Source organism: Nelumbo nucifera, chromosome 7 (assembly GCF_055504915.1).
Source record: "Nelumbo nucifera cultivar China Antique chromosome 7, China Antique-T2T, whole genome shotgun sequence".
Lineage (NCBI taxonomy): Eukaryota > Viridiplantae > Streptophyta > Magnoliopsida > Proteales > Nelumbonaceae > Nelumbo > Nelumbo nucifera.
In genome coordinates this window covers 35785724-35929902 of record NC_142655.1, presented here as the reverse complement: position 1 = coordinate 35929902, position 144179 = coordinate 35785724, and the positions used below count along the sequence as shown (strand labels likewise).

The 144179-nt window shown below is 37.0% G+C and overlaps 3 protein-coding genes and 1 pseudogene across 5 annotated transcripts; 3 read left to right on the top strand and 1 right to left on the bottom strand.

Annotated features, from left to right (window-relative positions):
- The first annotated feature begins 6685 nt into the window (after nucleotides 1–6685).
- On the top strand, nucleotides 6686–10265 carry LOC104598341 (F-box/kelch-repeat protein At5g60570 pseudogene; annotated as a pseudogene). 2 transcript variants are annotated; one of them, XR_016078650.1, is made up of 3 exons: nucleotides 6691–6937; nucleotides 7165–7500; nucleotides 8709–10265. The product of XR_016078650.1 is annotated as an F-box/kelch-repeat protein At5g60570 pseudogene, transcript variant X2 (transcript). The 2 variants fall into 2 exon arrangements; XR_016078649.1 differs by having other exon boundaries at nucleotides 6686–7500.
- A 3531-nt stretch (nucleotides 10266–13796) lies between these two features.
- LOC104598340 (Glycosyl hydrolases family 31 protein) lies at nucleotides 13797–20823 on the bottom strand. The gene is made up of 5 exons (XM_010260361.3): nucleotides 20145–20823; nucleotides 18486–19210; nucleotides 16298–16528; nucleotides 15171–15817; nucleotides 13797–15063 (listed from the first exon to the last, which is right to left on the bottom strand). The coding sequence occupies exons 1-5, from the start codon at nucleotides 20360–20362 to the stop codon at nucleotides 14179–14181; spliced, it is 2706 nt and encodes a 901-aa protein (XP_010258663.1). The 5' UTR covers nucleotides 20363–20823; the 3' UTR covers nucleotides 13797–14178.
- Nucleotides 20824–76397: 55574 nt separating this feature from the next.
- LOC104598339 (vacuolar protein sorting-associated protein 2 homolog 1-like) lies at nucleotides 76398–104474 on the top strand. The gene is made up of 5 exons (XM_010260360.3): nucleotides 76398–76675; nucleotides 81516–81646; nucleotides 100840–100944; nucleotides 103845–104105; nucleotides 104206–104474. The coding sequence occupies exons 1-5, from the start codon at nucleotides 76639–76641 to the stop codon at nucleotides 104341–104343; spliced, it is 672 nt and encodes a 223-aa protein (XP_010258662.1). The 5' UTR covers nucleotides 76398–76638; the 3' UTR covers nucleotides 104344–104474.
- Nucleotides 104475–127563: 23089 nt separating this feature from the next.
- SMU2 (RED family protein) lies at nucleotides 127564–143089 on the top strand. The gene is made up of 11 exons (XM_010260358.3): nucleotides 127564–127832; nucleotides 127985–128125; nucleotides 128216–128265; nucleotides 129984–130098; nucleotides 138234–138282; nucleotides 138404–138493; nucleotides 139514–139582; nucleotides 139693–139816; nucleotides 140471–140820; nucleotides 141598–141981; nucleotides 142335–143089. Exons 1-11 carry the CDS (start codon nucleotides 127786–127788, stop codon nucleotides 142608–142610), a joined length of 1695 nt encoding a protein of 564 aa, XP_010258660.1. The 5' UTR covers nucleotides 127564–127785; the 3' UTR covers nucleotides 142611–143089.
- Nucleotides 143090–144179: the final 1090 nt, after the last annotated feature.

The following is a 144179-nucleotide window of genomic DNA, read 5'->3' as shown; positions in this document are numbered from 1 at the left end:
GGTAAGTGCATTTACCTATGTTCTTTTATTTTCACGTAAATAATAAAATAACCATTTTAGCCATAAAAACCTATTATTAAAAAGGATAATTTTGTCCCATCCAAGTGTTAGCAATTCCCCCCTCCCCCTCCCAGGTGGGAAAATTGCTTACTCACCTTGGAGATGGGTATCACTATCACTTACCTAGATAATTGGTATTCAGGAAAAATAAATTTTTCCTGGACTCTACATAAATCTAAAAAGAATATGGGTATCTAAGTCAATGAGAACCAAAATCACATCAACCAACTTTTCCCCCCTCTTAAAATCCAAAAAAAAAAAAAATCCAAACCATCCCGAAAGTTAAGTTTGATACAATGTAAATTCTTCAACTCAAGTGCCCAATTGCATTCCTTTCCACAACTATTGGGCATTTTGTTTTAGAGTGATATGTTTTGAAACCAATCAAGATGGTTCTGATCTACAAAATATCATCAGTTTTTGTTCATGGCAAAATGTTGTAGTTTTTATTTATGTAGACATTACATTACAGCTTTTCTTTTTTAAAAAGCACTATGGTGATTCCAATCAATTCAATAAAATATTACAATATCTCGCCTTCAATCAATAACCCATTAAATCAAAGTAATAGCCCACCCGGTTATTGTCTTATTTTGAGAAACGATGGGTTCACCAACTTATAAGTTTTAACTTTTTAATTTAATATATCACATAATGGTACTGAATAGAATGCTCTAACGTGATTCCAATCAATTCAATGAAATATTACAATATCAATCCATCACCCCAATAATCCTTCCCGATTAGTATCCTCTACTTTGGGGCTAGTGTCATTTTGGTTTCTAAACTTTAAAACGTGACAATTCAGTACTCAAACTTTTAAAATGTGTGGATCCAACACCTGTCGTTAACTAATCCGTTAACTAGTTGTTAAATGATATTTGAAAAGACACAAATACCCTTTGAATGTCATATAATTTTCTTTATCAACTATTCACATGTTGATAAAAATGAACAGTCTCGAATCCTTACATTTTCTATTCAAGAAAGTTGGGGTTACGTCACAGTGAGCATTTTGGGGGCCCCAACTTTCTTGAATAGAAGAGGCAAGGATTTGGGACTGTTCATTTTTTGTCAATGTTTGGAAGGTTGATAAAGAGAATTAGATGACACTCGAAGGGTATTTGTGTCTTTTCAAGTGATACTTAACGACTGGTTAATGACCTGGTTAACGGTAGGTACTAGATTGATACGTTTTAAAAGTTTGGGTACTAAATTGTCACATTTTAAAGTTCGGGGACCAAAATGGCACTAGACCCAAAGTACAAGGTACTAATATGGAATTTTCCCTAAATCGAAGTAGTAACCCACTTGGTTATTGTCTTATTTTGAGAAGTGATGGGTTCACTAACTTATAAGTTTTTACCCTTTAATTTAATATATCTCACATGATCCCACTCAATAGAACATAATGGTGAAATAGGACTTATGTAGTCGAGTAAATATGACTGAAAAAGGTTTAGATGATAATGATGATCTTACATCTAGACATTTACACTTGGGGCTGTTTGTTTTTCGAATTTTGAGAAGGGGGAAAGCTTGTTAATGGGATTTTGGTTCCCATTGACGAGTTACCCATATTCTTTTAGATTTATGTGGGGTCTACTGAAAATTCATTTTCCTCAAGCATTAGTGGGTAAGTGATACCTAGCTCCCAGGTGGGTAAGTAACTTTCCCACTTGGGGGGGAAATTGCTAACACTTGGGTGGACACAAGATTGCTCCTTTTAATAATGGCTTTCTATGGCTAAAACAGTCATTGTTTTATTTACTTGGGAAATAAAAGACCATGGATAAATGTATTTACCTAAATAAATAACTTCCTAAAAAATGAAAAGAGCCTTGATGGTCAATTCGTCAATGTAATCGGGTATATTGTTCTACATATGTGATTTAGTCACACTATAGTGGGGTCTAGTAGGTTCAATTACCACATTTATTTGAAAGAGGACAGTACTGAACATAATGGAGATCGAGGTGCTGGCCAAATGGCTCAAGCTAATATTCCCAAATATTCTTAAGATCCTTTGCAAGGAATCGGTGGACCAATGACTAGGGCAAGGACAAAGATGATGAAAGAGGTTCTACAAGGCTTCATCAGGGAAGTGCATGACAAAGAGGCTGTTTTAGAATATTCTAAGACTGTTCTACCAGTTTCCAAAACTTCACCAAGGATAATCACATATCTTTATGTGCAAGGCTTAGAACTTGAAGAACAAAGCTTGATGGGTTTGGCGCATAGACATGATAAAGAAAATGCCCAATTCACATGCTAAGATGTATTGATGGGCTTATTTTTTTATCTTGTTTTGTTTATTTTGACTTTTCTATGCTTAGTTGTCATTAGTTGTAGTTTTTTAGGAGGATTCCTATTTTAAAGCAGATTTGTTTTCCTAAATTAAAGGGATCTTCATCAGTTAGGTGTTTCCTGATAAGATAATCATTAGTTAGGAGTTTCCTTATAAGATTAGGAGTTTCCTTATAAGATAATGATGTTTACATGCCTATATAAAGGCCACAATTATGTAACACGAAAAGCAATCAATAATACAGTGGTATTTTCAGCAAGCTTAGCTTTGCCTTCTTGTGTTCTTGGTAGAACAGTTTATTTTCTAGCTTCTGGGTGCGCATAACAACTTAATTCAAGAGTTCCTAGAGCAAGTCGTCTAGTGGGTTCTTATCAGAACACCCCCTAAATAGAAAAATAATACTTCATTATAGTATTAATGGCCATCATTTGAGCCATTCCTAAGGTTGCATTTGTTTGCCGTGTAATACCAAACTAATGTTATATTACACTCTGGTCAGTTTTATAGCAATTCGGATGGAGTGTAATTAAACATAAAAAATCAATGTAAAACTCCACTCACTAGGGCTGTTCACAGGTTGGGTTGGGTCGGTTTACTGATGTTTTTTCAACCGACTCGACCTGGTCGGGTTACCTGAAATTGAAATCGAAACCAACCTTATATTAAGCAAAACTGACTTGATCAGTTTGAGTCAGTTTGGGTTGGTTTGGGTTAGTTTTGGCTCTACTTAGTGGCGACTTAATTGTTGTTCAAGTGTTCATTTCTGGCTCTACATTCCCAAAGGAAACCAGCATTTTCTTAATGTTTTCTGGCCCATCCATGGATCTAGTTGTGGAGGGAGCAGAATTTGAGAGTACTATTTGCCAACTGGTGTCCACTTACACTATAGAGATGAGAGATATATAGTGTAACTAAGTAGGTTGTAACTACTAATTAGGAACAAACTACTAAGTCGGTTTGGTTCAGGTCATATATAGTGTAACTAAGTAGGTTGTAACTACTAATTAGGAACAAACTACTAAGTCGGTTTGATTCGGGTCGGTTTCGATTTTTACACATAAAAACCGAAAACTAAACCAAATCATCGGTTTATGATTTTTTATAACCCGAAACCGACCGATGTTGAAGAAAACCTATCCAACTCGGATTGGGTCAGCCCGGATTGGTCGGATTGGACTTATGAACAACCCTACCACTCACATAGAGAGTTTTGCATCGACAATTGATGTAAACATTAACTTCCATAAAAACGATATAAACATTTTACATTGATAATCCTAGTTTTCATTTACATCGTTCCTAAATTTTAAATTGATCAGTATATAACTCCAATGGTGTAAAAAGTACATTTACACCTCATTTTAACGTCAGGCGAATTTTTCTTAGCTTAAGTACCAAATGATTTGATTTGAGTCATAAAAAATCATTAACTCAAACCAAAAACGGGTTGGCTCGGAAATTAATAGCAAAACCATCAAATTGGACAAAAACGATTTGGTCAAATTTTAGGGTCTAAAGAAAACCATCAACTCCTAAAAATGCTAAATTGAAACATACCTACTAACGCTGTGGTAGGGAAACCTTTACAAAACCTTGTAAAGGTTTTGTTTGGTTTGTGGGATGGGAAGGGAAAATATGGAATATTCCTCCCTTTCCAAGTTTGGTTTGTGGGATGACATGAAATGGGATGGGAAAAATGTTGGATTTATAGACCTCAATTCTTGGGATGTGGAGTCTCATCATGTTGGTGAGAAACAAGTGGGAATGTAAGGGAAAACTTATTTAACAAAAGAAATAAAAACACCTGCCTTGTTTTATTTCTAAGAGTTAATAGAAGGTCCATGACCCATAAATAAATTATTAATTATTTAATAACATATTAATAAATTAAAACAAATAATAAATTAATAAAAACATTAGTCAATAAATAATATAATGAATAATTATTTTTTATAATAAACTATTGAAATTATTAATTAAATCATAAGTATTATTAAAATAAAATATAATAATTAAAATTAAAATATTAATTAATGTTAATAATTAAAAAACTAATTAATATCAAATTAATAATTAACAATAAATACTAAATCATAAAAATATGATTAATTAATTAATAAATAACAAAAATGTTAATTAATTAATTAATTTACTAATTAAATAATTATTTTATCATTAATAAATTAAAAGAAATAAGTTATCAATAATTACAATATTAAAATTATTAATTAAGTCATTAGCATTAATAAAATATAATATTAATAATAACTTATAAACTAATAAAATGTAAAATGTGAATTAATTAACTAATTATAGATTTTAAATAATTAATATATAACTGATAATAAAATAAGAAATAATAAAAAGTCTTATTAACTAATTAATAATTAACAAAAATATTTAATAATTAATTAATGAATAACTAAATAAGGATTTAATTATTAAAATTGTTAATAGAATTGTTAAATAATTAAACATTAAAATTGTTAAATAATTAAAATTAATTAATAATAAAATAAAATTATTAATTAATTAATAGTAAATATTAATAAAATAAAAATAAAAAATGTCGATTCTTAATTAGATAATTATCATTATTAATTAATTATAAAATTAATTTATAGTTTATAAGTAATTAATAATTATTAATAATATACAATAATAAAATATTAAGAACTAATTAATTAATAATTATTACTAGGGTTGATTTTCCCACTATCTTCCCTTTTGCATCCACATAATGGAACATGAAAAGTTTCCACCCATTTTCCCTTTTGTGAAGGTTTTCTACCTTTTCTTTCAAACCAAATATAGCCTAAAGGGTTAATTCATTCAACTAGGGCTGTTCATAAGAATGCCCAACCCGACCAAACCGACCCAACCCGAGTCGGTCGGGTTTTCATCAGTACTGGTCGATTTCGGGTTGGGCAGATTATAAACCGATATATCGGGTCGATTTTCGATTTTCTTGTGTGAAAACCGAAACCAACCCGACCCGAACCGAACTAGTCACTAGTTCGGTAGTTCCTAGTTTGAGTAGTTTCCTACTTAACTATAACTAGTCTTCTACTAGAATTAGAAGGCCCATTAGGCAATTACAATTAGCATAGACAATCTATCATAGTTTCTAACTTTCTATAATCTTTTACACCAAATAGGCAACCATTAGGCTATTACAATTAGAATTCAATTAAGTGTCCTTTTGTATAGGAGCAAAACCGAAACCGACCCAAACCAGCCCAACCCGATTCAAACCGACCAGGTCGGGTCGGGTGGGAAAACCCTAATAAACCGACCCAACCCGACCCATGAACACCCTACAGTCAACTGAAATTTTGGAAAAGGCTCACCAAAGGGAGCCTCAAGAAGACAAGAACCCTCTGCAGTGAATCGGCTCCTCACACCAACCTCACAGAGTATTGGGACTCTTCCTATTAATAATAAATACAAATACCGGAGAGGTTCTCGATGTGTAGTCAGAACATGCTGTGAGGTTGAAATGAGGCGCGCTTTGTGACGAGCAGATCCGGACTCTATGCCCTTGACTACGTCGCTGAAAAATCCAAAACTCCCAAGCTTGAAACAACCGTTTCTTAACTTTCTTTAAAAAAAGCGGACGGCAACTTCTGACGGAATCGGCTGTGTCCGTTTGTTCCGGTGACGTCAGTTCCGACCTCAGACCCACTACGAGGCAAACCCTCAGTGGCGTTTCCGTAATTGAAAGAAAAGTCGGGAGTCCCTTTACTAAAGCTCCGCCGGTTTGCCCCATCCGTTGGATCCTGCTCAGAGATCCAACGGAATCTATAATAGCATTACGCAGATCGAAGATATAGCTTATCATTTCCCCGTTGAATAAAGGACTAGCGAGCTTCTTATCCGGAGCGACAGATGGAAACTGCGTTACGGCCAGAGGAGAGAGAGAACAAAACCATATAGAGGTTTTACAGAAAAGGAGAGTTTGTAGAGACTGGAGACCGTTTCTTTTCCTTTTTTGGACAAAAAAAAGTTATTTTTATCCGTTTTACTGATTGACCGCGCCGTAACATCGTAGACCGGATTCAAGTGGTCTATAGTCAAAGATGTAGACTGCTGTAGTAACAGTTGGATTAGAATCCTCTATTTTGGGTTACATATGGGCAGTCTGTAGACCACTGATATTATCCGTTTGATTGGAGGACTTGATATCTTTGACAAAATAGATTTTAATCCAACAGTGGAGGAGTGAGCATGTAGGAACTGGGTGTGTCTTAAGTTTCGTCGAAGAGAACGAAATATTCCGAGGTTGGCTATAAAAGGGAGAGAGAATTTCGGGAGTGAGAAATGAGTAATGTGGAAGAGAAGTGGAAGCTCTCTCGCTCTCTCGCTCTCTCGCTCTCTCTCTCTCTCTCTCTCTCGCTCTCTCTGATCTGAGCGTAAGAAGGTTTCTATCTGAGTAAATCTGCGACGACAATGCCTTGAGGGATGGTTTCTCTGCCGATTTCCAGTGGAACTCGGTGAGATTCCGGCGATTGTCGAGTTAAGTTCTTGACCGTTTGGTTTTTTGATTGTTTCCCGCGATCGGTATCCAAGGTGAAGGTTACGACGAGAAAGCCAAAACTTTTTTATTGGTTTGATTTTTTTCCGGTGGTGATCTTGTGATTTCTTGTTGACTTAATTGGCGGAAGTTGTTTGTGATTGCAGAGTTTTGATTTGAGTTTATTTGATTTGTTTTATTTTTTGGGAGTTAATAGACTGGTTCTTCTGAAAAGAATTGTCATTTGGTTTTGGTTGTTTATCGGTTTTAACCGATACTTCAGTTGTCCGGCAGCCTGAATCTGTGGTTTCTGGCGGGTTGTTAGAGAATTTTGGCCTGACGACGGAGAGATTTCCACCAGAAAAGGTGAAGATTCGTTCAGAATGTCATCTTCAAATGTGGAGACCTATTCGGATAATCTTCTTTGGTTTAGCGGAATGCGACAGTGAAGTGAAGCTCTTTTTTGATTTTACTGAGAGCTTAACATCTCTATGATCTAATGGCGAAAGCTAGGTTTCTGGATTCTGAGTCAAGGAAGCACGACAATGTCCTGATTATGAGATTCTACAGCCGATAGATCTGACATTTAATATTTATCTGCTTGATTCGATTTCTTCAGGTATAACCTTACTTGGTCTTACTTATAGAATCTGTATGGAAAATGCACCTACTGGTTTTGATAAAAAATTGAAAAAATTTAATCTATATATACAATTAGATACTTCCTCTCTTTCAGTTCGATGTTTGGTTTCCATTAATTGCGGTTGAGTACCGATTTCTGCTGCAACGGTAAAAAGGCTCCAGCATACAAGCATGATGAAGTGATGATGTTTTGCTTTTTTGTAAGAAGTTTTATTATATATATGTAGTTAATTCTGTTTCTTTTTCAGTTCTTTTATCACTTTTTCTCCCCCTTCCCCAGCACACTTGTAATTGTAAATATGATTCAGAATCACTCAGCCTTCTTGATAGTCTACCTCTCCTAATATTCTTACTTTGCTAGATGGTTCAAGCAGTGTTTCGAGAAAACATAAGCTTTTAGTTGATGTACTTCTTGCATCTTGCCTTGAGTTCATAGTTCATTACGCCAGTTTACTGGCCAAAACCATCATGATTATGGGTTGAAGTTCATCTTACCCAATATAGAACAGAGGATTAATGTTGTAGACAATATTTTTGGCCTATTGATTTATGGATTTGTCTTTTTTTTTTTTTTCTTTTATGTTGGTCTGTTTTTTTACTGCACATTTGTTCTATCCAATGAATTAAGATCCCTTTTACCCTGGTAGTTGATCTTCTTGGTTGATTCTGTTTTGTGTCACGACATAATTTTGAATTAAAATGTCAAGGTTTTGGTCCAATTAACATTTAGCAGTACGGACCTGTTTTTTCTGTTATTGCCACGTATAGATTTAGTTGATATTCGATGTAATAAATGTTTGGCATTTCCTTCGTTCACTTTGCTTTTGTGACAGACGTCAAATTAAGATGCCAAAAGTTATAATCTGGATAGATTGGACAATTCAAACATATTCTATTTGTTTCCATTATTGGATACTGCCAGATTCATTGGATATTTGTAGAAATAAATATGTGGCTCAACAAACCCATAAATTAGTAGTTGTTTCCTGTACAATTTGTTGCTTCTGTTACCGATTTTCTAGTTCTTGAAATAAATATGTGGCTTAACAAACCCATAAATTAGTAGTTGTTTCCTGTACAATTTGTTGCTTCTGTTACAGATTTTCTAGTTCTTTTTGACTTTGTTTTGTTTCCTTCTCTTCTTCCATTTTTTTGGCCAGTGTTTGATATTGCAAACTATCTCAGATGGTTTTTAGGTATTTCTTTGATGAACTGAAGAGAAATAAGGACGAAGTGAAGAGAAATAAAGATATTCCAGATTTACCAGCTATGGTTGGTGCACAAGGATGTGTTATTCCACAGCTCCGTACTTCTTTCAATTGTGGCTCTGAATCTTTCCAGATAAATTGGTATTTACTAGGTTGCATGTTATTGGCAAGAAATAAAAACCTGACCAGTGATGACATACTTGACAAGGGAACTGACATGCCTAGTTTGGATCCTATAAAGTTAAAGAAAATGAAACACACAGTTACAGAACACTCAGGTGATAAAACGGGCCGAGCTTCTGATGACAGTTTCTTACCTGGCCTTAATGATGATATGGTACTAGATATTCTTGCTTGGACCAGCAGGGCTGATTACCCATCACTTGCATGTGTGAATAGAAAATTTAAGTCATTGGTTTCTAGTGGATATCTGTACAAACTGAGGAGGCATTTGGGTGTCATAGAGCATTGGGTATATCTGGCATGCATTAGCATGCCATGGGAAGCTTTTGATCCTGTAAGATGCAAATGGATGAGGTTACCTGCATTGCCATGTGACGTTTGCTTTAGTTCTGCAGATAAGGAATCTCTTGCTGTGGGAACTCAGCTACTTGTCTTTGGTCAAGAGTTAACAGGATTTGCAATTTGGAAGTATAGCTTGATTACACATGAATGGTCTAGATGTCCCCTGATGAACCTATCTCGCTGTTTGTTTGGTTCCAGCAGCCATGGAGAAATTGCTATTATTGCAGGGGGAAGTGATAAGGATGGAAATGCTTTGAAGTCTGCTGAGTTTTATAATTCTGAGCTGGGTGTTTGGAAAAACTTGCCTGATATGAACTTACCACGTAAAATGTGTTCAGGCTTCTTTATGGATGGAAAGTTCTATGTCATTGGGGGAGTGTCGGGCTCCGAGTCCTTAACTTGTGGTGAAGAGTATAATATTGAGACAAGGACATGGAGGAGGATAAATGACATGTACCCTTGTCCCAAAAGACCTTTGCAGTGTCCTCCTCTGGTTGCTGTTGTCAATAATCAACTCTATGCTGCTGATCAAACAACAAATGAGGTCAAGAAATATAACAAGATGAATAATACATGGAGTGTTGTGGGAAGGTTGCCTCTCAGGGCTGATTCTAATAATGGCTGGGGTTTAGCATTCAGGGGATGCGGTGACAAGTTATTGGTGGTAGGTGGACAACTAGGGTGTGGATATGTTGTGCTCCACTATTGGTGTCCTGAGGATGGCAACAATGGAGAAACAGAGTGGAAGGTGCTTTCCGTCAGGGAGCGATCAGGTGCTTTCGTGTGTAACTGTGCAGTGATGAGTTGCTAAAGCTCATTGCCATGTTTATTTTGGATCTTAATATTCTGCTGGAGAATGCCAGATGCTTCATCAAATTGGAGAAGCAATTATGTTTTCATGGTGTTCTCTATTTAATAACTTACATTTATTCTAATACCCTTTATTCGATTTCCTGGATATCAGATAATCAGAATATATCATTTAATAACATGGATTCTTCTTTTCTCATTTTCTCAGTTGTCATTAATAGAAAGATCATTAAAATTTATACTACGAGGAAAGAATTACTTCTGACTGTGCCATTATGCTGTTTATGTTTGTGGATTTCTTTCTGGGTGGAAGTTCTCAAATATTTTGATGCTTCTTGAAAGCATTGCTTTTCTGTTTCTTATGGTCTTTGAAAGAAGCCCTGCACAACTAGTGGTTACTTCTTACTATATCACCATATAGAAGAGGCTTGAATCCAAATAAGATAAGTAGGGAACTCTAAAACTGTTAGTAACTCCATAGAGGTGTTGTAGAAGAGGTATTATTTCCTTTCTAAGGAAGTAGAAACTTGTGAATGATTAAGATTAGAGTATCTTGAATGGGAACAAAATGGAAGATCATTTCTTTATTGTGTTTTTTTTCCTCTTTGATATTCAACTTTGGTGAAATGGCAACTTTTCTGCCTTACTTTATTTTTTAAAGTAACTCCTATCACAATTTAATGCATTGGTGGATGCATATTCACCCTCTGATAGCTCTTATACTCTTATGTAAAATTGGGTGGTTTGTTAAAGTTGTATACCCATTTTTAAAAATTTGAAATATGTATATGCAACTCGTCTACTCCCTGCAGTGGTGGAAGAATTGCAGTAAATTGAAAGTATAAATTGGATAATTTGTCTTATTGCAAATAATAGAGGAGACTCTATTTAACATTTAACAAAGGTGTGTAGTAGGGGAAACTCCATTACATTATAGATATGCAGTGACAATTTGGAAAGTTTGCAATTTTTCCCTCTTTTAAAGGGAAAATGGCATATCTATTAATCATATACATGCAAAAAAGTAAAAGGACCCAAATATCCAGTGCATAATAACCTTACATTGTTAGTGAGCAAAAAGGCACCATTAATGCACCATTAGCAACATACCAAAACCATTTCTTTTTTCTGAACATTAGCAACACATACCATCACTTAACCTTTATTTTGTTCTTTTTCTGTCTTATGCTCAGTTAAGATGCATGTTTAAGTCACAAGTATCAAATTTTTACATTTTTATTTATTTGTTGCAACTACCCATGTTTCTTTGGATTATTTTGAACCTTTGCTATATTCTGTTGTTTTTTGTATGCTGTGGTTCACAGTTTTGGAAGGAGTTGTTTTTGTTTTGTTTTGTTTTCTTTTAATTTTTCCTAACATTATGGTATCACATTAAATATCATGTTACCTGTAAGATATGGGCTATTTCATGGTTTCTTTTCTTATCATTAAATTTTTTTGATCAGTTTTTCTTATCATTAAATTGGTAAATGCTTCAAATGTTACTGTATGTACATTACTATCTGGTCTCAGTCAGTCACTATGAAATGTCAAAAAGTTCTGAGCTTTCCTGTCATTACATTAGGACATAGCTCATATATCATGGTCTGCCTTTGTACCATTATCTTGTCTAAAGTAATCAATGACTATAAATGGATCCCAATTCTGTTCCCAAATATGCTTTTCTGCTACTGTTCTTTCTATGTAGGTTTTTCTTTATAAATTTCCTGTGTTTTCCTATGTAGTGATATCTATTGTTAAAAAAGGTCACCTTTCTTTTCACATTTCGTCCTGTTATCAGATCAATCTTTAAGTTTGTTTTCGTGAGGCAACATTGTACGGTTCCCACTTATAATATATAATAGTTCATGTTTGTCAAGAGTAAGACGCTTGCAATATCTAACTATCTGTTTTTCTTAGTTCAGCACCTGATGGCTATTGACTAGATCTAAGATGCTGGAAGATGGGTTTCTATACTACATTTCCATGAGTTTAGCAGATCTCTGGACTTTGTAATGGTATGAAAAATATAAGGGCCAACATATTGAAGTAGTATACCAGCTTTTTAAATTATCCTTATGGTGCAACATCTCTAATATTTACTTGGTAAACTGCTCGTGAAACATGAAAGAGGTCCTTCAATTAGTCATGGGCTTCTGCAAAATCCAATCTGTAACTTAAAGTAATTTTGTCAGCACACAGAACCACATTTTGGATTTCTCTAACTGGCTTGTTAAAAATAGTGGTAGCTCTTGCAAGGTCTAAATAGTACCTGATGTCCTTGGGGGGACATAAAGACCAGATTTTAGTAGGAGAAACAAAATCCATCATCATGTACAAAACCATTACTTTCTTCATTGCTTGCTTTCTGGGATTTGCATCAAATTGGTCGCAGGTGATTCTTTTTCTTCATCCCAGGCATAATTGCTAGCTACGTCTTCTAAGAACCAACTACCTTCATCCTTCTCTGGAGTACCTGAAAATAGGTTGTGATGGGTCCTACAATCGCCTTGATACTTGTATGTTAAATTTTACAGCTAATAATTGTCTATAAGTTCTTCCATCATGGATGTAATGGTCAACGTATTGGTTCTAAAACATTTCTGAGAGTATAACCAAGATGTATGCTCTGGGCAAGATGTATAACAATTGTCTAAGACTCTATTTTCATTATATCATACACTCTGGGCAAGATTTATGCTCTTTCCAGTTTTTCTCGTTGTTTCCTTCTTAAATCTAGTGAAATAATGATGCTTCTATACGTAATACGTAATTAAAACTCGAAAGAGTAAAAGGTTATCTGCCCCTGCCTACTCTCAAACTTTTATCTGGAAGATGTAAATCTCAGACCATGTGCAGAGCACATTATTATCTTATTCTGAAGGCCCCATTAGGAATGGTTTTTAGCCGAACACATCATGAGTCTCCAAGTAAACCTTTCAACTTCAAGCCGTTTTACATTCTCCCTCTGGCACAACACTTTGGATAGAATATTGGACAGTGCAATGATTGTTTATTTCCAAATTACTTTCCTTTTCTTAGATGCTCACCTATAGAAGAATCCAAATCCCATTATGCTTTAAAATTATCATCATTCAAGATTCTCTTGGATGTTTCTTTCAAAAAAAAAAAGATGAGATTGTTGATCAGTTTCCTCCATCTCCACAGAACTATTACTCATGACAGCAACAATCATTCCAATCACCTTTCCATTTGGTTGCTTGTAGGTTGGACATACTTGGGGTAGATGACATTGTTTAATGGTTATCTTTTGTCATTATTCTGCACTTGGCAGCCAACATCAAGAACTGACAAACATGGAAGGTCGTCTAATCATTCAAAGAATTTAAGGCTTTCTTATTATTTCCCATCTATGCTGCTCCAACATACTTCTCAAGTCTTTTCATCTAATTCAATTGTGAGAATAATGATCCTTGATGCTGATAAAAAAAAACCAAATTTTGATCCTTGACTGATTTTCAAGCATTTATTATTATTTTTTGAATGTTTATTTTCATGGTTAAATTGGATGTTAGGAGATTTTGATCACCCTGGATCCAACAAATATGACCTCAAATATAAATGTTCTACATAGAAAGATTTTTCTAGATGCCTTTTTTCAATAAAGGAACGCATTTGATAGTTGAGAATTTGGAAAACAAAGCTTTTCATAAACTTAAAACTTCAGTACTTGGCCTTTTCATTATTTATATATATTCTATTCTTTTCATCTCTCAACAAAGAAGAGGGGAAGAATTATTGACTTGTGTTTCACAACAGAGCAGGGAAAAAGGTTTTCTGCTTTCCTCAATTACTTGCCTTCTACGTCACATTTAGCATCTTGGCTTTCTACAAAGGATCCATTAAATCATATTTAAAACCATGCTGGAAACTCTTATCTCCCTGGATGACTCATTTGACTCCCTCCAACTTACCTTTTCATGATGAAAGTGGTTCTGGAACAATTGAAACCAATTTGTCTCTCAGAATGTTTGGCTGGGAAAATTTTAATTACGAAAGCTTGAATAACATCATCTACTTATTTAAACCATTAATATATGCATATATGTATAGGTAAAGGAGTTTTGTTCTTGTAAATATTATTATTCTTATTACTGGCTGAACTGCAATTTCAATTCAAAATCCTCTCCTATTAGTATTGACAGGCCTCTGATCTCTGTTACGCCAAACCTTCCCTTCCCATTGAAACTCACCATCATCCCTGAGTTCCCATTCAAGTTTCTCCCTTTCATGGCCAAGCTATATGTCTTGATCCTCCTCACTTGTTTCAACCCTACAAAACTTACCTTCTGTATGATCCACTTCTGACTGACAGCATATCCCCCATTCTGAACCTCTGATCTGATCCTCATCTCATTCTTGAAGACCTTGCTTGCAAATCTCACAAAGCTCCATGTTCCTCCCACCCCTCCCATCTCCACCTCCTCTCCATCGTCCAAGAAAACTTCTCCTGTGGCATTTCCACTGCTGTCAACTGCCACCAAGAGCTCAAAACCAGTTTTACGGGCTGCTTCTGTTGTCGTGGCTTCTTCTTGCATGGCCAAAATATTGCCTTCCCTAACATGCACATTTATATGCTCTGGTGGGGCATCAAGTGTGACGTATTTTCCATATTTTGCACTCACTGATTGTGAATAATCAAACAGGTCAAACCACTCTCCTGCTGGGAAATATGCATCAACTGAAACCGCTCCTGGCTTCAACACTGGTGAAACCATTACACCTTTACCGATCAGAAACTGTGAGCTGATGTCATAGGTCTTGATGTCCTCAGGGAATGAAAAGAACAATGGCCGTGCAATGGGGGTTCCCCTTGTGTGTGCTTCATACATTAATGTGTAGAAGTAAGGAAGTAGGCGGTAACGAAGCCCCAGTGCCTTCTTTGCTGCAATGGAAACAGATTCCCATAGATAGAGCTCTTGTCGGATCGACTGCTTGTCTGAGTGGTCTCTAGAGAAGGGATAAAAGGCTCCTAGCTGCATTAAATTTAAAACAAAGGACATGAATGAGAAGGCCTGCAGCAACAATGTGGGGGGGGGGGGGGGTAAAGATTTGCATAGTCACTGTACTTGTAGTCTTATACCTGAATCCAACGACTGCAGAGCTCTTCGGTTGTATCCTGCATAAATCCACAGATATCAGCTCCCACCATTGGAATCCCAAATAATCCAGAGTTCAAAATTGCTGGAATTGAGTATGCTAGGCCATCCCAAGAGGCGGCATTGTCACCAGTCCAGTGTGCTGTATACTTTCCAGATCCAACAAAAGTCGACCTGGTCAGTATAAATGGTCTTTTCCCAGTCACCTTGATCAAGGCTTCATTTGTAGCTTTCGACTCTAACAACCCATAGAGGTTATGGACATTGTATTCGGTCAGATTACCAAAGTGAAGGGCTGTTGCGGGGACAGTTCTGCTAATGATGGGCCGTCTCATTCCAGCATCGTTAATTCTGTAAGGGGGGTCATCCAGTGTAGACGAGGGGGAAGGAGGGGAGGTTATGAAGTTGGAGATTTCATTCATGTCAAGCCAGAGGCCATCAAAGGAGATAATCTTCCTGAAGGCTGCAATTTCACCACCCCAAAAGATAGCAGCAGCTGGGCTTAGGAAATCAGGGAAGTAAACTGGCCCTGGCCACACACTCCCCAGGTAAGGAGTTCCATTACGCTTTATGTAGACATCTGCTTTCATACCTCGAATGTATGTACCATATGTCTCATTCACACTAATGCCTGTCACAAATGAGAGAAAAAAACTGATTAGTTATTCAAGATGGAGAACAACAATGGCTGTAGCTCGTTGGTTCTTCCTGTGTTTTAACAGATTCTAGACAATAGCAAGAAGCAATGTTTTAAAAAACGACCAGGAGCCAGAGCTGGAACCGTTCTGGCCACTGGTTTTTGAGTCGATGGTTCAAACGTTCAATTCAAACTGATGGCCTGTTCTGACAAAAGCTTTAAAAATAATTATAATAAAAAATGGCTAAAACTGTTGAACGGGTTGACGGTTCGATCACTTGGATTAATGGGTTGTTGATCGATTTAATGGTTTTTCACCAAGAATCGGATTTGGGGTAAAATGGAACCGGTTGCCTGGATGGTTTCTGGGCTGAATGGTCCAACCGTCCGGGTCAATGGTAGTTCGAAAACCATGGCAAGAAGCTTGGGTCAAAATCAAAATCAACCAAGTGTCTCCTCTGTTTGTCACCTCACCTGGATCTAAGATGAGTACATATTTCTGTCCATTCTGGTGAAGTCGATCCACAAATTTACTCAACTTGTCTGCGGGAAAGTTGACGGGATCAAGTGTGAAATCTTTGTATCCATCCATATGGTCTATATCTGTCCACATAACTTCTAGAGGAATCCCAGCTTTTGCATACCCCGCAACCACTCCCTCAAGATCAGACACATTTTTGTAGCCGTAACGGCACTGGTGAAACCCTACATAGAAAACACAGTACACACACATAAACATTGCTATATACATTAAATAACTGAGAAAAAAAATGAAAGAGTTTTGGACAAAGTTGCATGTTTCTTCTTGCAAACCAAAACAAGATAATGTCAAATTTGAAACATCCATTTTTACTCACTTGCATTTGTACTAGTGCAATTAAAATTTGTAGTGTAGGACTTGTTTACATCGAAATGCACTGTGCCACTTTTGGTCATTGGAAAAGGCCAAGCAATTAGCTGGTAATGTCACTGGAATGATGGATTGGCTTTTGTAAGGTTGTATGAGTTTCTATTAGGAAATACAATCTCGAATACAAGCATTCAATTGTTGACATTTTATTAAGAAGATATTAAAAAGGCGGGTGATTCAAACCTGATTCGGGCACATTCCATTTTATTTTGAAAAAACCCGTAACAACATTACATTAAAATAACTTTTTTTTGTTGGACTTTTAACAATAAAATCAGGAGTTAAACTATAATGTACTAATACTGAATGCAGTTAAAGTTTGTTAAGGTGTCAACCAGCTGGTTGGTAAGATCTCCTGCTGATTGTTGTAGCGGAGGCTTGGGATCTATTTAATCCCGCCTGCACGTAGAATGGGTTGGGAGATGGGCTACGTCGTTGTGTAACCTTCAAAAGAAATAAGAAAAAATGAATGTAGTTAAAGTTTACTTATTTTTTATTGGTTGACATTTTACAAATTATATTTCCACCTTTGATAAAGTATATTCATCAGCACATTCAACCAATCACCTCTTTTGCCCTGTGATTTAATTTTTCCTAAAATCAATGGTTTCTTTTCCTTTACTGGATGTGTCCGAATTGCTTTAATATATTAAATGATAAAATTAGTAAAAAATGACAAAATAAGTGTTTTTATTTTCATTTTTTTGGTGGAAAAATATATTTTACATATGAAAAAGATATGATATCTGAAAAACTTCTGACCAGTGAACTGGAATTACAAATGTGATAGTCAATGAGGTGTTATTTATCAAAATTCATGGGTGAGTTTTGATTGGTTAAAACTCTTCCCAAATCATATCTTTTCCGCATCATAGATTTTTCCCTATTCAATTTACAAAACTTAACTAGTCAAGCTTTTGCTTTTGAGATTTAGGCCATGAAAAACAAAGCCACAAGTATTTTTAAGCCTCATGTAATTGGAAAGCATTACTGTTTGAGGTCAAAACATTTAAGGCTCAGAGCCTAAAATTGGGGTTTTTTACATTTTGGACAGGAAAGCAACTTCGGATTACCTCTCACAAAATTGGTTATCACACCCACCTCACAGCCCTTGCAGCTGTATTGACAGGGAGATATTCCCGATGCACGGCTGCAAGGGCTGTGAAGACCAATTTTGTGAGAGGAAATCCAATTAGGGGAGTTGAAATCAGCCCCCCACAAGATAATTTCCCACAATGTCCCACAGCTCATCTCCGCCGGGTATTGGGAACATCTCCCGATGATGCTTCATCGTTTTTGGTATTATCATTAGGAGATGTTTCCAATACACAGTGGGGATGTGCTGTGGGATGTTGTGGGGGGCTGATTTGAACTCCGATTAGGGTAGCACAAATTAAGAAGTTTATCCGATTAGGGGGACTGATTTGAAGACCAATTTTGTGGGAGGAAATCCGATTAGGGGAGTTGAAATCAGCCCCCCACAAGATAATTTCCCACAATGCCCCACAGCTCATCTCCGCCGTGTATTGGAAACATCTCCTGATGATGCCTCATCGTTTTTGGTATTATCATCGGGAGATGTTCCCAACACACGGTGGGGATGTTGTGGGGGGCTGATTTGAACTCCGATTAGGGTAGCACAAATCAAGAAATTTATCCAAACACAACCTTACTACTTAATTACAGCAGTAATTATTGAATCAGTTTTAAGACCAGCAAACGCCAAATAGAAACAGAGTTCAGGTTTCTTACCAAATGCCCAGTAAGGAATGGGTGTAGGCCGGCCAATGAGATTAGTGTATTGCTCCATGACGGATTCCGGCGACGGTCCGGCGAAAAAGTAGAAATCAAGAACACCTCCAATTATCTTGTATGTTATACGGGATCCAGTGTATACAATGTCCATACCGTTACTGTTAAGTAACAGAACACCGTGAGTCAATCCTGCTTGAGCTTTACCATCAATTAATGGTGATCTGACGTCCATGTAGAATGGGTGAGAACCATATAGATTGACATCTAGATTTGCACTTGCAATGTCGGCATTCCACATTGTCAGTGTCTCATTGTGGGTTAGCCGGAATGTCTTCTTGGTGTGCTCCCCTAAGCCAAAGATGGAAGATTTGTCCGCCGGTAGTGACGATGAGACTTGTATGTATTGATCTTTGAACACAAGCACAGTGCCGGAATCTGACTTATCCGGTGAGGTGTCAAAGAGGACATCACCAGTGGAGCCACGAATGATGCGGAATCCAAATGGAGAGGAGGAGCTAAAGGTGAGAATCAGGTCGGATTCTGGAATGGAGAGGGAGTAGTTTTCTGATAATAGTTGGTGGTTTTCTAACTGGTTGTACCGACTCTCTGGCAATCTTCGTTGAGAGAGGTGGGTTTGGCGTGGAATTATTTCTTCTGGGATTTCCCATCTCTGGTGGTTGGAATCAGTTATACGGACTCTCAACTGTGTATCAGTCTCAAAGCTGCAAGGAGAAACAAAACATATTAAAACAAACTGTGCTCTTCTCAATTTGCATTTTTTTAATTTCCTTTCGATTTCATTCACAAATCTTAATCCAAACAAAATGCCATAGAAGCTGAAATGAAAGAATTCTAATTTCTCCACAAATCTTATTAACCCAATCAATCCCACATCTCTTGGATAACATAGCATGCCCAGTAAGGGACATAAAAGCTAAAACCAATGCAGTAATGTTCTTCCTCCATTCTGAAATAATACCCATTTCAAGCCATAGGTTTATCCTTCAATCAATATATTGAAGTAGGAACCATCACTAGAGATTTCCTTCAGTTTCATTAGCTACTCAATACATGAAAGTAAGAAAAAGAAAAGGGAAGAACTTCAAAGAAGATGCACTGAATAAAACTTATTAATTACTTTCTTCACTACTTTGTTAACTGATCAGGAGCCAAAATTAAATCAATTTAGAAGTTTCTTAATCTAGAAAGAGGAGAAAGAGTGAATGGAAACCAGTTCAGAGGGGTTCGTGAATGCAAAAAAGGTGGGTTAGGGGCGTTGATTGTCAAGGATAATCCAATCCAACGTCAAAGCAGGACATCCAGGTGGGGGACCCTCATCGATCAAAATCTAGAACATCTTTAAAATGTCACCGACAAACAAATTTCTGTTGGCCTTATCTCTTTTTAACTTGTTTTCTGTAAATTGTAATTACTGATTCAAGATGTCTGCTAAAAATGGGTTCTTATATAGTCGTAAGTGCCTATAAGATCAAGGAAGCTTCAACTTCCTCCTACTTGTAATCGATGCAACGAATGCTTAGTTTCCAAAAACATTTAGAGTGACCCCATCAATCAGACGCCATAGATTCATAGAAATGAGACTAAGAATCGTTTATCAATGAAGAAAGAAAGAGTACAATTTCTGGGTCTTCTTACCTTGCCAGAAAGCTGAGACTCTGAACATCCGGCCCGAAGACAGATGAATTCTTTATCAACTGGAGCTGGGCGGTGAGCGATTTCCCGGAGGGACCGACGTTAATCCATTTGATTTTGTAGCCAAATCCAATTGGTTCTTCACCTTCTCCATGTGACAGAGAGAAGAAAGAAAGAAAGAATAAAGTGAAGATGAGACTCATTTTCCAGCTGCTACCCATGAACTCCACTGGCAGTAACAAAGAAAACCAGGTAAGGAAGAATATCAATGGCGTACATTTATAGATTATAACCCCACACGACGTTTCTATCTAATCCCATTATTCCACTCATGGACTGTTTGCTTTAAAGTAATTAAGGCTTCAACTACACATGGGGTTATAGATTATAACCCCACATGACTTTTTTGGAGATTTCTTGTTAATTTGTAAAGTGACTCACAATTGACTTCGGATCTCCTGTCCACGAGAATTCTGCCCACCCTTATCCATAATACACTATTTCACTTGAATTGGGAGCATCTCCCCTTACATAATACTGTGTAGAGGATGAGATATTCTCCATATGTGAACAGAGGTTGAGATTCTGCAAATCGGAACTGAAGATAAAGGAAACCTTTTTTTTAAGATTGAGAAGAAATCTTGGTAATATGGATATTGACAATCTATATTTATTGTCACTCATGTTCTACCGGTGATGAATACTTCTCCAACATTGTTGAGGAAGAAGAAAATAGAAAGAAGAAAGAGAGAACTTTTGGAGTAATTATGCGGTTTCTCTGTCCATTGACTCTGTTATTTATTGATTGAGGAACCTTAATAAAGAAATATTCTGCAAATAGGAATGCAACTTGTTGGGACGAAATTAACATTTTAGACTGCTTACGGGTTGGATTAAAAAGCTATTCTAATTAGGGCTGCAACATGGGATAGCCGTCAGGAACGGTGTGGGGCGGGGACAGGGAGCCTCTACCCATCCTATCATCCCTGTGGGGATATTCATTTCCTGTGCTTCTTTATAATATTAATAATTTTGATTTTGTTTTTTTTTTTTATTTTATTTAAATAAATAAAAATAAAATAATTAAAATTTATAATCCTATTAGAGAAGATTCAAACATATTCAATTATATTTTTAAAAATATTAATATATAGATGTATGTGTACATATATACATATATAACGTATGCATACATATATACATATATATCAGTGGGGATCCCACGAGGTGGGGATCAAGGTCCCCGCGAAACGGGAAGTACTCTCCCCGTCCCCGTTAACGGGGATAAATTTCTCCATCTCCATCCCCACGGGAGAAAAATCACCCCCATCCCGATGGGAAAAATTGACATCCCTACTTCAGGTTGGGTCTATTCAAAATTTGACAATAGTCCAACCCAAGCCGAACAAGTTGGGCTATCAATAGTTTTGGTTCCAGGTATAGAACCATCCAATTGGTTTGGGGTCAAAGAATTGTGTCCCGATTATTATCAGTTTGGGACCAGTTTTGATTGTCTTGAATTGATTCAAACCCAATTTATATATATGTGTATGTGTGTGTGGGTTTGACTATGGTATTGAAAAGATATGATATCTGAAAATTATTAACCAATCAACTGGTATTATAAATGTGGTAGCCAATCAGATGTTATTTATCAAAATTCATGGGTATGTTTTAATTGGTAAAAATTCTTCCGATACCATGTATTCCCCACATCGTAGATTTTTCCTATATTAATATATAATATATTTTATCTTCAGGTTTTATATGCAATAATAATAGTGGTGAGTACGATTGTCCAAATTCGTAATTTTAGGATAGAGATTAAAACGAAAAATCCTTTCAGTCTTTTCATTTGAGAAAAGCTAAGGGGTTAAGTTCCTCTCAGGCTTGAAGCATGAAGTTCTAATCTTCCTTCATTCGAACAAAACTAGAAACCTTCAGAGGCTCAAATCTCAACCCTCGTTACCTAAAATATTTTAAGTTTGAACCCCAACCCTTAGAGTGCCCCTATCTCCCCTAAAACATTTGAATACTGAAACTTGAAACATCAAAATCATAGTTGTTTGAACTTGAAGACATTAAGCACAACACAATAGGGCTTTTCCACTTCGCCAGTTCATGTTCATCTTTGACAACAACAACAATGACAATGAGTTTCTCCTAGCAATGGGTTCAAGTTCCCGAGTGATCTTCCTAGAGCAATAATGTTTCAATACACTCTTCGAGGAGAAGGACAAATAAAGAAATTGGGACATAGAAATGGACTAGCAACTTTTGGGATCTTCTCATGGCTAGGCTGCTCTGTCTACATAGCTGCAGCCTAAGGCAGACTAGATCTCCAACACCAAATTACCGCTCTAAACGATATTCATCTATCACTCTTCATCCTGTGTTAGGCTATTAGGGAAATAAGATAAAGTTTGATGTATGGGCTGCTATGATAAGGGTGATTGGGAGTTCTTAGTACGATAGAATTTGCTATGTTATGATAGAGTTTGAAATGGATTAAGATAGATTAGATAGAGTCCTAGATAGAGTCTAAAAGTTTGAGTTTGAATATGTTTGATATCTATTTTAGTCTATAAATATGATGTAATTATCACATTTATCAATGCATTCTTTCTAGACTTTCTTGAATTCTATCATGGTATCAAAGTCAAAGGTATGAACCTAGAGGCCTCCCGCCGTGCTTCCTATGTTTCCGACGGGTGGCCATAATCCTAGCCACCTACCGGGTCCCCGTTATCTATGTTTATATACTAGATTCCCCGCTATCTTTTGTTTGATTTAGATTTCCATTCATATTTCTTTTTATAACCAATTCTAGTTTATTTTACTTTCACTTTTACTTTGGTTATGTTTCTCGCATTCACCCATCTGCCCAACTTTTCAGCCCACCACCATCACCCACTATTCGTTATTATGAAGTTGCATGCTAAAAGTGAAGATCGGTGTTTCCTTCATTACACCATCAGAACCCAGAATCAGTTATTTTCTACATCACCACCATCAGAACCCAGAATCAGTTCAATCAGTTCTTTTCTGCATCACCACCGTCAGAACCCAAAATCAGTTCTTTTCTGCATCACCACCATCAGAACCAAAATCAGTTCTAGTGATCGTTTATGGCAACCCATGCGACCTCAGTGAGAAATGATTTTTTTCATGTTTTTCTTATCTTTGAACTCCATTAATGGCCGATGAGAAGACACCACTGACTAGATCACCATGAATTCCAATGACCACAGCAATGATTGTTTGCTAGAAGAGACCTATTTTTGGGCACTTTTTTTTTTTTTCAAAACCCATGGCCTACTACATATTGTTGAACGAAAACCTAAATCTCCTCCTAAGGAAATTGAATGTGAAGATGATCCATCCAAGAAAAGACCTAAAACCCATGGGTATGTACAGATCAATGGATATTAAGTTATTTTTTTTTCTAGTGTGCTAGCACAAGTTATTGGCTTTACTACATCGACTAAAGTCTAGGCAGACCTCAGTCGAGCATTCGCATCTCAGTCTCGTGTACGAGTGCTCCAAGTCTAATTACAACTCCAGAATTTAAAGAAAGGATTTTCATCTATCTTAGAATTTAGAGGTCTATTATTGGCCGTTGTTGGACCTTTTCAGATTGGCCCATTGTGGCCCATTTTGTATTGGTTGAAGAAGCCAGCCCATTGAGACATCTTAGTTGACCCAATGAGGTCTATTAGTGGCCTATTTTTGCCTAACTTCAATCTGGCCTGTGTTGGCCCATTTTCATTCTAGTACAAGCCCATAGAGGCTCTTTTCTTCTTGAACAACAAGTTCTTGCCATTTTGACATGGAATTGTCATACCCGGTCATCCATTAATTGCCACGCCATCATCTTTACAGTTGGACACATCATAATAGGTTCTCATCATGCCAACATACAACTGGTCATTTGCCATCATCATTATTCCAGTAGGTTTGTTATCATCTTCACAACTGGACATGATCAAGATCGCCATTTCATCATCTACATGTCGTATCCTCACAACTATCATCATATTGCAGCCATTTGTGATCAAACACATGAAAATTTCTGATCCCCATGAGTTTGAGCGGACGTGTTAGGGTATTAAGATAAGGTTTGATGTATGGGTTGTTATGATAAGGGTGATTAGGAGTTCTCAGTAAGATAGAATTTATTATGTTATGATAAAGTTTGAAATGGATTAATATAGACTACATAGAGTCCTAGATAGAGTCTAAGAGTTTGAGTTTGAATAGGTTTGATTTCTGTTTTAGTCTATAAATATGATGTAATTATCATATTCATCAATGCATTCTTTCTAGCATTTCTTGAATTCTATCATGGGCCTAGGCCAAGTTTCCTATCAATTGGGTTAGTATCTTATCTCTTTCAATTAATATTTCATCCACAACCTATACTCGAGCCATCCCTAGAATGTCAGTGAGTGGGGATGATGGGGGATGCCATAGACAATATGAAAGGGGCTGATCTTAGTGGTAGGATGAAAAGTGGTGTTATACCACCATTCAACAAGTGGCAACTACTAAGCCCAGTTATGTGAGTGAGTACAAAAGCACCACAAATAGGTTTCAAGAGTGCAGTTTAGTATCTCAGTTTGGCCATCCGTTTGAGGGTGATAAGCGGAGCTCATGCAAAACATAGTGCTTTGAATCCAAAATAGTTCCTTCCAGAATTTATATGTAAAAGTCACATCTATATTTCTTACAATCATGATTTAAAAAAATGACCCAAAAATGGAACCGTTCTAGCCACCGGTTTCTAGGTCAATGATTCGACTGTCTTGTTCAAATGAACGGCTCATTTTGAAAAAAAAATTTAAAAAATAAGTAAAAATAAAAAATAGACAAAAAACGTTGAATGGGTCGACGGTTCGACAGCTCGGGTCAATGGGTCATTGGCTGATTCAACAGCTTTTGGTTAGGGACTGGGTTTGGTGTAAAACAGAACCGGTTGCCTGGATGGTTCCTAGGCCGAACGGTTTAACTATTCGAGTCAATGGCGGTTCGAAAACCATGCTTCCAATAGCGGTGGGCATGCCATGCAAGTTGAAAATCCCCTTTATGAATATCTTTGCAACATCATGGGCCATATAGGGATGAACCAAAGAGAGAAAATGTCATATATATATATATATATTAGTGGACTTCTTGTTAGACAAGGGAAGCCCATCTATAAGATCCACATTGATATCTGTCCATATCCATTAAGGAATTGGTAGGGGTTGGAGTAGTCCCAGGCATAGTTGTCAAGGCAACACTTAGGTGACTAGGCGCCCTTGGGGGCTTGCCTCACCCAATTGCCAAGTAGTTTTGTGCACTATGTTATAAAATACTTTTATATTTTTAATTTGTTGACATTATAATTATAAAATGGGCAATTTCATTAAACTACCCCTATTGTTTGCAAAATTGATTAACCCTACTAACGGAAAGAAATGAAATGTCGAATTTGCCCTCCATTATTCCTCAATTTTCAAATCAAAGCCCAACTAATGAGCAGTTCCGTTGATGATGTTTTGGAGACGGATCAAGTTTTTCCTTTCTTCATCCCACCAGGAAGACCCCCTGAGGTGTGCCTAGATACGCCAATCCAGTCTCTAAGGTTGCAAAAGAGTGAGGAGCAAGGAGTAATTCCGAATCTCCATGAAGAAATCGGTTTAAGTGTTTGTTTCAATCACCCAAGTTTTCTATAGTTTCCGAATCATCGTGTTGGAAAACCACAAAGCTCCACTCCTCTGACCACCAACATCTCTCTAAGATGGACAAGCTTCGGTTACTAGTGAAACATAACCCCAAAACCTTAAAATAAATAACCAGAGCAAAGATGAAAAGATAGGAGGAGGAGGAGAAGAAGAAAGTCATGGAAGACATAGAAAACTTGCTTCTGGAAGCGGTAGGAAGAACCTTTGGACCAGGAAGGAAGAAACACTTACATCCTCCACCATTGAGAAGGAAAAGGGACAAATCCTATTTCAACGATGGTAGTGATTCGAAGGATGATGATGATTTAGACAACGATGATCCATGCTACTCAGGTAGAAAACCCTCGAGATCTCAAGTTCCTCTCAATGAGTTGTAACAAGAGTTCATCCTCTCAGAACGATAATGTTGTGTCGTACATAAGATCTTTGGTTGAAACCTCATCCCCTTTGTATTACCACCAAAACTGATATTTCCTCAAAATTCCTACCCAAAGAACCGGTTGTCTTCTCAAATCGACAATCTATGTAACTAGAAGATAGTAAAAGTTTGACAATCTAGAAGAGGAATCAATGATAACTAGTGACGATTTTAGCTGGTTCTCTGACGTGCCATCCACCTCACCCACTGTTCTCAAGAGTACCACTTATCCAGGGAGCAGCAGCAGAAGCTCTAACGAGGCAATGATATTCTAGATGAAAACCCCTTGGTTCTTCCTTCTTTGTGCCATAGCCGCTCACAACCCAGAACTCGTTCCTGATCACCACACCAGGAGGTCATTTAACTGAGTTCTGAAGGAGGTGAGGCTTCTATTGAACCGACTTCCGGGAGGTCATTAAACAATAAAGGTATTTTAGGAGTTTTAAAATAATTATCACTCACGTGATGTCACATGTGAATGAACTGTGACGAAAAATTAACGAGGGAGGTTTTAGACAATTGTTAGAAAATTTAAGGGTACTTTAAGACAATATGTAAATAGTAAGGATATAGTTAGTCAATTTCGCAAACAACAGGGGTAGTTTAAGGAAATTGCCCTTATAAAATAGACATTATTAAACTAGAATACTCATTTTATGTGTTTATGTACTAATTTATTTTTATTATTTTCTTATTTGTTAGGGTTTAATCAACACAAACATTGCTAATTGTTGTATTGAACCCATGGTTCAAAGTATTGATACACCTTTATGTATCACAAAGGTGTATCAGTACTTATAATGATACTCCCCCTATTTTTTATTTATTTGGTTTTCAATTTCATTTTTAAATATATTATTTTAAAAAATGGATTCCCGGAAGAACTTGTAAACATGTGTATTGGGGTGCCAAAGATACAATATAATACACCTGATACGGGAAGTATCGTATCGAAGCTTCAATCCTTGATTGAATCCTCAAAGATTTCAGAACCTAAACCAATAAGCAAGGGAAGAACTTAAAGTTTTGTCTAATCAACACATTTTCTTCTTATAGATCTTCTTCTTTGACTGTTTCTTTTCTTTTTTTCCTATAACAAAAGTAGGGGTTCAACCCCTATATTTTTTGAATTTTCTTTCCTTTGTTCCTTTTCTTTTCATAAAATGTTGATTTTGTAAACTTAAAACATGAAATTTATACTTTTCTTATGAAAATTATGGATAATTATTAAGGAAATATAGTTATGGAACCAAAGGAACTACCCTAGGATATATGGTTTTACTTAAAAAAATCCATCGCCTAGGCAAGTGCCTAGGCGACTAGGTGACAAGGCGCCCCCTGTCACCAAGCCTCGCCTTGGTGCCTTAAAAACTATGGTCCTAGGGTGTTAACATTTCTAGTTTTATTCTTCTATCATTGTTGAACCCATTGCTTGATCTCCTTGTGGTGCCCACATTAATAGCAAGCTCTACTTAGTCAATGTAAGGTGGTTTTCATATGCCAAATGTCCTCCTGTAGGGGAGTTGTGTACTTCCTAGAGTAATTAACCTTCTAAGTTTTAAAGTTGGACTTAAAACATTCCGGCCCTTTCACCACAATTGCCCATTATAGAACACAAATTTGGACTAGGTGGGTGGGTCTTATCGTAGGTCCATGATAATTTGCTAAAGGAAGGTGTCTTTAGCGAGATCACATCTTTGCCCCACAACGCCCCACAGCACATCCCCACCTTGTATTGGAAACACCTCTCAATGATAGTACCAGAACCGATGATGTCATCATCGGGAGATGTTCTCAATACACAATGGGGATGTGTTGTGGGGCATTGTGGGGCGGCCCCTTGTGGGGCAGAGATGTGAACTCGTCTTCAGGTATCTCCTTCTTCGCTTCCTCCACCAAGCTTGGTATTGGTTGTGTTATAGCAAAATCTTCTCCTTCAGGTTGCCTAGATAGATTACATTTTCCTTGTCTCTTTAGGTACAAAGATCACAGTCAAAGCCCATTAGCTTCACCAGTAAGCATTGTTGTGTAGGTGTATGTAACCTCTATTGCATCAGAAACCCCAAACTTTGAAGATCGATCATGGTACAATATTTATTACCTATTAAGTAGTACCTCCACTTGATGAACTACTATGTATGGCAAGAAGCTCCTTCTCATTAGACCTGTTCGCAGTCCAGGCTTTGGGCCCAATTTTACACTGTCTCAGGCTTGGTCTTCGGACTGGGCCCATTAGAATTTTGACAAAAGCCAAATTCGAGCCCGGCCCATGAGCAGGTCTACTTGTCATAAGTTAAAAGGCCCAAGTTCCTCCTGTGTGCTCGACAGCAATAAGCAATAGGCTTGTTATCTTGAGTAAGGACAACATTGACCTCGATGGCACTTGCATCACTTTCTATGGTAAATGATTTGGAGAAGTCAGGAAGAGCCAAAATTGGGGTTGACACCATGCTTTCAGTTGTTCAAATCCATGGGTAGCTTGTTCATCCCATTTTCGTTCTCCCTTCTTGAGTAACATGGAGTAAGCGTAGCACCTTATAAAAGCCTTTGGTAATGCCCTAGGAGTCCAAGGAAACATATCAATCCCTTTATAGACCTCAGTTGGGGTCATGCTACAATGCTCTTGATCTTTTCTAGGTCCATTTCCACTCCTTGGGCCAAGACAATATGGCCCAAATAATCAATTCTATCAATTGTAAATCAACATTTGCTCTTCTTGGCGAACAATTGTTGTCACTAGACAACCTCCAAGGTTGTTTCTAGATGCTCCAAATGATCCTCTATAGAATTGTGTTTTTAAATGTTTGGCACCAGTGTTGTAGAATCATTTTTAGCATTGGTCTATATTATCCAACGTCCAAGATGATGCCACATTGATGCTACATTATTGTCCTGCTGACAGCAACGGGCTGTTTTCTGAGAAAACATTGAATTTGACATTTCTTTATACCACACTTTCCCGATTTCCAAAGCATGGTCTGGAGCAACATTTTTTCTAGAAAAACAGTATCAAATAAGAGGCTATTTTCTAAAGAACTGCTTTTTTCTAATGTGGTGCCTACGTGACACCGTTTTCTTAGAAAATGGCATCATGCCAAACATCATCTAAATGAACTTTTGGAGATGTATCTTGAATATATCATTCATTAGGGCCTGGAATGTAGATGGGGTGTTCGTGCAAAGCCTCTAGCTGTGTAACTAACTAATACTCTCTACCGCTATCATGATTACTACATAGTATGGAGAGGAGGAGAATGTTATACAGATGCTGATGTGGCCACATGGTCCGTGGATTTTGGACTTGGATGAACTTCGAAAGTGGGGTAGGCTGCTAGGCCACTTAGAAGTTGTATCAGTTTCACCTCCAAAATACATTGGAAGATTGCTTTGTTTCCCACCATCCCATGATTCTTATTATTTGGTAAGGTTTACCCCAAGTCCCTAAACCATTTTATCTTCCATGATGCTTGGATTATTTTCTGTTGCTTTTAATCTTATATTGGTATTTAATATTTCAATTTCTTTTGGTAAAGATACTACAAATGCATTCCCTGTCCTTGAGCTTAGATCAGATTTATTTGATTTTTAATAGACGACTCCTTAGCTAAGATTTCCTTTGGTATATTTTCAAGTTTGCTTTGTTAAATAAATGTTTATTTTTCACCCAAAAAATACAGGTCATTCAATAAACGCTTTTTTTCCTAGCAAGAAAAAAAAATATAGGTGTTAAGTGTTAATAGATTTTTTTTAATTTGGTTAGGTCAGACCTGATTGTCCTGGTTACCCTTTAATTTGGTACTGGTTCTGATTTTCTAGAACCGATAGGGTCTGGGTAGTTCTAGTACTACCGGTTTTGGCAATTGGTTCAGGACAATTCTACCCTGTCTCAAACCAGACCTAGACCTTTGACAGCCCTACCTTAGTTGTAAAATGATATTTATTTATCAAAACCTAAATCTGAATACAATTTCTTTTATATATATAACCAAAAGGGGCTACACAAGACGCGGGGTAACACGTCCCCAAACATCAGCAACACAAATAGAAAAAAGAGGGGAAGGAATAGAAGCTAAATAAAGATTAACGGACTCTGAAGGAGCAGATAGAGCTTCATGTGCCAGCCAATCAGTCGCCTAGTTTGCCTCTCGCCCATAGATATACTTATACGCCAGACCTCTTTGAAACTTGTCCTTTAGCTTGATGCAGTTATTGATGATGTATCTTATCTTCCATGGAAATCTGAATATAATTTAGTTAAGGGTAGGGTGAATTTGATCCATTTATAATTGGATTGAATATGGATTACCCTCATCTGATCCAATATAATCCAATTTGATTCAATTTAAATGATATACTTGAAACATACTTAAAATTTATATTCTATGTATTAGTAAAGTTGGTTTGAATGTTGTGTTTTTACTAAAGAATCATTGGTTTTAGTTTCATTTATTTTCAATATATCTTGTTCAAGACATATAATATCAAAGTCATTTTTATTTCATCTTATTAATAATATATAACATTTGATTAGTTTAATTTAATTCATTAAGCTATTCAATTACTCAACAATTGTAACCCGAAATTGATTTGAACCTAGATGTAAATTAACCAAATTTAGATCACACCTTACATCCCATTCAATCTAATCCATTTGCATCCCTAATTGCATGGGAAATTTAGAATCTATGAAAATTAAATACGAATCTAAGTTCACATGGGATGGATTGGACCAACAGTGCAACTTAGCTTAGTGCCTCAATCTACTTTGGACCATCATGATTAAGATAAGGTTGGAGTGTTTGAATTGGGAAGTTAGCAACGTTCCCATACATACACCAGCTACCATGTCGCCGACCAATCAGATGTCAGGCAACAAAGGAACGTGGATGAACACAAGAATCACAACAAAGGAACGTGGACTTGTGATGGAACCACAAACCTAGAAGACCACATAGAGCTTCTGGTCAATTATGCTCCTCCATGGGTTCACTAACACACTAATGTGTTGAGGCCTTCCAGCCACCCTCAAGAGAGCTACCGGAAGATGGTTCTCAAGTCTCCCTCTCCTCATGGAACCAAATTTGCAGACCTCTTACTGTCTCATTTCATGAGTAACTGACATCGTCAGAAGACCTTGGCTACACTCATGGCAATCAAATAGAAACTTGGGGAATCACTCTAGGATTACATCCAGTGCTTTAACGACAAAGTGCTCAAAGTTAAAGACCTCAACCAGACCATGGCTATAGTGGCTGCCACCAACTAAACTTCATGTCATTGGCCTTTAGATTCTCCCTTGCCAAAAAGCCACCTTCAAACATGACAGAATTCCTGTCGTGGGAAGAGAAGTGCATCAACCAAGAGGAAGCCAAAGCAAGAAAGCACTCAATGGATGATGAATGGGTAGACAAGAAGAGGAAAGATAGAGATGAGTCGAGGCCGAGAGGCTCCCACAACAAGGACAAGTCTAAGCAGGCCCCACAATGGTATAAAAGTTATACTTCTCTCAACACTCAGAGCTACATTCTTATGCAAACCAGAAAATAAGAGTTCATGCGATGGCCCTCCAAGTTGAAGAAGAACCCCAAAAGAGAGAACCAAACAATATCATACGTACCACCATGGCATTAACCATGACACGAATGAATGCTACAAGCTAAAAAATGAAATTGAGACCCTCATCAGGAAGGGATACCTAAAGGACGTTATTTTGAAGGACTAACTAGCCAAAACAACCTTGGAGTCAGCTAAATCAGTCAACCCCCAACAAACAAACCCCTGCTCGAGATCATCAACTTTAGTTTTGGAGGAACGTCATGCGGGGAAAGTCCTTCCACTAGAAAGGCCTACACTCGACAACTCTAGATCGGATATAGGCATTAAAAGAAAGATATATTGGAAGAGGTTATCATCATTTCCAATGACGATCTATAGGGGGTTGTCACCCACAATGACGTTGCATCGGTGGTTGCTCATGGTCACCAACTCTAAAGTGAGAAGGATCCTTGTGGCTAATGTCTCTTCATCCAACACCCTATACCATGAGGCCTTTAAGATGCTCATGTTGACCTCGTATCGACTTTAGCCTGCCAACGTCCGCTTGGTCTGTTTCTCCAAGGAAGACATTAAGCCTAAGGAGAATATTACCCTATCTCTCATGTTGGGAACAAAGCCCTAACACACCACTCTGATGTCTGAGCTTTTGGTCATCAAGGTCAGTTCCCCATACAATGCAAACATCATCCAACCAGTGTTACATGCTATAAAAGTGGTGGCATCCTCATACCACCTAGTCATGAAGCTTCCAATAGACAACGACATTGAAGTGGTCAGGGGAGACCGATAAGTTTCTAGGAAGTCATAGTAGCCTTGAAAGGAAAATCAAAGGAATCCCTACTAGTAGATGGGATCAACCTTCAAGATGAACAAACCAGCCGAGATCAACCCGTAGAGGACCTTGTTGTTGTCACTTTAGACAGACTAGACTGAACCCAAAAAGGTTGTGCAAATTGGTCTGTCTTCCTAGGGGATTGTACTCTTTGAACTTGCAAGCTTTCTCAAAGCCAATATCAACATATTTGCTTGGTCTGCCGCTAACATGCCAATAGGAATTGACCCTTCGGTCATGATCACAGCCTCAGCATGGACCCGAGCTGTAAGCTAGTTTATTAGAAGAAGAGGAACTTTGCATCAAAGCAAATTACTTGAGTCTGATTTCAATAGAGAGGTACACTACCTTAATTGGTTCACTAATGTGGTTATGGTAAGGAAGACTAATAGAAAATGATGAATACGTATTGTTTTCAGAGACTAGAATAAAGTCTACCTAAAGATAGTTTCTCTTTGTTGAGGATTGATCACCTCATTTTCACTGCCTTAGGGTACGAAGTTCTTAGTTTCATGGATGCCTTTTCTTATTATAATCAGATTAGGATGCACCCAGACAATGAGGAGAAGACAACCGTCTTTGTAGAGAATGGAATGTATTATTATAAGGTGATGTTATTTGGATTGAAGAACACTGGAGCTAACTACTAGAGGCTAGTCTATAAAATCTTCAAAGATCAGATCAACTGCAATGTTGAGGCCTATGTTGACAACATGGTGGTAAAGACTGTCAAAGTCAACCAGTACATCACTGACCTCAATGAGATCTTTGGTGTTATGGAGATATTAGATGATATAGAACCTAACTAAGTGTGCCTTTAGGGTGACCTCAAGAAAATTCCTTGACTTTATGGTGACATAGTGAGGCATTGACTTTGAAGGTAGATGACTCCTCTAATCTGAAGGGAAGCGGAGTTGCTCTTATCCTTCTAAGTCCATACCACATTACTCTAGAATATGCAATTCGGTTTGGCTTCCTAGACTCAAACAATAAAGTCGAGTATGAACCCTTATTAGTTAGTCTGTCCTAGGCCAAAGAGTTGGGAGAAGAACAAGTCAAAGCTTTCAATGACTCGCAATTGGTAGTGAGCCAGGTGAATGAAGAGTACAAGGGTAGAGAAATAGCCATGTCCAAATACCTAAGAAAAGTCCAAGCACTCACTACATAGTTCCAACACTTCATCTTGTAGCACATACCACGGTCAGAGAATGCCTAGGCTGATGCCTTGTCAAAAATCGACAATTTGGCAAGATTGGACCCAATCTCTGCATACTTGCACCATGACCACTTGCCAAAAGATAGAAATGAAGCATGAAAGGTCACATGTAGGTCAACTCAATACACATTACTAGGAGAAAAACTTTATAGGGTGGTCCTTCACTCTACCATACCTGAGATGCCTACGAGCAAACGAAGGGAATTTTATTCTTAGAGAAATACATGAAGGCCTTTGTGGCAATCATTTGGGGGACAGGGCTCTAGTAAAGAAGGCTCTCAAACAGGGTTATTTCTAGCCCACTATGAATGATGATGCATTCCAACTTGTCCAGAAGCATGACCGATGCCAAAGATACTCAAACATATCACATCAGCCTACAACATCCCTTGTTTCCATCAATAATCCTTGGCCTTAAAAATAATGAGGAATGGACATAATTGGACCGTTTCCTCCTGCATTAGGTCGAAAGAAGTTCCTAGTCATGGAAATTGATTACCTCACCAAATGGATCGATACCAAGTACTTAGTAGTGATAACAACCAAAAATGTCCAAAGCTTCTTCTAGAAGAGCATCATCTTCTACTTTGGCCTTCCACATTCCTTAGTTATAGACAACGGACAATAGTTCAACAACTCTAAATTGATGGACTTCTATGTGAATCTCGAAGTAAAGCAACAGTTCACCTTAGTTAGGTACCTGCAAACTAATCATCAAGTTGAGTTAACCAATGGGACAATACTTTACAACCTGAAGACCAGACTTGTCAGTGATAAAGGCTTATCAGTTGAAGAACCTCCCAATGTATTATAGGCATACAGAACCACACCTCAGACTACCACTAGAAAGACACCTTTTAACCTCATCTTTGGCACAGATTTAATCATCCTAGTAGAGATTGGACAATCAACCCTTCAGGTTGATGTCTACAACAAGGTCGAGAACAGTGAGGAGCTCAAATGCAGTAGACTTATCGGAAGATATCCGAGAATAGGGTCCGATAAGAGTAGCAACCTACTAGCAGAGACTGGCTTGCTACTACAACTCCTTAGTCTAAAGATGCCATTTCAAAGAAGGTCATCGTCCCAGAACTTGGCTCAATAAAGTTAAAACTTGACAAGGAAGAACTATATAGAGTGAATAAAGTGTTGGAACCAAGAACCTATCAGTTACAACACCTTGGCAGAAGACCAGTGCCTTGCATGTAGAACTTTGACAACTTACACATGTACTACCACTGATGCAATGTAACTCACTCCCATGATTCAATGAAATGTTACTCTTATTTACACTTGTGTCTCTTTTATGTTTTTATTTATTTAAGCACCTCAGTTTTCACTAAGATGAAACCTTAGCACCACAAACATGCCTTAAGCCTAGTCAAGGCCTTTGGCATACAACCTAACTGGTTACATGCCTAGAAGGTCACATTAGTGGAACAAAAGATGTTGGCACTTAGCCAATTTTAACCACAAATAGCTAAACGATTTAGTGATCCTCGACTACCATGGGCTAGACACCCTAGTCGCCTACCAGGACCAATTATAGAGGGAACAAGCCTTGTGAACCAAGGCCTTAAACCCCCTAAACGAAATAAATAAATGCTTTGCAATCTTGGATCACTATTAAGATAAATATGAGAGCTCAAAGCAAAATTACAACATTTTGCAAAAACGGGTTTCCATTACTTGGCAAAAGAAACAAAAAGCATTTACTTGTATGCGAGGGATGCCTCCACCCCTTAAAAAGGAACAAGAAAAGAGAAAAAGGAGAATTGCAAGGGCATGCAGGCCCAATAACATCCATGAAGAAAATTTTCTTAAGGCCGAGACACCTCAACCTCCATTCTTGGAACCTCAACTCTGTTTGATTCCATTGTCATCTATGCAAGAGTGCCATCACTCTTGGTGGCCCAAACCTCAATCTCTATAGCATCACGGCCACCTCGACCACATCATAACCATGGTCTTCCTCTTAGGTATTTGTGAAAATGTTAAGCTTGCTGACATCGAAGTTTTGAATGATGGCCAGTAGCTACCCCTGGTACACACGAAACCCTTCAAGGAAGGACTTACCCGTGAAGTCAGCCATATCATTCTGGTGCTGCTCCAATGCATTATATCCAGCCACGACCTTGGTAACGACCTTCTCAAGCTTGTGTTCCAACATTCTGATATGGCCCTTTTTCTCCTTAAGCTACCCCTTGGTGGTCATCACCCTGGCCTCGACCTCACAAAGGCGAGACTCCATTGACTATAAGAAAGAGATGACACTAGGTGTTCCTCTTTCCTCTCTATCATATGCTCCTTCATTAGAGGCATCTCTTCCTACAACTCAGCCTTCTCCTTCAATAGACAATGCATCTTGGCTTTAGCTTGCTCGGATGCCTACTCCTAGGCCTCAATCCAATCATTGAGAGTGGCCACTGACAAAATCATCTACAACAGAAATGTGTTAGAAATGAAACAATACCAAACAAGAATTGAAGCATAAAAGTACCATATTCTTACTTTGACACTCTTATCTAGTGCCAAGTTGACAAGAGGGAGGTTTGGCTCATAGGTCAGTAACTACGTATCACTAGGCAGAATGATACCTAGGGACAACTCTCATTCCACGCCTTCCATTGTGAAAGAATCCCCTTCTTTTACCAACCAACTCAGTTGGAAGATAATACACTAGATAAGGGAATCATTCTCCTTGCTATCTATAGAATCAGTTAGAGTAGGAGAGAGGACAACCCAAGGGAGGTGTTGGGGAGTAGCAATCAATAGACCATCACCTAGGCCTGACACTCCATGGACTTTTAGCCTTATGGTTTGCTTCTTTTACAACCTCTCCCTCACGGTGACATCGGAAGGCTTTTTGCTATCTATGGTCTGGCCTTCTTCTTTTGGGTAGCCTAACCTCAACGCTCATCTTCTTAGTGGCATCCATGATGACCAGTTTGCCTTTGGGGGCCTTAACCTTCTTGCTAGCCTCGGTTGTGACCTCCTCCTTAGCCTTCTTCTTGGCAAAAAATGCCACATTATTCCTTTGAACTGGATCCATATCTGCACAAAAAAGAAGTCAACAGTCAGTATGATGCATACAAAAGCCAAGGGAAAGCTAGACAGGAACATGTATCTAACCAACTTAGTCAGATTGAGGCTAACCTCCACCAAAGCTTCCTCCACAAGAGATAATTGACATTAACACTTTCATCATGCCTAATGCGGATCAATAACCCCTTCTCATTGGTATTGGTAGATCATTCTTCTTGAAGGTGAGGTTTGGGTTCCCTCACCTTGTCTTGAAAGACCAGTCCTCAAGACAAGATATATAAAAATAATTACCCTTCCAATTATGCATAGGCGATGGAGACCCCTTTAGAATTTTCCCTCTCTGGACCGTGAAATACCACCATCCATCACTTGAGGGGTGGCACCTCAAAACATACAAGCTCCTAAACAAGTTTAGAGTAAGGGGAACACCTCAGATGTGACCTACAAAGGGAACACTGATGGTGGTCCTAAGGGCATTGGATACCAACTAGCTCAGGGTAATGTTGTAGTGGTTCAATATCTCAATGAGGAAGGTGGTGCATAGGGAAATGAAGGTTCGCCTTAGGGGTGGATTTGAGCCAAGCCAAGCCAAATAGTACCAGGCTTGAGCTCGGCTCGAGACTATTCTACAAGGCTCGATCTTGAACTTGAGCTCGAGCTCAACGCGAGTCAAAAGTTCATAAGCTCGAGCTTGGCTCGGCTCAGCTTGTTTTATATTTTATAAAAATAAAAATTATATATAAAAAAATTATTTTCTATTTAAAAAATTAAGAATTATAATAATTAATAATTAGAATATTTGTATTATATATATATATATATATATTTGAGTCGGCTCATGAGCCTCATGAGCCGGGCTCTAGTAGGCTCGAGCTCAACTCGTTTAATAATCGAGCCACTGAATTAGGCTCGAGCTCGACTGAAACCGAGCTTTTCACGAGTCGAGTTCGAGCAGCTCATAAAAAGCTCGACTCGTTGCCACCCCTAGTTGGCCTGCAACTAGCGTTCATGGATATACAACTCGCTCTCACGAGTAGTCCTTATCCTCTTGTTGGCCATTGGAACATTGTTTGTGTACTCGTTAGGAATATAATACAACTTCTTGACATCAACAAAGCTAAAAGCACACTCTAGTTCAGACCTTGTCCCCTTCTTAGAAGCAGCACTGGGTTTGGGATGTGAAGCAAAACCTATGCCACCTTGTTCTTGGAGACCTTCCTAGAAGCCTCCTCATAAGATTAACTGACAGCCTCACCTTGCTTGGCCATTTATTCAGCTACACACTTCACACTCATCCTTGGTCAAGCTAGAGGCCTCATCATGCTCGACCTTGTCTATTCTAACCCTCCTATAGAGGACCTTAACCTATGGAGGCTGCACAAAGTCCTCGGAGTCTGAGTTAGACTCTTAAGAAGGGGAAAGGGAGATTTTGGGGATAAACCAGTGGGGAAGTTCATAAACCTCTTTGTCATAATTAGAAAACATGTTAACAAACACAAAGACTTACCGAAAAGTTCAAAGAAAGATGATGACTTTGGGGAACAAATGCTAAAAGTAAGCTGAGGTGATCTAAAAACTCTCATTTGACAAATCAAGCATCAAATAATAGGTTTCTCGGCCCCCTCAACCTCTCCTTTTATACAAATTTCAATAGCTCAGATTGATCTCACTCACTGGCTACAACTGCATCTCTTTAGCTTCGCACACCTCGAGAGATGAAATAATGCCGAACCAAGAACAACAAATCATGAGTTGACTCCTCATACTCCGAGTCGAGCGATTTCAAACCATAGCTTAACTCAATCCTGAATTGTCATGCATCTTTACCATTGGGTAAAGGCATAAAGGACCTCAGACTAGAATGATGAGGCCCATTCAAGTAATCCATCACTACTTCCATCACTTCAACCTCGGCTTCAAACTTGTTGCTAAAATTGGGTAAAGGCATAAAGGACCTGATGCCAAACTCAAAATGAACCAACGACCTTCACTTCAACCTCGGCTTCGAAAGCGGGAGCTATGCAATTATGGTGCCTCCTAGAGGGATCTCACCTATATAAGTAGAGGTCACTGATCACAGGTAATCTCACTTACGCAATTTGACTCTCTTGCTTGCTCCTACTCTTCTCTCAACTAGGCACCTTAGTGCATACCTCATGGCTTCTATAGCCTTTTTGTGTCAAGTGGGATCTTCAGCCATAGAACCTCGAAAATTTCAAGGTTGTCCTTATCAATTTTAGCAACAAGTTTGTCTCCTTAGCTAAAAAATGACAAAAAAAAAAAGCTTGAACTATGGCACTCTTGTTATTCTTCTATGGTTGATTCCTTTTGTCTTGGTTAGTAATCGAGTGGTCTAGATTTGGGATAAGCTTCTTATTCCAGTGGAAACTAGATATCTAGATATTAAGCATTGGGAGACTTAATAAAAACTTTATTCTTGTTCACCCAATTCTCTTTTGAGCCAATACTGCAACAAATTAAAAAAATTAAAAATAAAAGAAACATCACAATATCTTAACATTGCACTAGACCTTTGCTCTTCAAATAAGAACATGAATTGAGTCTAGATCTTCTACCCATAACAGTACCCACAAGCCTACCCAGAACACACTACAATAGCACATTGAAAGCATCTCACTTGTCATTCTTGTGGAGATATTTTGATGTACAACTATAGTGTCTTATCTTTAGGGTATTTGATTCCAGCTCACCTAGATGTCCAATATATACCTGACATTGTTCAAATTGAGATGGATCTAATGAGTTAGATGAGCTAAGTTGGATCTAATGACTTGTGCACACAGAAGGTTAAAGGCATCAAAGTGGTTTGCCAGGGAGGAGCACTTCAATGCTCAAGTTAGCAAGCAAGCTTGGGTGGTCAGCTAGATTTAGTTGGTTGAAACGAGCTAGCAACCGATCTAGAGAGAAACAAGGCTAGAGAACAAGAGAGTTGAAGTGAGAGAGAGTGTGTAGAAGTGTGTTACCTTGTGCATCATGCCCTTAAATACCCATTGGAGAGTGTCATTGTGTTCCTTGCTTAAGGAACATGTGTCATGTCTCAACTCGTCTTTAACCAAGGTTCTAGGGCATGCTACACACTTTCCACATGACGTGGGACGAGGAGTTTGAACTGTTAGTCTTCACTTGGTGTTCACCATGTGTCCCCCCTTCATATGAGATTTGTTGTGTGCACCGATGCTAGTCTTTGTGGCACTTGAGATCAAGTCATGCCATTGTTCTCCATGTCATTTGAGCTTAGGGCTCGTGGTAGTTCACAATTCAGCCAATTGTTATTCAAAATCATCAATCCATACAATCCCATCAACTGACCCTAGTTTCAAAGTTGAGGAGTGGGGTGTGCAGTAATCATTATGAGGTTGAGCTCTTCGCGTACTTGGATGCAAAGCTATACGTCTCAGACCAGGTTGAACCATTCGACCCATGATCTAGTTTTGTCTGATCATTTATTGCCAAAAATTAGAGACTGTTATACAATTCTGATCTAGTTTTGAGCTCATGAGCAGGCATGCACGTGCAACGGTCGATGAATGGATGTTGCATGTGACCCATGATTTAGGAACAATGGCACCCCATGTTCTCTGTCTGAGGCAAATATGCCTAGGATTAGGGAGTAGTATATCATTCCACCAAAATATAAAATCTAAGTTTCCAAGGAAGAAAGAGAGAGCCGATTTGCCTCACCTAGGTTAACTATGTGTTTATGAGGATAACACTGGGTCATCCTCAAGTTCCCCTTAAATGAGGGTTAGTTGTTGTCCTATACAACCACCACACATTGCCTATCCAATTAGTGCCTAACTTCTTTCAGTTCATGGTCGGTCTTCTGTGCTTTTGCACTCGTCATCATTAGGCGATGACCTTCCCCGTTTTTCACACCCTTCTTTCCTTAAAGAAGCATCGACAAAGGTGGTATTACTATTTTTCATCCTAGCTAAACTTGAAGGTTCTTTATAAAGCCCCTCCCTTGATTTACAATTGGAAAGGGAAGTTCTTTTTTATGAGTGATAAAGAAGAGTGGGCTTTTGGGTCTAAGTTCATTGTCCCCAAGATCAAAGTGAAGATATTTGATGATAAGTGCTTGATCGACGAAAAGAGGGGATTCCCTGAAGAAGATGGATGAGATCAAGATTGACATTATGGTGTATACCTCTGAGGCTTAGCTGATTCATGTTGAGTTATACCTAGCTCATCCTTGTAATAATCAAGTCACTAAGCTATTGAGTCTGCTCAATGTTTGTTCTTTATTCTTTTGTTTGAAGTGTGTTAACCTTTATTGGGTGCTTGCATATTAAAAAATGAGGTCTATAGAGGAAGAGTAGGCAAGGAGGAAGAAGATTGCTCTCGGAACGAAGGGGACAGGGCCGTAGGGAGCTCGGACGCTTTGTCACCTCATCCATCAAAGAGGGCATGTGAGAATGTAATGGAAGTGGAGACTTAAGATTTTTTAATTTGGATAATTGGATTCTCCTAGGATCAATTAAGCATTGGATCAAACCAGATTTGATTTACAAATTAAATATGTGAATACCTCATACAATGACCACAAATTGTAGATCCTAGAGTGGTGGTTCACACCCAATATTCAAACCCAAATTGCCCTGCCAACTAAAGATGGCATAGTTAACAATGGAGGCTAACCATGCAATAGTTTTTCAGCCGAACTCCTCCAATAAGCTTGGATTTGTGCAGCTGTGAAACCACTTCTATTTTGGTGTGTTACATTAAAAAACACAACAAAACAATAAAAAAACAATGGCTCTCCCTCTTGTTTATGGGTTACAAGAGGAAGAGAAAGGTTGAAAGAATGTGCAAGACAAGTAGTAGTCAAACTCTTCCTCTTGTATACTATATAGACCTCAATCCTAATGTAATTAGGACTATCCAAATTTGATTTCGTTAGGTCTCTAATTACATTAGATAATTTGGAGAACCATACCCATATTTAACCCAATGAATATGGCAACTTAACTAGTCTAACTAGTCTTACTAGTTAATGGACTAAGGCCCATTATTTAAGTGGTTCATTAATATAACTGTTGCAAGCTTAATTGGACTTGAATAATGTATGACATTGAACCCACAAAGGTCTTATATCAGTCCATATGGGTTCATCCAATGTCAAGAAACACAAGGGTCAACTTTACTAATCAAAGTCGGTGACCCCTAAATAAATCGAATTGGGCTCAATATGGACCCAACACTTAAGTCTAAGTAACCCTTAGTTTCAACCACCCTATGAAGCCTAAGGATAATGGATTGACATAAGATAAAGCCCATTAGGTTTTAGCCCTATAATGGTCTTTTGCTCTCAAACTCACATCCCTAAATGATCAAACATGCTCACAAGGAAAGACCTATTCCCCGTCTAGTGAATGCAGTGTCATACCCTTTACTCAGATGGATCCCAATATTAAAATCTTTTGCAAACCATTTTCATAAAATAATATATCATAAATATAAATACATTTTACAAAGAGATTTCAAAAATAGTTGAAATCCATTGCTGGTAGTTTTAGGTTTCCATTGACAGAGTGTTGACCCTGATATTTGTTTTGTCTAACAAAGGGGTTGATCCTATCACAATGATCACCCACTTAGATAATATTCTAAACTAGTCCAACATACCTAGGTATTAGACCCTAAGAGGATTTCATTGGTTGGCATATCAAAAGCAGTCTAATGACATAATGCAATATCATTACCAAGTCCGAGGTTAAGTGCAACTTTCTAGTTTTGCCCATATATCTCCAATGTCTAGGGCATAAATGGAAATTGGTCCATGTTCAGTGTTTCATACACCCACTAAATGTACTTAGGGTCCAACCCTAGCAACTGAGACAAGTTGCTCCACCATTTTGATTGTATATCTGTATTAGCCTTGCTAAGATAAATTTCCCAAGTTTATCCAATGGCTGAGAACTTTCTAAATTAGCATTAGTTTCATAGGTGTCCAGTTTAAGGGGTAATTCATAAAAACACACCAATCAAAATATAAAAAAAAGTAATAAACTGATTCTATTCATTCATAAAGCTCAATATACATCAGCCTGATTGATGTTGAGGGCATACACTGCTTGATAGGTCCCACTTGCAATTAGGTATAATCAGATACAAGCCTTAGTCTCATACTGTCAATGTGCTCCTAAAATACTTTTTATTTTATTGGCTTAGTTAATGGGTCTACTACAGGTTCATTATGAAAATTGTAACTATAAGATACCTATTGCAACAATTCATCATGAAATCATTGCTACATAATACCTATCACCACAATGTATTATGAAAACCGTTGCTACATAATACATATAGCAACAGTTCATCATGAAAACCATTGTTACATAATACCTATAGCAATGGTGCATCGTGAAACCATTGCTACAACTCACTTTTAACAATGGTTATTATATAGAACTGTTGCTAAAAGCTACATATAGCAATAATTCAACATACTGTTACTATATATATTACACCAATGTTATAAGCTATCATAAAATAACTGGATGATTATCAAACCATTGATATAACCTAACATAAAATAACTGTATAGTTATTAAACCATTGCAACTTGTTATAAAATAATTAGATGATTATCAAACCACTGTTATAAATTATTATAAGATCAGTGTTATTATCAACATGTAAATTTTAATTTTCTTCATATGCAAATGTAATCACACAAATTTTATATCATTTAATAAAGGTAATTGATGTTTCCAACAAAAAAAAAACATAATAAAATGGTATTCTTGTTTTTAATTAACAATAAACATAACGAAAGAAGTGTCTTTAATGTGTTGTTAACATCTCCATCAATAATTTCTTCAACGTTGTGTCCCTTCCTTCTGAATCTGCAAGAATTGACAAACGAGTTTAAGAAACAAATCTTCTCGATGTGATTCAGCATTCCCATAGCACTCCAACAACATCATGAATAATAATTTAATAAAATTAACAAGGTTTAGACACTTACATCTTTCTAATGGTTACTTGCCCAAGCAACAATTTGCTACTACTTTGTGCTCTAATCCAGTACTAATAGAAAAACTATTAGTAGATTTCCCTGTCATCAAAACACCTACTATAACCCATCTCAATCAGTGACTCAGTGTAAAAAAAAAGCTTATAAGTAGTTATGATTTTCATGTGGCATATTCAAATTCACAAGATGAACTACAAAATGATTAATTCTAATATGTAATTTTTCTTGGAGTTTTCCCATGTCAAACCATAGGTGAGTCACCAACAGGTAATCCAATCATTGTCGCTTCACTTACCTACAAGGTTGGAGAGAATTTTTTATTTTCTATAAGGAAAAGCAATACTTCCATACAATCGGTTGAGTGCATTCTTAATTGGTGTAGGTGTGTAGCCCAATAACATGGTTCCCTTGTACATTGTTTGTCAATTTGATATTTCTCTCTTTGAGCTAGTCTTGCGGCATTAGGATCTTGACAAGAGCCACTACTAAGTGAATGCTTCCCTTGGAGGAAGTAGATTGCCTTAAATCTTTGTAAAGCCTGTAGAATATTTCACTAACCCTTTGCTACTATTTTGGAAAAAGGGGATAGTAGGTGCCCTTGTCTTAATCCCCTAAAGCTTGGAGAGAAGTCATTTTGTGATACATTTAATCAAAATGAAGAATAAAGTTATAGATAGCCTGCTATGCAAAAGGTGTTAATAGAATAAAAAATAAATCTTCAAATTACAATACCACATACCTCTACCACTCTCTAACGAGAGAGATGTTGTACATTAACACTAAATTGTCAAAATCTTACAAATTACAATACTCCTCTAGCTAGAACTAGCTAGCTTTCTAGGAAAGAAATGATATAATCTTGGTTTGTTGAATGAAAGTACGGATTTGAACATAGGATTCATAGAAGTGCATTCTACATAGTTTCATTATATTCATGTAATTTTGAATTCAGTAGTTGCAAATTTGCTGTGGGGTTTAGTTTGAGTTTTGGAGGCTTTGCTGAAATCTTGAATATATGAGCATAGAGTATCATTGATTCAAGGGATTATTCTATTGAATTTTGATCCCAATCAAGTTCAAGGAATTTGAAGGTTCGACATTTAAGGAGCCAGATAGAGTTTGATTTTAGTTTACTTGGTTGTTTTCTAGTTAGATTTGTCTAAAACAATGAGGATGTTTAGAATTCTATCATGTGCTTCAAGTTATTCCACTAGGATGCTGATTCTCTCCATTGGTTTAATTGTGTTAAGAGCTTCCATCTCTTTCCTTCAAAGCCTTAATCAATTTATGCTTTATTACCAATCTTGAACAGCTTACTTTGAGAAAATTTATAGGACGTCTAAGTGAATACTGGACGTCTAATCCTTCAAAGCCTTACTTTGACCATAAACAATTTATACCATTTCTCTATCGAATACTGGACGTCTAATTGAAAATTTTGGACTACCCATAACAAAACTAGGATGGGTTCTTCTCACTCAATAAGAAAACTAGGCTTTGTAAAATGGGGAATTTGCTAAATTTTATGTCATGGCTGCAGTTCAAAGATGATATCTTGTTTTATCCAAATCTAAATGTGAAAAACATGCATGATTCATTCCAATAGCTCCATATTGGTTCCTAAAAATAATCCTTTTTAGGGTACTACATTCCAAAATTAAGTTGTAACTAAAACAAATGCCATCAAACAGCTACATTTCGAAAGAAGCACAATGCAACCAGCCCAAATGCCAAACTACCATAAGTGAAACTATACATAATGAAAAATAAAAGAAAAAGAAAGTAGAAAAGGAGAAAGAAAAAGGAAAAAAGAAAAGAAAAAAAGAAGCAAAGTGGGGAGGGTGAATCATATTTCTTTGGGGTAATTAATCATAGAACAAGAAAAAGAAATTGAGAATTAAGAATCCAAAAGTGATAATAAATAAATAGTAAAAAATAGAAAAAACATAACAAATAATAATAAAAATGATAAAATGCAGAAAAAGGAAAAAAGGAAAAGAGATAAAGAAGAAGAGAGAGAGAGAATTATATATATATATATAAAGATGAAAATCCCAATTAAATTAAAAAGTAATAAATCAAAAACTAAAATAAAAATTCAGACATAAAAAAAAATAAAACATAAGGTCAAAATATATAAATAAAAAATAAAAACATGAAAAGTAAAAAAGCAACAAAAAATATAAAATAAGAAATCAAATAAAAAACCAATGAAAAATGAGAGAAAAAGAAAAGGGATAAAATTCTAAACAGAGAGAAAAGTAAGAGTAAGAGAGTAAGTGGGATTCCCAAAAGATGATCAGAACAATAATAAAAAAAGAATGATTTTTAAGCAAGTTGGAATAAAGACCAAGCGGAAATCTCATAAAAACTAAAAGTAGTAAAAATAAAATAATAAAATGCAAAAAATACAATAAATGATAAAAATAATAAAAAATCAAATGAAAAAGAAGATAAGGAAAAGAAAAATGAAAATAACCAAAGATAAAAAGGGATAGTGAAAAAAAAATAATAATATATAAATGGGTAAAATAAAAAATAATCAATTTTCTTTTGTATACCTTGGTTATGGTTGCAAGTTTAGAAGTAAATGAAACCTTTCTAGTCAGCTATAGAAGCATTAGAAGCTTTTCCAGCTATAAAGCAATCTTGAGCCATCTTCCTAAATTGCATTTACCTACTCCATCCAGAGAGCAATATTGAGTCGTCTTCCTAAATTGCCTTTATTTGCTATCCCTAATTAGTTCATTCCCATTTTAATGCAATTAGGTTCCAATAAATCAATATCCATCACACTCATCTCCTTTACTCTCACCTTTCCATTAATACACTCGACTATTTGATTAGATAGCCAACTCATAGCAGCCTACCTTCTTTGTAAGTGGTCAGTTCACTTTGAACCTCATACATATTTATCTTCCCAAGTTTTCACCACATCTAGTTTCAAACTAGGGCCAAACTAATTTTATCATTGTTTTCTCGATGTTTTGTCGACATTGTATGGTTTTCACATAAAATTTTGCATTTTGCATCAGCCCATCTTAGTTGCTTAAAGCAAGCCTCCCACCACATAGCTCCTAACTGATTTATCACTCCCTTCAGCCAAATAATTTAATAAAACCAAAAGAGAAAATAAAACAAATGTTGCATTATTAAAAGAAAATTCATGATTAAAAAGAGTAAAAACAAATAATAAATATAAAAAAGATGGAATTGTCAGCCACCTTTTTGAACCAAACGAGTTTCTTCAAGATGATGACATCTAGTTCTAAAAGGGTTAAGACATTGGACTCAGAGAATATCATGATCAAGCAATCTCAAAGAGTTGTAAATTTGCTTCGACTAAGACCATTTCCAAAACTACTTTCTCAAGGGTTCAGATCGAGTGCATTCTATATCATCTAATGTCTGGACATTCTACTGATCAATGTGTTCCTCTGCGACTCCCAGTACAAAATCTTATTGATAGTGGAGGTTTTCTACCTTAGTGGCATATACTATTTCTGGGCTCTTAGTTTTCTTTTATTTGTCCTATTGTTTTGTAATTAAAGTCATAAATAACCCGAACTACGTTTGATCTGATCCCTCACGAAGGGTATGAAGGCAGTTTGAGTAGTGGTGCTTAGGTTTGATTGTGGTAATAAAATAAAAATAAAGTCTCATAATCATGTGAAGTTTTGTGATCAACCATGTCTCTGTTTAAATAATCTAATTTTTTAATTCTAGTCTTCTTGATGCTTGTTGAACAGCCTTAGTTTGTCTTCCTAATAGGTCCCATCCCACTTGGTCAAGTATCCCTTACATCATTTTTTCACATTTCATTCACTCCACTAATGGCACACACATGTGCACACTTCTATTTTCCCTTTATTCTATTGCATTCATATTTTATTCGTCATTTGAAGTCTAATGCTCAAAAAGGAAAAAAAGAATGAAAAAAGAGAAAAAATGTAAAAGAAACAAAACTCAAGATAAGGTCTTAATTCTTGGGTTACTTAATAAATTTAGTTTCAACATCTCATTTTTCATTATCCATTTTGAATTTTGCATAATAAATTCAGTTTCTGGGTTTAGTGTTCTAAGATTTTATCTACATGTTTCATTTTTGTTGTTTTGTTATTTTTGTTTTACTTAAACATTTTTCCATGATAAGAAAATAAGTTTTAATCAGATTTAGAAGGGGAGACTTCCCAGCCTTGGAAAGAGATAGAGTTGCCACTTCCCTTATGGGATTGCATGACTATCATTTTGTTGATTGTAAACTTGAAATAAGTCCAAAAGGAATATCTTTGTAAAACAATGATTGTTGATCAAGGTTCATGGCTAGAAATGCTTAAAGAGGGGTGTAATCCTAAGAGGCCAAAGCAACAATATCCATTTCCAAGCGTATCCACAGATAAATTCCTCATTGATAGCTTAAAGTGGGGCAATCATAAGGGTTTTATTTTTTGTAAAGGGGCAGTCATAAGGTTGAAATCATTGCAACTTGTTACAATCTCTTTTGAATGTGTTTCCTAAGCCAATATAGAACAAAAGTGTCATATCAACCAAATGCTTTGCCGATGAACCAAGGAGAGCATTAGAAGCTATTATCGATTGTTTTTATTTCCCAGATGTCCATACCATTGTTATCATCGGTAGTTAGCTCATAGAGTTGATTCATTAGATCTTCTTTATCAAACCAAATAAATTCCCATGATGCTACTTCTTAAAGGACTAGAAGAAGGGTTTTGGAGAAAAGAGAAATAAAAAAGAAAAAAGAAAAATAAAAGAATAGGAAAAGAGAGCAGGATCACTCTCATTCAAGTAACCTAAAAAATTTTAGGTGTTAAAGCTGCCAAATGACATAAATACCGTTGAGTTAGTTAATCTTAAATTGTGCTTAACATGTAATTCTTCCATATGGGTTATGCATGCTATGAACAAATGAAGGAAGGCCTTCTTTTGGTCATTTGCTTTATCCCTTTTTATTTCAAACCCTCTTTTATTTGTTTAATTCACTAATTATATCTTTTAACCTTTGTAGTAAACTTTCTTTTGAAATAAACCCTCCTCGAAGGTAGATGTCAGATATTCAGTTACTCATGTAGATTTTTATCAATTCTTGAGAAAAAAGGAAAAGAAAGAAATGAATATGAAAAGTTGGAAAATGTGCAAATTAAAATAAGACAAAAAGAAAAAAAAAAGGAAGTAGCAAGAATAAACTGGGGCAATCAATTGCTACAAAGAAAAAAATAAAAGGAGATAGTAAGGAAAAATCGGGGCAATCAATTGTTATGAAGAAAGAAGAGAATAACAAACAAGAAAACTGGGGTAAAACTAGGGCAGATATGATAGTCAAATCAATAAATTGTTTTCTAGTAATGTCACCCATCTTCATTTTTTATTCTAACCTTACCTATTTACATTTCATCCAGTAATAAAGTCCTCCTTGATCGATCGGGTGCATAACCCATAATACTGAAAGACATGAAGTGCACTTTCTCATCTGTAGCTATAAGAATGTTAAATTCAGAATAAATGAAAATTCAAGAGCATAACCTTAACAGAAGCCCTAAATGTTAATTCAAGCATCTGATATCCATTTACAATTAAGTTTTTTGAGCCTATCATCCTTTATTTCAGAACCTTCGCCCCATGCCACATTTCATCTTAGTTGAAAGTCCTCCTCGATCATTGATAAATTGGCAATTAGTGTTGGACAGACCTAATCGGTTGGCAATGGAGGAGTTAAAAATGATGCTGAAAACCCGAAAGGGCATCCCAAGGAGTAGAATTAAAGAACTATAAAAAATATAGAGAAGAGGAAAAAGAAAAATAAAAATCTAGACTTGGTAATTATCTAAAGTCTAAGGCAATGACTCATAAAGGATCTCTTTGCATTAGGGTGCTGAGTATTCAAGTGAATGGAGTGTTTAATCATTTGAAGCATGGTAGAATTACCAACCAGCCCAATTTAAGCCAATATAACTTCATTTCTCATTTGAAACTTGTCATAAGAACCCATCTTGGTCAATCAACTTTATTGTCCAAAGTTAAGTAGTCATCCCTTTTGTGATTGATCCTTTTAATTGATCCAAATTGGGGCAACCCCCTTCCAATGGATAATTCTTGATGTGAATCATTGATCAACAATCTTTGCATATCCAATGTTTATGTTTTTAAAGTTTGAAATGTTTTTAATCATTAATTTTTTAGAATAAGGTAGTTACTTTTATCTCTCATTCAAGTTAAGGATAGTCCCTAGTAAATAAAATTATGACTTTCGTTGATTTTCTAGCATATAGGGGATTTTCCACTCGTAGCACAGCATATTACATCCTTAATCATTAGTTTATCTTTCTGAAACACCATGGTTCGTTGATATCCCAGCATATAAGGGATTTTTTGCTTGCATTGCAACATATTGCATCTTTAATCATTAATATCTTTTTAGATCGCATCATGGCATAACATGACTTATGCTAATTTTCCTGCATATAGGGGATTTTCTGCTCAAATCGCAACATTTTGCATCTTTAATCATTAGTATATCTTTCTAAATTGTACCATGGCATAACATGATTTTCGCTAATTTCCCGGCATATAATGGATTTTCTTATCACATCACGACATATTGTGTCTTTATCATCATCAATATATTTGAAAATTACAACATGGCATAGCATGATTTTTGTTGACTTCTTGGCATATGGTAGATTTCCAAATCACATCACAACATAACATGCTTTATCTTATTTCTAAATTGCACCACGGCATAATGTGTTATGTCTCATTTTGGAATTGCATCATGGCATAATATGATTTTCACTAACTTCCCAAAAAAATAGTGGATTTTCTAAATTGCATCATGGCATAATGTGTTATATCTCATTTTGCAATTGCAACATGGCATAACATGATTTTCGTTGACTTCCCGACATAGAGTGGATTTTCTAAATTGCATCACAGCATAATGTGCGTTATCATTGTAAATATCTCATTTTGAAACTACATCATGGCATAACAAGATTTTTGTTGCCTTTCCGACATATAGTGGATTTTCTAAATCTTATCATTACATAACATGCTTTATCTCATCATGTCATGGCATAGCATGATTTTCGTTGATTTCTAAGCATATAATGGATTTTCATCACATTACATCATAACGTGCTTTTATCTAATTTTGAAATTGCATCATGGAAAAATATGACTTTCATTAACTTCCTAGCATACAATGGATTGCAAAAATGCTTCACAGCGTAGCATGCTTTTTCTCATCACAACATGGCATAACATGATTTTCACTGATTTCCTAACATACAGTTGATTTCTAGATTGCATCATGGTATAATGTGCTTTATCTCATTTTGAAATTGCTGTAATATCCATACAAATCCTACTAGTTGAAGAGTCCCAATATGGAACTTCACTTTGCTCCCGCAATTTTATAACCTCCCATGAGGCTACATCTGTTTAGATGTGAACCACCGTGGCAAGAACAAGTCAAACCTCTATCTTTTGTATACATCATCCATAGAGTAGGTTCAATCACAACAGTAGTCATTAGAGTTCCCTTCTATAACCTACTAGCATAACTCAGGCTTAAGCATTGCTACCCCAATCTGAGACAAACCATACACGTTAGAAATCTAGTTGAAGATGCCCAATATGGAATCTTACTTTGCTCTTGTAATTTTATAACCTCCCATGAGGCTACATCTGTTTGGATGTGAACCACCATAGCAAGGACAGGCCAAACCTCCTCTATCTTCTATGTACATCATCCATAAAGTAGGTATTGTCACAACAATAGTCATCAGAGTTCCCTTCTCTAATTGGAGCTTCTTTTAATTTGTTGAATGACTTCAGGCCCATACACAAGTCCCACTATTTCCTCCTTTGATTCCATCTCTTTTCTTTCTCACTTCATTGTCATTGGAGCTCAAAAGAGGGAAGAGAGAGTCAATAGAGCCGGTGAGGGGGTTTCCCCAAACTAGCTCCAATAAGCCCTCTACATCGATTTAGCTTTGTAATAGTTTTGAAATCTTGCTATTTTTTAATGAGAACAGGTTAATCTTTCTAAGAATTGGTGAATCCTCTTCTGGCTTTAACAATTTTGAAATCTTTATGGTTTTAATGACAACCATCTTCTTCTTGAGTTAATAGCATGGATAGTGACTTGATTCATCTTTGTTTTTTAGAATCGATTTTAGAATAGGATTTTTCTTTAAAGGTTTTCAAAAGTCTTGTATACCAATTTGTTTATCTCCTACTATCTAAGTTCCTTCTTTATTCCATGATTAAATATTGGATTGGTGTGGTTATGTCTAATTCTCCGAGTTATGATGTTTGATTCTATTATTGGATGTTGTTTTAATGCCTGAATTACTTGGCTACCTAGTCCGGTCCTCTTGAAACTAAAGTGAACCGTGTAGGATCTATTTTTGGATCGGTAAGAATTTTATTTGGTGAAACCAAGAGGTGTTTTAAAGACAATTAACATGAATTTTTGGTAAGGAGGAGAGTAACAACTAGGAGGTAGAAGATTAGTAGTCTCTTCGGGTCCAAGATGAATTAGACAAGGGAGGGTGTTGATTATAGAAAATAGAACACATTTGAAAGTAAGAAAAGGTATATAATAAAATATTTAGAGTAGTGGGAATTGATAAGGAAGTATGGAAGCTCTTTTTTTGGGTAGAATAGGACAAAAAAAGGAGAGATCCAATGAAAACATAAAAGTAGACCCCATGGGAAAATGATAAAAGGGTAGATAATAAAAATGGAAAATACAAAAAATGAATAAATAAATAAGTGAAAATAAATAAATCAAAAACAGGAAAGTGAAAATAAAATAAAAACACAAAAACAATTGATAACATAAAAGGGGAAGAATAAAACAAAACAAACAAAAATTAATGATAATATATACACAAAAATTAAAAATATAAAAATATAAAAGAAATAATAAAAGAAATAAAAAATATACATACGTTAAAGGTGATAATAATAATAATAATAATAATAATAATAATAATAATAATAATAATAATAATAATAATAATAATAATAATAATAATAATAATAATAATAATAATAATAAAACATAAAATAATGATAAATAAAAATTGAATAATAAAAATAGGAAGGGTTTTTTTCTTTGCTTGTTTTGTGAATTGTCCTTATTACTTGTTTATGTTCGTGCTTTGCTTATAATCCCATGTGGTCCCCACCTATTGGACCTAGGAAAGGGGTGCCTAACCCTTCCCTGTCCCATTTGAGTCTTGCCCAAGCTGGTGCCCTGGGCTTTAGAGTCACAATTAAATGAAAAATGATTTTCGATATAATTCATGGAGGTCCCATTACCTCCATTTCACTTGATTGATGGGTGGAAACTCTAAATTTTTTGATGCTCACAAATTGGTAACTCCACTGGGGAGTTCTTGGGCCATTAGGTGGGGCCCACATGGGGCCCGTTTGGCTTAATTGGTATTTTTGTGCATATCCATGCTTTTAAGTTATCTCTTTTTGCTATAATAACTATTGTTTATTTTCTGATGAGTATTGGATATTTGTTTATTGCTTTATTTTTGTTATTATATGCTTATCTGTTTACTCACACTCTACACACATCATCTTTGCATTAAATTTAGCATCCCATTGTCCTATTAGAGCGGGGCGTAGGCTAAGCCTCGAGACCAATGTATCCATAAGCTACGCTGAAAGTTCTCAACCAGCCATCAACTTGAGAAGTCTATTTGTCCAATGGGTGGAGGTTTGAAGGCGAGCAACCTCGTTGGAGCCATTGAGTCTAGGTGTCAAACCCTTCCCTCATCCATCACACTCCACGTGCCTGCCTAGTCAGTTAGGGTGTCAACCACCTCCACTTTTTTTGTTTGTGTGATCTATGTGGGACTCACATAGAACCATAATATAAAATAAAAATATATCAAAATCAAAATCATGAAAGATCAAAACTTAGATAATGAGAACTTGATAACAGGTCCACCACCTTTTTCTATGTGTGTGGTAGCGTGTCAAGAAATGTCACAACCTTTGAACATCACACTATTGTATTGACCTTTCAAATCCCCCTATCATCCTTAAGGAGAATGGACGAGATTAATAACTTAATACATTATATTGCCGAGTTTTTTTAGCATAGGTTGCTCTTGCATGGAAGGATTCTTCTTACCTAACCAAAGAGCAGTTATGCCATATCAACTACAGGACCTCTGTCAAGTTTTCAGGATGTCTCATTAAAATCTTTCAAAGTGTTTTCAAAAACAAAAAAAAAAAATGAAAGAAAGTGATAAAATGAATGTATGAAGAATATATGTGATTGTTTTTTATGATTATGTTTTGTAATCCTATTCTTGAGTTGTTTTTAATGCTTTGTTTCACTTGTTTTCAAATCATTGTTTTTCTTTATAGAAAAATATACCCTGATTCTATAAAGTTTTTGATACTTAGGAGGGACCACTTTGTTAAAAGTAACAGTTTTCACATTGTGAGTTGCTTTTACTGCTTTTCTTCACGGTAAATGTACCCTGATTCCATAAGGTTCATTATACTTAGGAGAGGTCACTTTAACAAAAATAAATAGTTTTCACATTGTGAGTTACTTTTAATGCTTTTTTATGGAAAATATATCCTGATTCCACAAGGTTCTTGATACCTAGGAGGGGTCACTTAGCTAAAAATGAATAGTTTTCACATTGTGAGTTACTTTTAATGCTTTTCTTTATGGCATATATGCCCAGATTCCATAAGGTTTCTAATACCTAGGAGCATTCACTTTGCCAAAAATATTTACATGAAGAGTTAGTTTTATTGTTGTTCTCTATTTGATTTCAATTGTTGTTTTTCCTAATGCTAAATGTACCCTGATTCTATAAGATTCCTTAATAACTAGGAAGGATCACTTTGCCAAGAATAAATGGCATGTACACAATGGAACAAAGCTGCACGAAAACTCTTTTTCTTCACCTTAACACTCTATCCTTTTCTCACCCTTCTCCCAAGCCTACCCTTCGCAAAAATCTCTGTGTGCCTATTTTGGTTTTTATTGCTTTGTAGTTTCCTACCTCACAACAAAAAGGGGTAGCTATTAACACCCAATTTTTCTCGGTCTGCTGGTTGAACCCCCAACATGCCCCAAATACCAAATCAGACCATTCCAATCTCTTTGAAACACCAAAAAACCCAAAGAACCCAAATTTCAAAATCCACTATTAAATTTGCTCGATACCAATCTGATGGCCCCAACTAGCCGCCATTTACACCTCAACTACAAGATCAGAAGCCACAATTAGACCCAAGAGCTGATAAAATACCTATCTGTAGAATTTAAACTAAAGATTCCTCTGTTTACCCATTTGTCAAACTAAAATTCTGTTTTGAGCCCTCCAATTGGCTTAGACACCTGTGACCCAAATCACCTTGATCCTAACACCTTAGAACTAATAAGACCACACCATTGAACTCCAGACTTGATAAAACACCTACCCATGAAATTTTAACTCAAAGCCCCCCATTTAGGCTTCCATCATATTAAGATTCAACTTCGAACTTTTTTGTCGATCCAAATTTTTGTCATCCTAACCCTCTAAAACTTATCAGATTTACCATCATGTCCTAGACACCCTAAAGACCATACCCACAAAATTTCAACCCAAAATATCTTTGTTTGCCCTTCCATCGTACCAAGATTATGTTTCAAAGCTCTAAATTAACTGAATAACTCCCCCTCTAGATATTCTTGATTTGGGCCCATTTGGGCAAATCTAACCCCACTATTCAATCCAAAATGCTCAAAAACCCCCACTATGCCAAATTTCAGCCAAAAATACCCTTGTTTACTCATTCATCTAAAAAGATTTCGTTTTGTCCAATCTTATTAACCCGTAGACATAAAACCACTCTCTGCGCTCAGACCCATCTCAACCCTCTGATCTTTGACCTATAACCCCCATAATTAAATTAGAATCACGATTTGACCCTTTGAATCCAAAATACCCCCCATACACTTGTCAAAATTACCAAATCGCCTCCAAAACCTACCTAAAACTACGAAAATACCATTATGTTAGACAATGTATGCCCTTAGCTCCAATCAGATTAATGTACTTTTGATATTTATTGTAAATGAATAATAGTACATAATTAATTCATGTTATTATGGTGTGTTTCTATGTAGTACCCTTAAACTGGACACTTATGAGACTCGTGTTAGTTTAGAATCTTCACAGTCGTTGGATAGACCTAGGGAGGTTTATCATACCAAGGCTAACACTAATGTGCTGCCAAGTCGGTTGGGTGGTTTGTCTTAGTTACTAGGGTGAGACCTGAAGCACCTGTAGTGTGGGTTTGCTTAAAACTCTGTACCAAACAATTTTCCAGTTATGCCTTGGACCTTTGGGCAAAATTGAAAAGTTACACCTAACCCCTAGACTCGATTATGGTATTGCACTAGGTGTTGGATTGGGCTATCTTTGATATGCCAATTAGTGAGATCCTTAGCAGGGGTCAAAACCAGGGTATGTTGGGGCAGTCTAAGAATTCACCTGAGTGGGTGATCACAGTGACAAAATTAGCCCCTTTGTCGGACAAAGTAAATGATCAAGGACTACACTCTCTCTGATGGAAACCTAAACTACTAGCTGTGGATTTTGCAAAATATATATATATATATATATATGAAAAAGGTTTTAATTCCCGGGATCCATCCTGAACAGAGAGTGCGACACTATACCTTGTAACCGAAGGAGAAGTCCTCTTGTCGGGTAGTGTTTGATCATTATGGGCTGAGAGGTTAAGTGTAAGACCATTTAGGGATTATAGACCTGATGGGCTAATCTCACTTAAGTCCATAGTCCTTGGGCCTTCATAAGGTGGCTAGACCCAAGGACTATTTAGAATAAATGTTGGACCTGCTAATAGCCCATACTGATGGGCTCAAGGGTTCACTGTATTCAGTAGTGAATTCGGCCAGGCCTTGTAACAAAGGCTAGGCTAAACCCATATGGTTTTTGTAGAGATCAATGTTAGGGTCCCATGCCATACAAAGAGAGCCAACTCAGACAACAATTTAAAAGGGAAGTGAGCCTGATAACTTATTGGGCCTAAAGCCCATTTCGAACTAGGTTAATTTGATTAATTAATTATGGGCGAATTTGAGTTTAGATCTGGATTTGGATTAGAAGGAGGATAAGATAAGTCTTATCCACTTAAGAGTTTAGATCCAAATAAAGATTTAGATCAAAGAACCCTTTTCCTGATAGGATTAGGAAGCTGATCCAGAATGGTTATAAATAAAGGGTGAATTCCTTCTGTTAAACACTTTTGCTGAATCCAATTCTTTCCTCTGTTCTTGCCGCCCTACCCCGATCTCCAGTGTCTTGGACTGATCAAGAATTGTTTTTTATTCTGATTTTTGCTAGAAAAATCAGATCTGAAGTTGTGCTCACATCCCCTATGTGATCCTTGCTGAAGGACTGCAGTTCTTGCTGAAGGACTGCTTTACTGATCCTGCTTCACCTTAAGCTGTGCCATCTTCAGTGGAGGCAGGATGTGGTGACCTCTTTGGGCGTGAACACCTATGTTGGGAGCTACATTTGTGGATTCCATATCAGTTATAACCCTCCCTTACTTTTGGTTGTAGATCCGGTCTGGTTTGTTTCAATAACAAACCTTGAAAAATGCACTTTTTCTAAATCAGGGAATAGGATTTCCGGAAGGAAGAAAGAATTTTTTTTGAAATTTCGCCCAGCCACCCTGCATGGTTCGGCCACCCATATGATGGATCTCCCTTCCCTTCACATTACTCCCCCATATAAATTAAACTGAATCTCTTTTATCTAAACTAATTCAAATAAAGGCATTGTTCACTCTTCTTCCTCCTCTCGAAACACCGAACAACGGCAGCAACCAACCCTTCTTTCCTCCCATCTCTCTCCACCCTCACATCTGTGTTATCTTTCCCTCTCTTCCTCTTTTTATTTCTCCATCATTTTCCCGCCGATAAACTACTATTCATCACCATTTTTCTAAGCAACAAAGGAGTTAGAGCAGTGAAACTCCATTTTCCCATTCAGTTAATCCCCTCTAGTAAACCCAACTGATATCTAACCCCATTCTTCTCCCTATCGTTCCTCCCTAATATTCCACTGTTAACAAGATCTCTCCAACCATCACCCCCTTTCCTTTGTAGCTTCATCATTCGGACAAGCGAGATTGGTGCAACAGTTGTATAGATTCCGCCGATTGAAGAGACCCAATATGGCACCTCACTTTGCTATCATGAGTTTATAACCTCTCACAGGGTTCCATTTGTTCGAAGGAGAACCACCAAAGGAAGAACAGACTGAACCTCCTTTGTCTTCTGTATACATAGTCCATGGATTAGGTTCAGTCACAGAAATTGTCATCTTAGTTCCCTTCTCTAGCCAGCTAGCATAACTCACGCTTAAGCGTTTCTACCCTAATCCAAAGACAAACCACACACGTCAGAAATCCAATCGAAGCTTCTTTCAATTTGTTGAATGATTTCATGCCCATACACAATTAGGTAAGTCTCACAATTGCCTCCTTTGATTTCGTCTCTTTTCTTTCTTATTTTACTGTAATTGGAACTCAAAAAATGGAGAGAAAGTCGACAGAGCTGGTGACGGGACTTCCCTAAACCAGCTCCCGCAAGCCCTTTACATCAACTCAGCTTTGTAATAGTTTTGAAATCTTGCTATTTTTTTAATGAAAATAGGTTAATCCTCTTCTAGCTTTAACAGTTTTGAAATGTTGCTTGTTTTAATGAGAATCATCTTCTTCTTGAATTAATAACATAGTGTAGATAGTGACTTGATTCGCTTTTGTTCTTTAGAATCAATTTTAGAATAGGATTTTTCTTTAAAGGTTTTTAAAAGCCATGTTTACCAATTCTTTTATCCCCTCTATCTAAGTTCCTTCTTTATGCCATGATTAAACCTTGGATTGTTGTAGTGTATGCCTAAACCTTTGAGTTACAATGTTTTATTCTGGTGTTGGATGTTGTTTTAATGCCTGAATTACTTGGCTACCCAGTTTGGTCCTCTTGAAACTAAAGCAAATAGTGTAGGATCTATTTTTGGATCGGTGAAAATTGTATTTGGTGAAACCAATTAGAGATAATTAACATGAATTTTCGGTAAGGGGGAGAGTAACTACTATGAGGTAGAAGATGGGTAGTCTCTTCGGGTGCATGATGAATTAGACAAGGGAGGGTGTTGATTACAGAAAATAAGTGAACATAAATAAACCAAAAATAGGAAAGTGAAAATAAAATAAAAACATAAAAACAAATGATAACATAAAAGGGGAAGAATAAATCAAAACAAACAAAAAAATAATGATATTAAAAACAAAAAAATTAAATTAAATAATTAAATAAAAATATATACATTAAAATAATGATAAATAAAAATATGAAGGATTATTTTTGTTTACATGTTTTATGATTTGTCCTTATTACTTGTTTATGTTCGTGCTTTGCTTATAATCTCATGTAGTTCCCACTTATTGGACCCAAGAGAGGGGTGCCTAGTCCTTTTCCTCTCCCATTTGAGTCTAACCCAAATTGATTAGCTGGTGCCTCAGGCTTTGGAGTCACTATTAAATAGAAGATTATTCTCGATATAATTCCTAGAGGTCCCACCACCTCCATTTCACTTGATTGATGGGTGGCAACTCCAAATCAGCCTAAGTTAGCCGTTTTCCTACACTCAAAACTGTTATTCATCTTTATGTTTGAATTCTTTGAACTTTTCAAATGATTTAGACTTATATCTCATTAGATACACATACCCATACTGAGAATAGTTATCGGTAAATATTATAACATACGAATGTGCATTACATGTCCTAACATTCAGGGACCACATACATATGTGTGTATTAAGTTAAGTGTGTCTATACTTATTTCAGGCTTACCAATGAATGGCCATTTTGTCATATTTCCTTATAGGAAAAGCTCACAAGTTGGTAGATTTTCTATTGTGAGAAAATCCAAAGGATTGTCTTTAACCAATCTTGTGATGTGTTCTATGTTTATGTAACCAAGTCAATAATGTCATAGGCAAGTACGATTAACGAATTCTCATGTTCTTTTCATGGGGTTATGATCTGAACTTGTCTCGGTCACATTTTTTCTAAGGAATGATGGAATACATAAAGACCATTTTCATGTTCACCATAGGTAAGGAATTTGTTATTTAAATTAATTATAATCTTATTATTAAATAAAATAGAATAACTATTTATATAACTTGGAAACTAAAATCAAATTTATTTTAAGTTGATGAACATAAAGATCATTTTAAGTGTAATAGCTCTGTGGCTACCCGACTCAGAGGGGGGACGGAATAAATGGATTATGGATTCGATGGAGTTGTCACCTAAATTTTTGGAATTGGGAATTTAGGAAAACCCTGGATTTTTCAAGAAAAACATTTTGTTTTCTTGGTGACTCATTGCCCAATGGGGATGAGATTCTTAGGGTCCAGGGACCAAGTACAGTGTAGGAAGATGTTAGGCAGCCCACACGCATCCAGTTTAACCGGCCTCTACTTTACCAATTTCCAAGGAAGATGTAATAATTTTTTTGGGCATTAAAAAATTAAATAGAACTAACATACACATTGAAGAAATCCACAAGACATAATCTAAACTCCAACCACATTCAAGAGATTAAAGAGAAACATAAACACTAACTAGGTCATTCATGCAAGTGGACTGAATAAAAGAAATGACTTAACCGAACAGTGAATTTAATGTTATCAATGATTAAAAGGATGATTGACAAGTGACTTAAACTAGATGTCTAAAGAAATTAAAGTTCTAGGACACAGAAAGACTGATGATCTAATTTTCTATGGACTTACGCATGGTGATGCTTATGTAGTCATTTAAGAAGAAGATGAAGAATGAACCTAGGAGGGTTGACTTTCTTAAAAGAGATTGATTAAAGAAGAGAAATAATATTTAAATAGAAAAAGAAAACACTAAAGAAAAAAATCAGATTAAAACCAAGGAGCAAATGGATCATACTAATATACCTTAGAATTATCTAAGTGTATGAGTGAAACTTGGTAAATCATGTGAGTTAAAAAAAAAAAAAAAAAATCCACACATTGGCATGAGCTAAGAGTATTCATTGCCGAACTGTTTAACAAATGAAAAGGTGTTACCCCATTAAGTTAATAAAAGAAAAGCACAAAATCTAAATAAGCAATCAAAATTGAAAAATTGAAAAAGGTGAATGCTATTTGGAGAAATTAACAAATTTCTGTTCATCTTCAGGCAACTGGTGGCTAAACTTACGTGAATACTTAGAGTTAAAAAATTAAACTATCTAACGAGAGAAACTAAGAATGTAGCATGTGATTAAGAGAAACCCAGAAATAGCATACCTAATGAAGGGATTCAACAAGAAAAATCGGCTTAGTGAAGCAATTCAGACATTTAGTATTGCACTTGTTGAGCTCTTCTTTGGGATGCTTTGTTCTCCTTGAGTGATCCCCAAGATTTAGAACGAACTTTGATTCATTTTGGTGGACCAGGGACGTTGGTTATGTAGCCCAAATGGTGTGGAACCACTACTTAATGTTTGTAAATTTTTGGTATATTGATATTGCTTCAAGAAGGCTTCATACTTCTTCTCTTGAATTGAGGCACGACCTAAGGGTGCTCTTTGGCTTCAAACTGATATGGAGGGACTCTAGGAATGCTGGAGAGTGAGTGGGGAGGCTTTGGAATGTGGGTAATGGTTGTGGGAATTGAGCTCTCTCCCTGAGTTAGCTTGTGTCTAGGTTAGATTGTGTGTCTAGGATATGAGAAAATGATGGTATTTATAGATTTTTGGAGAAGATTCTAGAAGGGAATGAAGGGCTAAGATTGGGAGACTAGGAAGATCAATGAATGAGGTTTAAAGGGTTTTTTGAGGGAGATTGATTGAGAGAATGGGCTGTCAAGACAGCTTTGGGAGAGATCCTCTCAATCAATCAAGACAAACAGTGGAAGATTTCACCAATTTACCTAAATTGGACATTCAAGTTTAGGTGATTAGCTTGATTGATAGGAGACTCCTAGCTGGTCAAATCATAGATTTTAAGATGATTCTAGAGGCTGAGAAGAAGTTTTGGTCATTGGATGCCCTAGGTTCAAAGTTGTTGTGAAGAGGATTCCAAATGGAGGAGCTCGGATCAGATCTAGCTTTGGGTCTCAAGATGGAGGGGCTAACGGTGTTGGAATTGGATGATCTTGGTACCCCTAGACTCAGAATTTTGAGATCTATCCATCTAAAAGGTTGGATTTCAAATTTCATGAGGCATAGGGTTCAGGATCAAAGATGATCCCGATCAGACGATCGGAATCGATTCCGACTTTGGGTCTTGAGATGAAGGGGTAAACGGTTCTAGATTTAGGTGATCTTGGTGTCGTCAGATTTGGATTTTTGGTCTCTATGTACCTATAGTTTTGGATTTCCGATTTAACAAGAAATGAGGTTTATGATCAAAATGACTTCACTCGAACGGTTGAAATTGATTATGGCTTCAAGTCTTAGGATGATGGGGTAAACGGTATCAGACTTAAGTGATCTTGGTGTCGTTGGATTTGGATTTTCTTGTCTCTATGTACCTATGGTCTCAGATTTCTGGTTTGGTGTGAAATGAGGTTTAGGGTCAAAATGGCTCCGATTGGACGATCGAAATCGGTTCTAACTTTGGGTCTAAAGATGAAGGGGTAAATACTATCGGATTTGGGTGATATTGGTGTCATTGGGTTTGGGTTTTTAGGCTCTACGTACCTATGATCTTGGATCTTTGAGGCCCCAACTTTTGTAAAATTCCAAAAAAAACCCCGAGTTGGCTGAGAGGTTAGCTGAAGCATGCTTGAAGTTCAAAGTGCTATAAAAAGATTGAAGAGCGCAAAAATAGGGTGTCTACAAACTCCTTCCTCAAAACCTAAGACTACTGCTCCTATAACAGCAATTGCAATTGTTGTAGATGTCATCATGTAAAGCACAACCTCATCATCACTTAGTTTTTATTTTCCTTGAGCCCCTACAGAGTATTGCATGCATGAGTAGGAGGCCTAGAGTTAATATACTAAGAAGCATAAGTGACCAACATATTGGTATGTATGACCTGAGTTTTGAATATACCTTCTTTTTTTCTTTTTGAGGGAGTACAACTACTGAGGATAGTTCCTCTTCTAGTATTCAACATGTTTGTAGAAGTGACATTCATCTGATGACTTGTTTCTCTTCTGCTTCTTGGGTTTACCGCCCTTCTTCTGAGGTTTCCTCTTGCCCTTATGTTTCTCCATGCCAGATTTGCCTCCTTCAACATGCATGGCTACTGGCTCTTGCTTCTTAATTAGTTCCTCAAGTCATTGCAACATATTGTCAAGCTCTTACAAGCTAGATTTTAGCTTATTCACGTTATAATTATAGATAAATTAATTAAAGGATGTGGGTAAGGAGTTAAGGATAACATCAGTCTAGGTGTCATCATCTAGCTTAGAATTAGAGCCACCGTGTTCATTTATGAACCATATCATCTTCATGGCATTTTCATGAACTAGTTTGTTCGTAAACATCTTTGTAGTTAGCAAGAATTTGAGGACCTTCTTTCGAACATAACAATTTTGCTCTGATATATTGTTGTAAGACTATCCAAAATCTTCATGACATTGTCTTTAGATAGAATTATCTAATAATGATATGATGTAACACCGAGCAACAACATTTTTCTCCTTCCATTATCTTGATACTCCTTTCTGGCCGCAGAAGCCCTCTCACTAGGGTTTTGATGCCTTTTGGATAGCAATCTTATTTAGTTTTTCAAACGCAAATACGATGTTAAGGTTGCATATTTAGTTAGTGTAGTTGGGTCCCTTGATCTTATTGTCATCTAGTAGTCCAGCGAAAGGTCTGTGTGCCATTTCTACAAATTGCACGAGAAATTATTTAGTCCATGACCTATATATTGTTTTATGTTATTAACTGTAGAATGGTATTTTATCTAAGTTCCACCCTTATTATTTAACTCTGAGATTTCCATCTATCTCAATGTTGTAAATATTTTTCTCATCTCTAAGAATGTGAGGAATCACATAAGTGCATAGAGCTAATTATTTCAATTGCATAACCCCATCACTTTCTGTGAAAAATCAAGAATCCTCTCATCCTTTGTGAGTTTCTTATTTGACTTTCATTAGACAAGGTTCGTATCCATTTTAAATAAACCTTTCTAATTGGTAAGTGCCAACCTATCATATCAGGAGCCCAAAGGTATTATGAAAAAGTCTTCCATTTTAGAATAGGCACTTTCCTCAAGTCTATGATGCCTTATCATCATATGAGGTGATCCAAGTGACATTAACAGTGAAACCGATAGCCCAATTTTGTGGTGCACCTCTACTTAATACTTTAACCTATTTTTACACCAATGACAGAAGGCCTTTAGAGATATCATCAAATGATAATTCCCATCAACATGCACTTATATTATTCATGAAGGAACCAAAATTAATAGTTCGTAACTCAATTTTAAGTCTTATCAAAGTGGCTCCCACTAGCTTTCATAAGTTAGGTTACACGGGTTCAATGGGTTAAGGCTACTACAGGGTTCCCTATTTAGAGAGAAAATGAGGGACTCATAAAAATGGGGGTCATTCAATGATTTACAAATCATCATGATAATGATGTGCATTCAACCATAATGGGCACAACTACAAAAGCCTTAACATGGGCCAAGCACTTATTGCCCAAGTGAAAAATCACATTCACACTATTGAAAGGATTAGAATCCATCTTATGGATGGTCGAACCCTACTATGGCTGGGTGAAATTTCAAAAATTTTCTAACCTTTCTTGGGACTAATTTCCTGGTGTTTGAAAAACTACATTTTTCTGGATCGATCATGCATTAAACCAGACCAAATTTGAAACCAAATCAAAATGGAAAATTATACCTAATATAAATACCATAAGCACAGATCCCAAGGTGGAAATCCATGCCTAATATCAGTCCCAAAACTAGCCTCCAATTGAAGATGGCATAGTCTATGAGAAAAGCCAGTTCAACAACATTGTTTTCAGCAAAACTTCTATCCAACTTGCTTGGTTCGAATGGGATATGTGAGCCTAATGTTCTTGAAAATTTTTCTTGCAAAACCTAGAAGAAAAATTGATCAAAATTAGTTCTTGAAAGCCTAGGTCGAATTAGGGTTTCTTGGGAGACAAAAGAGAAGAAGAGAGAACAAGAGGGGTAAAGTGTAACTTTCTAGTTTTGCCTATCTTTCTCCAAGATCCAGGGCATAACTGGAAATTGGTCTAGGTTTAATGCTTTTGATAAACACCCACTACCTGTATTTGGGGTCTAACCCTAGCAGCTGAGACAAGCTGCTCCAACTCCTTGGTAGCACACTAGTGTCAGGCTTGTCAGGATAAACTCCCCAAGTCTATCTAATGGCTGAGAACATTCTAAACTAACACGAGTCTCTTAAGTGTTCAGCTTAGAGGGTAATACACAGAAACATATTAATATTAACATGAAACAACAATGTACTTTATTCATTTGCTTATGTACATCAATCCGGTTGGAGCTAAGCGCATATACTCTCTAACACACACACAACAAAAAACATCATATGTAATCAAATAATTTAAACAAAAGCTTGTAAAAACCCAGGTCCATTTAGATTAACACACAATCAGCCCATGAACTCAATGTATTTCTCAAATAAATATGACTTGGTATATAGAACCAACTACAAAAAACAATTCAACCCATATACTAGTCCAAGACCGATTGGGCTAATCTTGTCTTAATCTAAGCAAAAACCAGGTTTCGAAGCATGAACCGAATTGGTCCATGCAATGGACCATCAAACCCTTGACCTAGATTAGAAATTGATCACTTACCAGTGATCTTTGTGGTCTGTTAACAGTCCCTAAACAACCATAGGATCAACCCAACTATTTGGACCCATCCTAGGTTAATTCAGCCTAAGGTTTGGTATTCCAAAACATGCACCAAGTTTAGAGTTTATGATCTGAGTATTTTTCAATTCAAATTTACTATAAAAAAGTAGATATAAATAACACAATCACACTAATAAAATAAAAATAGTTGGGAAGTGTGGTGGTCTATATCCAATACGGACAATTGCAACTATGTATGGAACTACTCTATGTGCATCGATCCTGAACTCCTCCAATGTTTGTGATCTCCAATTGTTTCTCCAATGTAAAATAAAAGAAAAAACCCTAATTTTCTAGTACTTACATTACACAAATCATAATACAAATTGTCTATGAAAAATAAACAAATTAATTACAAATTGCATGTAATAGTTGAAATCACACCATGTGAATTAATATTGCAAACAATAAGGAATTGGATCTCAACCATGCTCCAGCCAATAAATTCAAGATTGCACCATGTAAATATTTTAAACATTGGTAGAAAACATTAAGATTGAATATCAAGATCATTGTCCCAAGATTGAGATTTGAATTCTTAGTACAAACAATTCTATGTCAAATTGGCTAGACTAGTTTCAATTGATTTGATCCAAAAAATAAATCTACTCGAGTCCAGTGCTAGAATCAAACTTAAAGCTCTGATATAACTAACTTGAATAGACTATAAATATAAGTATGTTGGCCGGACCAGGTAGGATTATTGGCCAAATTTCAAAAATTTTTCAATATAAACCCGAGAATCAAATTCTCTGAATTTGGAGAATTGGATTCTCCTAAGATCGATCTAGCATTGGGTTGAATCAAATTTCATTTACAAATTAAATATGAGCATACCTGGTATGAAGACCACAAATTGCAAATCCCAGAGTGGTGTGGTTCACACCCAATATTCAGACTCAAATCACCCTCCCAACTGAAGATGGTGTAGTTGACAATAGAGGTTGATCCTACAAATTTTTTAATTGAACTCCTTCAACAAGCTTGGATTTGTATAGATGTGAAACCACTTCTATTCTAGTTTACAATAGAAAACATAGCAAAAACCATGCGAAAATAATGGCTTTCAAGGCTGGTTTGAACTAGGGTTTATGGGTAACAAGAGAGAAGAGAAAGAGTACAAGACAAGTGGTAGTCGAACTCTCTTTCGTGTATCCTATATATAGACCTCAATCCTAATGTAATTAGGACTATCCAAATCTGATTTGGTTAGGCCTCTAATTACATTAGATAATATGGATATCCATACCCATGTTTGATGCATTGCAATGTGACAACTTAAGGTCTTATATCAGTCTGGCCCATGTCAAGAAATACATGGATCGAATTCACTGATCAAAGTTAGTAAGCCTTTAAGCCAATTGAATTAGTTTCTGTATGGGCCAAACACTTAAGTAGGGCTGTCAATGGGTTATGTTTAAGTTTGTTCTAGGTAGAACCGGTCCCAAACTGACAAGAAATATGCAATACCTAAAACCGACCTAGACCCTATAGGGTCTATAATTTTAGACCCAAAACCGAACCAATCGGTTATTGGGACAATTGAGTCCAACCCAATGGACCCAATTATAATAAATCTGCTAAGGGAAGACAATAACAATCCTATTTAAAGGATGATAATACCCCTAATAAAAAGGTAATAAAAATTTCTAAAAGGTAATACAAAACCACTACAAATGCAATGAAAACTAAATAAAAATAAAAAAAAGGACATGCTAAAAGATAATAATAACAAATATATTGCAACCTAATAATAACCTGTTATAACAAATTTGCTATAATCTACTAATAACAATAACAACTGATAAAAAATGCAGTGATAATCTTGCTAAAATGTTTGTAATAACAAGCCTGTTATTAACCTAAAACCTATTATGACCTAAAACCCCATTCTTATACTAATAAAAATATAATAAAAACTATTATTAAGCCAATGAAATAGTAGTTATGTTATAATAGCATAACCAATAAAGAACCTATTGTTAACCATTTAACCTGAAAGTATAGCAGATTTTGACTTCAAAACGTATTCACAATCCAAAGCTAAAATACTTGCAATAACTTCTTCCAATAAAACATGTTTAAAGTTAACATGACAACATCTTCTAAGCTAAAAGAGTTCTCAAACTAATAATAATCAGATTTGGATATGAATTCTCAACACCTTCGAAGCTAATTCAACTTTTAAATGTCAAATCATTTAATAAGTTCTTAAAATCCTTCAACAAATTCCATTAAATTTACAACTCATTCAGCCATCAATCCAAAAATTAGTCCAAGACAAATTCAGAATTCTCCAATTCTTCAAAAATCTAAGAAACATTACAATCCCAATATGTCCAAGTTCAAATGCAATCTCCAAAGCCAATCCTTTTATCTACCCAGTCCTACAAAAAATCAAGAATATATTCACATACCTGAATTTAAAGAAATTAAATGATTTGATTCAGGTCATTATCAAATTCTTACCATTTTCTAATGACCAAACTCCACTATATTTTGCTTTCATTGGTAAAAGGACTTTTTGTACATGCGTACATTGCAAAAAAAATAGTATGTCAATTAAAAAATAACAAATAGCTTTCTTTTACTTATCTAAATCTGGCAACCAATTTTCTCTACATATTAGAATTTCAACAACATTTGGAAGAAAGCAACTACGTCAATTACTCTACCACCTATAGAGAATGTCAACTCTAATACAACTATAGAAATTGGAATCTTCAATATATCACATTCCATCTTAGAAAGTATTAGAAGCTTTTAGATTGTTCACTCCCCACCAATTTAAGATATTGAAGTCTTGATTTCTAGGAAAAGTGAGTCATCCAAATATTGATCTAAATCTTAATTTTGGCATTGTCCGTGACCATCAAAGCATTAATTCACACACTAACTATTAGAAAATCTGAATGTTTGGTCATTTTCCCCACTTTCATTTCCATCTCCATATGAGTTATTATTGGAACCACTCTTTAATATTTGAAAGACTATTACAACCCACAAGTGAATTTATATTATTAGATTTATATTTAGAAAAAAAAAAGGATCTACCAAGGCATGTCAAACCTTGTTAATGTAATAATAAGCACTATCACCATAAATTTGAGTGTAATAAAACTTCACCAATCTAATCTTGAACCATGGGCCAAGAATCAAGGCAATAGTTAATATCAAACTGCACTCATGCCAATATTTATCAAACTTTGCCTTCATTTCATTTGCCATCATTTTTATTTTAACATGGTCACTCTAAACTCATTCAAGTAACTTTAAATGAATTTCACAAATATCTACAAAGTAAAGATTTTCTATTGGATATTTAGAAATTGAGAATTTAATAGTGGCATCATAAAAAATCTTCAAGCATTTTTTAACAATTATTATCATTTCTCACTCCTCATTAGATGGATTTGTTTTAAATTTATGATCTATTTGCTACAATTGAAAAACGAAGCCTTTTTAAGTGCTAAAGCAAACTCCAACATAAGATATGTGGAGTTCTACCTATTTCTCACACCAAGCGATACACTTTTACAACCTTGCAACTTTAATTAATTTATTGCACTTTGAAACTTTCGATCCCTTAAAGGAGAGAAATTCATATACTTGATAGAATCCTGAATTTTTTGAAACACATGTCTTATAACTTTCAAATCATCTTGCACAATGAGATTTAAAATGTGACTTGAGCATCGAACATGAAAAAAATTTCCAAACAATAAAAGCAAATGATGATTAAGAAGATGACTCTTAATTTCCCTTACCATTGCATCATTTGTAGATGCATTATCAACTATAATGCTAGTTGACTTCTTATCAATATTCCACTCCATCAACTTATCCATTAATGCCCTATTAAGAGTATTTGCATCATGAGGAACTAGAACTTGCACAAAAGAAATAATCTTCTTATGCAATACCCATGCATCATCAATGAAATGAGCAGTAATACAACAACAACTAATGTTTTGATTCTTTGATCTCCACATATTGGTAGTGAGACCAATTCTAGAAGAAAGGGTATCTTAAAATTGTAAAACTTTTCTTTCTCCTTTTAGTATACTGCCACAATGTTAGCTATTATGAGAAACCAATCTAAACAATGGTTGAAGACTATTGCAAAACTTGTGAAAATATGCATGTTCAACCATATTGAAAGAGTATTCATGCTTCATGATCATTTCTACAATACCCTACAAGACCACTATGACTTCTTTCTTAATCAAATTTAAAACCTTATAGTCTTGTACTTTTTCATTTGTACCCCTTGATAATGATAAAATTTGTTAACCAAAATTTCTACACTTCTTCCTAGGATAATGAAGTAAATGTTTCAAGTAACTAGTACTATTGCCACTAGAACCATTAAGTATTTTATTATAATGATTACAAGTAGCAACATCTTCACTAGATACACTCTTACTAATTAAAAAATCATTTTACATATCCAAGGTTCCTTTCCTAGTACTTATAGTTTCATTATCATTTAATTAAGAGACTGGTTCTGATTGAGAACCAACTTCATTTGAAGGTTAATTTGTTATAAGTTGAGCCATGCTTATGCAACTTGTAATTAAATAAATAGCCCTATATATGCCAATGCATGAAACCAAATAGTATATTTCTAATTAAACAATATTAGTTATTCTAAGAAATAAAACAAATGAATAAGAAAAGGAACTTACCAAGTGGATATTAAAGAATCAAGATTAAATGGCTAATCACCAACTTGTGTTAAGACTGTAAGGGTCAATCAATTTAATGGACAACATGAAAATTAACAAATATATAAGATCAATTAATTGGGAAAGAAAATGACTAAGAAACTACTAAACACAAAAAATATTGACCTCACATGCTAAGTCTTGTCGAGCATATACAAAGATAACCACTAAATCCAAAAAAAGTTAGATAAAAATGTTGAATTCCATGGTCATTGTATACAAAAGAACATCAACTATAACATTTACTTTTTCTTGCATAATTTCTCTTAGCACAACTTTTGAATTTATTCTCAAATTAGAAACTAAATTCCATTGTCATTGTATACAGAGTTATGGGCATGATGAATGGGAAAACAACCTGAGATCAAATCACAATAAATATCATGCTTACATATTTATCTCCATGTCACCCTCTTTGCACACTAGGTTGTCCATTTTGAAAATGAATCTGTTGGACCTCCATAACTCTAGAACTTTCAGAACATAGTATAAGGTGTCCATGTACTCTCTTTTCATATGTCAAATTTCAGCCTAGACCACTAGCTTACTGCCATGGGTTGTAAGAATCACCTCCACTCGTGGATTTTAGAAAATATTAAGAAAAAAAATGAAGTTTGGAAAGACATGTTAACACTAAGAGCAATAATTGCTCATAAGAAGATGCGCTTATTTCTCACAACCACATCTCTATTAGGACTGAATCCGAATTCAAAGTGGTGGGTCATTTACCAAAGAAAAAAAGAAAGCAAACTTCACATTAAATAACAAATAGTGAGCTCCCTAATTGACATGTATAAACAACTTTATTTTGTCCCTTAAATAGCATACCCTGCCCACCATAAACTATAGTTCTACATTCTTAAAGCCAAATGCAAATGGAAATCAAAATCATCCATGCCATATTCTAACAAAACCTAATGTGATTCATCAAAAACACAGGGAGGTAATGACAAGTCCTTTGACTGTTAACTTATTTTAAGTGGTTCAAATGTAAAGGTGAAATGAATATTTGCCCCAAGGTGGAATTTCACTAAATGAAGTAGTAAAATTTTCATGAACAATAGCATCCTTTTGGTTTCCTAAATGTACCGAAATAAAAAAACCAAGAAGTTATAGTTAGTTCTTCACTTATTAATAGTGAAACAAAGCAAAATCGAATATAGATTTGATAATTCTAGATTAGGGATGAGCAACCAAACTACCTTTTGGAATGTCGATTTGCAAAATTGTTGATTTTCTCAATTTTCCTCAACAATTTTCGGTGTAGGAATATTGTTCATTTGATACACTGAAAAGGATTCCTAGCTAGAGAGTTTTTTTAGTCAACAATATACTAGGCCTTGTATATAGATGTCTGTTCCACATGGATCCTTTATTGTAGAAATCAATGATAATATTCCATATTAATGATATAGATGCACAAGTGATCAAATTCCAAGCTATAACTCATGAAAAGCCTTCTTCTCTAAATAAAAGGTCTTTTTCTCTTGCTTTAAACCCTGGTAAAAGGGTCTCATGTATATGGAACAGTAAGGCGTTTCTTCGTGATTGATCACATAGCCAAGTTGGCTCTTGGTATGCTTCATGTGTTTTGACTAGTTTGAAGAATCGAAGTCTACATGCTTTAAGATTCAAGAAGAAAGGTAAAAAATCCTAACCTTTTTTGCATATTTATTAGTCCAATTTGTGCTTTTCACTACTTAACTGAAATTTGAAAGCCTTCACTCTTCAAATCAATCCAAGATGATTCATTTTTTCAGTGGTTGAATGGAGAATGGAGAGAGAGACAGTAAGGGAGAAGAGGATACTCCTATATAGTGAGCTGCTATGTGAAGAAGAGTTGATGGTGAGTGTGACTACTCCTAGACGATGAGACCAAAGAAGTAGACCCATTGCCACAGGCCAAAGTTGAGAGTTTAGAGTACCTGTTCCCTAATCCCCTTTCGTTTTCCCTTTCGGTAGAATGGAGAATACAATGGTCATTTCGAAACGCCACAAAAATGACCATTTTGAACATCTAATAATATAAATATTACATATATTGTATAGTTTATACAATATAAAATTACACATATGCCTTGGGTCAGTTCCTAATCGACTCGGGTTAGGGTAGAACCGGTATCGACCTAATAATAATTGGGACAAAAAATTGGGAAACAGAACTGACCCATCGATACAAATACTATAACTAGAACTGATCTAATCGGTTTTGGTCTATCATGTCGGACCCGATCCATTGACAACCCTACACTTAAGTCTAAATGACCCTTAGTTTCAACCACCTTATGAAGCCCAAGGATAATGGATTGACATAAGATAAAGCCCATAAAGTTTCAGCCCTATAATGGTCATTTGCTCTCAACCTCTCAGCCCTAAATGATCAAACACTACTCATAGGGAATAACCTCTTCCCTGACTATTGTATGTAGTGCCACACACTTTTCTAATGGATCTTAAGATATAAACATTTTGCAAATCTTTTTCATAAAATAATATATCATAAATATGAATACATTTTGCAAGAGACTTCAGAAATAGTTGCAATCCACTATTGATAGTTTTAGGTTTTCATCAGATAGAGTGTTAACCCTGATATTTACTTTGGTTGGCAAAGATGTTGATCTTATCGCAATGACCACCCACTTAGGTGATATTCTAAATTGCTCTAACATACCCAGGTATTTGACTTTAAGAGGATCTCACTACTTGGCATATTAAAAGTAGCTTGATCCAATGCCTAGTGCAGTATCATTATCAAGTCCGAGGTTAAGTGTAAATTTGTTTCATTTGTCTCCAATGTCTAGGGCATAACTTATGGTCCAACCCCAACAATTGAGACATGTTGTTCCACCATTTTAGCAATACATCAATGTTATCCTTGTTAAGATAAATTCTCAAGTTTATTCAATGGATAAGAACTTTCTAAACTAGCATAACTCTCATATGTGTTGAGTTTAAGGGGTAATTCATAGAAACATACTAACACTCAGGTACAATTGAGTATAAGACTTAGTCTAACAACTCTCATTGGCACTCAAGTCCAATTGGGTATAAGCCTTAGGGCCTATTAGTTTCCTCTTAACTCTTATCTCTTAAGAAGAATCTTTTAACTTTAAGAGAAAATTGGTTGTTTATTTCCTCTTATATCTTATCTCTTAAAGTGCAATCATACAAATTTTTGTTTTCCAATGATACCTCAAAAAGACAAACAAAAACTCTCATATATGGGGTCAAAATGGATATTTGATAACTTTTAGAATTCAGAATTCAGAACAACATTCTCTGCATTCATAGTTTAGAGGAAAGAAAAGTTCACCAATACCCATATATACCTCTTAATGTAATTATTGCACCTTCAAATGTCAGACTTCAGAGCAAACAAATAGGTCCTTAGTCTCATACTATCCACATGTCTCTTAAACACTTTTTGTAATGTTGGCTTAGTCAATGGATCTATCACATTATCCATTGATGTTACCTTCTGAATCTAGATTTCTCCTCTCTCAACTATCTCATTCAAGATATGGTATTTCCTTTTGATATACTTAGACTTTGGTGTAATTTGGAAACAAATCACATTCGGAGAAGTTTCAAAGAAAAGAACCAAAGCCAAAAAAATGGAAGAAAACATCTTTTCACTAAATAATTAAGAGAAAATCAACAAAACTCCCCTATATTTGCCCTAGCCACTATTTATATAGTTTTCTTTACACCCTTATGCCTCCTACAAGCTACAAGGAAGTTTCCTAATCTAATAAAACACTCCTTATTATAATCTTACTAAATCTCTTCAAAATGAAATGACTAATTGAATACAAATTTAAAAATCCCGCTATAACACTAACTTGGTAAATGGAAACCAAGATAGATAGATACAAAAATCTTACATTTATGCTATCTTGGTAAATACGAATTGAGTTGAGTTGTCAGAAGCTAACGTAGTAAGTGTTTACTCAGTTGGGCCAAATCCTATATTGCATCATTCTCCCCGGGTTGGAAGGAATCCAACCTCGGATTCATGTTACCATTTAAGAGGCCTCCAACATATATTGTTGTACTTCTTTGTTTATATCCCTTTGATACATAACTAGTGGTGTAAACTTCCAAAATGAATAAGGATTTCTTTATTTTATCTCTTAACCTTTGAACCACATTTCTTAATTTTCAAATAATTCAATTCCTCCTTTATTGACCATTCTGAACATAGAAAAAATGCATGCCAATATGGATTTTTGTTGAATTGTATGAAGACAATGTTATCAAAGCCTTCGATATGATAAATATTGTCCCCATCATCTTGAAATTCATTATGAAGGATAATATATTCCTCCTAAGCAATGCGCTCTTCATCATAACATTGGAGGTTTGTTTCAATCAACACGTTGTTCTTTAATAGATGTTATTGAGGAGAATGGCCATGCAAGATTTTCGTTACAATCCTCAACAATATTAAACTGATCAATGAAGTTATTAGATTTGAATTCTTTTGGATTATACTTCTATGAAACTATAGGAATTTAATCTGGATATCTATTTTCCACTACTTCTGTTCATCACCCACAACTATAGTTAGCTTGGTTGCTTGTCTTGATGATGATAAAAAAACAAGTGAAAGAACCTCCATGAAACTTTGGGATCTCAATTTTAAGACCCGCTTTTCACCTTTTTTTGTCACCACCCGCAACTACTACTGATGTAGTTGCTTGCCTTGATGATGAAAAGGAACATGTGGAGGCACTTGCATCAGAGTTATTGTCCCCTGTCTTAGAATGAAAACGTAATGATTTCAATTCTTGAGCAAGTGCATCAACTTGTCTTTTCAACTCAACCACCTCTTATTGTGTTTTGTTGTTGAGTTCCTAACCCATGATGTGAGTCACTTGTTTCTTCTTAAAAGCCATAATCCAAAGAATGATCAAATTTGTGTTATAATACCAAATAGTGCAATTCAAAAACAAATCACATTTAGGGAAACTTCAAAGAAAATAACCAAAGCTGGAATAAACAAGAAGAGCAACTTTCTTCACTAAATACTTAAGAAAAAATCAACAAAGCTCCCCTAATTATGCCCCATCCACTCTTTCTACAGACTTCTTTACACCCTTATGCCTTCTACAAGAGAGTTTCCTAATCTAATAAAACACTTTATTATAATCTTACTAAATTTCTTTAAAAAGAAAGCCCTAATTGAATATAAATTTAGAAATCCCATTGTAACGCTAACTTGGTAAATGTGAACCAAGATAGATAAATACATAAATCTTACATTTATTCAATCTTAATAAATACAAATTGAATTGGGTCATCGAAAACCAACCTAATAAATATTTATTCAATTGGGTCAAATCCCGTACTATGTCAAACTTTGAGTGGGTTCTTGGCTCTTTGACTTAAATAATGGCTCTAGTATTATTACACAACGAGTGGCATGCTAGAAGATAAAATTCCTAAATGCTAAAATTTAATATACTATTCTCTCTTTTCTATTTTGAGGCGTGTGCATGAAACCAACACCTATTCATGCCACGAGTATTCATTCCAAGATCACGATTTGGCATCCAATTTTTGTTCTTGAAATGTTGACAGCTTAAAGGTAGCTGTACTATTCAAGTGGTTTGTATGGATTTTTCTACTTTTTCCTCTCCGTTTCCTACCTTTTTCTTTCGAACCAAGCACAGCCTTAAGGATTTTACCGTTTCAGCGCACCAAAAGAAAGACTACATTGTGGTCCCGGGAAACACAACCCATCACGACTCCTATCGTGCTCCCGAATCCAGAAGGGTTCGATGATTCGCTCCATCCTGGTTTTTTGACTTTATTCTCCGTCCACGATACCGCGTAATAAACAGAAAAGAAAGTCGGATGATCGAAGCAACCATCCTTTTTTGAATTCCATTGCATGTAAGAGAGAGAGAGAGAGGGGATTTGTTGGAAACGAGTGGATCCGGTAGTGCGTTCTTAGAATTGTAGAGCGATGAGTTTCCTGTTCGGCAAGAGGAAGACCCCTGCAGGTATGTATTTCGATTTTTTTTTTTGGTGAAGTTTCATTTTTGTTTTTCTTGAATTTCTAGTTGTTTTAATCCAATTTTCTGTGGCATTCTGGTCCAAACTCTGCAAATTTATTTTCTTTGTATAGAAATTTTGAATAATGAAGATTTCTCTGAACTTGATATAGAATGACCGGCATTAGTTCTGATTACAGGAGTGAAAATTTAACCATGATCAGGAGACATTAACGTGATCAATTGACCAACCATGCGATGAAAACTGAGGGATTTGTATCCAGTATTTTTGAACTGCCATCAATCCGGTCAATTTCATTGATAGTTGAGGAAAACACAAAATCAAAAAGAAATTATATATTGGTTTTCCTGTTAACCTCATTACAAGTTCTTCAATCATAGTGATGTTCATTCTTGGAGTTTTCCTATTTTTTTTTTTCTTTGGGGGGGGGGGATTTTGTTTTAAGTGAGGCTGATAGCAAGTCTGTTGAGGATTAGTACTAGTTGGGACTAGTCATGAATAAATTTTTGAAAAGAAGAAATAAGTTAAGATTTGGATTAATTGTGTAAGAAAGAAATATATACAAGTGTAGCGTGTATACCAACCTGGTCAACATTTTTTTATCAGCAACCCCGAAATTAATTTTATTAAAAATATAAGAAAGCAGAACAAGAAGTTGTGAAAGAAACAAGTGGACACAAAGTGCCTAAACCCCCCAAAGTATTACAACTGAGCCTAAAACACAGTCTGTCTCTGAACCCCTTGCTTAGATAGACCATCTACCAAATTGTTGGCAGATCTTCTAATCCAGTTAACTTGAATGAACATGTCCTTAGAAAGCTGTTTGAACTGCCTGAGATCATTCCTTACGTGCCAAGACACTTTCTTCCCCCTTTTTAGCCAGTCCACAACTATTTTGGAGTCACCTTTAATAATTCACCTTTCAAAATCCAATTCTTTGGCTTTTCTCAACTCCAAAAACAGCTGCCAAGAATTCTGTTGTGGCCACATCACCTTGCTCAATTGGGATTGAGAAGAAAACACATATATTTCCTTCCTCATCCCTGATTACTTCTCCAATTCCAAAAGGGACCAGATTGATCCTATCAACTTGTTCCGACCTAGGATAATAAGCTCATGGGCTTGGTCTTACTTCACCGTCGAGAAACGAAAGAAGACTTCCATCTCCAAGCTTAGCTCAGACGTAGCTCGCTTCTTTTGGGGTGTGAAGCAGTGTCAAACCAAAATACCCAACAAGCATTAGCTCTCCCTGAAAAGGAGGTGATCCAGCCGCACCTTCCAGTACGGCTACCTTGTTACAACTTCACTCCAGTCACTAGCCCTGCCTTCGGCATCCCCCTCCTTGCGGTTAAGGTAACGACTTCGGGCATGGCCAGCTCCCATAGTGTGGCCGATCATTGTGGGTATAATGGTAGATGCCCGGGACCAAGTTACTATTATTTCTTTTTCCACTCTCGTGTTGAGCTTCTCAATTTTTCTTAATAAATGATTAGCTACAAAAGGATTTTTTTTTTAGTGAATGTGGCACAGCTAAATAATTCCCATCAAAGTTCAGTTTCAACTTTCAACCCACCACTAGATGGAGGTCACAGTCCATTGTTACCATTTGTCTTCTAGAAGATGAGTCATCTATAGCTTCCCAAGACTAGAAGAAATCATCAACCTTAAAATTTGAAAAAAGATTCAAGGTCTTGACTCAATGTGCCACTCTTAGGGTTATGACCTCTATCAAGGCTTCCTTACTCCTCTCGTTGTTCCCAGATGTTCTTGAGTTTCAGAGTTTCTTTCTTCCCAAATTGTCCATACTGCTGCTGCCCTAGTATTATCTCCACATCAACCTGCCCTTCCTAGTACAATTGCAAATAGAAGGGCTAAACAATCCTTCCAAGCTATCAAGAGGGAGCCAACTGCAACCAAAACGCAAAGCAAACCAATACCAAATAAAGCCAACAAAGGAGTAGGAGATTAAGAGATGAAATGTAGTCTCACCATTTAACCTTACATAAGCAGCATTAGTTAGGGCCTAGGGGGCAAGTACCAGTTTGGTCTCTTCCTTTGGAGCTTATCACAAGTGTTAATGCAGCTATGAAACACTTCCCAACAGAAAGCACCAACTCTAGAAGGAATGGGAATACACCATATTCCCTTAACAAGGAAAGAAGGAGAAGGGGAAGGTGAAGAGGCTATAAGAGAGGTAAACAAAGACAAGTGAAGAGCCCGATTGAATTAAGGGTTCATACCCTACTATCCAAAACACCATCCCCCAAAACCACAGAGTTCAGTAAGGTGAGCAAAGCAGACACAGGGAATTTCAGATTCTCTAAGATTCCTAATGAAGCCCAAATTCTAGTTCAACCCAAAAAGAGAAGAAAGGGAACATATAAACTAAAACATTAGTCTATTTTGAGATTGGAAAGAGCATAAAGGAAGGGAAAGGACTCCTTCAAAGGGGACTCCCCAATCCAAATATCTTCTTAGAACCTAATTTTCTGTCTTGAGACCAAGTCATACATAATGTGGTAGAGGAAAACAAGAAGAATATCATGGATGGCTTTCCAAGGAGTAGCCAGAGTAGCTCTATGAAGACAACCAACATCCCGTTCATTGTTTGACAGCCCATGAATACTTGCTACCACTTTGTGTCAAAGTCTCTCACTTCAAGAATCTCCACAACCATTTAGTCGATAAAGCCAAAATTTTCATTCTGATTTCTGACATTCCCAATCCCCAACCCTCCTTCCATCAATTTCACAACCTTCTCCCATCTAAGCAAGTGATCTTTCTTCTCTTCCTTGGGTTACCACAGAAAGTCCCTCATAATCTTTTCAATTTTTATCACAACATTTTGGGCATCCTGAAAACCAACATATAATAGACGGGAAGGTTAGCTAAGGTAGAGTTGATCAAAGTTATTCTCCCTCCAAAGAAATATAATTCCTTTTCCACCCAGCTAATCTCTTCTCAACCTACTCAACATTATGAAGAATGTATTGTATCTATAAGAAGGAAAGAGTACAAATACAAATATGTTCAATGCAAATCTATATCTATACTACTATTAAAAGTGTGAATGATGGTATGGAGCTTTTGTTTGACTAAAATACCCCAATTTTTGAATTTGGTCAATCTCTAATTGTAAGAACACAAATGTAATTTGAACAATAACTTTGCTCCTCATTCAAATCCCTCTCATTAAGTCTTATATTTAAGCTATTAATTTCCATTAACATTCATTGAATCCTATTCTTGACTAGAATACCCCTCTCTAATTGCAAGGGCACAAAATGTAATTTGAACTACTGCTTTTTTCCTCATTCAATTCCCTCTCATTAAGTCTTATATTTAGGGTATTAACTCCCATTATTTCATTGAATCCTATATTAATTAACCATATTAAAGAAAAATAAGTGTGACAAAGAATGATTATTTTTATTGATGATAGAAATAAAATACCAATTTAAAACCAACCCAAAAATGGAGTTGTTTTCTCAGTTAGTGGCGAGCCAACAATTCAACCTTTTATTAAACAATTCTAAAAATTAAAGAAAATGAAACACAAAATTATAAAAAATAAAAAAAATTGTAGAAAACATTTGGGCACATCTCTAATATTGTATATTCATCATATTAAACAAAAATAAGTGTGACAAATAAGAATAATTTTTATAAACAGAAGTATAAAAGACTTGTAGAAAATGTTGGAAACATTACTTACTATCATCATCATAAAAACTTGTCACATGCAAAGTACATGCAAACTTACTAGTACATACAAATTAATATAAAATACAAGGTTTTGCACTCTACATATTTGTATTTGTACTCTTTCCAGACTGAGACTGAGACTAAGCGACTTTGTTGCTACTATATTATATATCATGGTAAAAATACTTCTAGTAATCTCAACTGTTAAATTTGTGGCCCCTATCTTAAACATTTTAATGCCAAAAAATCAATCCAGTTGGATTACGTAACTATCTACAAGATTAATCTCCTTGCAATGGTAACCAAGGATTCTATCCTTCAGAAAATTTTATATTCCTTTTTTATGTTTAGAAGAAAATCTTATTTTCATTTCTAGCATATTTCATACACAGGATCTACGAGTTCTACAGATTGGTTCAACAAGACTACAGTCCCATTGAATAACAGCTGAAGTGGCTGAACTGAATGACTTATTGCTTTGTATTAGGAACAAATTTTTAAAGAGGTTGTAAAACTGGGTTGATTATTATACTCTGAAGTACTTTATTATTGAACTAATTTATCCATTAAAAGACAAAGCAGTAAGTCATTCAGTTAAACCACTTTAGTGATTATTAAATGGCCCTTACAGTAGTACCAGAGCTAATGTTTCTCTAAATTATAAAATGTATACGTTTAGCCAATGTAGATAATTATACAAATCAACATGACATACCTCTCTCTTTCTCATCTATTTATGTGTGTGTGTGTGTGTGTTTATAATTTACCTTACAGATTCAAAAGATAAAAAAGAAAAGAGTTACAATCATTGTTCATGAAAGCATAGAATGCACTTGAATAATAACTAAACAAAATCATGTTGGTGATTTAAAACATGACTAACCCATAAAATTGCAAATAGTTAATTATTTGTAAAATATAAATAAGAAAACAAATGCTTACCAAACTATAGGGTCACTGGGGAATCTGTTTGGTCAACTATCTGGATAGCCAGGGAAATCCTGGTTCTTTCTTTGACTGGTTGGCATAGATATCTTGTCCCTCTGACCTCACTTCTATCTAGATATACAGCTTCTTGGAGGTGAGGACCTTTAACAGTGGTTCCTTGGTTCCTTTGTGCAGAGCTTCTGCGGGAAAATAAGAGAATGCTAGACAAATCAATTAGAGAGATAGAAAGGGAGAGACAAGGTCTACAAACTCAGGAGAAGAAGCTTATCACAGAGATAAAGAAAAGTGCCAAGCAAGGGCAAATGGTGTGTACCATGTACTTTTAAAGATGTTTCTTTTGAATATATGGTTTAGCTTTTTCCATGTTTTGTCCAAAAACTGGTTTATCGTTATACAAGAGTTTGGACTTATGCATCTGATCTACCTACACCTTTCAGCGTGACAACCTTAAGCCATATCATCATTCTATCTAATATATTTAACATTAACTTTTTTCTTTCTTTCTTTAGAGAAATATGGTCAGTTCCCTTCTATATTAATCTCTTTTCATTTTAATGAATTTAACCTTTATTGTTAAAAAAAAAGTTTCAGGTCCCTTAGATTTCCTTTCTAGTTAAGATTTTCAAAGATAAATATTTATGTCCATTATCTCCAAATATATCCTATAAATAGGGCTATCTACGGATCGGGTCTGGGTCGGAAGTTTGGAACCAGCTGGAACCAGAACCGACCCAACATGAAATATAGAGGACCCGGACCCGATAGGGTCTGTAATTTTTGGACCTGGAACCGAATCGATTGGTTCTCAGGACAATCGGATCGGACCCGACAGGTCCGATTATAATAAATAAAAAGTAAATATTTATGTTTAATATATATTAAATATTCTATGTATATTCTATGTATAATATATATAATTTATTTATTTAATATAATTATACATTATATATTGGGTCGGGTCTGAATCAGTTCAGGACTAGGTGGAACCGGTTCTGAACCGATAGTAATCGGGACCCTATATCAAGACCCGGAACTGACCCGTCCGTTCCAGTTCTTGGAACCAGAATTGGCCCAATCGGTTCGGGTCCGTCGGATTGGACCCAACCCATTGACAGCCCTACCTATAAATAGTTGTCAAGGTGTTGCCTAGGAGACTAGGCACCCTTGGTTGGGTGCCTTGCCCAAATGCCTTTATAACAACTAGGCAACTAAGTGTCTACCTAAGCGACAAAAATGAAAGGGCGGAAGCCTTATTATAATATCATTTATATTGCTATATCTTATTAACGTGTGTTAATACATTCTTTTATATACTATATATATCATTTATACTTTGTTTTAAAGTTTTACTATTAAGAAAAAGAAAGAAAGAATAGAAGTATAGAGAGATTTCTTATTTTCCCTATTCTCTCTCTCTCTCTCTTCAATTAAATAAAACAGCAACTCCATCCTTGTTTTTTTTTCTAATTTGCTTTCCATCTTGAATTTTTATCATATAAAGTTAATAAGCTTATTTAGTTGCTATTTTATATGAACTTGCCCTATTGAATACATATTATAGTAATATTATTTTTGAAAATATTGAAATTAATATCTTAATAAATTTCTGATTTTTTCTTGATGATAAAAAATAATGAAATTAATATATTTAAAAGATTTTTATCTTTTAGGTTGATGATTTGCTCCATTCCAAGAGGTAATTTTATGTTCCTAATAAAAAATTGCTATTTTTTCAATTAATATGCATTTTTGAATAAAAATAAAAATTCATTAAAAACAAAAAGAAAGTACAATAGGAAGGTGATGTGAAATCACCTAAGAGAAGAAAGCAACTGCCCAGCATCAACCAACTCACACACAACCAACAAGAAACAATCATGCTGCAAACACTCAAAGAAACAAAAGCAATAACACAAGAACCTCTCTGATTCAGAAACACATCAGTCTTCCCCTTCGAACGCTCCTCCTTTCCCTACATAATGCTTCTTCATCCTTTCTTCTTTGTTATTCCTTTCAAACACTTCCCTAGCATACTCCTCTCTATCCCAGAAAACAGACCTAAACTCTTGCCAACCCTAACATTCCTATCAGCCAAAGTCCAAATGTCCACTTTTCCTACCTCCTCCTTACCAACTAAAGGAAACTCAATATAACTCTTTTCTGCAATGCTCCCTCCTTTCCTTTTTCCTCCGACCCAATGCCTAACTCATCAACTTCCTCTGAAACTTTTGACGCCTGAGTCTCCAAACCATCTGAAGCTTAAATTTCCTGACCACTGCCTGCCTTACCATCAGCAGCCTTCGCTTGAAATCTTGTTCTTCTCTGAAACTTTTATACTTGTTTGTAGGACCAGTGCTAGGCAGGTCATCTTTCAATCTTGAGAATTTTGGTGACATGGACGAGATGGGTCTTACTTGTAAATCAGGCTTTCTTCGAGGCCTCCAAATCATGGACAACTTCTTCCTTGGTTACCAACTTCCTTCTCCTTCCCAAATCAACCCCTAACTTTTTGACTATCACTTTGGACCTAAAGAAAGCCTCGCCATCCTATGGTCTGCACCTCAAACTTACACTGCCTTTGAACTTAAGGTGGCAGCTCTCATCCGGAGTTCTACCATCTTCCCCTTCACAAACCTCCCCTCCTTATCCTTCTAAGCACTCCCTTCCCCCCTGACAGCTTTCTCCACCCCTTCTTATTTTCCTCTTTCCTTCTCCCAATATTTTCATCAAACTGATCTACCTTTGAATGAATCTCCTCTACAACCATGGAACCACCTCAGAATAACCGGCACTCCACTCACCTGGACTTCCATGGGGCTCTTATATATCAAAACATCACATTTGTTCATCGCCATTACAAGAAACCACAGTCTTCAAGCATAGCCTCTTCTTTCCAGACCTATTGTATTTTGCAACCACCCAAACCTAGTCCTCTTCCTCTTTTCTTTTGAGATGGAAAGAAACTCTGCTCCTTATTGAGAAGAAGACTAGCTTAACTTTTTTTATCAGCAATAGGAAAATTTTATTAATTAATATAAAAACATTACAAGTTTTAGGTAGCCTTGGCTACCCCACACAAACTTAATAGCAAATAGGATCCACACTTTTGGATTGAAAAGCCTAAGGTAATCTGCAAATGGCGGATAGGGGAGTTGTGGTGAGGAACGTTGGGAAGTTAAAGGAGAGGTTGGAGTTTTTGCAGCAGTGCTTGGTGGGAAGGTTTATTGAGGCAGATCCGGATATAAGATAAGTGGAAGATTGGGCTTGGTCAAAATGGTATGGTGTGGGTTTCGAAGAAGTGAGGAGGTTAGGAGCAGGGTAGTTTTTTGTTCAGCTTTACAACAAGGAGGGATGCGGAAGAAGTTCTTTATCGTGAAAGTTTTGGGAACAAGGCTCATAAAAATGATTTAAGTCGAATTAATGAGAAGGGAAAGTCGAAAAGTCTTGAAAAAGGAAGAAGGGAAGACATGTCTGAAGACGAGGAGAGACAGGGAGTCAAGGAGATGCATGGGACGGCAAGAAAGTTAATTCGAGCCATCCATCGCATTGGAAAACGGATCTCGCATGATGGTTTAGTGTGCTGTGCAACTAAATACATTTACAGCAACGAAGAGGATTCAAGGGAAGTTACTGAAGCTTCCAAACTCCAAAGTTCGAGCAATAGTTACCTTGGAATCTACTGAAGGATCTGTTCTGAGAGCCTTGTCAGGAGAAGACGTGAAGAAAAAGTGAATAAAAGGAAAGAGAAAGAAGAATCTGTGCATAGAGACACAGAAGGGGTTACAGTCAGCGAAGGAGATTGAAGACTGAGAAGGAGTTAGGGGGGCCTGAAAACTTGGTCGATGGAAAACAGGGACAACAGGTGGATGACGACTGTGAAGAAATTGAAGAAGGAGCTCAAGTGACTGAATGCCTGGTAGAGGTTATAGAACCAGATTTAGGAAGGGGAGAAAAGGAGGAGTTGGTGCAGGAAAATGATACAGGAAAGGTTGTGCAGGTAGCAGAGAAGAAGGTGACAGAAGGGGGAGAAGAATCGTGAGGAAGGAGTAGATCTTTCAGAAGGGGAAGGGATTCAAAGGGAGAAGAAGAGTAGGGGAAGGAGGAGGGAATGTTTTGAAGAGGAAGGGATTCCACAAGAGACTGAAAGCAACTTAGGGACGGAAAGGTGCAGGACCATGTCAAAGGAAAATGAGGGGGAAATTTTCAGGGAGGAAGAAGGGACGGATAAGGTAGGAGAAAAGAGCGGGGATAAGGGAGCAGGGAGGGACCAAGTGTATCAGAGAAAGAAGTATAGGACAAAGCCTTTAGAGGATAAGGAAGAGGAGAGGAACAAGATCAAGTGATGATTGATGAAACACACCAAGTCAGACAGACCGAGAATATTGGGAAGGTGATTGATACGAGGATAAAGGTTAGCAAGATCCTGGGCTTATTTTTTCTAGGGGAGGAAGAGTTCACAAGGGAAGCCTTTAAAGAAGTTGAGGAAGAAAGTTGAGGTAAAGAAAAAGGATTTACAGATAGAGGCTTCAGGGGAGAAAGGAGTCCGAAAAAATAAAAAAGAAAAAAAGGGGAATATAAGAAGAAAAGAGAAAAAAAAAAAGAAAGAAGGAAAAGAGGGGAAGAGAGGGATAAGAAGAGAGAAACTGCAACATGAAGATTTGTTCCTGGAGCATAAGAGGGCTGAGAGATCCAAAAAGAAGGGAGGTGGTTAGGAATTTTTTATGAGAAGTTTTAGGATTGAGGTGTTACTCTTGCAAGAATCTAAATTGAGGAGGTTGACTGGAAGATTATTAATGAGGTATGGGGTCCTAGCTGTAGAGACTGGGTTTTCAGAGGGGCTGATGGTTTGTCTGGAGGCCTGATTACAATCTGGGATTCTGGCCTGTTAAAGCTTGTTGGGAGTCAGGTTTTCGGTGGTGCTAGAGCATGTTTCCTCTAGTATTCAGGTGATGGTGTCAAATGTTTATGGTCCAAATCAAGATAGGAAAAGGGGGAGGCTGTGGGAGAAGTTAGAAGAGATTCATGAGGTAGGGGTGGCTCCTTGGCTGATTTGGGGGGGGGATTTTAATGTAGTTAGGAGACCCGGGGAAATGAAAGGGGGGAGAGATGGAAGATGGTCAGCGGCCTCTAGGGAATTTGGAGATTTCATTAGGAGAAATGAGTTGGAAGAACCAGGTTTGGTGGGTTACAAGAACCCCCTATTTTGAGGAGACTGGATAGGTTCCTGTGCAACCAGGAGCGGGAAATCATGTTTGAGACTTTGATTCAAGAAATAATTGCCTTTTCTTTTTCAGATCACAAACTGATCCTTTTGAGGGAGTTTGTAAGGTTGAAAGGTCCTAAACCTTTCAGATTTGAGAGCCATACATCCAAATTTTCTGGAATTTATAGAGCAGAAATGGAATCTTTATCGGGTGGAAGGTTCAGCAGGCTTCAAACTAATGAAAAAAATTAAAACTCTTAAGGGAGGATTTAAAGAAATGGAGCTCTCAAGTTTTTGGGAATGTTGAGAAAAGGAAAAAGGAGATCTTAGACAGAATGGCTTGGCTGGACAGATTGTAATCTATTTCAGGCAGGGAGGATGGAGAGGGAGAGGCTGAAAGCAGAATTAGAAAAACTAATTCTTGTTGAGGAAATTTCGTGGAAACAGAAAGCAAGAGTTCAGTGGCTTAGAGAAGGGGATAAGAATACTTCTTTTTTCCAAGCTATGGTAAGGGGGAGAAGAAAAAGAAATACAATTTTGAGACTGGAAGGAGAAAATAGACTGTTTGATGATCAACAGGAGATTACTGAAGAGATAAGGGGCTTCTACGAGAAGTTGTACAAAGCCTTGCCAAATAGAAAATGCCACCTAGGGGATATGGAGTTTGGGCAGTTGGAAGAGGGGGTGAGGGAGTGGATGGGGAGAGAGTTTGAGGAGGGAGAGGTTTGGGATGCAATTAAGAAGATGAAAGGAGACAAAGCTTTGGGGCCGGATGGTTTCAACATTGGCTTCTACAAAATGTGCTGGACTATCATTAAGGAGGACCTAATGCTGATGTTTAGGGAGTTTTGGGGGGAGAGAAAGCTAGAAGAATCAGCACATGCAACATTCATCTCACTCATACCAAAAGTTGTTGGGGCTGTTCAAGTCAAACATTTCATACCTATCAGCTTGATTTGCAGCCCATATAAAATTCTGGTAAAGGTGCTGGCTGAGAGGCTAAAGATGGTATTACATACTGTGGTCAGGCCCACCGAAATGGCGTTTGTGCAGCGAAGACAGATCCTGGGTGGGGTTTTGATTGCTAGTGAATGTGTTCACTCAAAGATCAGAAATGGGGAGGTAGGGGTAATTTGTAAGATTGACCTTGAGAAAGTGCTGAGGAGGATGGGCTTTGGGGAAAGATGGAGAAGTTGGATCTTTGCTTGCATTTCATTAGTGTCCTTTTCTGTTGTTGTAAATGGAGTGTTAACAGGTTTTTTTAGTTCGTTGAGGGGTTTAAGGCAATGGGACCCTCTTTCCCCGTTACTTTTTGTTTTGGTGGTAGAAGTGTTAAGTAAACTGATCATTAAAGGGTGTGAAGAAGGCTTAATTTCTGGGTTTAAGATCGGAAGGGAGGGCTTAATCATTTCACATTTGCAATATGCTGATGATACTTTAATCTTTTTGGGGGCTGATGTGGAGCAGGTTTATTTTCTTAGAAGCATTCTGAACTGCTTTCAAATGCTGTCTGGTCTCAAGATTAACCCGAGAAAGAGTACCATGATTGGAGTGGGAGACATTCAAAATTCTGTTTTGGATGAGTGCAGGAGCCTTGGGCTGTTTGGTTGGAAACTTCCCTTTATCTTACTTGGGGCTTCCAATTGGGGCTAAGGCTTCTGCTGTTTCTACCTGGCAACCTATGCTAGACAGAATTGACCAAAGGTTGGCCGGTTGGAAAGGAAAATTCCTTTCTTTTGCTTGGAAAATTACATTGATAAAGAGTTTACTTTCCAACTTGCTGACTTATTGCCTATCTTTATTAAAGGCTCCAAAGACAGTGTTGGGGGCGATAGAAAGAATCCAAAGGGAGTTTTTGTGGAGTGTGAGGGCTGAAAGAAAGAAAGTGCATTTAGTTAAGTGGGAGGTGGTGTGCAAGCCTAAAAAAGAAGGGGGTCTTGGGGTGCGAAGGGTGGGGGTCTTTAACAAAGCCATGTTGGGAAAGTGGGTGTGGAGGTTTGGTAGAGAGAGGGAGGCTTTATGGAGGAGAGTAGTGGTTGGGAAATATGGGGTTGTGAATTTTGGGTGGGATTCAAAGGAAATAAGACACTCTTATGGGGTATATGTGTGGAAAGGGATAATGAGTTTTCATTCTTTAATGGTTCCTTTCTATTCTTGGAGAGCAGGGAATGGGTCCAGCATTAGATTCTGGGAGGAAAACTGGTCTGGTTTAGGGAGGATAATTGCATGGGATATGCAGCTGGTGTTCCATTGGACTCCAAGCTGAGGGCGACAACACACCTCTTTAATTGGAAAAGGTAAAGAAGGAGAAGATGAAGAAGACAAGGATTTAAAGAAAGAAGCGCAGCTGAAAACTCTAGAGGGATGACAAGACCAAATATGGCTATCTCCTTTACTTTCATCAAGGAATTCCCCATCAAGTACTTGTAACAGATTCGAGACACAACCCACTTCTGTATCTCTTACATTCTTGTGGAAACCCAAATTCGACCCATAACCAGAACCGAAGGGAGGGAAGTAAAATCTTAGAGATCAGTTTCCTTTGAAAGAAGAAAGTGCAAACAAAGAAGGGAGCAAATCCTTTAAGGGAGTTTCACTCACCCAGAGATCTTCCTAGAATTTAATTTTATGACCTAAATTGAGCTCAAACCTGATGTGAACAAGAAATTGCGGAAGGATTTTATGAATATTTTTCCACAAAGAAGCACTAGAGACCCTATTGGACACTCCAACATCCCACCCATTCATTGAGAGCCCATCAATGCTAGTCACTACCTTATACCACATTTTATTTGTTTCCCTCAGGATTCTCCGCACCCACTTCCCTAACAATGCCAAGTTCTTTTCTCACATCCTCCCTAAACCCAAACCACCACACTCCTTACTTCGATTAACCACTTCCCATCTTTTCCTCCCTAGGTTCCCATAGAAAGTTCCTCATTAATTTCTAAATCCTTTTACAATGACTCGGGGCATACTAAACACTGAAAGGAAATAAACTGAAAGGTTTACTAAGGTGGACTTGATGAGTGTTATTCTACCCCCAAAGAAATATAATTCCTCTTCTACACTACCAATTTCTTTTTAAATCTCTCCACTACCATGTTCTTAAAGGTCAGGGTTTTAGGATTTGCACCAAGAGGAAGTCCTAAATAGTCCAACGACCAATTAGTTGTCAAGCCCCTTAATTTCCTTGTCCATGATTCTAATTCTTCTTGCCCCATATTAACCCCCGCAACCACACTCTTATTCAGATTCACCTTAAGGTTCATCACTAGGTTCACTAGGATCTCTAAGGAATCTCAAATTTCTAGCCCCTATATCACCCTTATGTTCACCAAAAATAATGATGTCATCCACAAATTGAAGATGAGTCACCTCCACATTGTCTCTACCAACCCTCCATCCTTTAATCAATCCCACCCCATCGGCTTTAGAGATCAACTTTCTAAGTACTTTTTCTATAAGGGTGAAGAGGAAAGGGGATAGGGGATCCTCTTGTCTCACTCCCCTAAGGGCACCAAAGAAATCTTTTACAACCCCATTAACCAAGAATGAGAAGTGGCAAGTTTTCAAACATCATCTTACCCATTTACACCATCTAGCACTAAAACCACTTTTCTTCAAAACTTCAAGCAAAAAATCCCAACCCACGAAGTCATAGCTTCATGGGCCTTTTCCAAATCTAACTTGCAGACAATACCTTCTCTTCCCAATTTCCTAAACTCCTCCACACATTCATTGGCTATAAGTATTTGGTCTGAAATTTGTCTCTCTTGGATAAAAGCTTGGAAATGAGAGATGATTGATGGGAGGGCCTTTTTTAATCAAAGGGATAGTACCTTAGCCATAATCTTATATGGGCTTGTTACCAAGCTAATCAGTCTAAAATCCCTGGGATGGCAAGACCAGATTTCTTGGGAACTAAGGCAATGAATGTAGCATTAACATCCATATTAATGATTCCCCTCTAGAGGAAATTTTTTTTGATCAATAACACAATTCATTATATAATCTTAATAAAAAATTACAAAGAGGAAGACAAACTTTCTTATCTTCCAAATGCAGTTTGAACCCCAAAAAGAAAAAAAGCAAAAAGAGAAAGAGAAGGGGAAAAGAAAAATAAAATTACAGCTATACCCAAAACATTGATTCCCTCTCCACCCCTTGTTTAGCTAACCCATCAATAAAAGAATTAGCTGATCTTTTTACCCAGATGATTTTAACTTCCATTCCTCGAACCAGCCATCTGAATCTCCTCCTCACATTACTGTAATGCCATAAACCACTGTTATCTTTTTTCAGCCATCCTACCACCACCTCCGAATCCCCCTCAATTATGAGTTTGTTGATATTCATCTCCCTAGCTTTCTGTATTTCTTCCATAACTGCATGGATCTCGGCTCTGAGAGAGTCACCCACTCCAATGGGGCCTAAAAACATGGCTAGAACAACCCCATTCTCATCCCTGAAAACACCCTCAATTCCTGATTGTCCAAGATTCCCTCTGCAACTCCCATCAAAGTTTAGTTTTATGAAACCTGCAGGTGGGGGGTCCAAGACACTCATCATTGTTTTGGTCTGGGAACAGTTAGCAATCTCACCCCACTTCCTTATCATGTCATCCACTATATAATTTGTGAATAGCTCTAGGGATTTCATCCATTGTACGACCCTTTTAAGGATCATAGCCCTCAGTTCTTTAGCACCTCTCTCCACATCAGAGAATATCCTAAGTTTCTTTCTTTCCACAATGACCAGCATACCGCAACCCCCAGTCCTCTCCACATAGTCCTTCCCCTTTTCATATGCCACCTGAACAAAAAAAAAGGGGAAAATAGACTTTGCAAATTTGATGGATGGTTCCAACTACACCCAAATAGGGAAAGAGCCTTCTCCCAAATAGACTTCGCAAATTGGCAAGACACCAATAGATGAAAACTAGTCTCCCCGTTAGCTTTACAAAGAACACACCAGTGAGGGGACAAACAAGTATTGGGCCTTTTCTTTTGGAGCAGATCACTAGTGTTGAATCTTTCCAGAAAGGCTTCCCAGCAAAAACTACCAACCCTAGGAGGAATTGGTCTACACCAAACCTCATTAACAGGAAAGGAGAGGGCTACAGGATTGGTGGACTGGTTTAAAACTTTGAAGAAAGAGGTAGAAGAGAAAGAACCAGTGGGGGTGGGGGTCCAAATTCTAGAATCCACCTTGGCAGGGTCTAAGAAAATATTGTCAAGAAGCTGAAGGAGATTCGAAATACTGTCAAGGCCTGAGTCTCTCATAGTTCTTCTCAAGCCCAAATTCCACCCAAACCAAGAGATGGAGGAAGAAGGGGTGATGAAAGAGGAAACTAGCTCATTTTTAAAGTCCGATAGGGCATACAAAGAAGGAAACCGGTCCTTTAGGGGGGCATCCCCCACCCAAGTATGTTCCCAGAATTTTATGGAATTACCTGAATTCAAATCATACCTGATAAGAGGGGAAAAAACTGGTAACAACTCATGGATGGCTTTCCAAGGTGAAGCGCTTGTGGTCCTAGCTTGGATTCCCACATCCCATCCATTTTGCTCCAGCCCATGTATGCTTGCCACTATCCTATGGTCCCTCTTCTCTTCTAGTCACCACAGCTTACTCTATGGTCCCTCTTCTCTTCTCCCGGCTCCCAAAGGAAGTCTCTCATCATCTTTTCCAATCTGCTAGAAACCTTTACTGGGATTTTGAACACTGAAAGGAAATAAATAGGTAAATTTGCAAGTGTAGCCTTAATCAGTGTCATCCTCCCTCCTAGAGAGAGGTAATTCCTTTTCCAAGAGACAAGTCTCTTTTCAAATTTTTCCACCATTGAATTCTAGAAGCTCTCTCTCTTTGGATTGTCACCCAATGGCAAACCCAGATAATTCAAAGGCCACTCTGAGACTTTACATCCTAGCACTTTTGCATTCTCCTTGATCTCTCCCTCCTCCAAATTCACACCCACTACACAACTTTTCTCAAAATTCACCTTCTAATTTGACATTTGTTCAAAGAGTTGTATCACCAATTTCAAGTTTCTTATATACCCCATATTTCCCCCTTCACAGAACAGAATCGTATCATCTGATCCCCCTCTAGAAGAATTCCTTAAACATTTTTATCCACTCCCAAAAATCTTGGTAGAATGCCATGGTAAACCCATTAAGGCATGGTGCCTTAGAGTGATCCATAGAAAACACTGCATTCTTTACCTCCTCTTCAACAAATTTCCTGTTCAAGTCTCTACTCAAAGTACTCCGCAAAACTAGCCAATCCAACCCATCTACTTTCCATCTCCCTATTAGTGGCATCCTATAGGTTGATTTAAAATGATTCACAAAGACCTTAGCAATATCTCCCTGTTGCGTAATTGTACCACTCTCCATCTCTAGCATTGATACCAAATTCTTCCTTCTTCCATTTGCAATCTTGTGAAAATACCTTATTTTCCCATCTTCTTTAATCCATTTCTCTCTTGATTTTTGCTTCCATGTCATCTCCTCTTTCAACAAAGTAACTTCCAATTCTTCTTTCAACTGTACCGTCTTCTCCTTTTCTTCTTCCTCTAATTATCCTTGCTCCTTCCTATCAATTTCTTCAATTTGGCCCATCAAATTTGATTTTCTTTCTTCAACTCTCCCAAAAATGTTAAGATTCCACTCCTTAATTTTTGCTTTCAAGTTCTGGAGTTTCCTATAGAATTTGATCCCCTCCCAATTCTCTTGGAGGACATCCTTCTCCCACTAGTCTTTCACCTTTTGTACAAACTCTGGAGACGTAAGCCACATATTTCTTGAACCTAAAAGGGATTGATCCTCCTCCATTTAAATCCTGACATAGATAAATTGGCTAGTGGTCTGAGGTAAGTCTTGGAAAGACTCTACCAATCAGTTTATCCCAATGCTCCTCCCAATCTGAAGAGACAAGAAATCTATCTAGTTTTTTATTTTTTTATCAGTAAAATTCTTTCATTAATAACAGAGAGATTAAGATACAATAGCTAAAGATTGCATAGGAAATTGCAATCTCCAGCAATCAGTGACAATTCTGCCCAATACAATGAAGATCTATTTGCCCCTTGTTTTGCTAGGGTATCCGCCATCCCATTTGCATCCCTTTTAACCCAACCAAACTGAGAGTTGAACTTCCTTGCAAGTGTGTCAATTTCTCTGAAAATAAACTTGAGCTTCCAAGGTGCTGATGTGATGTTTTTGGCCCAAGAGATGACCAATAGAGAGTCTCCTTCAATTTCTAAGTCTGTTGTTCCTATTTGGTCAGCCATCTTTAGACCTTGAAGTAGGGCTAGAGATTCAGCCTGTATTGAGTCACCATAACCTATTGGTCCAGAGTAGAGTGCCACCACCACGCCCAGATAATTTCTAAACACACCCCCCTATGCCTGCCCTTCCAGGGTTGCCAAGAGAACTCCCATTGAAATTCAGTTTTAGTTTGTTCCGTGCTGGTGGCTTCCATTCCATGCTTACAAGAACTTTGGGTATATCTGTTTGTGCTATTTCAGCCCAATTCCTTAGTATCTCATTCGTGGAGTAGTTTCTAAAAATCTCCATGGTCTTCACCCTATGTGCGGTTTTGATTTTTATGGCTTCAATGACTTCCTCCATTGTTTTGCTTTTTCCTGAAAAGATTCTTAGGTTTCTTTCCTCCCAAATAGTCCATACTGTAACTGCTCTCACTGCCTTCCATATACATTTTCCCCTTTTCTTCCGTTGATACAGGAAAGAGGGGCTGAATAGATTTACCACATCCTGTAGGGGAGCCCATCTGCATCCAAAGAGAGAACAAACAACATTCCAAATACCAGAAGCAAAAGAGCAGGATAATAGTAAGTGGGTTAGAGTTTCACCACATCCCAAACAAAGGACACACACACACGAGGAGAGAGGCAATTGTTTGGCCTCCTTTTCTGTAGCACATCACAAGTGTTTACCTTCCCTAGGAACACTTCCCAACAAAAGGCTTGTACTTTTGGAGGGATCGGTTTAGTCCAAATTTCTCTTACTGGGAAGTTCACCCCCATAGGGTTAATATGAGTGAGCAAACCAAAGAAAGATGCACAGGAAAATAAACCATCAGAAGTTGGGGACCACACTCTACAATCAGCTATAGATTGGTCCAAGTAGACCTCTCAAGTGTTGAAATCAACAGCACTAGAGACTCACACTCATTTTCCCTCAACCCCCTCTTCTAAAGCCAAAATCCCAAGAGGTCCCTGATTCTGAAAGCACACCAAACCTAGCAACAGGTTTGTTTTTATAGTTTGATAAAGAGTAGAGGTCTGGGAAATTGAACATAAGAGGCACATCCCCAACCCAAAGGTCTTCCCAGAATAAAACTTTGTTGCCACAACCAACATCAAACTTGATAAATTGAAGAAAAGTTGGATATACCTCAAAGATTGCCTTCCAAGGAGAGGATGGAGCTGCATTGGGGGCTAATTTTGCATCCCAGCCGTTATCTGCATTACCATGTAAATTTATCTATCTAGTTTTGAGCACAAAGGGTTCTCTTGGCAATTAGTCCATGTAAATTTATTTTTCCCAGTCACTATTTCTTTTAATTCCATGATCTCTATAATTCTATTGAATTTCCTCATGTTGGTAGCAACAACTTGTCTGGGGTTATTTGACTCAACTGTATATCTGATCACATTGAAATCACCTCCCAAACACCACGGTCCTTACCAAAGATCTCTTATGTCTGCCAACTCTTCTCACATTTCGTTCTTTTCCCTATGTGAGTTTGGCCCATATACATTCATTAAAACTCATATAAAGTTACAGTCATATTTTTCAATTTGACAGAAATTGAGAGCCTGCCTAGCTCCTCTACACATTCTACCAAATCCTCATTCCAAAGGGTAACAATGCCCCCTGAGGCCCCCCAAGATGGGGCTTGAGCCCATTCAATTCCTCTCCCTCCACAGACGTTCCTTACCCACCTATCAATTTCTTGAAATTTTGATTCCTGAATCAATAGCAATTATGGTTTTTCCCTCTGAATCACTTCCTTTATAGTCCTTCATTTCCTTGCACTACCCAATGTTCTTACATTCCAACTAATTATTTTCATCTCACCACCACTAAGCTTACCCCTTATTTCTTAAAACCTCTACCTACTGCCTTTTCTTCTCCCACTTCTCTCACAGATCTCTTTATTTTTGTCCCATACACCTCTAAGTTTTTCCCTTTCACTTTCCTTTTCCTTATTTTCTCTCCTTCACCTCCTTCCTTTTCAAGATATTTTCCTAATCCTGGGTTAGTAATTTTCAGTCCCATTCTTTCTGCCCACTACCTCAATGGAATCTCCTCGTCTGACCTACAACTCTCAGCTAAATCACACCTTTCACCTTGAGTCCTTCCCCTTCTTTCGGTTTCCCCCTGCATACTTTCTCTCTGCCCCAGCTCTCTTCCTCTCTATTCTCAGTTTCTCACCGCCAGAACTGGAGCATCTGCAGGGTCACCAGAGTGAAAATTAGTACCCAAAAATGTAACCACAATATTATTACCTTGAAGTACTGAAATATTTGCTGGATCTTGACTCGACAGAAAATCAACAGCAATCGCCCTGTCCCCTTGTTTGGTGGTTTCTTTTGACTGGTCACTTTCCTGTGCACTAAATTGGAGTTCAGCTGAAACTGATGCCTTAACCTTCTTGGAGTATCAATGCTCTTCGTCTGGTTAGATTTCTCTATCACCAATCTATTACCCTGTGTCTACTCCTAGCTCTGGTTTGGTTACCCTTTCTGGAGTACAGTGTCACCCTCTTTCATCTGAACCTGTTTCTCAATCAACTGACTAATCAGATGATCTTGAGAAGCTTGAGAGTCTAGGTGGAGATTGAAAAGGCTTTCCAAGTTATAATTTTCTAACTCCAATGAAGTAAGCTTTTCCCGTTCCTGCACACTTAATGCTGGAAATTTCATCCAAGCTGGTGTCATCTTCTTCCTCCTCCAAACTGCTCCAATCAGAAGCACTATCTTCTTTCCTCTCATGGTGCTTCCTGGAAAATCTCCAATCGGGGTGCTCCAATCCAGAGCCAGTCCTCTTCTGCCACTGTAGTCCACTTCTATTATGGCCTTGTTCGCATTCTGTAACAAGGAGGGTGATGATAGACTTTGTATACTATCTATCAAAATCCCCTAGTTAATGCATATGTGAATGCTTAAAGGGGTATGTGATAACATCTCCCAACCCCTTGAGCCAGTTTCTCTACAATTCGTTCAGTTTGCCCCACCAGCTTGCTTAAACTAGGCAACTAGCATTCCTCTCTTTCTTTGTACCCTATGGACCCCACCCTCCATCCGATACATATCCCCTCTTTACAACTTCCCCATAAGAGAGAGATCCCACCTTCTTAAAACCACCATTTGAAAATAATTCCTTTTCGGGAATATGAAGCAACCCTTCATTTGTCTTTGACTTTTTCTTCTCTTCTACCAATGTTTCCTCCACCTGTCTGCTCACGTGCCTGGATTCTACTACTCTTTCTCCTCCAAGTGCCACCTGCACCATAGCAGCACTTCCAATTCCGGTGCAACCCAAACCTTCCAGAAACCCTCTATGAATAGGTTAATCAATCTTGGAATGGTTTCAAGCTTGACTCCTGCAATCCCCATACTAATTGCTCTTAGTTCCAAGATCTTAAAGGAAATAAGGACTCCACCCATGGCCGCAGCTATCATCTCAAGGATAGGCTTCTTCCATAAATTAAACTGCAGACGTAGGAGCTTCAGGCAAAAACTTCCATCCCGGATTACCACTGAGTTGAAAGAAGGGCACCAGTTTTCAACCATTATAGTAAAGTGGAAGACTTCTCTCCCCACATCAAAACAGCCTTTTTTTTCATTGAATGATATCAAAATATCCATTCACTTAATCCCTAACTTCTCCGTCACCACCTCCAAGATCTCTTTCCAGTCCTTCACTATGTTCTTCGTAGATAAGACTAATCTATGCTCCAAATCTCCTCTGTCCCCATTTAGTAATAGTTTTGGTTCCTATGTAGAAAGAGCTATAGTCACCACTTCTTAATCTTCAGTTACTTCTTCAGTCCCTAGTTTTTCCAATTGCTTCCATATCCTCTTTCTTTCCCATCCCTCCCTTTACCATAGGTTCTTTCTCTGGTCTAACCTAGTTGTTAACCATTCTTTGATGCAACTCATTTGCTACCTTAATCCAACCTTCCAACTTTCTCCCTTCTGGTATGACGATCAATTGCTTCTTCCCCCCTTCAAACTTTCCCCCAAGGTCACAAACCAGCCTTTAGCATTCCTTTTCCTTTCTGCTACATATTCCTGTTTCAAATGGTGAAAAGTGCCTTTCCATACTTCATGCCAACTTACATGAACTGCTCCATCGAGGACACTTTGAAATAGAAAGCTGCTTCACCCACTTATAATACCGTACCTCTCCTCCCTTCTCGAATCTTTATCGTAAGCTCCTTCTGGTAGATCATCTCTTCCAACAATAGCACCTTCGTTTCCACCATGACAACCCTTCTCCTTTTCCTTGTGTGAGTGGTGTGGTGAGGCTAAGTGTGGTGGTCTCCTTGAAGGACGAAGGAAGGCCGGAAGCAAGGGTAGGCTAAGGGCTTCTATCGACAGAGTCATGTGTTCATTATGATCCATGCCTCCTTTTTATAGGGAGAGATCTTGAGGTCCTGAAAGGAAGGAGCCAAAAGAATTCGATTCCCATTTGGAAAGGGGATCTTTGATTCGGTGTCAGTTGTCAAGGGGATACTGCTAGGGGTTTGCCACGTGTCTTATGAGATCTCTCCAGGGTGAAGTTTCCTTTCGTCTGAGGATTCTCATAATACACATGTGCTACTTCCTTTTGCGGGTCTCCTGGGCTGACATGGTGTGGATGATGTCAAGACCAGTCTGACATGTCCAACTTAATCCTGTTGAGCTTCTTGCTGCGAGAATTTTTGGCTGACCGTTATTCTTTTGTTCGTCACCAACCTGTGATGGCTTTGAGCTCATCGCAGGCTCGCAATAGCTTTAAGCTCATTGCATGTCTGTGGTAACCTTGAATCCGTCACAGGTATGTCGTGGCTTTGAGCTCATCACAGGCCTATGGTGGCTTTGAGCTCATCGCACGTTCGTGCCGAGTTGTGAACTCATCGCGGGTGTCTCTAGAGTATTGGTTTAGTCCCTTCGTTGCCATTGCGATCATGGTGAACAACCTACACCTTGCTAGTGAAAATCCTTCTCCATTTCTTTTCTGATATCAGATGTTGGACTTGGTTCACCTAGCTGTGCTCACCTGAGTCTTGTGAGCATCTGTAGAGAATACTTTTGACATCCAAAAATCAGTATCTCTAATGCATCATTGCATATCTTAATTTTTATGCAAATAATAATCTTCTTCTTACTGAAGGTTTTTGAGCAAAAGAAGAGAAGGCAAGAAAAGTGGAAGATGAGAGAATAGAAGATTGGCTTTACTTTAAAGCCCTTGTCACTTCTAACCTTCAACCTATTCAACCAGTCACCCCTAATCCAAGACTCCATCTTTGATTTTAAATAGTGGTTCCCACTCACAACACCACCATCAAGGAAAACCAGAAGAGGTCCTTCTGCAATCCTCCCACTAACACCTATCCCATCCCCTTCTTTTCTCAAATTCCTCACCTCCCCTTCCTTAGAGCTTGGGAGCATTTCACTTCCCACATTCCTCAAGGTTCCAGCTGTAAAATTACCTCCCCATCCTTGTCGATTTTCCTTCCATCTTCTTCCTCTTCACCACCACTCGCCTTTATATCTCTGCCAGACCTCTATTCAGGTGATGATTCTTTAGATTCTGAGCACCTCTCAACCAGAGAAAAGGTTGGATCCACTTCCTCAACCACGACTCTTAATTCATACTTTTCTCCTGCAAATGAAAGGTCCATACAATTCGGAATCGACTGAATCTCTCCAACGTGTTTTGATAAATAATGAATATCTCCTACTTCGATCAGGATTCTTGCAAACTATAACTGAAACCATCTTCTATTTTTTAAGTCATGTCTTTTGAACCTTCAACAGGCATCCCCAACTATGCAGAAACCTTGAACAAACTAGGCATGCAACGGAATGCCGAAAACATTTATCTAAACAAAATTTCTCTTCAGCTCTCCTCTAATCAAACCAACCATTGGGTTCCATCTTCCTAACCTCAGATCAGGCATCTTAACGGTCTACCTCCTTCAAGCGATAAAATTTTACTAGCATCTTCCTTTTTCTTGAACATAAACCAAGCTTGCATTAACCTTTCTAATGTCAACAAGACCGAAGCTTCTCCATTCAATCTTCACCCACCCGAACACATCGCCTTCATCAGGTGACAAATTAATATATCTGCCAACCAAACAAGATTCCAGAAACTGTACTCTCTCATCAACTTTCCACTATCCTTCAGCTTGATCTCAACCGTCAGTATGATTCCTTCAGCTATACCAGCAAGGCACCTTCAGCTATACCATCATATTTTTGGAGTCCAGCTATACCAGCTATGCATGCTGAATGGTATACAAAACTAGGGAACTAGCCAAAAGTTAGCTCTTTATTTTATAAGATTCTTATTTCCTAGTTATCGCTTATAGGTAACTAGGTGCTCTAGTGTCACCCAGAATCGCCTAGACGCCTTGACAACTATGAATCATACCACAGCAATTAACCTTTTCACATTCAAAATAACAATTTAAACATTAATTCATTCATCTAGTTGTTTTGTAACATATTAAGAACGTACCCTAATAGTAAGTAGGAAGTTTCCCATATAATCTATCCTATTTCTTTTACATGGATGAATGGTGTTGCCAATTTAGATTGTCTACTGGTTAGGGGCTCCTTTGCATTGGCCACATGTTTAATCCCACATTGTTCTGATAGTTTTGTGAACTAACATTAGCTGTTGAAACTTCAATCTTCAAATATAAAACTTGTCCATATAGAAGGCTCATTTTGAACATGTGCGAGGCCTTTTGGAAACTTGTCCATATTGTTTGGGGAAGTTCCTTAACTTACCAGATTATTTACCTTTTTCCATTACTATTCACAAATCACAATTTGCAATGATTAATATATATTGTTTTTGTTCACAATTCGAAATGCTTTTTAATTGCCTGTACTTGAAGACTATAGGTGCTGTAAAATATATAGGTAGTGTCACACCACATGGGACTATTTCATGACACTCAACCATATCTTATGCTGATATTTTTTCCCAGTTAATAACAATGAGAAATCTCATGCTCATATCAGTGTCTATTCTTTTTCAGGGAGCTGTTAGAATCATGGCAAAAGACCTCATTAGAACACGACATCAGATAGAAAAGTTCTATAAGCTTAAATCACAACTTCAAGGTGTTGCCCTTAGAATTCAGGTAATTTTTGCACTCACTGTTTTGGTCCTTGTAATATGGTACAAGATCCTCCTGGATTTCTCCTCTTTAATCATCCCCAAGTTCCTGCTCACTGGTTGTTTCTTTGTTATTTTCTGGATTTTGTTGGTGCTTGGAAAAATGCACATCAATGTGATTATTTTTGGTGGTGGTGGGTGGGGGGCCTCGGGGCCACATGCTAGTTCTTGATGCCATTAATGTCAGTAAGTTTTGGTTTATTTTCTTTTACATCAATTTTGGAAAAGTTTTTAATAGAGACATAAAGCAGCAATTGGGGGAACATCTGCTTGTGTTGATTTTGAAATCCTCTCCAGTTGCAACCTGAAGAATTTATACCCGATCACAATCAGATAAATACATGCCATTGAATATCCATAGTCCTAACTATGTGACTTTAAATTGATGGAAGCATTATAGTTTATAAACCCTCTGTCCTTGTTTCATTTAATAAGATTAGTTGACTTAAAAAACAGTCCTAACTTGTCCCTGATCTTCACTTTCTTTCTCCCAGATCATTAACACCACCAACGTAAACTCTTCTCATTCCTGTGCTTCACCTACTGCAGTATTTGTTAACCTCTGTTCATGAACCTAAATTGTCAAACCTCTGCACTCCTCTCTTTGCCTACCATGTTCTTACCAACAGTCTCATAGAAACCAGTATACTATCCAACATTTATGTGAAAGATAATTCTGATAATTTGCACCAAAAAAATAAAAAAAATAAAAATCTGGCTAGTTTGCACCTCAGAATCATGACTTATTACTAATCTCCAAGAAACAGTCTACATAACAGATGTCCAAATTAGGGGTGCCAATTTCTAACCTGACCCACTTAACCCACCCATTTATGATGTGGGTTGAATATGGATCAAGTAAAAAGGGTTGGGTTAGGGTGGGTCATGGTACCCATTTGGGTCTGCCATATGAAAGAAATTCCCTCTCCCTTAACCAAGAGTAGTTCACAAAAAAAAAAGAGAGAGAAATGGTATAAAGAAAGAGAAGTCGCTCAACCAAGAGAGAGAATCTAAAGGATAGAGTAAGGAGAGGAGAGAGAAATATAAAAATTGGACTTCATTAGAAAAATTAGAGAGAAATGAGAATAGGAGCCACATAACCAAGAGGAGAGGCCAACTGAGGGGTGGCTCAATTGGTATGTTAGCTGGTTTGCTCTAGCATAAACACAGATTTGATTCTCACAACCACCAAGTTTGGGGAATGGGGTTCTTGGTGTGTGTGTGTGTATCACCAAATACCCAAAAAAAACAAGACAAGATCTAAAGGATAGAGAGTAGAGAGAAACATAAAAATTCTGACTTCATTAGGTAAAAAAGTTAGAGAGAGAAAAACCACATAACCAAGAGGAGAGAGAAACAAGGGAGAGGAGAGAGAAATGCAAGAAATAGATTTCACTAGAAAAGAGAAACATAAACATTGGCCTTCATTAGTTATGTGGCTTCTCTCTCCAGTCTCCAATATTTCCCTTCTCTATGTTTCTCTCTCATCTCTCTACTCTTCTTCAAATTCTCTCTCCTCTTGGATATGTGGCTTATTTCTCTTTTATGTCCTTTCCCTCTAACTTTTTGTAATGAAGTCTAATTTTTATGTTTCTCTCTTCTCTCTCCTCTTTCTTATCTTGTTTCTCTCTCTTGGTTATGTGGTTTCTCTCTTTTATGCCCTTTCTCTCTCTAACTTTTTCCTAATGAAGTTCAAAATTTATGTTTCTTTCTCCTTTCTCCACTTTCACGTTTAGTTCTCCAATACATGACAATATAATAATTCCAATACTTGATGTAACTATAGCAGGTATTAGCAATAGAGATCAGATATTGGAAGTGAGATAAAGAGGTTAAACAATGATCGAATACAACACAGGTGTGAGGGAGAGAAAAGAACAAAAATCTTTAATCTAGTAGTGTTATTGTTTTGTGGAAGCAAGAATGACAGGTTATTTTCCTTTTTTCCCGTTTTCTTTTTGGGTCTGAATTAACTTTATTGATTTGGAAGAAAAAAATGGAGGACTTCAATGCATTTATCAATCCATATCACATGTTTAGGATTTAAATGACCTGCTTATTTATGGTGAATCAATTGGAACCGAGCAAATATATTTTTTCCTTGAATGAAGTACAGCAACTGGCTTAACTGTTGCGAAAATGTGTTAGATGAGAGGCCTCTATAGTCCCATACATTTAGTGCCTTTCTCATTATAATTTATTTATTTATTTTTGTACTGTGCAAACCAGTATTTTAAGACCCGGACTGGACCGGACCCGTTAGACCCAGGTACAAAGGCCATTGTGGTTTTTAAAACCACGGGTTTCAAATTTCTAGAAAACCAGTAGAACCAGTCAAAACCCGAACCCGGACAACCATTGAAAACTAGCCGGGTTTTCACGATCCAACCGGTTTCAACGACCCACCCAGGTGAGTAAATGCTGGAAACTTAAAATGTTAATGGTGAGATTCAAACTCGTGACATGTTAATAACTAAAGTAACCTATTACCACTAACCCATTTTGTTATTTGTGCTTAGATATGCATCTTTAATATATATTTCATTAAATATTAGTGCAAAATGCTTATAGCGAGATTTGAACCCTGGACATTTGGGGCCGAAAATGAATAATTAACCATCCAGCGAGCATGTTCATATGCATTATAACTTACCAAAAATACAATATATATTAAGTAGGTGAATTGTGGTCAAACCATTTGACCCGCTACTTGGCAAGCATTCTGGGTGTGACCGGTCCTGAGTGTTACAACATTGGTGCAAACAACAGATACTCATGAATACATCGAGTCTACCACCTTTAAACTGTCTCTGAGAGCTATCCCTGTCAAAACTGAAAGTTGTACTTGTATATTGAAATTTTCAGACATTGAAATCAACACAAGCAATGGGGGAGGCCATGAAAGGTGTCACAAAGGCAATGGGGCAGATGAATAGACAGATGAACTTGCCATCATTGCAGAGGATAATGCAAGAATTTGAGATGCAGAATGAGAAGATGGAAATGGTGACAGAGGTAATGGGAGAAGCCATTGATGATGCTATGGAAGGAGATGAGGAAGAGGAAGAAACAGACGAGCTTGTGAATCAGGTGCTTGACGAGATAGGAATCGACATGAATTCAGAGGTATGTCTGTCACTTAACATGTTTCTTTGTTATATGGTAAAAACAGGCCAGGTCCATGTGGCAATAACTATGAGTCATTTCTTGTTTTGCTTATACACAGCTATTAAATGCACCCTCGGCAGCAGTGGCTGCACCCGCTGCAAAGACCAAGGTTCCCCAAGCTGAATCAACGGGCAATGAAGATAGTGGGATAGATAATGACCTACAAGCAAGGTTAGACAATTTGAGAAGAATGTAGATCTTCTCATATAGTATATAGATGCGATATCTGACTAAAGGAATATATAAAATGTGGCTTGTAATATTCTCGAATTATGTCTGAATTCAATAATTTAGTTAATAAAATCATGAAGTCTATCTCTTTCTTTACAGCTTCTGACCCTTTATTTATGCATATAATTGGCAACAGGAAACTGAAATACTTTTGTACATTCATCTCTACTTGTGTAATTTAAATATTAGAAAAGGGTAAATGGAATTCTATTGATAAACGATGTATTGAGTTGGGGTCATGTGACTCAAGCCATTAATTCACTGCCCAGTTGACAAGATGTTTCATATAATTGGCAACAGGAAACTGAAATACTTTTTTACATTCAACTCTACTTGATTTAAATGTTAGAAAAGAGTAAATGGAATTCTATAGATGAAGGGTAATTATCCAAAACCCACCATCACTTTCTATGAATTCTCTTAAATTCACCATAACTTTTTAAAACATCCAAAACTCACCATCTCAGTGAGATAACTATAACTTGGCTAACGGGCATCGTTAATTTACACATAATGAATTAGAGGAAACTCAATCCTCTATCTTTGATTCTCTCGTTTCATTTCTCAAATGATGCCCGTCACCCCACCTAATCAATCCGTCTCTCGCTCTCTCTTTCTTTGTTTGGTTGACGAAAGAGAAAGAAAGAGTATCAAACATAAAACAAATAATAGCAACCTCAAAATGGTAATAACAATATATAATAGCAAGTGAAGAGGAGGATTGGACTGGTTTATCCATCGCTCTTGGCTCTCTAGTGCAACCGCTCTTCCTGCTCCCAGGATAAGAATTAAGACGGAGAATGGTCTCTCTCGAGCTTCACACCATTCAGGGGCAGTTTAGTCATGAAACATGAATTTAGGTTGGCATGGACAACTTGGGTCATTGAACTTTAATGGGGTTCTAACGAATGGTGAGTTTTGGAAAATAAATTTTCATTGACATGGCGAGTTTTGGACATTTTGAAAAGTTATAGTGAGTTTAAGAGAATTCATAAAAAGTGATGGTGGGTTTTGGAAAATTACCCATAGATAAACGATGTCTTGAGTTGGTGGTTGCACTACTTATCATTAAGAAATATCATAATTATACGACCAGTCCAAAAAGAAGGAGGCTCATTCAACCACAGTAGCTCTTCCATAAAAGATGTTGCTCTTTAGGCCGTCTATGTGCAGCCCTATTACTAATTTAATGGCATAGGATTAGCTGAACACAATAACTGTTCAGTAGGCTGCAGAAGCAATTATAACACGCCACATCATTCATAAAATACGTGGGCTCACAACCATTCAACCTCTTAGTGTGGACGCATGTATTTTATCACTGGTGTGGGGCATTATCATTGATCTCACAACCTGTTATACAGCTAAAGCGCTCGGATAATCCAAATTCCACTTCTACAGCAGTCAAAGAAAATCTTAGATTAAAAAATAAATTTTTTTTAGTAGAAAACTAGATTCGTTAAAAAGCAGACAACACAAAGAAATAGATACAACTAAGCCAAAGAAAGAGAGCCTAACCTAACAAACGAAAAAGATACTGAAACAAACCAACTTAAACTAAAAAGTCGTCAGTTTCAGAAAGCAACACTTGAACACAATTGGGAATCAAAGAGACAAAAGAACCCGATGAAAAACAGCCCTTTAAAGAAATTCCATGAGCTGCTTTGTTTTGATCCCTGCGAACAAAAGAAAAAAAAAAACTTTAGGTTTCAATCTTGAAGCCACACCTGGACATCTTTGACCTAAAAGTAAGTCTTCGAGGGCACCTTTGCCTTGGACCAAGAAAGGCAGTAATCAAATTCTTGCAATCATTTTCAGCCTGATTTACATTTAAGTGGGTTTGGTTCGGTGGTGTGTTGGGTTAAGAAAAAAAACAAACAAAACCATATGTAGGAACCCTATATATGACAACTGAACTATTTATCATATTACCACTACTTGTAAAGCTCCTAGAACCAATATAATTGGAAAAAAAAAAGAACATATTCGTTCATATCCCTCAAAGACAAAACACTCATGAAGAGCATCTCTTACATGAAAAACACAACCATTAATGTTTGTGTTTCTCCCTTTGAAAATAAAGTTATTCATTTCTTTCCAAATAAAATGGCCATTCAACTAAAAAGTTCATTCTATAAACACTAGAATTCAAACTCCGAAGAAGAGACGACACCATATCCTGAACCCTACTACAAGTAGCATTATTACAAATCCTAAGCCCCTAAAAGTACTAAACCATATAGATTGAGCAAATGGACAAGAGAAAAACAAATGACAACCATCTTCTTGACCAACATACAAAAACACACTTAGAATCTAACATAAAACCTCTAGCATTCATATCTGAGAAAAAAGAGACAAAATTCCTAAGAACCCTCCAAAGAAATTGGATAGGAAGCTTACAAACCTTATGAAGCAACAAAACATCTTGTCTAAGTAACATCTAAGCTCTCTTCTCCCAAATTACAAAACAGATTGATTTAATAGAGAACACCATTCCTACCAGGGAGCCAAATAAAGTTATTTTCATTCCAAATTCTAAAATAAAAGTTTTCAATATACTATCCACATAACATCTTCAAAACACTTCCAAAGATGTTTCCAATGCATGACCGCAATGTAGTGTAGGGTTGGTGTGTGGAGAAGATCCAGATTCTCAACTTATCCAAATTCCAACTCCCATTAGGATATAAATAGGTCATTGATCATAACATTCTGAGTATTCTGAGTAGTAGGGCCCAATAGGGATTACAAATGAGTCTCCTTTGAAGATCCAAGGAGCATTTCAAACATTCATTTCAAAAGTAACATGAACACTGATCCCTACTTGATGGAATAATTCCAAAAGGGATTTACAAATAAACTTCAAAAAATTGAATCATTAGAAGGAATTGTATACCCAAAAAAATATTATCTTTAAACTACTTATATTTCAATTTGACTAGGGGTGATCATGGGCTGGGTCGGGCTGGGCTCGGGCTGAGCTTTGCACTTATGATAAGGGCTATAGTTTAGGCCCGGACCCAGCCCGGCTCAGGGTTCTAGGCCTGAAACATAAGCCCTAGCCCAGGTCTACACGGGACCGAGCTGGGTTGGGCTTGATTTTGGGCTAATGTCTTTCATATATAAAACACTACATATCTATAATATTTTATACTAAATGACATAACATGCATATAAACTTATTTTATACATTATATAATATAAAATATTACATCTAATATAAATTATACATGTCATGTTATAATATTTATATATAAAATATATAATCTAATGTAAAATAACATGTATACATATGTATACATTATACACAAAATGTGTAAGCATAAATATATGCGGGCCAGACTACCTGATGTGGGCCCGGGCCCGGGCCAGGCCTGAACACAAAACCTAGGCCCAAGCTCGGAATTTCTAGGCCGGGCTGGGTTGGGCTGAAATGGTCACCCCTAAATTTGACCCATAAAGCATCTTGAAGATAAAAAATTTCCAAGCAATTTTCCACTAAAAAGCCTTATTTATTTCCCTAGCCTTTCTTATACTCAGTCCCCCCTCAAACTTATTTCCAAGCAATTTTCCATTGAAAAGCCTTATTTTCAAGCAACTAATAGGGGTGAGCGAATAGGTAGGTTCTACCTGAAACCAAATGGAATTGACCTCGAACCGGCCTTGAATTGACCCAACCCAATTTGTTATAGAGTAGGGTCTGGTTCAAAATTCTTTGAACCAACCCCCACCCAGGTCGGTTCTAGGGTCTAGGGGTTTACCCTACCCGAACTGATCCAATGAACCAACCTTGATTGGCCTTGGTAAAACTTGCCTTAAAATCTAACTTGCCTTGAAATAAACCTCAAAATACTTTTGAGGATGTGAAGATTTGAACCCAAGAACTCATGGTTATAAAGGACATGGTTTCACTTGACAATTGAGTTACTAAAGTGATTTGATCATTTGTTTTCATTTTAATATTTGAATATGTACAATAAATGATGTAAAAGGTAATATTTACAAAATTTAAACTTAAATTATAAGTTTTGGATTACATATTTGAGTTACTACTCAATTTAAATAAAGATAATATAAGTTTTAAACTACATATTATATTTATTGAAAATCAAGTTTTTAAAGAACATGCTTTTTTCTAAGGGGGAGGGTAAAGGAAAGAATAGGTTCCATGGGTAGTTCTTGGGACTGACCCTAGAACCACCAAGGGCAGAACTGACCTTCACAGGGTAGATTATGGTTCCAAAATTCTGGAACCAACCCCTATAGGGTAGGTTCCAGGTTTTTCCACAAAACCAAACCAAACCCATGCTCACCCCTAGCAACTAAAACCTTTGCTCTCACCAAAATTCTACCAAAAAATCCTTTGAATTCAATCAATTTTATTATTCTCACTCCTAGGCCATTGAACCATATACATAACATGATTGGGAATTGTTTGGAATACAAACTTCAAAAGCATGGACTTTCCAAACTACGAAAGATTAGCCACTAAGGCATATAGTCAACAACATTAACACTAGCCATCAAGCATCAACATAGGTAAGCATCTTCTCTTTGCAACTCAAGCATCTTCTCATTGCAATCACATTGTTTCATCTTCACATCAGCATCACCGCAATCATTGCATTGCATCCATTATGGGAGTTCTGAGTCCTATATGCCCCTAATCCTCATATTAGGTGGCTGACCCAACTTCTAACATCAAAACATATTTTGAACTTCAAATCCAAATGCCCAAAAAACTATGTATATTGACTTACCCATGTCAAACATGCATGGCTTAGGTATAAGAGCTTAACAAGTATGTAAACGACCCTTTATTTTTCTGGTTTAACATTGTTGTTATAAGTTACAAAAATAGTTATTTTTAGTATCATCCATGTTGATCTCTAGTTTCCATCGTATGCCTGTCATCTAATTCATTCATTTATCTTTTTTTTTTCTTTTTCTTTTTTCTTTCTTTTTGTTGTTAACAATTATGATGCATCTTTTTTAAGTAATCAATAGGATATGCCTACCAGCCATCCGAAGATGAAATTCTTTTTTTTAATCTCTTTACCTCTAGTTGAGCATTCCCATCATTTTAAGTAATTAATGTTTTTACTAACAGCCCCTTTAACAAATTGCCATCAACGTTTCATTCTTAGTTATTTTACCATGCCATTTGCCACTTTTAGCCTTGAGTTTACCCATGTATTTGCATTTCATATTATAATATAGATTTTTGATTATCCACCTGTGTTAGTACCATTCTTTAAATCAGTTTCTAAACATTTAGGTACCCATTTCATTGTGTATAGGCATTTGCACTATTGGGATTTCTTATGCATTCATGCATCATTGTAATTCCATAGATAGTAGCCCAAGTTCAAGTTCATATCTACTTGTTTCATTCTTTTTCTCTCAACAAAAATAAAACAAAATATCAAATCATTTCTTTTAGGCTTACATTTTAAAATTTAATAGCTTTTGTTCACATAGTTTGATACTTACGATTTTGCTAATCCCAATTTTCATTTCTTTTTGTTACATGACTAGATACATGTTAGTTCATTTATTTAATTCTCTTTTCATTTAGAAATTCGCATGTCTTTGGTTTTACTTAATCTCTTACTCATTCTCTCTTTGGTGTTTGTCATTTCTTCATTAGTTCGTTTCACTTGCTAATTAGTAGATTGAATAGTCAAAGTTGCAACTCTTTGTTCTGTCCTTTGAATAAATTGCTATACTTAACATGTGTGTGTTAATTAAAGTTATTTTTAATGCCCAAAATTATTAATTTTTCCTTGGAATATTGGTGAAGTAGAGGTTAGTTTAGTCGGGTGTGTGTGGGGTTCCTAACACCTTCCCACACCATACCTTGGCCCCCAAACTCAAAGAATCTCCATCCCACTGGGCAACAAGTCACCAAGAAAACAATATCTTTTTTCTTCAAAAATCTCGGGTTTTCTTAAAATTCCCAATTTTAAAAAAATTAGGTGGTGACTCCAACTCTATTCATATCCATATTTATTTTGTTCTCCACCGAGAACGGTAGCCACACTCCTCAAGTATCTTAGGAATTTCTTGAGAGTAATACTATGTCTTTATCATTTTCACTACATTCTTCTTCTTTTTCTTCTTCACTTGCAATAGACTTGAGGGCAATTCTTTTGCTCTTATAGCCATCTTTTTCCTCTTTTTCCTTCAATCTCAACTTATATGTGAAAAGATATTTGATCAACTCATCCATTGTCATTGAGCATAGACTTCTAAACTATTGGATGGTCATAACTTTAATTTCCCACTCCTTGAGAAAAGATCTCAATATTTTTCTTTTTTTCTCTTCCTCTGGGTAGGACTTCCCAAGGGTTTTGAGTCCATTCACTATATTTATGAATCTTGTGAACATATCAACAATGCTCTCATGAGGCTTCATTTTAAACAACTCATAAGAGCGTACGAGCATACTGATTTTGGATTCCTTAACCAAATTGGTTACCCAATGGGTAACTTATAAGGTTCTTCAAATTTTGGGTTGTCTCATATGTTGAGATCTTGATGAATTTATTTCAGTCTAGAGCACAATTCATGGCCCTAGCATTAAGAGAAACCTTCTTTTTCTCATCCTTAGTCTACTTTGAGGAATCTTTCTCTACATATGTCTCCCTTACCTTTTTAATAGGTATACATGCTCCGGTTTCTATGATTTTCCAGAGAACAAATTCCAAGGAAATGAGATTAACTTTGATTCTTGCTTTCCAATAATTATAATCAACTCCATTGAAGAATGGAGGTTTAGAGATAGACTCATCTTCAAAGTAGAAAATTATAGTTTGGGTGGCCATTGTTCACCAAGTTGTTAGGCTTGTGGATAGGTGAACCTACTCTAATACCATTTATTGGGATTGATGGTCTTACCTAAGAGGGGGTGAATTCAGTAGATCTCTAAAAACTTTGATTGTGCTGAAATTCAATTTGAACTCAAACTATTAAAATAGAGAACACTATGCTTCTCTTTCACGTGTTAAGAGGGGCATTTATATAAATTTCATAAAATAATTTAAGTTGGGAGTTTTCCAAGCCCTAACCAGACTCGATACATCGTTGTCTTCCTCTATTAACAATTGCATTCACCCCCTTGGTCGTGTTTCTTCTCCGGCGATGAAGAACTAGGTAATTGATAAGAATCCACTAGACGATCTGCTCTAGGAACTCTTGAATCAATTTGTTATGCGCACCCCAAAAACTATAAAACAAGTTGTAGTTGATCAGATTAGAACTTTAAGGAAACTAGGTCCTTAAAGAATCCAATCTTGAAGATGCCACAAAGGTTGATCACTCCCTTGATAAGTCAAAATATTGTATTCTACCAAGAACACAAGAAGGCAAAGCTAAATTTGCTCAAAATACCTCAATATTATTGATCATGTATGTGTATCTCGTTTTACATAGTTGCATCATTTATATAGGCATATAAACATCATTATCCTATAAGGAAAACACCTAACTACTGAGGACTCCTATAATTTAGGAAAACAAATCTGCCTTGATATAGGAATCCTTCTAAAAGACTACAACTAATGACAACTAAGCATAGAAAAGTCAAAGTAAAACAAAACAAGACAAAAACAAGCCCATCAATACATCTTAGCATGCGGATTGGGCATTTCCTTATCATGTCCATTCGCCTTGGTCTTATGTCATGGATTCCAAGCTTTATTCTTCAAGATCTAAGCCTTGCACATCGTCTTGCACATAAAGATAAGTGATTATCTTTGGTGAAGCTTTGGAAACTTCTAGAACAGTCTTAGAATCTTCTAGAACAGCCTCTTTGTCATGCACTTCCATGATTAAGCCTTGTAAAGCCTTTTTCATCATCTTTGTCCTTGTCCTAGTCATTGGACCACCGATTCCTTGTAAAGGATCTTGAGAATATTTGGGAATATTAGTTTGAGCCATTTGGCTAGCACCTCGATCTCCATTAGCAATGTTGGCATTCCCGTTGTTTCTTCCATTATTGATATTTTGTTTTAATCTATTCTCAATTAGTCTTGTTCTCAGAAGTTTTCTTCCACTTGCGTTGAGAAAGCATCAGAAATCCATATTCAAGTTCACTCTTTCTCCAGCAACCAAACCAAGTAGATAATGTAATCTATATTTTCATTTTTTTTGTCTTATATTTTATTTTCATTTCTTTTTGCTAAAACCGGTAGAAGTCATTTAATACAACCAGGTCTATTCCTTAAGCACTTTTTATCTTCTACCAGGCATCCTCTCTTTAGATTTTTGCTCAAGAAGTAAGCATCAAAGCATTTCTCATTATGGATTTTATTATTTTTAATTTTGATTAATTGAATAAGTAGTTCACTTTGTTTACTTGAACAATTAGTTTTGTTTTACTTGAATGCTATAAAAGTAGAGCCCAAATTGTATTTAAAAACAAAGGACCTCTCAATTGGCCCATGCTTAGAACTAATCTAGTAAGAAAGTGCTACTGCAACATGTATAGCAATTTGTTTCCACATTAATGCATGGTATCACAACCTAGGATATATTTTAGGTGCATCATGAATTGGGATTTCATGCTTTTAGCTAGAAAGCCTAAAATGTTGTTAAACTTAAAAAGTTTTCATTCAATTGTACATATGTAAATAACAAGATAATAGCCCGATTTTCGTTGCAATATAGCTACCATTGTGGATATTCAAGATAGTGTGTGATGCTTTACAAAAGTTCAATTTGAACCTAGTTGAATTTCTATTGGCTTAACCCAACTTGCAAACTTGCACCCTTACCCCAATTAAGGAATTTAAAAAATGAAAAAGAAAATGTTATCATATATCCATCTAGCAAGACCAAATTCTACTAAATATTTAGTAATAAATTTGGTATTTGATGCTCTAAAATTTATAAATAACACTTTATTAGGTCATAGTGGATTTACACTCTTAAATATAAGAATTTAAACCTTATAGCAATAAAGTTTAGAGATTTTACTCAGTTATTTTTTTTAAATATGCATTAGTCCCTTCTCCCACTAATGTATCACAAGGTAGTTACTCAATTTTCAATTAGTTTTACAATCATGGTGTAGTGCTTTCATGATTTCTTCTTTTTTTTTTACTTTTTTGTTTTATTTACTTAATAGCCCCAAGGTTTAAGAAAAGCCAACATATTTGTGGGAAGACTTGGGTGATTGAAATCTTCTAACCTTATATAATGATCCTATTTTATAGCCAAGACCATTACCAATTTTTCACTTAAATAAATTCATCTTCTTTTTTCCAATTAACACTACCACTACTACTACTAGTACTTTCTTTCCTCTTGTGTCTCCTATTCTTCTTAATCTATCCTCTTCCCCATGAACATGTATATGACTTGTTTAGTACATGAGTTCTAATAAATCATTATAGACAAGTTGAATTAGAATGTTTCTATAGCTAGCCATGGGTATTGGTGGTTTTTGTTCTAATGACTTTACAAATAGATGACATCAAATCATAAAGGAAAGGAAGTGGTTACAATTCAAAGTAATGAGACAAAGGAAAAGCAATATGAGGTGGCCAAATGGATAGCAAGAGATGAAAAGGTATTTACCACTTTGATGCATAAACAATTCAAGAAGGGGAGTTGACCCACCACAACTTTCAACAAAACCGGATGGAGAGTGATATGGAAACAATTTCTAAAGATGACTAAGAATGATTACTCAAACAAACAATTCAGGAAGTGATACAGAAACAATTTTTAGAAATGATCAGGAATGATTAGTCAAACAAATAATTTAGAAACAAGTTTGACAAGCTAAGAATAGTATACAAAGAACTTGAGAAGTTTCTTAAACATATTGGGTTTGGATACAATCCAATCACATTTACCGCAATTGCTAATAATGAAGGTTTGGATGCATACATAAGGGTAAGTGACTTGTGTTTTAGTTTTTCTTATCAATAATATAAAGTAATGGATATGTTCATAGGCAAACTATATATGATTAAATTTTTGTATGTTATCATGGGCTTTAAGATAACTCAAAGGCAAAAAAATTTCGCACTACTAAGTTTCTAATGTGGCTAAAACTTTGTGAGATATATGATGATACAACTATAGTGGGTGGAACAACACTATTTAATTTGCAAGAGGATGTAGAAATAAATCATGAAATTAATTGAGATAGTGATGGAGCTTCCTTTGTTAATGGAATAAAGAGTGCCCCAGTGACTCTAATAGATGATTTAACACAAGATCTACCTAGAATGGAGGAAGCTAATGAGAAGGATGCACAAGATTTGAACTTGCATGGAATCTAAGTACATGGTCACACCCAAAGACAGAAGCGTAAGAAAGGTATTACATATAAGGTCACAGTTGAATCATGCTAGGCATTCATACATTACATTAGGTAAAAATCAATCACCACAATGGGTGGACCCAATGAGACTATCATTGATGATTTCTACATCAACAAGTGTTAAGGAAGTCCTCAAGAGTATAGAGGGTTTAAGAAAGAGGATGTATATGAAGGAAATCAAAGGAATGCATGATTGAAGTTGGAAAGAGCCATTTATGACAATGGAAGCTGATAAAAGAATTTGGATTTTGGAGGATGGGGAAGAATAGGAGTTTGAATTTATAGAACATGTTTTTTATTGATTTTGTTGTTATCTTAGCCTTTTTGTTGGGTTCTTAGGTACTTGAAAACTTTTGTTGTTTAACTCTTTAAACTTAAAGACACGTCTATGTCATTGAACTTGTAGTTAGGTACTTGAACTTGTGGCAGATTAAATACTTTGATCTAGGTGCTTTATTGAATTTATTTTAATATGTTTTCTATGTTTTAAATGCTTCATTGAACTTTTCAAGTATTTTAATACTTTAATATATGATGTCAGTATCCATATAATTGTCTAGTGCTTAATGGACACCATGGGAGGTGTCAAGATGTATTTAGGATGGAGGCCCATGTCTTCATTAATTTGTGTAAGATTTTAAGAGAGAATGATCTATTGAAAGATTCAAAATTTATATCGGTTGAAGAACAAGTAGGAATTTTTTTGTCGATTATATGCCATTAATTATCTAATAGGATGACTTTTCAATTTTGGCAACACTTAGGTGAGACAATTCACTATCATCTTAAGAATGTTTAAAAAGTAATTGTCAAACTTGCACATGATCTTATAATACCCCTATAACATTCAATACTCCTCTAGATATTGCTTCCAACCTTAAGCTATATCCTTTCCTTAAAGTAAATCGTTATTTATCTTTGCTGACATGCTCCATTTTAGTGTAATATCATATCATTGAGGGTTGTTCTCATTTTTTTAGGATTGTATCGGTGCCATAGATGACACAAATATCAATGCAAGTGTGCCACTAAACCAACAAATCCTGTATCGTGAAACGAAGCAAGTCATAATGCAGAATGTACTATGCACATATAGTTTTGATGTGTTTTACATTTGTCTATGCAAGATGGGAAGGCAAATGCTAGATGTGTGCTTTGATATAACATGAAAGTACTACCTTGTTGATACATGGCTCCCAAGTCAAACTAATTTTCTTGTGCCTTTTCAAGGAGAATGGTACCATTTGTCTAACTTTAAAAGGTAAAGATGTCCAAGGGGTGCAATGGAGGAGTTTAATTATAAGCATTCAAGCCCGTGTAATTGGATAAAGTGATGTTTTGGCATGTTGAAAGAAGGATTCCCCATCTTGAAGTTAAGGTCATCATTTTAATTGAGAAAATAGTATAGGATAATGGTAGCTACTTGTGTGATTCACAATTTTATTCAAGACAAAATGAAGAGAGATAGCATTGATGATGACCTTTTCAACGAATATGGCGACATGAATCTTGAGGTAGAAGAAGATCCAATGGATGAAACTCAACCGATCAACAGTGTAATGAATGTTGATAATGTACTGAAGATGACACAACTTCAACGGGAAATTGCAAACCAGAAAGGTAATTCAATAAGATAACCTAGGATATAGCATGCTTTCGATACTTTGGATGGTTTAAAGTGTTTAATGTGATATTTTGTTTGGTTTTAAGTGTTTAATGTGATACTTTGGTTGGTTTTAAGTACAATGATTACTGAATTGCAACTTTGTTATACTTTGGTTGGTTTTAAGTGTCTAATGTGATAATATACTTTAGGGCAAATTTCTTAAACTACCCCTATTGTTTAGCTTATTGACTAACTATACCCTTATTGTTTAACTATTGTCCTGCACCACCCTTACTGTTTCTAACAATTGACATCATCGGTAAGTTCTAATAGAAAATGAAATGTCAAATTTGCCCTTCACTATTTTTCAAAATTTCAAATGTTAAAAACCTGGTGAATATGGAGGGACCAACTACGATTCATTCACGACAAGAATGAATGTCATTTAGTGCATTCAAATGCCAACATTTTTAGATGAGTGTCGTTTGAGAGTGTTTTCCCTCTACACTTAAACGTATTGGGGATTTGAGATCTAGATTGGATCTGACCGCTGAAATCAATTGTTGGCGATGGAGGAGCATGGATCTTGAGTCCGTTGGAATTGGTTGTCCACACCGGAGAAGGAGCATGGAGTCTGCATATTGGATTTGAGATCAGATATGAGAGATGCTCATCTCTGCACCCTGCTCATTGCCGCCACCATAGCTGCTGTTTAGACAGAGAGTGTTCGTCTCACCTGCAAAATTTCGGACTCAACTGATTCATCAACATCTTCGACAATGGTGCCACTTCATCTGGTGCTAGGGGCCTTATGTGGTGTCATATGTGTGCGGATTTTGATGGAATATTAAAGAACGCTAACGTAAGGGTAGAGCTAGTCAATTGTCAGAAAACTCAAGGGTACTGTAAGACAATAGTTAAATAGTAAGGGTAAAGTTAGTTAATTAACTAAACCATAAGGGTAGTTTAAGAAATTTGCCCTATACTTTATTGCAAGTTAAGAATCTTTTTAGCTATATGTAATGTAATGTAAGAGGGGATGAGAGATCCATCATATGGATGGCCGAACCCTATAGGTAGGTTGGGCGGAATTTCAAAAATTTTCCTCTCCCCTCATCTAGGAATCACACTCCCTGTTTTAGAAAATTTGCATTTTCAAGGATCAAACTTTAACCATAAACCGAACCAGATCTAAAACCAGAAGTAGGAGAGGGATATACCTGATACGGAAAAATAGTATTTCCCAACGAAGGTGTTCACACCCAAAGAAAATCTCCAAAGACTACTCCCGCTGAAAATGACACAGTGTAGGGTGGAGCATAATCAGTAGTGTTCTTTCCAAGAACCGAACCCTTCACAAGAATTCGATGGAGGCTGTGAGCACGACTTCAGATCAACCTTTCTCTAAAGGGTGATATCAAGAATTGTTCTTGATCGCTCCTACAAAAATGGAGATCAAACTGGCAGTTGGCGGCAGCAGGAGGAAACGCAGGGAGAAGATGGCGCAGTCACACTGGTCTTGTCTTCTCTTTGGGTAATCTGAGATATGATCTCTGAGGTTGGATGTCTCTAGGGATGAACTGAATGGTTCGCCCCCTCCTCCTTTTATAGACTTAAAGAGATCGGCTCCTAATCCCATTATGAGTTTCCTGATTCAAATCCTTATTTGAATCTAGACTCTCTTTAAGTGATAAGGGTAAACCCTTATCTTATCTGCAGATTAGATCAACTCTCTCCTAATCTCATTACGAGGTTTCCAGATCTAAATCTTTATTTAGATCTAGACTCTCTGAGTGGATAGTGAGAAGACCCTATCCTATCTACTGATCAAATCCCAGATCCTCCCTTTTTTAATTAGTCTTACCAAACCAGTTCGACATGGGCTTTAGGCCCAATAAGTCTATGTGCTTAGTAGGCCTCCAAATTGCTGTCCAGTTTGGCTTCTTTGTATGGCGTGGGACCCAAGCATTGATCTACACATCAGCCACATGGGTTCAGTTCAGCCTTTGTTACAAGGCCTGGCCGAATACACTGTTAAGGATAGTGAACCCCTTGAGCCCATCACATGGGCTCCTAATGGGCCCAACACTTACACTAAGTGGTCCCTGGGCCAAGCCACCTTATAAAAACCCAGGGACAATGGGCAGATGCAAGATTAGCCCATGAGGTATTATCCTCAATGGTCTTACACTTAACCTCTCAGCCCATAATGATCAAACACTGCCCGATAAGAGAAGACCTCTCCCTCGGTTGCAAAGAACAGTGTTGCACTCTCTACTCACATGGATCCCAGGAATTAAAACATTTTGCAAACATTTTGAAACCATAATATATATATGTATATCCGTATATAAATATACTTTGCAAAACAAATTTCAACGATTGAAATCGGCTGCCGGCAGTTTTGGTTTCCATCAGAGAGAGTGCATCACCGATCATTACCTTTGTCCGACCAAAGGGCTGATCCTGTCACTATGATCACCCACTCAGATGAATTCTCAAACTGTCCCAACATGCCCAAGTTTTGACCCCCTCTAAGGATCTCACTGATTGGCATATCAAAGACAACCCAATCCGACACCTAGTGCAGTATCATAATCGAGTCTAGGGGCTAGGTGTAACTTTCTAGTTTTGCCCAACATTTGGCGGCACATTAGTGTCAGCCTTGGCAGGATAAATCCCCCAGACTTATCCAACGGCTGTGAACATTATAAACTAACACGAGTCTTATAAGTGTCCAGTTTAAGGGTATTACATAGAAACACACCACAAGAACATGAATCAAATATATACTTTATTCATTTACAATAAATGTCATAGTGTACATCATTCTGATTGGACCTAAGGGCATACACTGTCTAACAGCTCCCACATGCACTTAGGTCCAATCTGCTATAAGCCGGAGTCTCATACTTTCCACGTGTTTTCAAACACTTTCTGTGTCAGTGGCTTAGTTAATGGGTCTGGTACATTCTCTGCTGATGCTACCCTCTGAATAAGGACGTCCTCTCTTCCAACTATATCCCGTAGTACATGGTACTTCCTCTCGATGTGCTTCGACTTCAAGTGGGCTCGTGGCTCCTTAGCCTAAGCAATCGCTTGATTGTTGTCACACAACAATGGGATGGGTGATGTGCTGGATGAAGCTACTCCCAATTCGTGAATGAACTTTTTCATCCATACGCTTCCTTGGCAGTTTCACTTGCGGTAATGTATTCGGTTTCGGTTGTGGAGTCTACCGTGGACCCCTGTTTGTTGCTTTTCCAGCAAACAACATACGATCCTATCGTGTAAACATACCCAGATGTAGGCTTTCTATCATCTGGATCTGACTGGAAATTGGCATCAGTATACCCCTGGATCTGTAGTGAGCTACCATCGAATACCAAACAAAACTCTTTTGTCCTTTGAAGGTTCTTAAGTATATTTTTCACAGTGGTCCATCGCTCCTGCCCGGGGTTGGCCTAAAATCTGCTTACCACACTCACTGCCTGAGCAATGTTAGGACGAGTGCACAGCATGGCATACATGATGCTCCCTACGGCTGAGGCATAAGAAACATCCTTCATGCCCTCAATCTCCTCAGAAGTCTTGGGAGACATCTTCTTGGAGAGAGTGACTCCGTGCCTGAAAGAAACATTTCCTTTCTTGGAGTTCTCCATGCTGTATCTCTTGACTATCTTGTCAATGTAAGCAGATTGGGATAATCCTATTATCCGCTTCGATCTATCTCTTTAGAGTCGAAGACCTAGTATATAAGAGGATTCTCCAAGATCTTTCATGGAGATTTGTTGTGAAAGCCATACTTTCACCGTAATCAACATTCTTACATCATTCCCAATGAGTAGAATGTCATTTACATACAGAACCAGAAACGTAACCTTATCCCCACTGGTTTTCCTATAAACACAGGGTTCATTCGAATTCTACTCAAAGTCAAACTTTTTGATAGTAGAGTCAAACTGGATGTTCCAACTCCTAGAAACTTGCTTAAGTCCATATATGGATCTATTTAATTTACATACCATGTGTTCCTGACCTGCAGCTATGAAACCTTACGGTTGCTGCATATAGATATATTCACTAAGATCTCTATTCAGGAACGTAGTTTTGACATCCATTTGCCAAATCTCGTAGTCATGGTATGCTGCTACAGCTAGCATGATCCTAATGGATTTAAGAATGGCCACAGGCGAAAAGGTTTCCTCATAATCGATGCCTTCTTTCTGAGTATACCCTTTCGCCACCAGACGAGCTTTGTAGGTCTTAACCTTACCATCGGGGCCCTTCTTCCTCTTATAGATCCATTTGCAACCAGTTGCTTTTACCCCGGGGGGCGGATCTACTAGAGTCCAGACTCCATCGGTCTCCATTAAGTTCATCTTAGCTCTCATGGCATCTACTTACTTCAAGGAATCTATGTCTAACATAGCTTCTGTATAAGTCATGGGATCCTCTTCACAAGTCATAGCTTCCACCAGGTAACTATCCTAGTCATAGCTGAAACGGACTGGAGGCCTGGAAACCTGGGTAGATCTTCTAGGTTGGTCATTACCTGGAACTTGTGGGACACCTCCCAGTACATCTGAGCTCTTATCATCAAGAACAACTTCCTGACGATGATTGTTCAGGATGTAATCATCCTCCAAGAAATGTGAATTTCGATTGTAGAACACCTTTTGCTCACTTGGGTCATAGAATAGGTAACCCACAAAGCCTTTCGGGTAGCCCACAAATAGGCAACGGCTGGTCTTGGATTCCAACTTGTCCGCACTTGTTCTTTTAACGTGCGTTGGACAACCCCAAATCTTCAAGTGTCTTACACTTGGTTTCTTTCCTGTCCAAAGCTCATAGGGAGTCTTCGGAACTGATTTGGTTGGAACTCAATTCAGCACGTATATCGCAGTCTCCAATGCGAAACCCCAAAAGGATGTGGGCAACTCTGAGTGTACGAGAAGTGACCGGACCATATCTAATAAGGTCCTATTCCTCCTCTCTAAAACACTGTTGAGCTTTGGTGTAGTAGGAGGAGCCAACTATGATACTATCCGATTGACCTTCAAGTAGTCATTGAATTCGTCAGAGAGATACTCGCCACCTCGATCCGATCGAAGGGTCTTAATTTCTCTCCCTAACTGTTTCTCGACCTCTTGTCTGAACTCTTTGAACTTTTCAAAGGATTCAGACTTGTATCTCATTGGGTACACGTAACCGTACCGAGAATAGTCATCGGTGAATGTAATGAAATACATGTGCTGGTTATGAATCCTAACACTCAGGGGATCACATACATCAGTATGTATAAGGTCAAGCGTGCCCGTACATCTTTCAGGCTTACCGTTAAATGGCCGTTTCGTCATTTTTACCCTGAAGGCAAGGCTCACAAGTGGGAAGATCTTCTACAGTTAGAAAATCCAAAGAATCATCCTTTACCAATCTTGTGATACGATCAATACTGATATGGCCAAGTCGGTAACGCCATAGGCACGTGGGATTAACTGTATCACGGATTCTTTTCCTAGGGATATCGTACGACGTAGTTTTCGGCTATGCTAGTTTCTAGAGAAGGATGTAGAACATAGAGACCGTTCTCAAGTTCTCCATATGCGATGAATTTGTTTGTTTCTCTTAATAGTAATTGTATTACTATAGAAGACAAAATATCCATCCGCACACAGTTTTGAAACAGAAATCAAATTTCTTCTCAAATTTTGTACATAAAGACAATCTTTCAGTACAATTGATCATTCTCTAAAAAATAACTCTACGGTTCCTATGGCCGCAACTGCAATGCTTGTAGAAGTCCCCAAGTAAAGAACCATTTCTCCGTCACTCAGCCTTCTACTTACCTTAAACCCCTGCAGTGAGTTACACGCATGAGTTGAAGCCCCAGAGTCAATACACCAGGATGTAGAAGTAACCAACAGATTGGTTTCTATGACATAGGATTCGAAATTACCTTTCTTGGATTCCAGGTACTGAGGACAGTTTCTCTTCCAGTGGCCGGTCTGTTTGCAGAAGTGACATGCATCCGATGCCCTGTCCTTCTTCTACTTCTTGGGCTTAGTGGCTTTCTTTTGAGGCTTCTTTGTCTTCCTCTTTTTCTTGCCCGACTTGCTAGCTTCAATAAGAATAGCAATATGCTCATCCTTCTTTATCAGTTCTCTGGTCCTCTGCAACATATTGCGGAGTTCCTAAACGCTGACATTCAGCTTATTCATGTTGTAATTCATGATGAACGGATTGAAGGAAGGAGGCAAAGAATTCAGGATGGCATCTATCTAGGTCGCAAAATCCAGCCCGGATTCAAGAGCCTCAAGCTCATTGATGTAACCCATCATCCGAAGACAATGATCATGAATTTGCGGCCCCTTGGACATCTGCGCGGTCATGAACTGCTTCAAGACCTTCTATCGAGTAAAACGATTCTACTCTTCATACATTGTCTTTAAACTATCCAATATGTCCTTGGCGAGTTCGATCTGATCGAACTGCCTCTGTATCGGATTGTCCAGTGAGGCAATGATGTAACACCGGGCAAGGGAGTTTTTCTCCTCCCAATCCTGATATTCCCTCCTTCGGACCTCAGAAGCCCTATCACCCGGACGCTCTGGGGCAGGATTTTTAGCCACTTTTTCTAACTTTTCAGAAGTTAGGACCAGCATAGGTTTACGATACCGGTCAGCATAGTTTGGTCCTTTAAGCTTATTGTCGTCCAAAAGCTTCGCAAAATGTCTGTTTGCCATTTTCTGATAAAAGAGCAAACATTAGTCCACAACCTAATTCGATTCATGTTCATTACATAGATACGGCTTTTAATCTATGTTCCATTCCCATTTGTTCACCTCTTAGATTTCCCTCCTATCTCAATGATGGAGACAACGACTTATGTCTCTAGAAATGTGGGAAATCACATAGGGTGCTTGGAGCCAACTGTTTCAGCTGCATAACCCCACCACCTTTCTGTGAAGGATCATATCCACTCATCATATGAGCTTTCCCTTTGGCCTCTGTCAGACAAGGTTCATTGCCATTTTAGGTTAAACATTTATGTCCAATGAGTGCTTGCCCATCATATTTGTGAACGCCAAGGTACCGTGAGAGAGTTCCCATTTTCTAGTGAAGCCCCTCCCACATCGGTCTATGACACCCCTATCATCTTATGAAACATTCCAACAGATTCAGTAGCAAATGGATAGCCCATTTTCTGGTGCGTTTCCTCATTACTGAATGACCCATCTTCATGTTAATGATGGAAGGCCTTTAGAGTGTTCATCATATGAATCTCCCTATCTCATGCACTCATATTGCAGGAGGGAACAAAGTTATGCCCTAGTTTAATTTAGGTCAAACCAGAGTGGCTCCCACTGACTTTCATAAAGCCATATTTCGGTGGGCCCTAATCGGCTAGGGTTCCGCACGGATCTTCTTTAGAAGGTGTGGGGCCCACCATTGAGGGAGACCATCCAATGATCTTTAGGGACATCATGGCAATGATGTGCATTCAGCCATGGTGTGCGTAAGAGCCACTGTCACATCTGCATGGGCCAAGTACTTATGGCCCATGAACGTTGCACATCACACATCCATACATCACATGCAAGGATAGAATTGATCCAATCAATTAATATCTATAAAGCCCATGATTTAAAGCCCATTTTAATCCATAACATTATTTAATAACATTATCTAGGTATATGGGCCGAATAGGGTTAAGCAGTTCGGCCCATATAGCTTATCTGTAATGAGTGGGCTTTTAGAAGTTCTAACTTTTAAAACTGTGCCTTACAGGTGTGGACCGGATTAAACCTCTTAATTAAATATCAATCCCTTGGCCCAAATGTGGGAAATTAGGCCTGACATCAGCCTCAATCGAACCCTAGATTCGGTCCAACCAGTTTGGACCAATCTGGTTCGAATGGGCCTAGGGTTTGATTTTTAATTAAAGATTTAATCCAAAAATTGATCTGAAATTAAATCTACTGATCAAGAATTAACAAGAATCAGTCATGGGGCTGTTCGCACATCTCCAACCTGCAAAACAAATGTCAGAACACAGTTCGCAGTTTCATAAACTGCAAATCACAAATAGCGATCTTGGTATCTGCGAAATCTCCTTCTGCGCCACCATCTTCGATCAAGAAATAAAACAAACAGAAAACCTAATTTTTCTATTAATATTACATCTGACGAATCCTATACATTCCGTCTAGAAAAATAAAAAAATAATTATTTATAGACCAGAATGAATAGAACTACAAAATCGTAGTTTTCTGCGCCAATCAAGATTTCGATCTCCTTTGTACGAACAACCCATAAATCAAGAAAATAATAAAGAACAGTTCTAAAATTATTTCAGATTTATAAAAATTAATTTCAGATCATTCACCCTTTAACTGGGAACCGATTTCCCAAAAAAAACCCTAATCTGCGTAAATCGGATAGAACGCCTTCTACCCATTTGCGCGGGTTTAGATCTGATTTAATTTGGTTCAAGATTTGGTGAAATTTCAAAAATTTTCCTCTCCCCTCATCTGTGAATCACATTCCCTGTTTTAGAAAATCTGCATTTTCAAGGATCAATCTTGAACCATAAACTGAACTAGATCTGAAACCAGAAGTAGGAGAGGGATATACCTGATACGGAAAAATAGTATCTCCCAACGAAGGTGTTCATGCACAAAGAAAATCTCCAAAGATTGCTCCCACTGAAGATGACACAGTGTAGGGTGGAGCATAATCAGTAGTGTTCTTTCCAAGAACCGAACCCTTCACAGGAATTCGATGGAGGCTGTGAGCACGACTTCAGATTAGCCTTTCTCCAAAGGCTGATATCAAGAACTGTTCTTGATCGCTCCTACAAGAATGGAGATCGAACTGGCAGTTGGCGGCAGCAGGAGGAAACGCAGGGAGAAGATGGTGCAGTCACACTGGTCTTGTCTTCTCTTTGGGTAATCTGAGATTTGATCTCTGAGGTTGGATGTCTCTGGGGATGAACTGAATGGTTCGCTCCCTCCTCCTTTTATAGACTTAAAGAGATCGGCTCCTAATCCCATTAGGAGTTTCCTGATTCAAATCCTTATTTGAATCTAGACTCTCTTTAAGTGATAAGGGTAAACCCTTATCTTATCTGCAGATTAGATCAACTCTCTCCTAATCTCATTACGAGGTTTCCAGATCTAAATCTTTATTTAGATCTAGACTCTCTGAGTGGATAGTGAGAAGACCCTATCCTATCTACTGATCAAATCCCAGATCCTCCCTTTTTTAATTAGTCTTACCAAACCAGTTCGACATGGGCTTTAGGCCCAATAAGTCTATGTGCTTAGTAGGCCTCCAAATTGCTGTCCAGTTTGGCTTCTTTGTATGGCGTGGGACCCAAGCATTGATCTACACATCAGCCACATGGGGTCAGTTCAGCCTTTGTTACAAGGCATGGCCGAATACACTGTTAAGGATAGTGAACCCCTTGAGCCCATCACATGGGCTCCTAATGGGCCCAACACTTATACTAAGTGGTCCCTGGGCCAAGCCACCTTATAAAAACCCAGGGACAATGGGCAGATGCAAGATTAGCCCATGAGGTATTATCCTCAATGGTCTTACACTTAACCTCTCAGCCCATAATGATCAAACACTGCCCGATAAGAGAAGACCTCTCCCTCGGTTGCAAAGAACAGTGTTGCACTCTCTACTCACATGGATCCCAGGAATTAAAACATTTTGCAAACATTTTGAAACCATAATATATATATGTATATCCGTATATAAATATATTTTGCAAAACAAATTTCAACGATTGAAATCGGCTGTCGGCAGTTTTGGTTTCCATCAGAGAGAGTGCATCACCGATCATTACCTTTGTCCGACCAAAGGGCTGATCCTGTCACTATGATCACCCACTCAGATGAATTCTCAGACTGTCCCAACATGCCCAAGTTTTGACCCCCTCTAAGGATCTCACTGATTGGCATATCAAAGACAATCCAATCCGACACCTAGTGCAGTATCATAATCGAGTCTAGGAGCCAGGTGTAACTTTCTAGTTTTGCCCATCAATCTCCATGGTCCAGGGCAATACTGGAAATCTAGTCCGGTTCAGGGTTTCAAGTAAACCTACACTGTATGTACCTCGGGTCTCACCCTGGCATCTGAGACATGTCACCCCAACATTTGGCGGCACATTAGTGTCTGCCTTGGCAGGATAAATCCCCCAGACTTATCCAACGGCTGTGAACATTATAAACTAACACGAGTCTTATAAGTGTCCAGTTTAAGGGTATTACATAGAAACACACCACAAGAACATGAATCAAATATGTACTTTATTCATTTACAATAAATGTCATAATGTACATCATTCTGATTGGACCTAAGGGCATACACTGTCTAACAATATAATTATTTTTTATTCTTATGATGTATGCAAGTCAAGAATCTTGAATGTTCATTTTGTGCATGAAAGATGCATTTGTTTATGGCAAAAATACAAAGAAATTATGGCTAATGGTTATAGCCATAATGGAACTTTTCATAGATCCACAAAAAAATGACTTCATATGGGTTGGTTGGTTCGTCATTCCTGACTGTGATAGACATGTTGAGGTACAACAACAACTAATTTATGAAACAGGGACCGATTCTTAGCCAATACGTACTTGTGGGTGTTGGTGCTTGATGGCGTGTTAAGTTCTTATTTTGGTATTTATTTGTTTTGCTTTGGTCCTGAAGTAGTCAGCAATTATTTGGTGTGGACAATGGAAGACATCAATGTTGTGTGATCAAAGACTTGTAACAATGCTTTAGGTTTAGAATCAAAAGTGTTTATTCCAACATTGTTCCCTTTTCTACAAAACATAAATCTATTCTTGAGGAATAAATTGCCAAACTCCTCGGTTATTTCCTAGGAATCAAAAACATAATTGCTCTTCTAGATCAAGATGGTTGGTTATTCAGCGTGCTAGAAACTAATCATAATATTCCATTCTAATAATAAAACACATAAGGACCTACACCTTTTACAGTGGGGGGGCCCATAAATTTATTATTGACGTGAAAGTGAGGCCTAGTGAAACGTTGTCATCCACAGTCCGCTGAACAGCCATTTGTTCAGCCATTCCGAATGCCTGAACTGGCGTAGAAGTGCACGTGCACGACAAAGTTGAGCGAAAACCAGTGCAGCAGATCCTCATTCCTGACTCGATCCGTAGTTATCGCTTTTGTGAACCAAACTAAGAAATGGCTGGGACTTGGTCTAAAATCTAAATGGTTCGGCTCTTCGTCCCGTTGCGGTTGTGAAAACATTGACCCAACTCCCCCATTCTCAGGCTCATCGCCAAAACCCTAATTACGAGAACTTGACGAGCTCGACTCTAATCGACTCCGGATTTGAGTTTTTTTTTTTTTTTAATTGTTTGTAGAATTGAATCTGGGATTTGCTGGAGTAGTCCTAATTCTCTTCAATGACTTCGGCAAGGAGGAATAATTACAAAGAGAAGATTCGTCGCAAGTAAGCATTTTTCTTTTTCTTTTTTTTTTCCAATTAGATTTTCCTGTTCAGAGATTTTGTTCTGGTTGTTAAATTTTATAATCTTTCAATAGAAAAAAACCCTTACCGAGTAGAAGAGATGTTCATAGATTTGCTTATTCAATTGGTGGCAGGGAAGAGAAGCAGGAGGAACCAGAAGTGCCAAAATATAGAGACCGAGCAAAGGAACGGAGAGAGGACCAAAATCCGGATTACGAACCTACTGAATTAGGGTCTTTCCATGCTGTAGCGCCTCCTGGAAATGTAGATTTACGGTACTGTTATTCAAAGCTGGAATGGTTGCTTTAGTTCTTCACCCGCCTTGAAGATAATGTCTTAACTACTTGTTACACTGCTTCTTGTAGGTCAGCTGATGCACACAAAATATCCATTGAGAACAGCAAGTATCTTGGAGGTTTGTAAACTTATAACTGAAGATTTAATGAATCCATGCACACAAGTTTTGGACCCGTTATTACATATTCTCTCCATTTTATTTGATATAAACGCAAATCTTCTTTCCCCTTCTATTATCGAAAAGGAAAATGTTTTCCTGCATGGTATCGATACTAAACCAATCTTGTATTGAAATGGAAACTAAACCAAGCTGGTATTACTTGCTAAATTACCTAAAAAAATCGAAAAAAATGTAATTTCAGAAAATTCAAAAATTGCTAAATTGTCCTTCTTCTAATGAAAATTTGAGATACTTACATAATTGAGGGCTTCATATATAATCACGTATGAAAATTTTGTCAGAGCAGTTTGACTAGGTTCAACTAAGATGCCACAAAAGTTCAGCCTGATTTTAATTGAACAATCATTTTTCCATAGCAGCAGTGGTTGGTTAATAAATGGCTGTTCCAGAACTAAGCTGACTTATCAGTAGCTTCTAATTAAAACTGGGGTTAGGTTCTGTTCTGTGTAATAATAATTAGGGGTGGCCAAGAGCCGAGCTGTTCACGAGCTGTTCGAGCTTGGTTCGGCTCGGCTCGGCCTAAACTGAGCTTTGAGCTGAACTCGAGCTTAATATATGGGCTTGTTTGCTAATCGAGCCGAGCTCGAGCTTAATACAGCTTGGCTTGTGAGCCTAGTCAAGTATATGTACATAGGGTGCCACCTTGGGCCTCGGCTTGACACCTTGGCTACTGAGGGAGACCTCAGTTCGGCACCTCGGCAACTAAGGGAGACCTCGGCTCAGCACCTCATCAGTCGAGGGAGTCCTCGGCTTGGCACCTTGGCAACTGAGGGAGACCTGCAATTAGAGGCGGCCGAGCTCGAGCCAAGCCGAGCTCAAACTTCTGAGCTTTTGACTTGAGCTGAGCTCGAGCTTGAGCCTGATAATTTATGACTGAGCTGAGCTCGAATAGCCGGATATTCGGCTTGGCTCGGCTCAAATCCACCCCTAATAATAATAAAAAAGAAAACATTGAGAACATGTGCAATGAGAAAGATTCCAACTCTGGTATTGAGTGTGAAATTAAGGTGTTTTACCACTGGACTACTGGAATTATATTTGTAAGAACTTATTTGTTTGATTGCTTCACTTGGCCAGCATTACTAATCCTTTGTTGTGATTAATAGGTAGAAACTGACCAATCCAACTATGGTTGGACCCTGGTTAGACTTGGATCTGCAATCTAAAGGCACTGTTTTGGTTATTGGTCAATTTTTTAGAACATTTATCTAGTAGGATCTAGAATGGCCTGGGGCAACCTCTGAGCTTGTTTCAGCTCTGGTAGGGATGGTTAAGGTAGTAGCCTGGGGGAAACTTTTAGGCTTACATTTGTTACCTGGGTTCTTGTTAAATTACTTATTTTTTATCATGTTATGCCAACTTGAGTCATGTGACTGATTCAAATATCCTTAAAATGCTCATCATGCTTTAAATGGTTTTTCTCTTTGCATCTAAGTAAAACATCATGTAGTCTGAAGCCTTCCCACCTCAATTATGTGGATGGTATTAACTGTTTGCCTTTTTAATGAGATTATGAATATTTCAGCCTCTAAGGTTAACAGGAGTTGGGTCAATGGGCACCTCCAACTAGCCTTTGAGGATATAAAAAATTCCTTATGTATAATATTTCCTGTATCTTTTTGGTGACTTTATCTTACTGAGTGTATGTTCTTCAGGTGATGTGGAACACACGCATTTGGTCAAAGGATTGGACTATGCCTTGCTTCACAAAGTAAGGAGTGAGATTGACAAGAAGCCGGATGCTGGAGAGGAGGGAGATGGAAAGTCTAGGTAAAATGATTTGCTCTTTCTATCAAAGTATTAGAAATATGGACTTTTATCAGTTGGCAATAATACCTTTGAAATTGAATTCTAATAACTTGTTGGTATTTTTTTTTCATACTATTTACTTTTGGTCTTTAATGTGGAATTTTGTCTGCCTTTTTTCAATATTTCTTCAATCACCTTCTTCTTTTCCTTCTAATATAACTTCATTTTGTTGACTATTTTAAAAGGTAGGATTTTTGTGGTCTTTATTCCTGTATCGTCCTAGCTTGTGGTAGTTCTTGGTTGTGAATTTTATTTTTCTTGCTTTTCTTCATTTGAATCTTATGCATTTTATTATTGTGCTTGATAAGTTGTTGGAAATTTCAGTTTTCTATCTAAAATTTGCAAATTTGCTTCCTGTTTAAAACACTTATTGAGTGATGGGCTTCATATTTCTATCTGAAACTGACAGGCAGCCTGCGCCATGGCCTAAAAATTAATAGAGGTTGAGAAGAAATAGAAGATATAATGTAAAAATCAAAACCATTTCGAAAGAGTTATACATTTGAACTGTAAGCAGAAAATGTAGATTACTGCCAAGTGTCCCATGTGTAGAGTATTCGACCATTCAATGGAATATACCATGTAGATTATCTGGGACAAATTCTGCTTAAGGCTGAAATTGTGCTTCAAACTCTAGGAATTCCTTGCACTTTAATTGTGCTTATTATTATTATTTTTTTTCTAAACGGTGAAATCTAAAACTTTGTAAGTAAATACATAGCTTTTTCTTGATAGGAAAATTGATAGCATATTGTATTCAATGTAATTAATGTGGTGAAGCAATGACTAGCTTCTTTGGTCTCTCTTGTCTCTCTAGTTGATGCACTGGCTAGTTGGTGCTTAGGTGCTGACTAGTTGACTGGAGAAAAGGTATCTTCTAAATTTTAGATTTGATATTATCCCATAATGAAGTTAATTGTGCTGCAAATATGCAATGAAAGAATGATAACAAAGATTCATTATATAGTCTTAGTTTTGCAAAAATTAAGAAAAAAGTTGGGCTGGATAAACTAGGACGGGGCATTAGTCTGTTTTTTCAAAGAAAGAGTGCAACCTTTGTATATTTTCCGTACCCCTTGTTTGTGGCAACTTCACACCAGCAGACCATCTATTAGAATAAAACTTAAATGAACTTCTCTTCCACTTTCATCTTTAAGCCTTGTTTCTATTTTATGTACCATAAGCAAATCATGTTCCACCACAAGTACTTAAATGAACTTCATGCATATAAAAAGCAAAAGTATATGTTACATTATTTTTAAATATAAGCATGAGCACAAGCTTCTGAAGTTTTAAACTTTTTGCTTGATTAGTTGACATAGTCATTAATTTATTAATCCACCTAGTTGATGCTTAGTTGCTAGAGGTGACCATATCATGAATATAAACTGAGTAGTTAGTGATGTAATTGGTTTGGTCCTCAACTAACTAATTGATGACTAAGTGACACTGCAATGGCACTGGAGTATTTGGGGTGTTAGGGGGCTTAGCTGGACTTTTGACCCTTCTTTGGGAGCCTTGGGGGGAATTCTTACAATTTGGAGGAATGAGGAATTGAATTGTGTGGAGGAGTTGATTGGCCAATTCTTAGTCTCTTTCAAAATTAAAAGGTCTACAGATGGGAGAGAGCAGGCCTTAGCAAATGTTTATGGTTCCAATTCTTACAGCAATAGACATCATTTTGGGAGGAGTTGCCTGCTATTAGAGGATTATTATGGGAGGACCCTTGGTGTTTGGGAGGTGATTTTAATGTTTTTAGATTCTTGGGGGGAAACAAACAATCCAAACCAAGGCATTACTACTACCATGAGAAAATTTAACGGATTAATTGATTCCCTTGAATTGAAAGAACTCCCTCTAATGCAAGCTGATTTTATTCGATTAAACTTTCAATCTCCCCCTACTTGAATTGAAAGAACTCCCTTTGGTGGAGGTTCCTCACCTTTCAGATTTGAGAATATGTGGTGGGAAGATCCTTCTTTTAAGGAAAGGTTAAAGGAATGGTGGGGAGAAGTTAGATCCCCGGAGAGAGAAAATTGTGAATTTTTCTAGGAATTTAAAGAGGTTGAAGGAGAGAACATAAGTATGGAATAAAAAGCATTTTGGAAGGTTAGAACAAATCAAAGAGAAAATCTCTTGATGCAAATGGCTTGTAGAAGGGGATGATAACTCTAAGTTCTTTCACTCACTTGCAAATGGAGAAAGAACGAAAGACACCATCTATAGAGTAGAAGTGGAGGGTAAAGAGATAAGAGAGGATGAAGAGATTACTAGGGTTTTTGTGAATCACTTTAAGACTCTTTTTTCATGCCTAGGTAGAATAGATCAGATTTTTTAGATTTGGACTGGGATAGAATTTCAAAGGAATAATCCTAGGGTTGGAAAGGAATTTTTCTGTGGAAGAAATTAAGGAAGCAATTTTCTCAATGAAGAGGTCCAGAGCCCTAGGGTTGGATGGTTTCCCTATGGCTTTTACCAAGAGTTTTGAGACTTTCTGAAATTAGACTTCTTGGAAGTATTTGAAGAGTTTTTCCATAAAGGAGAGATCTTTCCTTGGGCAAATGCCACTTTTATCTTATTCGTGCCAAAAAGAGGCAAAATTGCTAAAGGACTTTAGACCAATAAGCTTGATTGGGAATCTTTATAAGATTATATCAAAGGTTCTGTTTGAAAGGTTGAAGCAGGTTTTACCCTCAGTGATCTCACCCTTCCAAGTTGCTTTTGTTGAAGGAAAGCAGATTGTGGTCCAAATCCTAGTGGTTAATGAGTGTGTTGTAGAGAAAAGAAAGGGCGGAGAGAAGGGTTTGGTGTGTATAGTGGATTTAGTAAAGGCCTATGGTTTAGTGGATTGGAAGTTTTTGTTGGAGATTTTAGAGAGCCTTGGGTTTGGAGCAAGGTGGAGGCTGTGGATTGAAGGTTGTTTTAGCTCGGTGCACTATTCAATTCTTATCTCCTTTTTCCATGCCAAGAGAATGATTAGGTAGGGAGACCCCTTGTACTGCTTGTTTACCTTAATTGTAGAGGTCTTAAGCAGAATGATAATTAAAGTGGATGTGTAGGGCCTAATTAGGGGGTGGAGGATGGTAGAAATCAAATTGCTGTCTCTCATCTTCAATTTGCTGATTATACAATCCTGTTTTGTGAGGGTGTTGATCTAGATGATGAGAAATTTGAAGGTTTTGATTGACAATTTTGAGTGTATTTCTAGATTGAGGGTCAATTGGAGTAAAACTGGAGTTGTAGGAATCAATTTGGAAGAAGGGGGAAATCCTTAGGTTTGCTCAACTGTTGGGCTGTGACGTAAGGATCTAGCTTGTGATGCAAGAAATTAAGAACAAAAGGAGGGGGTGGAGCCCCTGTTCTAGACCCAGAAAATCTGGTGAAAAAAATACTAAAATAAAAGAAGGGGTGGAGTCCCTGTTCCGCCCCTGTTTCAGACACCAATAATGAGAAAAAAAAGCTGAAAACATGCAGGAAATTTAATAACAAAAGAAGGGGATGGAGCCCCTGTTTTAGTCCAATAAAATGATTCAAAAAACTTGGAGAAAAGATACAGAAAGGAAGAGGAGAAAAATGGGGCGTAACCACTGATTAACTCACCTTGACTTTAGAGGACTGTGTGGGAACGATGGAGGTTGTTCTCTCCCTTCCTCAGTTCGATTCTATTGTCAAAGTGAAACCCTCGAAGATTAATTTTGTTTTTACTTTCCTCAAAACAAAAGCATGATAACATGCAATAGGTCCTACTATACAAACTAAAACAACCAATTAAATATTATATATTTTTATTTAATAAATATTTATATAGTATATATTTGCTTCAGCCCCCTAAGCATGCGCCTAACATAGTTGGCGTTTGGGCGAGGCGTTCTTTGAAAAGCGCCTAGTCGCCTAAGTGACGCCTAGGAGCCCACCTAGGCGTTGCCTTGACAACTATGTAGTGGAGTATTTAGAGATGAGGAAGGCAAGATAATTGCCCTTTATTTTGGACCTGCTGGGGAGGGAGGCTATTAGAGTATGAAAGAATTGAACATTAGAAAACTGATTATTGAGGGAGATTCGAAATTGGTAGTGAGCTGGTTAGAGTGAAGAGATGAGGATGTGAACCTACAACAATGAAACGAAGAAATTCAGTTGGTTGACAAGAGAAATGGAAATCTCTTTCAACTGGATAAAGTGTTGTGCTAATTCTGTAGCTCATGCTTTAGCCAAACAAGGGGTGAGAAGAGAAACATTGTTTTGGGCGCAATTGTAAATCAGGGATTTAGGTGTGGGGAGATATAAGAGTTTTTGTCTCCCACTGTCTTTTCACCTTTTACACTATTATTCCTTTGCTTTATACAATCATATAATGCTTCATTAATAAAATTTGGATGTTATCAATAAGAAAAAAGGATCATCTGGTGAAATGGGAATGGGCTAGTAAACCAAAGGAGAAAGGGAGCCTAGGGATAGGGAACATTGTCCTTAGAAACACTGCATTACTAGGTAAATAGTTGTGGAGATTTCCCTTTGTAAGAGGCAGACTATGGCACAAGGTAATTGAAAGCATTCATGGGATGGAAGGTAACAACTAGGGTGCTAAGCTTACACCCAATTCAACCTTAGCTTCTCCTTTTAAAGCAATTCATGAGGTATAACCTTTTTTCTTAACTCCATCTGCTTTGATGTGGGAAGGGGTAACAAAATCCATTTCTACTGAGAAATTTTCCATGGAAAGATTTATACATGCAATGTGCTGGAGAGAAAAGGGCCTAATTCTTGCCTTTCTCCTCACATGTGCTTTTTATATCAGGCTAGTGGTGAGACCCTATCCTATTTATAATCTCTTGTTCCTTTGTGCATCACACCTGGGAGTTTTTCTGTTCTCTTTGGTAGGATCCCCCTCAAGATGTGGTGGGCATTTTCAATCCTAACCAAGGTTTCAAGTATCGATACACACTGATACGCCAGATGGGGCATATCGGGTGTTTTGACCCACACACCCCCTTTTTTATTTTTTCTGTTTATTTTTTTTTCAAAATCTGTTCAGAGGGTTCTGTTTAAGGCTTTTTTACCCCCTGAAATAGGTCAAAACACCAAAGATTATATATTTGGTGTATCAATGACCCACTGATACAATACATATTGGCCTGTATCGGCCGGTACATGAAATTTTGAACCTTGATCCTAACTTCTTAAAGCAACCAAAGAAAAGAGGGAGGATACTTTGGATAATTACAAAGGCAGCAGTTATTTGGGTGGTGTGGGAAGAGAGGAATGGCAGAATTTTAAATGAAGAGAGTAGAAAAGGAAGTAAATTCTGAATTCAATAGTCCTGTCATCTAGTTCTAATCTCATCTATTAGCAAATATAATAAAATATCTCTTCTACTGATAAAAAAACACGGATTTTTTTTTTTGATCAGCAAAAGCACTGATTGTATTTAAGTACAAAATAAAAAGGGCCAAGGGTCCATATACAGGGAATTTACATGGTTAATGAGATAGAACCATGTATAACATGTGTAAGGGCATAGAATTATCCAAAAAAAAAAAAACATGCATAAGGGCATAGACATATAAAAGACAATAAACCCAGGTAACTTGACTTAAACCCAAAACTGACTGGTTCCGTCCATCCCAGATCATGAAATAATAAATCAGGACAAGCTTTGAGCCACAAGTGTGTGCAATGGCAAACAACATGCCACCCATGTTGAGCTGGCAAGACGATTCTAGAAAAGTCTCTTTAAGTAAATGAAAAATATATATAAAGGATCTAGGTTCCAAAAGCAGAGAACCTGAATCTCTCTCTCTCTCTCTCTCCCCCTTTCCCTCTTTCCTTCATGGTTCCCTCTAAATTCCATCAAATTATATTGATCAAAAAAAAAAACAAATTCCATCAAATTTCCCTTTCTCTGCTAATTTTCTCTCTCCTCCTGGACCAACTTTCATCTTCCTCCTGAATTCCATTGCCAAAGAACTATGATGGTCTGATCTCTTTCTGAAGGGCACATAGTGTAGCCCCTCTAGGTAGGGGTGCAACTTGGGTTTGGCCTGAGTAAGCATTTTACATTGTTTCAGGGTTGGGTCCATTTCATTTCTCCCTCCAGCCATTTCTTCAAACTTTTGGAGATTGACCAACTTCACCATATCCATGGGGCTTACATCATGCACATCAAAAGAAGAATTAACCTTATTTATTCCCACTGCCTTCTGAAGCAATCATTACTTTTTTTTGATGAATTGAAGCAATCATTACTTCAGAGTTCAGACTCTAGAAATCTTTTAGGATTACTATAAAAAGTATATTTTAGGATTGGTCTCAGAACACCAACTGTTGTTTAGGTTCCTGTTACATTCTTGGTTGGGTGAAACTGCAATTTGTCTACTTCAAGGGAGATGAAGACCTCCAAGAGATAAAATCTCAATTAGTAAAGGGTAGTTTTCATAACGTTTTTTGATTAAGATAGTTACAACTTAAATAGACTCTTGACCTACTGTTACATGTGACTCCTATATATTTGGCCCACTAAGAACAACTAGAAACAACTTGACCCACTTATCCCAATTTAATGCAACCACTCCCTACTGAGATGTAACTGACAACATTGACCCACTATTACTGTAAGCCTTTCAACCACTAATATCTGTTATGACTATTTACAAGAAAACCTCCTAGCTACCCTGGCCAACCTTGTGGACCCCATTAATGGCTCATTTGGTAGGCACGTAATGTAGACGAATTGCAGTTACGTCCTACCAGTAACGTAACAGTTTCCATCATCATGGCAATTACTGAGCTGCTCTTCCTATCAATGATGTTCTGGTTCCATTCCTTTCATATGCTCTAGAAGATCAAGAAACAGGCCAAATTCAATGTTATGCTCCTCTAAGGATAATGTCTTTAACCCTTCAAGAAGAAATCAAGGATGCAAGGTCCGTTGGAATTATTGCAACAAATGGATCCAGAACACTTTTCCGAGTGGGTAATAATATGATAAATGTGGTATCTTTCCTCCATTCTACCACATAATGAGCATCTATTCTCCAAATCCCAACCCCTTGAAGTAAGATGGTCTATCAAATCCAAGTTTTGTTGAGCATGTCCACATAAAGAAAGAGACCTTTGAAGGGGCATTAGCCCCCTTTAGGCTTTCCCCAATCCACCTCTGTGGAAAGAATCCTGTGAGGCCCATAGAAATTTAATGGTAAGCCAAAAATGATAATGGTGCAAGTGAGGTACCCAACTTTGGGTGGACCCCTTTATATTCCTTTTTTTTTTTTTTTGAGTTCTTTTTCTGTGCCTTAGGGGCCCTACCCTGCCCCTTATTTTCTGAGTTTCTTCTTTCTTTTTTTTTCTGGAATAATCGTCTTGATGAAGGTTGTACTTCTTCCTGTGAATATGTTATTTTCCATATTTTGGTATGAAATTTGTACTTAATGAATATTTGTGCTAATTACTAATGGAATATGATTTATTATTACCATACAAACTAGGGAATTAACATGGGATCCCGTTTTTTAATAATCCATCGCCTAGGCTGGTAGATTCTCCCTTATTGCCTAACTTTGCCCTTGGTACTGCTGATAACTATGTCTAAGGTGTCGGTCTCTTGGTCTTTCACATTGTCTTTCTTACTGTGTTTTTTTTTTGATAATCATTGTCTTTCTTACTGTTGCATGTTGAAGCTTCAACCATCTGAGATTCTGAGTATTGAAATACTAAAAGATATACACACACACACATTTATATAAAGGGAGGCATTCTGGTCTTTGTTCTATTTTGCACCCTTTATAAATAAAAAAACACATAGGTAAAAAAGGAACTTGATACTGGTCTATTATGATATTTCCATTCTCCTGTACTTTCTTTTGACATTTTTTTTTTATCTTGTTAACAAGAAATTACTGCCTTTTGATAAAAAAGCATATGATGCATTATCAAGATGTATATTCCTGGTCTGCACCTGATCATATTTTCAGTTGTAGTGAACAAATGATTGCACTGTCTACTGTCTGCTTGGTTGTTTGCCCTCTCATTGTTATTTATTTGTTTAGCTTTATTATTTGCTATTTGTGTTTAGTGACATAAATTTGTTTGTTGATCAACAGAATGTCTAAAGAGGACCAACCACTGTCATTTCGCACAGCGACTGCAAAGGTGTGAATTGCTGTCTTAAGAATTGTACAGTGTGGTTGCTTTATTTTGTGATTTGTTGCTTGGAGAGTGTGAGTCAAAACTCAGTACATGACTTTCCTAAACTATTTTTCTCTGGTGGCAGTCAATTTACCAGTGGATTGTCAAGCCTCAAACTATTATCAAATCAAATGAGATGTTTCTTCCTGGTAGAATGGCATTTATCTTCAACATGGTAAGGTTATTCTATTATTTTCTTGAGTTCATTTAGTTGTTATTTGCTTTTTGTTAACTGGTAATCAAGATTTCAAGATCAACCTCAAAAGGGTATATTCTGAGATATCAGAAGCTAAATAAAGTGCCATTAACCTGTTTTTACACATATTATGAATTGGTTTACTGTTGATTTGCTAGACTTATGTTTTGATTAGAGATTCTTAATGTATTTACCTTAAGAGTCTTAGTGAATACATGCTGATATATAATATGGTTAAATTAAATTTATAATAAATCTGCATTGTTCCAATCTTTACTATATAATCTCAATACTTGCCTTGGCTTCATGTCAAAATGACTATCACAAAGTTTTATTTCCTTCTTTTCTTCCCCGTCCAACTTAACTAGTATGGTTTAAATCATAAGCTTCACTCAATTTTAATTCCACATCTGACAAGAATTTTAATTCTGGAAGGTGTAGGAATTTCTATTGCAATAAGAATAACCCCCATGTAAGAGATGAGGAACCCACCTTAATAGGGGAGTTGATCCTTTTATTGGAGGAATGGAAAATGGGCTCCTTAACATGTAACATCCGCTAATGGGAAGATGAAGAACCCACCATAATGGTGGGGTCGGTCGATCCTTTTATTGGAGGAATGGAAAATGAACTCCTTTTTAAAGCACCTTTATGTGTACATTAAATGAAAAGTCCATTAGCTATCACCAAATCTTCCTTAGTCAAATAGTTGGTTATATAATTAGGTAGAAAGAATTCCAATTAATGTTAATACAAGTATAGACTATAGAGTACAATTTATGAGATTGAGTCCTTAATACATTGTGTAATTAAGTCTATTAGAGAGCAGTAAATTGGAGTTAGATTATAAATGTATAGAATTAGATACAAGAGTAGTGTATGGATGCATGGTTTAACCATTAAATGTTGGCAAATAGGATCAATATATTTATTGAAAACCTTTTTGTTTGGATTATTAATGGAAATTCTCTGACATTAAATTTTCTCTGTGCATTGTAGGAGGATGGATATTCTCATGATATTCCAACCACACTTCATAGAAGTAAAGCAGATTGCCCAGTTCCAGAGGTCTAAGTTTTTGCAATTCTATTGTAGTGCAAATTCTCCTTTTGCTATATCTATAAAAAATCCTTTTACTGTCAGGCTGACTCATTTGATTGTTCAAATCTCATCCATAGGAGATGGTTACTGTCAGTGTTGATGGTTCTGTGCTAGATCGAATTGCTAAAATCATGTCATATCTTCGGCTTGGATCATCTGGAAAGGTTCTGAAGAAAAAGAAAAAGGAGAGAGAGATGAAAGGTATGAGTTATACTTTCAAACTTACTGATAAAAAATATTCTTTCAAATTTGGAAATAGTATTTGGTATTATAGAAGTCTTTATGTGCTTTCCTGGGGTTTCTTTGTAATTGAATGCATGAATATCAATAACCTTATCATCCCTCAAACAGAGAAAACACTTCCAATTTTGAAATGGGAATTCTTCACAACATTTTTGCCATTCTCCCATTTGTTATCTACAAGAAAAGTATATTTTACTTTGTCATAAAAGAAAAGTTGATATTGGGGCCCTGCCAAGCCATGTTGGACATGATGTCCCTCTTAACTGTTGGTCCGGGGAGATGCCCCTTCCAAATGGCTTGAAGTTTATGCTTATTAGTGAAACAGATCAATGCCTGAAATCTGCACCAAATGAAATAATTGATATGTTTTCCAATTGATTAAAATGGGGGAGGGATCATTCATGAAAAGTGCTTTGGTTTGATCCATGAATTTCTGGCTTCATGTCCTATTCCGATGTTGTTCAGTGTGTATAGTACCAAGACACCACCTTCCATGGTGGTCTGGTGGGGCTTCCACTGACATATTTCTACCTCTATTAATGATTATCCGAACATCAAATGCTACTTTGGCTGTTTTCTTTTCCTATGTAATATATATTTTTTCTGTTCCAGGAAAGATTTCTGCTGCTGGCAATGAATATGATGAAGATGAGAAGCTGCAGCATGATGGTGGAAAGCCAAAGAACCAAGATGAAAGAGAAAGCATACCAGCACTGCCTTCACGCAAAATCCATCCTGATTCAAGAGAGAAACAAATTCCTGTTGTTGCCAGAGCTGAAGATGATGACGTATTTGTGGGGGATGGCATTGACTATGCTGTTCCTAGTAAAGACATGAGCCAGAGTCCTATTTCAGAAGATATGGAAGAGTCTCCTAAGAATAGGGAAAGGACATCATATTTCAGTGAACCTGCTTATGGCCCAGTCCCACCCTCAGAACCTACGCAGGATTGGCAACAAACAGTGAGTTCATTATGCTGTTTATTTAATAGTCATTGTTGTCAAGGACTTAAAAATTTTTTTGTTCCAAATTCTTGGAAACCAAGGATAAACAGATTTGATCAAATAGGAAGTGGAGGCTTGTTTCATGGTGTTTCTTTTGGGGGAACCGGGGAGGGGGTATTTTTGAAGATTAAATTTCCTGACCCTTGTGGGAAGGTTGGGTTTAGGTCATTGTTCTTTCACCAAAGTATATCTCCACATTGCAATAAAAGGCAATTAAAGTTATAAAATCATTATTTTTCATGTGAGAAATAAGAATTTCAAACCCTAATATAGACTTGTTCGGGCTTGCCTCGAGGGGCATGGTACAAAGGCGACTCATAGAATCAAGAATGCAATATGTTTGCATCACATTAGCTACTTGAAGCAATGCAATTAAGGAAAAAAAGAGATTGTGGGTTTTACATGCTTGAAAATGTATGTTTGCTTTTATTTTTAAATTTCCATTTGAATACACTTTACATGTTATTTTTATGTATTTTAATTTTAGATAATTGGTTTTTTAAAACATTTATTTTAAAATTTATGTTTATATTTTTTTATTAACATAATGTTTAATATTTTTTAGCCTTTTTTTTGTAGTTTTGTGCCTTTCTTAAAAAGGTGTACGCCTCGCCTTGCGCCTTGCGCCTCAGGGACAAATTGGCCCTTGAGTTTTTTTTTGTGCCTTGCACTTTTAAAACACCGACTTTGAGTGAAATATTTGATTTTATTCATTATAACATGCTTGTTTTGCAGAATGGATATGATGCTGTTCAAGCACAAGTAATTGCAGGTGGATACCCAACAGAGTGGCAGGACTATCAGTACACTGAACAATTAGCTTATTCTGAACAATATCTTCAGCAAAACTTGCCAACCTATGATGCTCAGGCCGGGTTGAATATTCCACAAGATCCACGCTTCATGACTCAAGAAGAGAAGGATCGTGGCCTAGGGTCAGTTTTCAAGAGGGATGATCAAAGGCTTCAGCAATTAAGAGAGAAGGATGCTCGGGAGAAAGATCCAAATTTCATATCTGAGAGTTACTCTGAATGCTATCCTGGGTATCAAGAGTACAATCGTGAAATCGTTGACAGTGATGATGAAGATGACTTGTCAAAAATGGATATGGGTAGCCGGGTAAAGACATACTCTTCTAGCATAATATTGTTACTTGGAAGATTAAAGAGCATGCTTGATGCTTTTGTCCAAATAGTTTGTCCATTTTCATTCTGCTTTGAATTTCATGGACTTTTTCAAGATATATTATGTGCATTAAAGGAAATTTGGTACAGTTGCATATCTAATTTAATAATTAGTTCAATTCTGCTATTGGAACTTAACACTTTGTTTTTTTTCTACATCCTTGAAATAATTTTGAAATCTCCTCTTTCTTCAGTGGGGATATGTTTGATGCTTATAATTAGGGGAATGCCTGAAAACTTTACTGAACTTAATGTCCAGAATTTCTTATGAGTGAAACATTGGAACAGGCCAAGGGTCGTCTCCATCGGTGGGATTTTGAGACAGAGGAGGAATGGGCAACATATAATGAGCAGAAGGAAGCAATGCCTAAAGCTGCATTTCAGTTTGGTGTGAAGATGCAAGATGGTAGGAAGACACGGAAGCAAAACAAGGACCAAAAGCTCACCAATGAGCTGCACAAGATTAACAAGATCCTTGCAAGGAAGAAGATGGAGAAGGGTGAGATCCATGATGATGGTGGGCAGTACGATGATGTGCAACCTGGGAAGAAGCTTCGGATATGAGATCAGGATCATGTTGGCTGATGTCTTTTTTTTTTTGCCATGCTGGCTGAAAGTTTGTAATATTATGTCTAAGATGCTTATATTTGCTGGTAAAATGCACAAGATGTGGTGCCATGCAGTAAGAAGCCAATTCTTTGCAGTGTTTAGCCAAGTGGTGGAAGCCAATTCTTTGCAGTGTTTAGCCAAGTGGTGGAAGCCAATTCTTTTGTGAGTGAGCCAACTCTCTTCTGGTGCAACTACTGAGAATTCTAGAGTTCAGGCCTCGCAAAGCTTGGTGTTGCAATTGTCTCAAGGAATATGATATTTCTATTTGCCTATTTTCTCTCTTATTTATAGAGTCAGGGATGCATGAATTCAGAAATGGTCTAACGAGACCTATTTCCAGCCTCCATGATTGACTCTTTGTTAGTATGCAAGTAATTACCATTTTCAGACTGTTGCTTTGTCAACAATTTACATATAGGGTCTTCTAGGTGCAATACCTGCTGTGTACAAGGTAGATCGAGGTAATCAATGATAGAACCAAGGTTTAAAATTTTGATATAATATGTTCGATACGGGGTGTATCGTATCGTATTTTTTAAAAACAAATACGGGATATGCATGAAAATTGTGTATCATCTTTTTTCATGCGTATCGGACCCGTATGAAAGCATATTGGAGGTGTATTGGGGTGTATTGGTAGCGTATCAACAAAAAAGATGCGGGGGGAAAAGTAAGATTCTTCCACCCCCAAATGATTCTAAAACTCCAAACCTTATTTCTATAATGTTAGATTTGCAAAATTTTGCAAGAAATAAGTGTGAATCGTTATTTTTTTTAAGATTTTTCAAATTTTGAAAAAATATGAAAAAAAATAGGTAATTTTTTTTTTATAATATCTTCTGATTTTTTTTTGAAATGTATAAATTTATGTTAATCTACATTTCTTACATCCAAAATCACATTTTTTTTGTATCATTTGTAGATGATCATCTATTATATATTCCACAAGGCACTTGAAATTTCTTCTTTAATAAATATTTTTTGAATATATTATGTAATGTTTATTTATTTTTTATATTTTTGAAAATAAATAATAAATAATAATTATCAAGTATATTTTCACTTAGAAGTTGTGTTAATGCATATTTTATGGTTGGATAAGAGAGTTGGTTTTTTTCCCATCACATTAAACATTAAAACTTAAGAATTATAATTTATAAATTATAGTTAAGTATAGGATTTTTAATGAAATTATAATTAACTACAATATATTATGACACAAGGATGGTCCCATCACTCAATATTGAAGTCCCATCCCAAGTTCAGTTTTTCAACCTATGGGAATTAAAAACAACGAGAGGTAAATCTCCAAACAATCTCTTATAATTTTATCTTTGTTTGTCTAAATGTTAGAAATGGGTTATTTTCCATGACTCAAGTTCGTTCACTTTCACTTCTCCCGTGAATAAACGAAGGACACTGTGAAGAACTTCGTGAAAGGAGAGAAACTAAGCTCAATCTAGGGTAATTAACCGTTCACCTAGACAAAATGGTAAGCTCAATCTAGGAAATTTTTACAAACCT

Coding starts and splice junctions, on each gene's coding strand:
- LOC104598339 (XM_010260360.3), top strand. CDS start 76,639: ATGAGTTTCCTGTTCGGCAAGAGGAAGACCCCTGCAG. Junction 76,676..81,515: donor CAAGAGGAAGACCCCTGCAG/GTATGTATTTCG, acceptor TCCTTTGTGCAG/AGCTTCTGCGGGAAAATAAG. Junction 81,647..100,839: donor GTGCCAAGCAAGGGCAAATG/GTGTGTACCATG, acceptor ATTCTTTTTCAG/GGAGCTGTTAGAATCATGGC.
- LOC104598340 (XM_010260361.3), bottom strand. CDS start 20,362: ATGGGTAGCAGCTGGAAAATGAGTCTCATCTTCACTTTATTCTTTCTT. Junction 15,818..16,297: donor TGTACTCATCTTAGATCCAG/GTGAGGTGACAA, acceptor CATTTGTGACAG/GCATTAGTGTGAATGAGACA. Junction 15,064..15,170: donor TCTGCAGTCGTTGGATTCAG/GTATAAGACTAC, acceptor AATTTAATGCAG/CTAGGAGCCTTTTATCCCTT.
- SMU2 (XM_010260358.3), top strand. CDS start 127,786: ATGACTTCGGCAAGGAGGAATAATTACAAAGAGAAGATTCGTCGCAA. Junction 127,833..127,984: donor AAAGAGAAGATTCGTCGCAA/GTAAGCATTTTT, acceptor AATTGGTGGCAG/GGAAGAGAAGCAGGAGGAAC. Junction 139,583..139,692: donor CAGATTGCCCAGTTCCAGAG/GTCTAAGTTTTT, acceptor TCTCATCCATAG/GAGATGGTTACTGTCAGTGT.